This window comes from Sceloporus undulatus, chromosome 2 (genome assembly GCF_019175285.1).
Source record: "Sceloporus undulatus isolate JIND9_A2432 ecotype Alabama chromosome 2, SceUnd_v1.1, whole genome shotgun sequence".
In the NCBI taxonomy this organism is placed as follows: Eukaryota; Metazoa; Chordata; class Lepidosauria; order Squamata; family Phrynosomatidae; genus Sceloporus; species Sceloporus undulatus.
The window spans coordinates 184,782,281-184,926,459 of NC_056523.1; the positions used below are offsets into that span (position 1 = coordinate 184,782,281).

The following is a 144,179-nucleotide window of genomic DNA, read 5'->3' on the forward strand; positions in this document are numbered from 1 at the left end:
CCACTCAACTTAATAATAGTAGGGCCAGTCCTGCTTTCAAATAAGGATCCAAGAAGATTGTAGCAACTGAGTTGAGAACTAAAAGTTTCATAGATCCAGTTAAAAGCTACAAATCACAGCATCCTCTCCCTGACCATTAGACCTTCCTAATACAGTACTAAAACAGTAACCAACTTTTCTCCTCAAATGTAAAGATGTGGGCCACAAGGCCAAATTAGACAATATTTGTATTACCCTTATGGGCAAGGAGCTCAGGAAAAAAGGAGGACTTACATCCTGCTTCTTTTTTCAAGAAGTTCAGCATAGCGCATGTAGGCTGCATCCGCATTGCAGAAATGATCTTTGACATCACTTTAACTGCCATGGCTCAGTGCTATGGAATTCTGAGAATTGCAGTTTTCTGAGACATTTAGCCTTCAGTTTTAGAGAGCTCTGGTGCCTCAACAAACTATAAATCCCAGACTTCCATAATATTGAGCTACAGCAGTTAAAGTGGTGTCAGACTGGATTATTTCTGCAGTGCGGATGCAGCTATTGTTCTCCCCCCTATTTCCACCCTCACAATGTTCTTGTGAGGAAGATTGTGCTGGTCTAAGGTTACCCAGTGAGTTCCATGACTAAGTAGGGATTTGACCACATCTGTTCCCCCTGAGTTCTCCTCCAGTGCTCTAACCAATATTGTTCACCTATCTGCTGTGTTTGTGTCTCTGATGTGAACAAATGTGTGTATGTGTGCATGCTTGCTTTTTACAAGAAAACAGGGAGTGCAGGTGAGGTGAAATGAACCCTCCCTGATCTCATTTTATCTCCATGTTCCAGTTTCCCAGACATTTTCATCACAGGTGAGGGAAGTGAGCAGCCTGACAGAAAAAAAAATACCTGAAATAAAGTGTCCTTTCGTGCTATGTAATTATAGCACTAGGGATGCATCAGCACTGCAGAAATCATCCAGTTTGACATTACTTTAACTGCCAGGGCTCAATGCTAGGGAATTCTGGGAACTATAGTTTGTGGTGTTGCTCAGCTAGAGGTCTGGTGCCACAACAAATGACAATTCCCAGAAATCCATAGTGTTGAGGGCTGGCAGTTACACTGGTGTCAAACTGGATTGTTTCCGCAGTGCTGACAGGCTCTGTGATTCTACTTTAAATGCTATGCTTCCATCCGGTGGAATTCTGGGGCTTGTAGTTGATCAGAGGCACTAGTGGAGTGCTTTGGGTAAAAAATCTAAAGAGCCTTTGCTAAATTGCAAATCACGGGATGCCATAGGATGGAGCCATGGCAAAGTGTCTATGTGTGCACAAGCTCCCCTCATCCACAGCACTCTTTCCACATATGAACAAACAAGCAAGAAACTAGTTTCATCCAATGGTAGGGAGACAGAGGGACAGGTGCAAATACATTTTTCAGTACAGGTTTGTTAGGAAGGATCGAATTAGGGGAATTTTAATTAGCTCAAATATTATGAGAGGCGTGTCCTAACAACGCATGCACAGGATCGTGTCCCTATGTGTATACCAGAGGTCGCCTAGTCCACTCCCAAGAGAAAGAGACTCAAATGCCAATGTGGTGCAATTAAACTAAGAACATTTATTAAAGCCACGAAACCAAAAGGGATCACACACGCACACACACATTCAGTACTATAGCAGGGAAGGGGAGAGTTCGGGGAGTGAAGGAAGGAGGAGAATGGCACCATTGGGAATATTACCTTAGACGTCTTCTCCAGGAAGTCAGCTAAGATGTAGGATGGATGGTGGATCACGGCCGCGAGAACGGAAAGGAGAGAGCAGCCGCGGTGGCTTAGGAGCTGAGTTCCGGTGGGCAAAGCTAACTAGAGGCCCAGTGACAGTGAGCTTGGCTTCACTCAAGTGATTTCAGCAGAGCAAGATGCTCTCGGAATCTCAGGCTCAGAAACTTAATGCTCAACAAGCCCAGTGAGGAGTTGAAAACTCAGACCTTATATAGGGCTAAACAGGCCCTCAGGTGATGGCTGCCTGCAAGACAAAGGTGTTGATTGCTTGGGCACTGATAAGCCAAAAGCTACACAATAGTTGCACAGTGCAAGAGGTCTGGCACTTTTCAGGAGAGCAGATACCTTGATGGCTGAGCCGTTAAGTTAATCACTGGCTCATTAAGACGGAAGCCACATCTATTGTCTTCCCTTCTGCTGGTCCCTGCAAATCTGGTTTTGCAACTCCCAAAACTTCCTCTGAAAGGTTCAAATCTACCTTTTTCCTGAGACCATGTCTTGGCAAGGCAGCTGTCTACATGGTCTCCTCGCTCTTAGGTTAATGGCGGATGGCTATGGGGTCAGTCAGGGGTCATGGCTTCAGACCGCATGGCACCCCAAACTTTATATAAATCCATACTCGGTAACAGGTTGAGCATTCCTTATATGGGATTCTGAAATCAAAAATGGTCCACATGAGTAACTGAATTAGTGACACTTTGCTTTCTGATGGTTCAATGTACACAAACTTTGTTTCACAGACAAAATTCTTTAAAATGTGATCGATTACATTGCCTTCAGTTTATCTGTATAAAGTGTATATGAAACATGAATAAAATTCATGTTTAGATTTGGGTTCCATCTCTAAGACATTTTACCACGTATATGCAAATATTCCAAAATCCAAAAAGATCTAAAATTCCAAACAGTTCTGGTCCCAAGCATTTCAGATAAGGGAGAGTCAACCTGTAATGGATTATCTTCCCTGCAAAACACGGTGATTTACACATTGTGTAACCTTCTGGGAAGTTTTCCTGTGCAACGCAAACTGAAATGAACGGGAACCTCTACCAAAGCACCAAGGTCAGCTGAGCTGCAGCTATCTCAGGCAGTAGATTTGGGATGTCACAAAAGAGAAATACGGTGTTGTTTCATTTGTTGTTGGCTTTTTGCTGCTAGGGACAGAAAAGGAGCTTTGGGGATTTTTCTGTCTCATCTCTCCTGAGCACTTTGGGTATCTTGACTTGGGCAGGGAAGCATCGTTTGTTACTCCAACTCAGGCAGCAAAATAACATGAGTCAGCCTGGAAGAGTAACGCTGTGCTCTGACACTACTCCTATTTTCACCAGAATGGGGCTTCCTTAGAACTTTCCACTGTATTGTGTTGCAGGACTGGCAAGATTTCCATGTTCTCATCACCTGAAATGGGACTTTGAAGTTTGGTGGTTGAAGCCACTGCTGCTTTTCTGGCTCCAGCAAAAGAACCCTGTGTCTGTGATGTTTATCACACTATGCTCTTAAAGAGGTACTATTCCAGTGTGACTCCTCTAGCAGCCTCCTGTTGCATGCTGGGATTGGCAGTTTTAAGGAGCTGAACTTCTCTGCCTGAGAATTCTAAATACCCCTCCTTAAAACTGCCAATCCCAGCATGCAACAGGAGGCAGCTAGAGGAGTCACACTGGAATAGTACCTCTTTAAAGCATAGTGTGATAAACATCTGTGTTAGAAGCACCTCTCTTCAATGGACAGGGATGCCATTCAGACCACATTCAGCTTGTAGAGAGTGGGTGCTTTGACATTCTCCCCGTGATCATACAAAAGCTGGGGGGAATAGGAGCTGGCGGCAAAGGAATTCATACAAATGGGCCCAGTGGGCCACATGGTCAGCCATAACTAGGTTAACCATGTTTACCGTTTTAAATGGGACAGCATCGTGTCCCCCCCCCCATATTTCCAGAGCGTCCCATCTTTTTAATATAAATGTCAATTTTGTCCCGTTTTCAAGAAAAATGCCCTGTTGCTTGAAAGTGTGGTTGTCAAAAACAAAACAAAACCCCAACCCACAAAATTGTGTCATGCAGTGTAAGGCGTCTTATGATAAGGGTGTCAGAAGGGCGGCCTTCCTCTCCGGCCTCCGTCACCTCAGATGGTTGTGTCATTCAGCCTAATAGTAGGGTTTAGTGGATGGTACGGAGGTGGAGGACAGAGTGGCACAGTGGTTTGAGTGTTGGACTGTAACTCTGGAGACCAGGGTTCGATTCCCAGTTTGGCCATGTAAACTCACTGAGTGACCTTGGGCAAGTCACACTCTCTCATCCACAGGGGACGGCAAGGGCAAACCTCCTCTGAACAAATCTTGACAAGAAAGCCCCATGAAAGATTCCCCTTAGGGTCGCCATGAGTTGGAAACAATTTGAAGGCACACCACCACAACCCTGCGATAATCCACACTGCATAAAGCAGTTTGACACTGGCTTAACTGCCATGACTGTCCTGGGAATTTGTAGTTGTGGTGAGGTACCAGAGCTCTCTGACAGTCCAAGCTCACCAAAACTAGAAATCCCAGGATTGGACAGAATGGCGGTAGGGCTGCATCCACACTGCAGAAACAATCCAGTTTGGCACTGCTTTAACTGCCCTGGCTCAGTGCGAGGGAGTTCTGGGAGCTGTAGTGTTTGTGAGACGTTTAGCCTTCTCTACCAGAGAGCTCTGGTGCCACAACAAACTATAATGCTCAGAATCCTGTAACACTGAGCCACAACGGTCAAAGTGAAGTCAACGGTCCAAAACATGCTGCAGAAATAACCTGGTTTGAGACTGCTAGGAGCTAGGGAATCCTGGGAACGGTAGTTTTGTGAGACATTTAGCCTTCTCTGTCAGAGAGAGCTCTGGTGCCACAATTTGTAGGCATTGAGCCGGGGCAGTTAAAGCGGTCTCAACCTGGGTTATTTCTGCACTGTGTTTGGGACCAAACCTGGATGACTTCTGCAGTATTAGCCTTATTAGCCTAAAGTGGTGTCCAACTGCTTCCTTTCCGCAGTGAGGCTTAGCTCCTGGAGTTAAAGCGGTGTCACCCTGGATTATTTCTGTAGTGTAGCCACACACACACAAAAAGTGTTTACCCATCCTAAACTCCAATTCCCTCCTCCCTTCTTCTCAACATTTCCAGAAGGCAAACCCATAGAAAGAGCCCCTCATTTTCCAGATCAAAAAAGAAAACTTTTGGAGAAGTGGAGGAAAGAGAAAGAAAGGCTCTAATGCTGAGCTCCAAACACCACCAGATTCCCCCTCCAAAAAGGCAGTGAAAAAGACTCAGGTTACAGAGACAATTCCTGGGTGGCTCAGGTCTCCTGCTCAGCAAGGAAGGCGGGCCCAGGCGAGGCCACAAAGAGGGATGGGCTGAGAGAGGAAGAAAGAAAGAAAGAGAGAAAGAAAGAAGGAGAGCAAGCCATTGCCCCAGTGCCTTCCTTGCAGGAGTCAGCCTTTCCAAAGAGGGGCCTCTGGGACCAGAGTTTGAGGCTGGATACATGTGCCTCTTTCTTTCCTTTCAGTTTTCTTGAACAGAGCCAAGCAATGAGAAGAAGGACCTCTTTCTCCAGAAGCCCCTCCAGGTCTCCTTGGTGGGCAACCCAGCCCTAAAGGGGGCCTTTGTCTCTCTCTCTCTTTCTTGGAGGAGGGCAGTCCTGCTGCCTTCAGGTAAGGAATTTCTGCCTTCAGGCTCCAAAGGAGGGAGGGCTGGGAAACTTTGGCGCGCTTTTGGAAACAATTGGCTGCGTCCGCACTGGGGAAATAATCCGCTTTGATTCCGCCTTAACCGCCCTGGCTCCATGCTAGGGAATTCTGGGGATGGGAGTGTGTGGGGGCACCGGGGGGACGCCAAGTGTATAGAAAGGTGAACGTATTAAAGGCATGTACCAAATAACATGTATATCAACATAAATGAATTAAATAAACACTTCTGGGGCTCCCCAGACCAAGAGTCCATCCACACTGTAGAGATAATATTGGCCTGTTACAGACTGCCAAAATAAAGCTGCTTCGGGTCTCTTTGGAGGTATGCTATTTAAATGATGCATGGGTCCTAAGAGTCCGGAGTTCGCACCAAAGCCACACTCCATTCCTAAGCACCGGAGTGCAGCTTTTGGTGCAGCTTTCGGATTCTTAGGATGCATGCATCATTTAAATAGCATACCTCCAAAGAGACCCGAAGCAGCTTTGTTTTGGCAGTCTGTAACAGGCCATAGTTTGACACCGCTTTAACTGCCATATGTATACATGTATCAACTACTTGTGTTTAATACATGTCTATCAGTATACAGTAAATGAGTTAAATAAACACTTCTGGGGCTACCCAGACTTAGAGTGCTTCTGCACTGTAGAAATAATGCAGTTTGACACCACTTTAACTGCCATGTTTAAATGTACAGTATATCAGTATAAATGTATTAAACAAACAATTCTGGGTCTACTCAGGTCTAGGGTGCATCTCCACTGTAGAAATAATGCAGTTTGACACCACTTTAACTGCCAGGTTTATAAATATAAATGTATTAAATACATGTATATCAGTGTAAATGAATTAGATAAACAATTCTGGGTCTACCCAGACCTAGAGTGCATCTACGCCATAGAAATAATGCAGTTTGACATTACTTTAACTGCCATACATGTAGATGTATTAAAATTAAATAAACAATGCTGGGTCTACCTAGCCCTAAGGTGAATCTACATTGTAGAAATAATGCAGTTGGACACCACTTTAAGACTGTTGCTCCGTCCGATGGACACCTGGGATTTGTGGTTTTGCAAGGTCTTGAAGCTTTTTCTGCTTAAGCAGACTGGTGCCTCGCCAAACTACAAATCCCAGGATTCTGTAGAATGGAGCCCTGGCAATTAAAGTGGTGTCAAACTGCATCATTTCTACAGTGTAGATACACCCGGGTGGGTGGGTGCGTGAGGATGGATGGATGGGTGCTGCCTCCAGGTGTTTCTCCTTCTCCTCCTAGAATTGCCCACTCTTTCACAGTGGAGAGAAGGTAGGAGCATGGAGGGAGCTCAGTTTAATTCAAATCTTTGCTGTTTGGAGAATGAGTCCCAACTTGTTGAAAGAAGGAAGATAAGAGTTTAAGGAAACGGGTTCAGTTTGGCCCTAAAGGAGGAAGGCAGTCTGATCTGATCTGGCCTGTAAGGAGAGAGAGGGCTGCTTCCCACTTGGCTAGAATTTTAAGAATCTGGGCATTTGTTTATCAAAACAATAAGGGTTTTCTAGCCCTCATGGTTGTGAGAAGGAGCAGGTCACAGGATATTGAGTATGCGGTGATGGGAAGGCCCAGGGAGTTGAATTTAATGGTAAGAATAAGCTGCTGGGGCCCAAAACCAAATCCTTTGGGAGCCGGGAGTCCTGATTTCAGTCAGCCAGAGCTTCATTTCAACACCTTCAGTCAGTGAACTCTGAACCAGTAATCCTTGTTCTTAACTCTTTCATTGGCTGCATCTGCACTTGCAGAAATAATCTTGATTTCTGCAGTGCAGATGCAGCCCTTGTCTTCATGAGAGAAGCAAGAGCAACAACTTTCTTTTTACAATCAGACTGTGTTGCACATTACAGAAATATGAAATGGGATGTTATGGGAATGGTGCGGGGAGAAGACTGGAAGATGATAATGGTGTTGTGGCTGGACTGATAGGTGTCTGCTGTGTAGAATATGCACCTTGGTGTTGTTTGGCTTTTTAATGATTGTGAAAGGTTATAATGCGGCAAAGGGCACAGGAGCGGCTGTGTCATAAAACGGAGTCACTAGTCTGCTTTCAGCTCTGGGCCAGCCCAAAAGACTTTGGTTCATCTTCACTGTGGAAATAATGCACTTGGACACCACTTTTAAGTCCTGTAGCTCCATCCGATGGGATCCTCAGATCTGAAGTGTTGCAAGGTCTTATTATCCTTCTCTGCCAAAAGTGCTGGTGCCTCACAAAAGTACACATTGCAGGATTTTGTAGGATGGAGCCACAGCAGTTAAAGTGGTGTCGAACTGTATTACTGTTTTCTACAGTGTAGATGCACCCTTTGCTGTCTGAGCCATTTTTGTTGTTGTGATGCCTTCAAATCATTTCAGACTTATGGTGACCCTAAGGTGACCCACCATATCATGGGGTTTTCTTGGCAAGATTTGTTCAGAAGTTTACCATTGCCTTCCCCTGAGGATGAGAGTATGCGACTTGCCCAATGTCACTTGGTGGCGTTCATGGCTCAGCTGGAAATCAAACCTTGGTGTCCAGAGTTGTCATCAAACACCCAACCACTACACCGTGCTGACTCTCAGGGTGCATCCACACTTCAGAAATAATCCAGGTTGACACCACTTTAATGCCATGATTCAGATCTATAGAATTATGGGAATTGTAGTTTTGTGAGATATTTAGCCTTCTCTGTCAGATGGCTCTGGTCCCACAACAGACTACATTGCCCAGAATTGCACAGCATTGATCCATGGCAGTTAAAGTGGATTATTTTGGCAGTGGAGATGCAACCTCAGGTAGAGGAACAAACCCTTCCTTTACCAGTCCCAAGACAGGTTGCATAATACCAAAGACAGGCAGAAATTTCTCCCAGAAATTTTCTCCCAGTCCTATCTCAGTCCAAACCAGAAGGATTTGTGTGCCTTTCTACTCTGGGAATGTATAGTATGAACCCATCCTTCCTTGCATTTTTACACAGCTGTATTGACTCAGCATGGGGAAGTCCTTGGGTTGATAAATACCGGTAGTGCCAGAAGCCTGGGCAACCAATACCTGCTGAACAAAGTACAAGGATATAATTCCTTGTCCTTGTAGAAGAACTCTCCTCCCTTTCCCATGGGGTGGACTTTGGATGGCCATGCCAAAGGTTATTCAACCTGCCCTGAAGCAAGGTGAGCAGGGGATGGTATGGGCTGGAAAATCCTCCTGGCCTATTACATTAGCATCAGAGATGGTGGCAGGAAGAAAAAGGCCCCGGGCACAAGGGCCATGAAGGGAGTCAGGAACTGCAGAAATAGGCTGCTTGGAGCTGGTGGATTTGTTTTCGGTCCGTACCCCAGAGAAACAGCAACCAGCATAGTGGAGCACTAGAACAATTCCAGACTCTGGGTGTATTGACACTGCAAAAATAATATGGTTTAATACCACTTTAATTGTCTTGGCTCCATCCCACAGAATCCTGGGATTTGTAGTTTTGTGAAATACCAGCACTCTTTGGCAGAGAAGGCTAAAGACCTTGTAAAATTACAGATATCGGGATTTTATAGGATGGAGCTGCAGCACTTAAAGTGGTGTCAAACTGCATTATTTCTATAGTGTAGATACACCCTCTGTCTCTTAGGAAGACTGAAAATTGGGAGGAAATAGATATGAACTGTGGGCAGAGTCCTGCAGAAACGTGAGTAGCACACACCTGTTGAAGTGCATGTGAGCAGTGCAAGGGCCTTGGTTATGCATAGTGGCACTCGTTCCACCAAAGTAAATGCAGCATATAGTTCACTGCAGCCGCACTGTAGAAATAATCCACTTTGGCACCACTTTAACTGCTAGGGTCAATGCTGTGGAATCCTGGGAATTGTAGTTTGTTGTTGTCCCAGAGCTCTAAGAGAGAAGGCTTAATGTCCCACAAAATTACAGCCCCCAGAATACCATTGTATGGAGCCATGACAGCTGAAGCGGTATCAACCTGGATTATTTCTGCAGTGTGGATGTAGCCCTAGAGATCTTCCTGAATGCATTGTATCCCATCATAGTTAGTGAGGGGGACCAGTTTTGGATTTTCCAACCCAAGCAGCAAAATATCCTGAGCTGGCCCTGTCTGTGATGCATTTCTACAGGTGATTTCATTGGGGACATGCCAGATGCCTGCAACATGCTGATCTCCATATGGTTTGGACTACAGCTCTTATCATCCATTACTGGGTTACGGGAAGCTGCTATATGTCTTACCATGAGCCAAAATATCATCAGAATGAACAGCAGGCTGTATTTCAAAGCCCAGTGAATGTAATTCCTGGATTTCACTAAAGAAATATTTAATCCACACACCTTTATTAATAGTGGTAATAGAATCATGACAAATACTCCAAAGGGCAGTGATTCTCTGTTGTTGCAGCTGCCACGACTGTGTCTGTTGGGCCAGTCTTGCTAGAGATAAGAGGCCCAAGGAGAACAAACTCTCTCAAGATTGAAAGATAATGGTTATCATTTGAGAGTACAAAATGTGTAAGGGATTTTTTCATAGGCCCCACTGAAAAACCTTGCTGGGCTTTTCATAATCTCCCATTTCTCCATCCCTACCCCATATTGCAAACTGTCTATCCGGTTCATGGCATTCCTCAAATCACTTTTGTTAGTTAGGATCTAGGAAGATTTATACGAGGAACCAGGGGATGGATATGTGTTACTCCTCCTAGGATTTACCTAAACCTTGTATGTAAGGAGAGTCTAAGGGTGCACCAACACTGTAGAAATAATGCACCACATTTAAGTGCTGCAGCTCCTATGAAATCCTGGGATTTGTAGTTTTACATGGTCTTTAGCCTTCTCTGCCAAAGTGTGCTGGTGCTTCACAAAGCTACAAATCCCAGTCAGAGTATTCTGTAGGATGGAGTTAAAGTTAAAGTGGAGTCGAACTGCATTATTTCTACAGTGTGGATGCACATTCTGTGTGTTTTATTTGCCCTTACATTGGCCCCATACAGACAGGCCAAAATAAAGCTGCTTCAGGTCACTTTGGAGATATGTTGTTTTAATGATGCATGCATCCTAAGGGGCTGGAAGCCATGCCAAAGCCACACTCCAGTCCTAAGGAGCGCAGCATAGCTTTGGCGCAGCTTCCGGCCTCTTAGGATGCATGCATAATTAATACAGCATACCTCCAAAGTGACCCGAAGCAGCTTTATTTTGGCCTGTCTGTATGGGACCAAACAAATCTAACTTCAAAACTTCTTTGTTCCTTTCTAAGACTGAGATGGGGGAGAACATAATAAGTTTTGAAGGGACCTTCTACAGTCAGTTTTGTCTTTTCTCATAACATGGATTTTGTAGCAGAGATGTAGCAGAGTTTTTGTGTAAGAAAAGGTGAAACAAATATTCACTAAATATTTCAAATTAAAAGTCAGGTGGTCATGAATGTGACCCCCCCCCCCCCCAGAATGAGATCTGAATGGTTTACTCTTTGGTTGCACTGAAAAGCTTACAATTTATGAGATTTCATATCTGACTCTTGTCAGAATCTAGTAATGTCAAATATCACAGCACGTCAAGTACAGGGAAATAATAAATGCCATTCCATATCAGCAATCAAATGTTGTCCAATATGAATTCTTAAATGCTAAAATTGAATAATTGCAAATAACATCAAATTATATTGAGTGTCAAATACCACATTTTTGTACAGTATTTTATGTCAACAAAAATTTGGTAGGACATTTTGAGGATCAAATTGCTCTCAACTAGTCAGTATTCTGCAGGGATAAAGGTCATAGAATCATAGAGTTGGAAGAGACTGCCAGCACCCTCACACTAAATTAGTTGTGTCTCTATTGCAGAATACAGTACATCTGGGCTGAAGTTATATAACCAGAGTCCTAGGCCCCTTTTGAAAGGGTCATTCATGATTTGAATGAGAGCTTGGGTGCATCTGTGCTGTAGAAATAATGCCGTTTGACACTACTTTGACTGGCATGGCTCCATCTGACATAATCCTGGGATTTGTAGTTTTGTGAGGCACTAGCATTCTTGGGCTGAGAAGGCTAAAGGCCTTGTAAAGCTACAAATCCCAGGATTCCAGAGGGTAGAGCTACAGCACTTAGTGGTGTTGAACTGCATTATTTCTACAGTGTAGACGCACCTCTGCTCAAAGGGACTGAGCACACTGACAGGATAAAGTGGCTCTATCCTGGGTCTTCAGAAAGCAGGGGGAAGCTCTGCTGTCATCATGGCCAACCCCAAAGGCAGGCTGAACACCCATGGGCAGTCCATACCGTGTGGTGTAAGCCGCACCACTCAGTAATTATTTTTCCTCTTCCCTGCCATGCATGCACACAAACATACCGCCCATGACTGCCAGTTACCTCCTCACTGGTTTAAACTGTTGGTTTTGTTGTAACCTTCTTCTTCTTTTTTGCATTAATGTGTAGGACTACACTAATATAATAAAAAAATTAAAAGATATAGCCATGTTAGTCTTTAGAATCAGCTTGTAGCACCTTTGAGAGTAACTGAAAGAAAGAAGTTGGCAGCTTGAGCTTCCGTAGACTTCGGTCTACTTCCTCAGATGCTTTTTGGTCCAAAAGCATCTGAGGAAGTAGACTGAAGTCTACGAAAGCTCATGCTGCCAACTTCTTTCTTTCAGTTACTCTCAAAGGTACTACATCTCGATCCACATGGAGAGGTGGGATAGAAATAAAATTATTATTATTATTATTATTATTATTATTAAAAGATAAAAAAATTAGGTAGCAAAATGCAGTTCAGAAGTTATGGTCTCTAGCTTAAATGATAATTATTCTTTTTTAAACATGCATTTTTAAAGTAAGTCATTTTGGTTGAACTTATGTTAATTGAAGGATTTGCTTCTGAATGGCATTTCTTGCACTTTGACATTAAAAAAATGAAAATGAAGGGATTAAAAAGAAGCAACATCTGATGTGGATGTACAAAAATTTGCAGCAGTTCACATAACGCACTTACATGTAGACTAGACTAGCTACTAGTTGTCTAAATGATGGCAAGCATTTTTGACTTTTTGTTACATCTCCCTTACCCCATTAGTATTCACAAAGGTATGTTCACTTCACCCCTCATCCATCAGGCCAAACAAGAACAGAACGTCCTTGCTTCCAAATGCCAGGACTCGGCACCTTTGTTCCTCATATCGGACCATTTGGGGCCCTTCTGTTTTGAAATGGAGTCTTGTTTGTGGTCACCTCCACCCTTAGAGCTATGCTCCAAGGTCAGTGGTTTTGTCTGATCGCAAAAGCAAAGCCAGACTTTTACCTGTCAGCACCCAGGCCCCACCCAAGGAGCTCTATGGTCTCTGCTTCCTTGCCTTCCAAAAGGAGCTTGCACCATCCCACCCACTGCTTCAGCTTCTCTCAGCTGAATTCCCCCCCCTTTTTTTTTTTAGGCTTCCTTTGAGATCCTGTCACTGGAGGAGACAAGCTCATTTTTTAGTTCTTGAGAATGAAACTGAAATACTACAGTCCTTTGATATGGAATCAATTGCATCCTGCCCAGCTGTCACCTCTGGTTAAACATGTTTTGCAGGTTTATGTGAAACAATATAAATCCTCCAACCCCCACTCCCATCCAAAACCTGTTTCCCAAAGAGGCAAAGATGGGACATGTAAATGCCTTGAGCACCAAAACCTCTTTGAAACCACCATCATCTCTCTGAAAAAACAAATACAGGACAAAGATACCCATACTAATCTCCTGCCAGAGTCTTCCTGCCAAGCAGTAAAGAAGATTGTACCACACAGAGGTGCAAAAAGATGCCCAACCAATATCAGCTCATATAATAGATCTTGGGGTCTATAGAATACAAACTTATATGCTTCTCAGCATGCCAATTCTAACTCTACTTGGGCAACTTCTGGCACATCAGATGACAGTATTTATTGCTTGGGCCCAGTCTTCAAATATTTTGTTGTCTGAAGCAGATGATGATGATAATAATAAAATTTATTTATATCCCACCCCATCTGCACTCAGGCAATCGGGGCAGCTTACAGCATTAAAAATTTACATATCAAATCCCCCAACCCTCCCTCTCTTAAAATAGAATTAAACACTTTACAATTAAAACATGTTTTAAAAGATCAATAATAATTTAATAAATAGAAACAAACAAACAGTAGACAGACAAACAGCAACAGGATTGGTCCATTACTCTCTCTCTTTCAAATGATAAGATGATCCTCCTCTCTCAGTTCTACATATAAAAAGAAAGTGGAGTAGCACTGACATAGTATCATCCACTTAAGGCAACCAGATGTCCTAACCATAAATGAAGACAAAGTGCAGAAAAATGTAGGACATCAATAATAAAAGCTAAGGGTGCTGATATAAATATACATTAATTTCATATGGTTTATGTATAATTACTATATATATATATATATATATATACACACACACACACACACACATACACACACACACACACATACATACATACACACATATACATACACTGTATTTTATTATGTATGCAACTATATTTTTCTTCATTAACATGCCTAGTTGGCTTGCAATATACTTACAGAATTTGAATCTACATTTAAATTATTCCTTTCATTTATCCGTTGTGGTGAAATGAAGGAAAAACACCTTTCAGTATTTGCATTGTGTCCTCAAGCAGACCATTGCCTAACACGTGTCCTTTGCCCCTGTGAGAAACAAACACTCCCCAGCCCTGGGGGCAAGTCTTGTCTGCCGGCGCTCCTAGAAATAAGAACTTTAGAAGGTTTTATCCTATCTCACTATTTGCAGGGAGGACAGGCTGCCAAGTAGACACATTTTTCAAAAGGGAACGGCAAACGTGTTGTTATCCAATGGCTTCTTAGGCTCAAACTGGAGAACATTTTAGAATTCCTCCTGGACAGAAGGTAGAAATGTAGGGCATGTCCTGGAAAAGGAGGATGACTGGTACACTATTCCAGAGGTCAGCAGGCTAGGTTAGGGGATGCAGGACAGGCCTTGTAGCCAGGGGCATCACTAGAGGGGTGCAGGCCACATTGGATGACACTTCAGAGGGGGGTGTCATTTGGTGAGATGGTGGAAAGGGGTTTCCTTTCAGGTCTAGCAACCAAACAGGATAGCGAGTCTCTATTCCAGGAGTCAGCAAGCTAGGTTAGGGGGTGCAGTACAGGCCTTGTGCCCAGGAATGCCACTAGAGGGGTGCAGACCATACTGGGTGACACTTCAGAGGGTGGTGCCACTTGGTGAGATGGTGGGAAGGGGCTTCCTTCCTGGTCTAGTGGCTCTGGACAGGAAAACGAGTCTTCTCCCTCTGCCACTCACCCAGCTGCTCCACCAGATCCAAAAAAGGCTGTGGGATGGCAGGAACAGCCGCCAAGAGCCATTGGTGGGACTGGACTGCTCTCTGGATCTTGTGGCTCTGCTGGCCGGGTGCTAAAAAGAATCGCCTCCCTCTCCCACCTGGCCAGCAGCTCCGCCAGACCAAGAAAAGGGTGCTGAAGAGAGGAAGTGGATGTTAAAAAATGATCCATGCTGGCTGTCAAATATACTAGGCATGCCACTGGTTGTTCCCTACCAGAGGAAAAAAACAGCTGGGGGCTCAGGAAGAAAGGCTGTAGGGTTGTCATTGCTGCACCTCAGCATCTGCCACTGGAGGTGAGGTTGCTTCACTCTGCTCATTGGAAAGACTGGTCTTGATGGTGATATGATCAGTTTATCTGAAATATCCAGACTCCTCCCTCGAGACTGATTATTCAGTTTTAACTTGCATGAATGGGTGACACATGTAGGCAGGGTCTGCTCCTCTCCACCTGTCTCATGTCCACCAACTCTCCCAGTTTGGAAGGGGCAGTCTCAGTTAATCCTCTGTTGCTCCACTTTTTCAGCTGTTTCTAAAACATCCTGGTTTCTCTCTCTTCCTCCTTTCCTCCTTTGTCTTCAGCTTACTTCAGTTGCTGCAAAATGAGACCAGAGTGCAAAAGCAGTTTGTACTCAGTTAACTCAGTGAAGGAAAAGAAGAAGAGGGAGCAGAAACTTGTCCTTCCCAGTAGGTTTGGGTAAAAGCAAACTGATGCAACCTTTCCTAGCTTCCCTATTCTTCCTCATTAATTACTTTTGCCATCTTGACCATACCCTGATGTTGCTTGAGCACACGTGTTCTTAATTTCAACTGTGAAATGTTGGAGGATATGCTGTTGCCATGTGACTCCACTGGCTTTGATAGCCACACATTCATTCCTCTGGATATCTGATGCAAGGATGCCTATGCCCCCCTGCCTCTACCATGTGGATGGTGGGGCCGGAAGAGTTTAGGTCAGCAAGAGCACTTCCTACATCTTTGCTCTAGGCCAGGGGTGAAAAACCTCTGGATGCTTTGGACCACAGACCATTATTGTAGCTATGCTGGTTTGGATTCATGGCAGTTGTAGGAGAAGCCATCTAGCAGGCCAAAGGTTGCCATCTTTGCTTTCAGCTTCCTTAAACAATGGTCAAAACATACTGCAGAAATAACCCAGTTTGAGACCGCTTTAACTGCCCTGGCTCAATGCTAGGGAATTCTGGGAAATGGAGTTTTGTGAGGCATTTAGCCTTCTCTGTCAGAAAGAGCTCTGGTGCCACAATAAACTATAGTTCCCAGGATTCCCTAGCACTGAGCCAGGGCAGTTAAAACGGTCTCAAACTGAATTATATCTGCAGTGTGTTTTGAACCAATGTTATTAACACGGAAGGTAAATAGCTGACAACCAATTAAAGTGTGTTAGTTAGATACTTACCTCTGTTTTACTCAATTTACTATTTAAGTTTTAAAAAAATACATAGTATTTTAGGATATGATTTATTTATTTATTTATTCTTCTGTTAGAAAAGCTGTCTTTTTTGTTTTTTCTTTTATTCCCCTCCTCACCCAGAAACAATCATAACCGCAGAAGAAAATGAGTGTGGTCTTAATTCACAGCCCCTGGAATTAAGACAGGCTCTCTGTGATTAATCAACTAAGCTTTGCCTGATTATGCCACTAATTAAACCGATTAAAGCCCCAAAGGTAAACTTTGCAAGATCTCAACTCCCTTGGAAGTTTAAAAACCAAAAGAAGCTTTGCACAATGTCTGAACCGTGTCAGGTTAGATTAAAATTGTACCAAACAGAGGAGGAAATGGGCAAACATCAGACTTTATTTATTTATTTAACACATTAAAAGATGGTGATTATTTAAGACATCCCTCATCTATCATCAACAGCACTGCTGGAATGTGGTTTTTCTCTTCCCCTACTGCCTTACCAAGCATCATTGTCTTCTCTAGTAAGTCATGTCTACTCATGATCTGTCCAAAGCACGTCACTCTCAGTTTAATTATCTTGATTTCTAAGAAAATTTAGATTTGATTTGCTTTAGGACCCATTTAGTTGTCTTTTTAGCAGTCCACAGTATCCATATAACTCTTCTCCAGCAAATATTTCAGATTTTCTTTACTGTCCAGCTTTGACAACCATACACAGAAATAGGAAACACAATAGCATGGACAATCCTAACTTTAGTGTTCAATTGTATATTGTTACACTCCTGGTTTAGCCATGTAAACCCACTGGGTGACCTTGTGCAAGTCACACTCTTTCAGCTTCAGAGGATGGCAATAGCAAACTTCCACAGAAGAAATTTGCCAAGAAAAGCCTATGATAGGGTTGCCATATGTTGGAAACAACTTGAAGGCACACAACAACAATAAAAACAATAGTTATACTTGAGGATTTTGTCTAATTTCTTCATAACTGCCCCAAGACAGTAATCTTGTTGTTACTGCAATCCCTGGTGTTCCCTTTGTTGGAGACTGGAATGTATATAGAGCATTTCCAATCTGTGGGCCATTCTTCTGTTTTCTACATATGTTGACAGATTTTCTCAAACCAGAGTAGAGTCTGCCTCTGTACCGTCAAGCAGCTCCATTGGTATGCCATCTGTTCCTGGTGATTTATTCATTCTAACTGTTCTGAGGACAGCTTCCACTTCACTTTCTAAAACTGGAAATGAATCTGTCAGCCTTTCACCTCTTTTATACAGTTCTTCTACGTCTTGTTATTTCTACTTGTTCATTTTCATGTGATGTGTTCCCTTGCTGGCCGTAAAACATCTCCACTCTTAGTTTAAATTTCCCTTTGACTTCTTGGATCTTGTGGAAGAGGTCGCTCGTTCTTCTTTTTTTTTAATTGTCAACTTTTATTTCACTACATTGATTATTACAGTTGTTCTCCTTGTCCTTGCACACAAGTCATTGAACAGTTGCATTTGGGGTTCTGACTCTATTTCTCTCACCTTTTACTTTTGCTTCTTGTCTATCCTTAACTGCTTGAAGAGTTTCATCTGTTATCTATTGAGGTTTCTGTTTCTTTTTGGCTGCAGATAGTATCCTTTTGCATTCCTCCCTAACAATGTCCTTGGCTTCAGTACAGAGTTCTTCTGGTCCTGGTCAATTCGTTATAATAGGGCGAATCTATTTTTCATGTTGTCTTTACATTCTACAGGGATGTTCTTCAGGTTGTATTTCAGCATGATAATTGGTTTAGTATTCTTTAGCTTTATTCTCATTTTTTAATATTAGTAGTTCATGGTCTGCACCACAATCTGTCCACAAACCTGACTTGTTTTTGCAGAGAGAATGGAGCCTCTCCATCTTCTGCTTCCATTTATTTAGTCTGTTCTATTTCTAAATTGGCTAGCAGGTGATGTTTATAGTTGCTTCTTGGGTTGCTTGAAGAATGTGTTTATGATAAAGAGTATGTTGGCCTTACAAAATTCAGTCTGTCAGCCTTCTGTTTAATTTCTTGATCCTAGGCCAAATTTTCCAGCAATCTTTGATTTTGCTCTGTTTCCTACTTTTGCATTCCAGTTGCCTCTGGTTAACAAGAAGACTTGTTTTGGTGTGTAATTAATTTCCTCCTGGTCTCCACCATAGAATCTTTCAGTTTCTTCTTCTTCTGCCTCATAATTGGAACATAAATTGGATTACGGTTATATTGATTGGTTTTTCCTGAAATCTTATTAGCATAATTCAGTCAGACTTTGTATTATATCCTTTGACTGCTTTTGGTATAACTCGCTATAAATGCCACCCCATTTCTTATTAGATTTTCAAAACACTGTGTAATTATCTGACTCAGAATGTCCCATTCCTGTCTGTTTTAGCTCATTTACCCCAAATATTGTAATACTTGTGTGTTCCATTTCTTATTTTATTATAGCTAGTTTCCCCTGATTCATGCATCTCACGTTCTGAGGTCCTATAATATGTGTTGTGCGGCTTTGGAGTTTCCTTTCACTTAAGCATGTCAGCAGGGTCAGGCCTGGTTAGATTTGGGAAAGGAAGCTGCCAAGGACTACCAGATTCTGTAGGCTATATGCAAAAGAAAGCAACAGCAAACTAACCTTGCCAAAGAAAACTATGAAATTCATGGGGTTACTGTAAGTCAGCAGGTGATTTGAAGGTGCACATGTATACACATAACATCATGGCTGGTCTCCATTAGACCTGAAAGAAGAATGGAAGAGTGCTAATTCACTTTTTGAATAGTTTACAGTCCCCCCTTTACCATTTAAAAAAGTCTTCACAAGCAGATGTACATTTACAGACACACCAGTATTTTGTTTTTAGCATTTTTGGTAGTCTTTGCAGCTCACACATACCCTCCAAATGATAGGGATAATGCCAATGAATCCTCCCTTGTCCCACTTTTTTCAGTCCTAGGCCCTTATCAGATGAGTGTGGAACTGGGGGTCTTCTGCACTGGGCAATTCGAATTCGCGTCATAACGCAATGTACTGTCATACCTGGGAGTCCTTCCGCATTGGCAGGATTCAAATTGGCCAATCCGCATTCGCGCGAAGTGCATTCAGTGCAGAAATGTTTGTCACACCGGGCCAACATGAGGATTGGCCGATTCGTATCGGCCGCCTCGCACATGCTCAGTGGTGCCCTGCATGGGTTGCGACTTAAACGCTTCCGGGGTGAAAGGGGAGGTCCCGTCATGACAGCCCGTAAACAGCTGGAGGCCAGCTCATGCACATTAACAATCGCGATACAACGTGGCCCATTACTGTTTCCTCTCTACATTCCTGCTTGGTTTTAACGTAACCATGACCTTCCCTTGCAACAAATTAGCAATGCCCGTTCTGCGTGTGTGTGTGTGTGGTTTGGGTGATGTATCTGGGGGGGGGGGAGGAGCAGTTCCAGCGGCTGTCAAAGAGGCTGGATGGCCATCTAAGTCAATGGGGATGCTTTGATTAAGAGTTCCTCCTCCTCCCCCGGCTTGGGATCCAGCCTGGGCTGCATTCCAGGCAGGGACAGGAGGCGCGGGGCCGCTAGAATCGCGGCGATCGCCGCCTTCCAATGGCCTCCTCCTCCCCTCCCGGCTTGAGAGGCAGCCTAGCTGGCTCCCAAGCCGGGAGGAGGAGGGAGGAGGCTGCTGGAACCGCGATTCCAGCGGCCCCCACGCCTCTTCCCTGCCTGGGATGCAGCCAGGGATGCCTCTCAAGCCGGGAGGAGGAGCGAGGGCCGTGGAACGGCGGCGATCGCCGCATTCTAGCGGCCCCGCCCTGTTCCCTGCCTGGATGCACCAGGGATGCCTCTCAACCGGGAGCGGGAGGAGGAGGAGGCCGCTGGAACCGCCCCCCCCCCGCTTCCCTGGAACCGGCAAGAGGAAAGACCCACCGGAATAAAAATTGGAATCTGGGGTTCTTGCGACGGAGTTCAGGACTGGGGATTCATACCAGACCCATCGCACTGAGATCGAACAGAGCAAAAATCCGGATATCGCCAATCCCCTATTCAGGCACTGGCCAACACGCTCCAAAAAGAGGAGCCAATAGCGTTCAGTTCGGAAGCTCGCGCATCACTGAGTGCGGATTGGGCCATTCGAATGCTGGTATGATGGTACTTTGCGAAATAACGCGAATTCGAACCACCCAGTGCGCAAAACCACCCCCAGTTCAACACTCATCTGATAAGGGCCCTAGTTTCTTTCTCTTTCACTCACTTTGCCCCTTTTGCCTCAGCTTATTTCCATTGCTGCAAACTGAGTGTGAAGGTCCAGAATCTTGCCCTTCCCTGTAGACTCAGACAAAAGCAATCTGCTGCAACCTCTCCCGTCATGTATATTCTTCCCTATTAATAGCTTTTGCCATCTTGACCATACTCTGAAGTTGCTAGGCTACATGTGTTCCAGTTTTTGTCTGTGAAGTATTGGAGGCTATGGTCCCAAAGGCACACAACTAGCCCCTGGACCTGTCTCAGGTTTCCACTCCTGCTGTAATATAAAATACATAGCCTAATTTAGCACAGTTCTGTATGACCCAACCAATGGTTCCCAAATATTTACTTTCCCTTTAGCAGAAAACAGTCTGATGCTACTGTTTACTTGATAGTCAAGGCATGGCCATTGTGCTTTTCGAACTCCCAGAAAATTAGGACTAGGAAAAAAAAGATGATGATGTTCTGGCAATCTGGAGAATGGGTGTAATAAGTTCTATGCAGGAATTTTGTCCCCTCTCAGTCTGCTCCAAGTTAAGCATACCCAGCTCCCTATAATAATATCTCTATAATAATCACTCCTATAATAATGCATGTTGCATACACTCAGGAGAGTAACTACATGGGGGAAATAAGGGGATTGCCCTCCCAAATAAGAATTCTGTCTCTCTCCCCAGGAAAGTTTGCTTCAGTAGCCAAAATACCAGGTGCTGTAGGCTATCTTTCAGAGGAAGGAACCAGTAAAACCACTGATGAGTCTTCCTTGCCTAAGAAAACCCTAGGAAATCATGTGGTCACCATAAGTTGACCAACGACTTGAAAGCATGCATACACACACACACATTTCTAATTTTGCATGGAGTGAGACTTTGAAAATTGTTCACATCTAGAACGCTTACTTTGCTTTGTTTGCATTCTCTTTGTCACTTGGTTTGCCTTCCCCCCCACCTTTGGAAGTTTCTAAATGCCCGACTGAAGTGCATCATTACTGCAATTCTAGAAATCTGGGGCCTCAAGGAAAATGTCACCACAGAGGGCAGACATCTTATTTGGGAAGTCAATGTGCTCATTTTGACACACTCAGCAGCAACACCCCTGCATACACACTTAGCCTCAATTATTGTGAAAGCAAAGTTAGCATTTGACTTAGCATTTATATCAGGCTAGGGCTGATGAAATGTGCAGTGCAAGAAACATCTGGAGGGACACATGGAGGTGACGGGAGAAGGATCCAGAGTTGGAACTCAGGTGGCTCATAGAACTGGGGGATGAGAGCTGAATTGGGGAGCGGGATAGGAAAAAGGGGTGGCCATTGGGAACTTGCAGGGTGTATAATGACCAGCCCCCTCTCTTGTTCTGAGGAGAGGGGTTGGGGATGATTGAGTCCAGAGTGAGGTGGACTGGACATGAATGGTGGGGATGGAAGGACATTTTGTGAATGGGGTTCTGGGGGGGGGTATTATGGGAGAGCAAAGGATTGTTCATATATCTTTTTCCCCTCCTGGTAGTGGGGTTGTTGTGTGTTTTTCCCTCTCCCTTCAGCTGGGTGGAGGAGGGGACACCTCCACATTTCTGTATTTTCCACGCCTTGAGATCAAACAGTGGGAATGGAGTTTTATTTATTTTTATTGTGTCTTGTTGCATGACAGAATGGGTTTAGATTGGATGGTCCATGGGGTCTTTTCCAAAACTAGGATTTTGATGATGATGATTTGTATTCCCCATCTCTAATGAGTTAATGGTTCAGGTGAGATTTGCACTCAGCATGTCAGGCTTTAAACTTAAAATTTGCCCACTACACTGCACAAATGTCCAAATGTTGTATGGGATAAACAGTTGTCTTTCCTAAAGCGCTTAGGCGCTTGATTGACAGCTGCTTTTTAAAAAAAGAGGTTCTGGAAGGGCAATGGGAACAGGGAGCAAAATAACCTGCTTCAAATTACCACAGGGAAAATACCAATGGGAACGAAAACGGGTAAAAAGAACCCGGGTCTGTTTGCACCCATTTTTAATGGGAACGATGGGTCAGATTCAATTACGACTCGGAAAAAAAATCCGAGTCAGAATCGCAGCAATATACGTCGCGTTATATGCTCAGTGGAAATGGGGCCCTGGTTTCTCTCTTCTGCTTCCACTTTCCCCCATTATCCTCATCTTACTTCCATTGCAGCCAACTGAATTTGAAGTGCAAAAGTAGTTTGCACTCAATTAAGGAGAGGAGAGGATAGGAGTGAATATTGCTGTTCCCAGTAGGCTTGGGCAAAAGCAAGCAGCTGTAGATTCTCCTACTTTGCCTGTTCTTCCTCCTAATAATTTTTGCCATCTTGACCACATTCTGATGTTACTTGGTGACATGTGCCCCAGTTTTCATCTTTGAAATGTTGACGGGTGTGTTTTCCAATATAAGTGGAAGTTAATTAGAGGGGAATAATTATATGGTTGAATTGCTGACTATGGTCAGAAAAGTGCTGGAAGTCATTGGGGTAAATAAGGGAGGGGAAGGGGTGTTGTGCTAGATATTTTTAGTTGCTTGTGCTTCTTCCTTAATTTGTTTCTTTTTCTTTCCTTTGTTTTTGTTTCCTTTTTTGTTTTTTGGTTCTTTTGCATATGTTACAATTAGTTGTACAATATGTTGGTATTTTCTTTTTCCTTTTTGTATCAATGGATTGTCAATCACAATAATTTAATATGAAATGTTGGAGGGTATGAGTCAGAGCACATGCTTTAGACTACTGAGAAATGGCCATCACTTACTCCCCTTGGCTTCTGCTACTAGAGGTGGCAAAACAAGCCAGGGACCTTCTGTGTATTGTTGAGCACAATGCCTGAACCAGAAATTCTGGCTTGTTCCATAAGGACAGCTGTGGCTCAGTGGTACAGCACATATTTTGCCTATGGAAAGTCCTGGGCTCAATACCTGGCAAGTGGGGCAGGCTAACCTCTGGCCAGAAATCCTGGAGAGCTGCCACCCATTAGCACTGACACTACAAGGCTGGATAAATCAATGGTCTGGGTTAGTCTAAGTAAGCTTCTTAGGTTTTTCTCCTGACAAGCCAGGATTGTAAGTCAAGAGGAAACTGTTAACTTACAATTCTGGCTTGTTAGGAGAGATCACAGTTGGTACCAGTGTACTAGTGTAACCAGCTGTCCCCATTTTCCAGACATGTCCTACATTTCAGCCATCAGTCCAGGAGGAATTCCAAAATATCCTCCCATTTTGAGCATGACTAAGAAGCAGTGATCTACAGTGTATATTTATGAGTGTTTTTAGCTTTTATTTTGAAATGTCCTACATTATTCTTGAATGTCTTACATTTTACAGTGCCATGTCTTCCTTTGCTGTTAGGACACCAGTCCTAGATACACTATGGATGGAGAGTCCCTGACTTGTTTAGCTGTTTCCATTAGAAACAGGAGCTGTGATATCTGAACATGGCACACTGTTGTCAGCTTGCCTCTTTGTCTTCAATCTCTCTCTCTCTCTCTCACGTAGAGATACTGTTTATCATCACAGTGGTGTGTGGGGTTGCTTTCTGACTAAACAAAAAGCAGCCAGGCTTGTTTCCCTGTCTTAAATTGAAACCTAAATAAGCAAGGGGTTGCCTTTTAAGACATGGAGATAAGCTAATGTCAACAGATCAAGCTCCTGATGAAAAGTACAGGAGTGGGATTAAAAAAAACAGTTGACAAGCCTATAGCTTTATATGTTTTAGACCAAAGAACCCCAGATCCTGCATGAAATGGCACCTAAAGGCTTTGAGCCCTGCAAACGTGTGTATGTAATTCACCATCCAGAGCAAGGGAGGAACTAGGATTGCAGTCTTTTCCACCAGCCTCTCCTTTTTAAAGTGTCTTGAGAGGGACTGGAATTATCAGGTGACAGCGTAAAGATAACCATTCGTCACCTGAAAGTTGTTGCAAGTCAAGCAATGTTTTGAAATGGAGACAGAGGCACCCAAATTGGGTCTTCTCCTTATTAACATGGTTTCTGTACCCTTCTTTGCTCAATATCAGTAGGCATTTAAAGAGTTCTACTCCTTTTCAGTAAGTCTTAGAACCAACTGGTTTCTTTCTTTTCCTGCATTGCAAGTTCTGTGGTGTTTGTTTGCAGAAGGAGTAGGGTGTGTGTAGGTTGATTTGGTGGAGGGTGTAACTAGAAGAACATCTTATGCTGTTGTTAAGGCTGGGATTTGTGTGGAATAGGAGGCACTATAAAAGCCAGTCTCTTTAGCTTTGCGGTTGGTGGCTGGTTGTTTATAAATCTGCACTGTAGTCAGTTGTTGTTACTGTGTTCCTTCAAATTGTTTCTGACTACATGGGGTTTTCATGGCAAGTTTCTTCAGAGGGGTTTGCCATCCCTTCAGGCTTGCCCAAGGTTACCCAATGGGTTTACATGGCTGAGTTGGAATTCGAACCCTGTTCTCCAGAGTCATGGTCCAACACGCAACCACTACACCGCACTGGCTCACAGTATAGTCAGTAACCAGTCTGAATTATGCTCTTCTTTGTCCTTTGCATGTTTGCCATCTAAGCAAACCTGTTATACATTTATTAGACAATAAATTAATTACAAGGTGTTTTGCTGGCAAATCAGCATGTATCATGGTGAGAACTGGAACTATAAGCCACAGTCTTTGATGTGGAATGTCAACAGAGCCTCTTTGTTCAAAGCCCGGGAATACTTGTTGTCTGAAGAGATGTTGCATGGGCATTAAAGCTCCCAACCCTGAAAATGTTTGGGAAGCCCTAATTTCAACAGCCCTGGAGCTCCTGATTGTTGTAGAGACAGAGCATCCATGGCTATGCTGGTTGGGAATGGTGGGGTTTGTAGTCTAGAGGGTAGTAGGTTGGGGAAGGTTGCATTAAGGGTTACTTTTTGCTTGAGGACCTGTCAACCTGATGAACTTCTTCCTTTTAGAAGGAATTCCCTATCATCTCTATTACAGGTTGAGTCTTCCTTATCCCACTTCAAGGACCAGAAGTGATTTGCATTTCAGATTTTTTTTTTTTAGATTTCAAAACATCAGTATTTGCATATATATACATAATGAGATAGCTTGGAGATGGGACCCAAGTCTAAACACAAAGTTCATTTATGTTTCATATGCACCTTATACACATAGCTTGAAAGTAATACCATATTTTTAATAATTTTGTGCATGGAACAAAGTTTGTGTACACTGAACCATCAGAAAGCAAAGGTGTCACTATCTCAGTCACCTATGGTTTTTTTTTTTTGGTTTGGTTTTTGGAGTATTTCAGTTTTTGAAATTCCAGATAATGGAGACCTGTAATACATAATACAACCTGTAGTACATTCTGCCTCTCCACCCAGAGATCCTTTGCAATCTCTTTGCTTGCCAATTCTTTTATTGCTTCTTATCCTATCCGTTTTCATTTTTGTGGCATGTTTGTGTTTGTGGCACTGCAAGGGGCCAAGCAAAGTCAGTGCCCCCAAATCCAGTAGTCTCACATGTGCCCCCTTCTTGAGGTCCTGTGGCCCTGTTTGTCCTCATCTTCACTAAACATTTGTTCAGCATCAACTTTACACTGTGACCAATGCAATTCATCTTTGTGACACCTCTTGATGGTGTGGTTTCTTACATCTCTCCCAGCTGGCTGGTGAAATTAGAAAAATTTGAGCACATTTTAGGAAAATGCAGAGGTTTCCGGGCAGTAGGAAATTAACTCCGCTAACTGTAGAGTGGGTCCTTCTCAGACACAGGGAGAACACCAGGATCAATAGCCCCCTTGGTGTAAGATCTGTAGGGCTTAGGAGGACATGAACAACATTCCCTGTCCTTGAAGCAAACAGCTGCCTGATTAAATCTGTTTTGACTTGACCCCACAGTCTAATTCTCAGGACAAATCAGGGACCCATTGACACTACAGAATCACAGTGCTGTTAACTACCATGGTTCCATCCTGTGGAATTCTGGGACTGGCAGTTTAGGGACAGGTATTTAGAATTCCCAACCAGAATGTCCCAGTGCCTCAGGGAACTACAGATCCCAGGATTACCTAAGTGGAGCATTGGCAGCTAAAGTGATGCATACCGTTCAACATTCTGCAGATGAAAACTAGGACACATGTGAGCAGGCAACATCAGAATGTGGTTAAGATGTAAAAAAAAATGAATAAGAAAGAATACGTAAGCTAGGAAATGCTGTGGCAATTTATTTTTGCATGAACCTGCTGAGAAGGGCAAGATGCTGACTCCTCTTCTCTTCTCCTGCACTGCTGGGTTAATTTTAATGCAAACTATTTGTGCACTTTGAGCTCTGATTACAGCAACTGAAGTAAGCTTAAGACAAAAGGGGGAAGAGGGAGGATGAGAGAAAATGGGACATTTTAAAAGCAACTGGATAAATGGGATAACAGGAGATTAATCGGGACTATCCATGCCAAATGAGGACAATTGGAAGGTATGCTATGCTATAATTGTGTAGTGTGAATGGGTCCCTGTCTTGCCCTGAGGACCTGGCTATGCACTGAATAACCTCATGGGCTACATCTGGACTGCAGACTTCATGCACTGTGACACCACTGTAGCTGCCATGGCTCAGTGCTATGGAAGCCTGGGATTTGTAGTTTTGTGAGCCATTTAACCTTCTTTGTCAGAGAGCTCTGGCACCTTGACAAACTACAAATCCCAGGATTCCATAGCAGTTAAGTAATTCCATGACAATTAAAGCATTGTCAAACTGTACGATTTCTGCAGTGCAGATGCAGCCCTGAACATCCATAGGCCCACAACATGTCTTTCAATAAGATGTGATTCCCTACAATGAAAACTTTCAGGTCAGATTTCCTTTTATGGGACAGGAATCCTACTGTCTGATAGGATGGGAAGAATCTAGCAAGGTGGAGAGTTGAGAGAATACAGTGATAGCAAGTAGGGCAGAAAAAATGGAGAAACTAGAATAGGGATCATCCCCTCGTGTCCTGTGGGCCAAAAGCAACGCTATGAAATGTGGAGGGGAGGAGAGTATTACACTGCAGTTGCTGACCCACAAAGTTTACATGTATATGAGGAAGAACTAGAGGTTGTGGATAAGGTGGGTTTACTATATTTAGAAAAGAAAAAAAGAGGACACATTATCCGATTGACTACTTCAGATTACTAATCTCTATGACAGTTCTTGCTTAAAATACTGTATAAGCTCTTAGCTGTTTTAAGAGAAGCCACTACTCCTTAGCTGAATCAGTCTGATAGACAAGTAGACCTTCCTTGTGGCCAAGGAATGATTTCCAAAGGGCTCTGCAAAAGAACAGGTTTTTAGTCAGCATTTAATGGCTAACAAGTCTTCTATTAGTCTACAGTTTTCAGAATCTGGACAGGGATGTAGCTGGGGGGGGGGGATGGGGGGGGCCGGGCCCCCCCCCCCCCTTTAAAAAATGAATGGTGTGTGCGGCGGCCCCCCCCCACTCAAGCCCCATTATAATGGTGGCACTTAGTCTGGCCCCCCCCTTCCTAAAATCCTAGCTACGTCCCTGATCTGGAGTTTCTAGTCCAAAAATATAACTTCTCCAAACTGGTATAGTATATATTCATATAGACACCTGTATAGCTGTGCATGAATTCATATTCTTGGGTATACTCAGGGGATGGGGCCACAGGAGGTAAACCACATGCTGAAAATGTGGTTTAAATACAATTTGAGTCTCTCTTATCCAAAATCCTCAGAGCCAGAAATGTTCTAAATTTTGGGTTATTTATTTATTTATTGGATTTTGGAATATTTGCGTAAATATAATGATATATCTTGGAGATGGAACCCAAGTCTAAATAAATTCATTTATGTTTCATAAACCCCTGATACACATAGCCTGGTGGTAATTCTATATATGATAATTTTTAAAATAATCTTTTGCGTGAAATAAAGTTTGCGTACATTGAATCATCAGAAAGCAAAGGTGTCACTATCTCAGCCAACCATGAAAAAAGTTTTGGATTTTGCAGTATTTCAAATTTTGGAATTCTGGATAAAGGAGACTCACCCTGTACTTTTATAATGTACTTGATTGATAATCTTGAATTAATAATGACAGTTGTCATCATCTTTGGCTGAAATACTATGACTAAGCATCCTACTTCCTCATTAAACAACAAACAAATCTCAGATCTTCCGAAGAAAGTTTCCCATATTGAATATAATAAGGAACTACGTTTAAGGCTTCAGGGTTCACTTCCCTGTGTCTGATGATGACCTAGAGAGTTGAATGGATCTATTTCACTGGAACTGTGAAATATGCCTCATCTCATTTTCTTAGTGACTGAAGTGCTTCCTGGTTTTACGGGTTTGGCTATCATGTCAAAAACCCCGCAGCACTCAGTGACATGATGTCACCATGACATCAAAATCTGACAGCAAAGCAAATACTTAAAAGTTAACTTAAGCCTCTTCCTTAATCACTGCTGGTCCAGACTGGCCTCATATCAGGAAAGATCTCTCTTTAAATTGTGGGCATATTGTCAGTTCCTGATTCGTCTGTGGACCATTTATTTAGGCTTTATGTGACAAACATACAGTCAGCCCTACATATCCACATTTTTTTATCAACGGATTCAATTATCCACAACTTGATTTTTTTTAAAAAAAATCTCATATCTTTTGTATAATATGAAAGGGCCCCAGGACAGGGCCAGACATAAGTGTTTAAAGATAACTGTGTTGTCCATATTTTATCCATTTGCTATGGGAACTGCTGGTAGATCTTCCCACATTGTCCCATGCTAATAGAGTCAGCCCTCCATATTCATGGATTCTGCATCTATGGATCCAGTCACCCATAGTTCAAAAATATTCATACACACACACAAAATCTCAAAAGTAAACTTTGATTTTGCCATTTTATACAAGGGATGCCATTTTCAAATACATTGTACATAATGGGACTTGAGCATCCATGGATTTTGGTATCCAGGGAGGGAGGTTCTGGAACCAAACCTTAGCAAATACCAAGGGCCCTGTATTTTTTAGATCTAAATACGCTAAAGATATCTGATTCTGTATGATCTTGGAAACTAAGCAGGGTCTGAAGTGCTTGGGACCAAATGTGTTTTTATTTTTATTATTATTATTTTGGAATACCTGTATTTGCATATATGTACATAATGAGATAGAGATGGGATCTAAATCTAAACGCAATGTTTATTTATGTTTCATATACACCTGATACACATAGACCGAAGGTAATTTTATACAATATTTTTAACGATTTTGTTCATGAAAGAAAGTTTGTGTGCACTGAACCATCAGAAAGCAAAGATGTCTCTATCTTAGCATCCTATGAAAAATGCTTTGGCTTTTAGAATATTTCTGATTACAGAATTCCAGATAAGGGCGACTCAAACCTGTACTTGGGTGGGAGACCAATGAATACCAGATGCTGTAGGCTATATTTCAGAGAAAATAACTGGCAAAGCCACCTCTGAGCCTTCATCTACATTTAGACTGCAGAATTAATGCAGTTTGACAACTTGAAGGCGCGCGCACACACACACACACACGCTTGCTTGCTGTAGGCTATATTTCAGAGGAAGGAACTGGCAAAACTACCTCTAAGTATTCCTTGCTTAAGAAAACCCTGTGAAATACATCAGGTTGGCGTAAATCATCAGGTGACTTGAAGGCATGCACGCATGTGCACACGCACATACATGTTTTATTTCAACAAGGGAGCCAGCTTGGTGTAGTGGGTTATGTGTTGGAGAAGAATTCTGGAAGACCTTGCTCAGCCATGGAAACCCACTGGGTGACTTTGGGCAAGTCACACTCTCTCAGTCTAAGAAGAAGGTAACAGCAAACCTTCCTCTGAAAAAAATATTGCCAAAACCCCCCTAGGTTAGGATTGCCATAAATTGGAGTTGATTTGAAAGGCAAACAACAAACCAGAGTATTTGGTTATATGCACAAATTCCTATGAAGGGGGCCAGCTCTCAAAGAGAACAGAGTGTTGCATCTTTATGCTGTGCAGAACACTGCTTCTTAAGCTGCCTTGATATAGAGGAACAACTGGGTTTTCTTACAATGTGTAAGGGACCAGCACCGTATTTGTCTTAATTGACTGTAACTATTTTTTCTTTCCTGGAAACTTGCCATCTACCAACAGCCAATAGCTTGTGAACCAGCACTGATCCAGGTTTGAGTAGCACTGGTGTAGATGATCTGGCTTTCCCCTTTCTGTTGTTGCTGTAGTGTGTCTTCAAGTTGTTTCTGACTTATGACAACCCTAAGGTCAACCTTGCCAGATGTAAATGTTTAAAGATACACATCTATGTTGTCCATATTTTATGCATTTGCTATAGGAACTACTGGTGAGCAATCAATAAATGTTGTTGTGTGCCTCCAAGTTGTTTCCAAAGTATGGCAACTCTAAGGAAAACCCTATCATGGCTTTTTTTTTTTTTTGCAAGATTTGTTCAGAGGAAGTTTGCCCTTGCCTTCCCCTGAGACTGAGAGAGTGTGACTTCCCAAGGTCACCCTGTGGGTTTCCATGGCTGAGCCGGGAATCAAACCCTAGTCTCCAAAGTCACAGTCCAACACTCAAACCACTATGACTCACTGGCTCTTTCTACATTCCCCTTTCCACATAACTATTAAAGATGCTGGAACCCTTTTGCATATGACTGGCCGAAAGCTGACACAAGATTACATCTTTTTGCTCTGCACAGGCATGTTTCCTTCATCCCCAAAGGCTTTTGTACATTAACTAAGTAAGGTTGAGAATGCCATCTCAGCAGTATGAAAACAAGAAGAAGAAAGTTTGACTGCAGGCTTTCTCATTGAGCCATAAAAGATACTTCATGCAGATGTGTGTAATTTTCTACCATTTTTTTTTAAAAGCAGAGATCTTTTTGCTTGGCATGGAATTAGGATGTCAGGGAGAGCTGCACTTGAATCCTTGTCTCCAGAATTGTTGTCCAACACTCAAGCCACCTTGGCTCACTTCTTCATTCTTGCTGTTATGGAAATGTACTAGGGAGGAGAAGAAATTTCCTAAGAGAAATCTGACTCACTCCACAGTCCTTCCTTCCAGTCGGAGTTAGTAGTACAGGCACCCTTGAAAGATCATTTGGATTAAGAAGCCGGTCATAAGGTGCGTGGCTTATCCTCAGTTCATGGGTAGACAGAAAGCTAAATTGAAAACAAACTTTGTCATGTAACCCTATCTGCCTCCAAGTGATATTTCCACACACCTCCCTACAGATCTCTGGACTTGGAGTGTAGTGGAGTCTCCTTCCTTAGAGGTCTTTAAACAGAGGCTGGATGGCCATCTGTCGGGTATGCTTTGATTGAGATTTCCTGCATGGCAGGGAGTTGGACTGGATGGCCCTTGTGGTCTCTTCCAACTCTATTATTCTATAAATATGATTCTATGATTCAGTTCCACTGCCTTAACTAATATGGCTGCTGTGACATCAGTGGGAAGGGAAGGGAACTGAACCATCACAACCTCTTTTCTCTGTTGTTAAAGAAAGCATCTGTTATTGTCTTGCACCCCATTAGCAGTCCTATGAGAGGGTAATGGCTGTTTCTCATTAACCTGCTGAACCTTTGCTGCAAACAGACCAGGGCCATGGGTCAGAAACCTATAGCCCTGCAGATAGCTCCAGCTCCCAGAAGCCCTGGTCAGAACAGACCATCTGTCTGCTTCTCTTTCCCCCCTCACCTCTCTCTTCTCTCAACACGAGACCCCAGGCTGCTTACAGTACAAAAGCTTCCTTTTTAAAAGGTGTAGGTTAAACAATGTATAGCGCAAAAGTTCATTTAATATGCCGACTCTGGAGACCAGGGTCCGATTTCCAGCTCGGCCATATGAACCCATTGGGTGGGTTACACTTTCTCAGCTCAGAAGATAGCAATGGCAAATCCCCTCTGAAGAAACTTGCCAAAAAAACCCCTATGATAGGGTCTCATTAGGGTTGCTGTGAGTTGGAAATGACTTGAAGGCACACAAGAACAACAAACAAACAAATGTAAAATATAACACCGGTATCACTTGAGTACCCCTTATATGGAATTCTGAAATACTCCAGAATCTAAAAATTGTACACATGGGTGGCTGAGATAGTGACACCTTTGCTTTCTGATGGTTTAGTGTATAGAAACTTTGTTTCATGCACAGAATTAAAAATACATGATGTATAAAATAACCTTCAGGCTATGTGTATACAATGTATATGAAACATAAATGAATTTTGCATTTAGACTTGGGTCCCATCTCCAAGATATCTCATTATGTATATACAAATATTTAAAAATCCAGGAAAAAAATCCAAAACACTTCTGGTCGCAAGCATTTTGGAGAAAGGAGACTCAACCTGTAGTGAAAATGAGAGCTTAGCACATCCCATTAAAAGTCCCTATGGTGACAAATGGTAAGGGATTTTGGCATTTCCAAAGGATCTGGAGGGGCAAAGACACTCTCTCTTCTTTGTTTGCAGGCCTTTGGCAGCACAGTATCCCTGCGCCCAGGGAGACAGAGACTGCAGCTCCTCTGTGGACAACAGTCCCTGTTTGCTGGGATTCTGGCAACAGTAGCTGTAACTAGAGTCCCATTTTTCTACATCCACCTGCTAATAAATGATGTTCCTCCTCCTCTAATGACAAGTCATTACTTACCCTTCCAAGCTGATTTTAGATTTTAGCTGATTTGGAGCTAAAGAAAGTGTCAGCATATGACACCCAGTCGTAAGAAAATGTTTGACCATGTCATCCTGCGATATCGGTGCTGCCGACTGCAATCCTTCTTACTAGGTGTGTTTAAGCAACCGCTCAACCTTCCCCATCCACTCCAACTGTCCTGTTGGATAGTGACAGTCCTGATTAAGCCTCTGTCATGCCACTTTTTCAGTCCCTTTTACAATGTCCCAGCTTTTCTCCTTCTCCCACTTTACCCCTTTGTCCTTGTCAAGTTGCTGCAAAAGAAAAAGGCAAAGGTTTCCCCTTTGACCAGATTGTCAAGTCATGTTGCAAACTGAGTTCAAAATGCCAAAGTTGTCTGCATTCAATTAATTCAGCAGAGGGGGGGCAGGGTGAAATCTTGCCCTTCTCAGTAGACTCAGGAAAAAAGCAAAGCATTACTTATTTCAAATTCAGCAAGCTGTTTGATATCCTGTGGCAGCACAGCAGAATCTAGCTCAGGAGACATTGTCTGGCTGCACAGACAAAGGTGAAACCAAAGTAATAATAATGAAACCAGAATAACTTTTTTAAAATGTCTTACCCAGTTGTCTCCCAGGGCTTAAGGGTACAACATAGATTATACAATAAAACCTTTTAAACACACAGGTTGAAACACACAAACATAGGATTAAGACTCTCCCTGTGAAAGGTGCCTTATGGAGAAATGTTGGCAAAATGCCTACAATGCAGACATGAATGCTGATCAAGGTAAAAATGTATTCACCTGTGTGCAGAAAAAACTAACAAACAGTATTATGGAGAAATAAGTTTGATGGTCATCATCAGAAACGTTTTTATTTCTCATTGACCCAGACTTGAACCTTGTGACACAGGATATCTTATATTTCTATTTTCAGACTGGTGTTCCTCAGTTGGCAAATGGGAACTTTATTCAAGACTGGCCTGCAACACCATGCATGGCTGCAGTTAAGTTTGAACCAGTGTTCCCAAACTGTAGCCCCCACAATAATTTAAATGCTTCTGGGTAGTCCTGGAAAGTTTTCTTTTCAAACTAGGTAGCAGTGGTTTGTTTTCCTGGAGTAAAAATGGTCTCGGCATAGTTTACGTGTGCTCTGTCCTAGGGAGGAGGAAGCAGAAAAAGAGAGCTGCTGAGCTTGGTGCATCATTTCTGATTCCCCTCCCTTTTGTTTACTGTGCTGTGTTATTTCATCGTTACATAATGTACTTTACCTGTCTAATGAGTTCATCAGGAACCCATCAGGAAACTGGGCAGAGGCAGCCAGGTGTCAAGGGAGAGAGTTTGCAACCAAACAAACAACAGCTTTGGGACGGTAAAACCCTCCGAGGTCCTGTTAGCTATTGCTCATCATCAGTGTTTTCTCTCCCTAGACAAAGCAAGGAAAGGGAAGATGCAATTACATTGGGATTTAAGCAAAACATGTTATTTGTTGCTTACATTTTTAAAAACCCTGTTGTTACTTCAAGGAACTTAGACATTCCCTCTTATCATCACAGTAACCCTGTGCGGTAGGTTAGGCTGAGAGACAGAGACTAGCCCAAGGTTACTCAGGCTGTAAATCTTCTGCACACTTACTTGGGAATAAGCCCTGATGAAGTGATTGAGACTTCTGAGCCGCCATGCCTGGAAATTCACTGTCAGTTCAGTGTTGTGGCTTAGCTCTGGTATCTCAAGTTCTTGGCTTCTATTCTACTCTGAGCCAAGGAATGTGTCACCTTCAGATTATGTTAGACTATAACTCCCATCAACCTCGCATCATTTGCTGTGCAGGCAGGATATGAATTGCAGTACAAAAGAATGTAGTGGGCAAGCCTACTGCTCTTAACCCAGAAATGTAGGGGTCATTTTTGAACTCCATGTGCTCATAGGATTTCAGTGTCCCTTATTATGAGGGATGTTTCTTATCTGAGGGTTTGAAAACATATAAGACTGACAGGTGTCTCTTTTTACAAGGAGATCCCCTTATTTGTGGTTGGAAAGCTTTTTCTTTTATATATCCTGAACAGGATGCCCTCACCCACCCACAAAAATCCTGTATTTTAAGGTGTGGGCCCTTCATAGCTACAGAAGTGTGTGCACCAAGTAATTTATGAATGTGGACAATATGTTAATTTTATAGAGAAATACATAGCTTGGTCAACTGAAATCAATACTTTCATTTGGTATTTAGTTAGAACACAAACTTGTTAATAGCTACTTCCAGACTGTCAGCCCTGCATATCATAAATTTTGGTTGTCCCTTATTTCTGTTTTGAAAGCCTGGTGACACTAGGAACATATGCTGGACCCCATAACTTCATATCTTTCCCAGGAGAGTCCATAAATGCAGGCAACTGTGTTGACACAGATCAACACAACCTCTCACAGCTTGAAGTGCAGCTATAGTAGCTGCTTGGAAAGCTTGCAATCAATGCTGAAGGGAGTTTGGTGACTGGGTGCAGTGGAGAGGAGAAGGTGCCTGTCTCTTTAATGGATTTCAGCAAGTAGCTCTGTGCATTCCTGAGGCGTGGTGTCATTTTTCTGAAAAGGGGATTTCATTTAGCATCCTGCCACAGACTGGGGATGAAAGGGCTGCCATTTTGCTATTTTGTTGAAGATGGCTTTTGATTATAAATGGATAGAAGCATTTAACTCTTTTTCTTTTCCTTAAAGAAAAATGCTAAAACAGTCTCTCTTACATTGTTCTTACTTGCATTTGGGATATATGGTGAAGAGGTCACTTCAGTTTGTGGAAGGTGTCCTTCAGTGACCAAGGTTGAATTATTCATCCCATTACTGTTGTTTGGCCTGAGATGTCATTAGCCATCTAATTGGCTATCTAATTGGCCCTAGTTAATTATACCAATAAGATCTGTAGAACACATTGAATTGAGTATTTCATTTTTGTGTGTCAGACTCAGAACTGTTGTAAGTTAACTTGCTAGTATTTCATCTGTTTTTATTAGGGATCAACCCTATATTCTGGACTACTTATTCTGTAACTCTTTTATACCATTTTAAAACCATCTTTAGCTTGTGCTATACATATGTTTGTGTATGCTTATTGAGAGAGTTGGCCATCTGAATTTTATAACTTCATCTTCCTGTATTCTTACTGTATGTTCCTCTGAAGCTTCACCTGAGGTCCTTCTTTGAGTATCAGGTCTCTACCATGGAAAGTGGTAAAGATAATTCTAAGTATCTGCAGAATGCAGTTTGTTACCACTGGGAACAGATTCCAGTCTAGCCACAAGATGTGTCTCCATGGAGGCTCCAACCGTACTTCCATCCTCTTCAGAAAGAACAGCAGTTTTATTTCATTCAAGTTTATGAAACAGTATAAAGTTTGTATAGCCTAAACTTCTTTATAATCTCATGGGGTACTCTGCAGCCTCTCAATGTTGAAACTAAGGGTAAAATTCTTCCTTTGCTTTTGCATGCAGTGCAACTGTTTAAATGCATTGTGCAGTAGCAAAATGTCCAATCTGAGTGTGTGGAGAGTGAGTTTATGTGTTGTGCCACACCCTGTGTGGCTGTAGTGTGTACTTGTGTTCCCTGTGCACACAGGCCTCCATTTCAGGGATGGAGAGCTGTGTTTTCCCTTCACCACAAGAACCCCCAAAAGATGCAGCACTCACGGACAGTACTGAGTTTGAAGCTAAACTTGCTCAGTGACTCTGGTCACCCTAGGCCAGCAATGTCCAAACTCTGGTACTTCAGTTGTTTTGGACTTCAGCTCCTAGAAGACTCAGCCACCTTGGCCAATGGTTTGGGATTCTGGGAGCTGAAGTCCAAAACACCTGGAGGGCAGAGTTTGGACATCACTGCCTTAAGCATGGAGATACAAGTTTTCTCCTTCAGTTGCCAAAACCTCATCCTGGCTTTCTCAGTCACAGAAGTTTTGAGAGAGCATTGGAAGAGTGCAAAGATCTTGAGACCAGACTAAAGGAGGTTTTTTTGTTTTTGTTTTTGCTGGCCTGCAGGTGAATTAAGGGCTTTTCTACATGGGTGATTTACCCCAAATTCCCTCCCTCTCAAGGCTTGCTGTGTAATGGGCCAAATCCCCAAATCAGATCCAGAGACTCTTCACAACACCACGCACCCAGTTTGAAGCTTTCTCCCTTTAATCCACATTTAAATAACTCTCCTTTTGCTTTGGGTTTTCAGCTCTCTTCACAGTGATGATGGCAACTGCCTTCACTCAGTGTGGGCACAAGTCACTCTGAGGTCAGAACAAGGTACCCAGCATCAATAGCCTGGCTGGGCATCTTGTTCTAACCCCAGCAACGGTGCTGCATGACAAACAATAGTGACATGGAAAGGCATCTGCCCATCATTTGCTGCACAAGAAAAAAAAACCAAAGCAAAGAGAGCAGGTAAGGGGGGAATTCAGGGCCAGAATATTCCAGAGACAGTGCCGAGTATTCTAGTAAGTGTAGACCCACCCTAAAAACATGACCTCATTCTGCTCTTGTATGCCAAGTATTGTCATCTTTTTATTTAGTTCCAGTCATAGCCTTTGGCCTGTTACAGACAGCCAAAATAAAGCTGCTTCGAGTCACAATGGAGGTATGGTGTTTCAATGATGTATGCATCTTAAGAGTCCAGAAGCCACACCAAAGCCACGCTCCAGTCTGGAGTGTGGCTTTGGTGCGACTTCTGGACTCTTAGGACGCATGCATCATTGAAACACCATACCTCCACTGTGACTCGAAGCAGCTTTATTTTGGCTGTCTGTAACAGGCCTTTGTTTCCTATAATGAGTTCAAGGCGGTATGCATCACTTTCCTCCTCCACACTTTATTCTCAGAACAACTCAGCAACATAGAATCAAGGTTTGCTTTTGGGATTTTTAAAAAATATTTTCAAGCCATGAATAGTTGAATCTGTGGATGCAGAATCCATGGATATGGAGGTCTGACTGTAATATCTTGTTGGTAGTGACTAGGGGTATTGACCAGGTTGAAAGGTAGGGGGAGAGAAAGAAATCTACAATCACTGTGAAGTTCCATGCCTCAATGAGGACTTGAATCACGATCGCCCAGGTCCAAGTCCAATACTGTAAACATTTCTTCTTGGGTACTGTGACTGATGACTTAGAATTGCCAGTTTACTTGTCAGGTTTTTTGCTTCAGAAATGGTTGAATTTGAATATGGAGACAGAAACTTGAAGATGGGTTGAGGAAGAGATGGTGGTTCACCAGCTATAGGTGGACAACAGCTCCCATCATGCCTCACCATTGGTTCCACTTGGCTGGGATTGATGACCATTGAACAGCTTGAGCTGGCATCCCCACAGTTCAGAGATTAGTTAGTTTTCCTTTCCATTTCAGCTGACTCTGAATGGAATTATGATTAGAGAGTAATGGCATACCTTAAAAAATACCTCTAGTCATTGCCAACAAGATATTATAGTCGGCCCTCCATATCCATGGATTCTGCATCCAGCCATTGCTTGAAAATATATTTTTTTAAAATCCCAAAAGCAAACCTTGATTCTACCATTTTATACAAGGGACACCATTTTACAACACCATTGTGTATAAATGGGACTTGAGCATCCACTGATTTTGATATCCACATGGAACTGAACTGCAGCAGATAGCAAGACCCCACTGTAGAATGAGGTGGCTTTTTTGTTGCTAATTGGTAGGGCTTGCAGTTTCAGCATTAAGCATGTGAAATTTGGGAGATTCCCATTAAGACCTTGGATCCCAGTTGATTCGGTTCTTCTCTTTTACCCTTGAATTTAAACCTTTATAGCCCCTTGGTGAATGCCCGGATGCAGAGAAAATGTTCGTAAAACTCAAAACTTTGGAAGAGTCCTTAAAGTGTTTGTTTATGGTTAAGTCTGTTTTTATCTGTGTGTGACGCACAATGATAAAACTCAAAACACTTGGGGGATTAATGACTGCAGGCCATAAATGGGTTTACTTGGATTTTAGCCAGATGATTTCTGCAGGACTGAATCAGCTTCTTTCCAAATTTTCAAGTTAGCTTGTTGGCACATCAGGCTCAATGACAGGGAGTATTTCTCATAAAAGGAGCAGTGATCCAGTTTTAAATGAAGAGGTTGCAAAAGATTATGGCGGGAGGGGGAAAACCGTCCGACTAGTCTAAGAGACAATGTAGTAAAAGTTATGAGACTCTGCTTGATTTTCATTGCCAGTTGTTGCTAGAAATGTCAGGGGAATATTCACATCTGAGCATTTAATCCATGGAGTTAAACTCGCCCCTTTTCTGTGTCTATGAATTCATTTTTCAAGCTTTCATTGGGTCATTAGTGGCTCTTTTATTAACTCCACAACATCAGGAAAAACCAAACACACCATCCAATCCTTGAAAGATCCTGTTGTACATTCCCATTTATCACTCTCAGTTTCAGCCTTCACTAGAATTGTGGTTGCTGTCATAGCAGGGAGGTGGTGTTGTTGGCAAAGTGAAACAAAGTGGGCTGAAATTCAGAGAGAATGAATTAAAAATGGGCAGTGTGCACCCTCCCAAAAGATTTGAGTCTTCCAAATCTTCTCTCAGTGAGCACTGGATCAGGTGTGGCTTTGTGCTGTTTTCTAAATGGCACTGTATTGAGAGTGTGGGTTTCTGATTTTGAGTGGTTAAGTACTTAATGTGGGGTACACCCTCCCAATTTCTGATTGATGTATGTCTGTGAGCTGCCTTGGGTCCCTCCAGCTAGAAAGGTGGCATGCAATATATTTGCACACAAATACACATATTCATACTCCCGCTATGCTTTTCTCCGTTACCTATAATATCTTTGATAAGACAGAGTTCTATGACTGAGCAGGATTTCAAATGTCCACTTTTATTTTATTTTATACTATTTCTTCTGAATAAGACTCTGGGAGTCCAGAATTCAAATCCCTGTTCAGCCATGGAAACCCTCTGAGTATCCTTGGGCAAGTCACACTCTCTCAGCCTCAGAGAAAGGCAAAGGAAAGTCCCCCCACCCCACCCGAACAAATCTTGCCAGGAAAATCCCATGACAGGTTTGCCTGAGGCTTGCCAGAAGCTGGAAATGACTTAAAGGCACATGACAACAACAGCATCAGGACATACTTGTACAGTGCCAAAGTGGAAAAAGGGATGAAAAATTATATTCATTTTTTCATATTGTATTTGTAACGCAGGCAAGTGTAACAATATCCAGAGACACCCAATGAGTTCTAGCAGTGTCCAGATTTCAAAGGAACTATCCAAAGTGCTGAACACTTTTTAAAAAGGGCTCAGCATGTAGATGGGTCCCTCAAAGTTTTGTCTAAAATCTGGAGTGTATTCATCCCCCCCGCTGACATGGGAGCTACCAGCTTCCCTTGAAGATTGCTAGGAACTCTAGAACTCTGTCTAAAAGCTGGAACAGATTTAACATTCATTGCCATGGGATCCACTAGCTGCAACTGGGAGTGTTTGTGTATTACAGTTACTGTGTTATTATTTTTTGCATTACATTTTTACTAAATTTTCAAATATACAAAACATGACATGCCATAACAATACATACAAACATATAACAAACAAACAATGACATATAATCAAAACAGTAAACAACTGCAATTTTTCATTAGGTTTTCTTATTAGCAATCCTTTAATATAGCTGAGTGGCTTCTCTGTCCTTTAAAGCTGACATGTTTCGTCTTTTAGTGGATATTTTATCAGAATGTCTCGCTTTCCTCTGTTATTCATTTGTTTCATTTGTCCCTTTTTCCTTTTAAGCCCATGTATCCATATAAGGATTTTTTTCTTTCCAATGTCTTTGTTTTACTTTCTGCGCTCTACTTTTGTAACTTCTTTAATCTTATTTATCATTGTTATGGTTTCTAGTCAAATTGTATTCCATCTTGAATAAATTTGTCATTAAGTGACCCCATTTATTTACTAGGTATATTGACACTTTATTCCAATCTTGTAAATATTTATCTGATTTCTCATCTCTTAACTTTCTAGTCATTTTATAAATCCAATACTTTATAAAGTTTTATAAGCCATTCTTCTATACTTGGAGTCTTTCTCCCCACCACATTCTGATAGATGTTATCATATAATATACAACCATTTTTTTCCTGTATGTTTATCTAACATATTTAACAAAAATATTTCAGTTTAATCTGTACTATTTTATTTATTTATTTTTAATTTCCCCCCAAAACTGTTTTGCCTCTTTACCAGGCATGGTAAAATGTTCCTTTTTTCTTTACCCATTTCCAACACTTATCATCAGTGTTGCCATATATTCTACATATCTTTTTTGGTGTCATGTATCATCTATAGAGTAAGTAAAATGTAAAGGTATTACCCATTGACAAAGTTGTCAAGTCATGTCCGAACATAGGGGGCAGTGCTCATCTCCATTACTAAGTCAAAGAGCCAGCGTTGTCAGAAACTACTCTGTGATCATGTGGCCAGCATGATAGCAGAGTTTACCTTCCCACTGGAGTGGTACCTATTTATCTACTTGCATTTGCATGCTTTCGAAGTGCTAGGTTGGCAGAAGCTGGGACTAATGATGGGACATCATCCCATCATGTGGCACTTGGGCCTTGAACTGCCAACCTGCCAATCTTGCAATCAACAGAGTCAGTATCTTTACATTTACCTTAATCCAGGATATCTCCCATTGTTCTAGTTCTAGCACATGACCTATGTCTTGCGCCCATATCACCATGTTCTCTTTAACAATCTCATCTTCAGTATATTGTTTTAATAGACATTTATAAAGTCTCGATATTGTCATGGTTTTTTTTACCAAAAGATTTCCTAAAATTCAGTCTTATTTCTACCTATTCCACTTGTTTTACAATTATGTGAGTGAGTGAGTTAGGGAGAGACACGGAGGCAGAGACGGAGAATTATCATGTAGGTTTGCATTACATTGACACTATAGTTTAATCTCAGCTCTTATGTCAGCTCTATCTAAAGGTAAATAAATATCTGGATATGCTCAGGATTGAACCTTTGGAACTTTAGCATCCAAAGCATGCGCTCCGACATTGAACTACATCCATATTCCCACTTGCTCAAGAAAGCATTCTTTCTTGAAGAGAGATCAGATTTTTAAGAAGTATTGTTACACCATTCTTCGTACAAAAATATTTGGTAATTAAAATACCATTAAACAACAGATTCTGCATCCACAGATTCAACCAACCACAGCTTGAAAATATTCCCCACAAAATTCCAAAAAGCAAATGTTTGAGTTGTTCTCCATTTTGTATAAGGGACACTATTTTACTATGCCATCATATATAATGAGACTTGAGCATCCACGGATTTTGGTACCCACAGGGGTCCTGGAACCAAACCCCAGCAGATACCAAGGGTCCACTGTAATAGGAAAATGAAAGCCTTTTCTCGGAAAAAGTTAAAGCTAATAAATCCTTTTGCAGCTCTTTTTCCCCAATGCAAATTAAACTGCTTTAAAAAAAATTAATAGAAAGTACAGAAAAGATTTTCTAATGTATCCTACATCTGTGTGGGGATTTTGGAGGAAGAACCCTGTGGCCAAAATCCTCTCTGTAGTCTTTGCAATCACTGTTCCCTATTTATATTCTCTGCAGCCTTTGGGACTCCTTGAAGAGGCGCCTGTCCTGGAGTCAGGCTCTTCTAATGAGCTCCGGAGCAAAGCCAGCAGCTGCAGCTGCATAGAGATGGAAGTGCCGTTGGATGGCTGTTTGGCCCATGAGTGATAAACAAACCCCACACCAGGACCGTTTGATAATTTCTGAGGCAAAGCAGCTGTGGTAACAGAGAACCTCCGGGGACTGCCTCCTCCCCAGGCCCACGACTTGAGGCGGAAATATTCCTGAGGAAGGGTTTCTTTTATCAGATCTGGGCAACTTTTCCAGGCTTGGCCTCTGTCTTGTCCCGGGAGTTCTGCTTCTTCAGCAAAAACTAAGTGGGTGAAGTGAAGGCCTCGGCTCTACTCCCTGTCATTCCTCATCCCCTATCAGCTTCTGATTTCTGCAAGCCACATCCGCTTGTTCATCCTCCCTTCCTCCCTCCATTTCCCCCCACTCAATAGAGATTTCAACGAAAAGCAGGAAACCAGTTTATTCTGCTTAACACACATTAAATGTGTAGGTAAAAGCTTGAGATTGGCTGCTTTGTAGGAATTGCTCCTCCTCCTGCACTTCTTTAAAACAAAGGCAGAACACTTTTTATTTAAAATTATACTGAGTATAACAGCCAGTGTGGCACAGTGGTTTGAGCACTAGACTAGGACTCCAGACCAGGATTTGAATCCCAGCTCAGCTGTGTAAACCTACTGGATGACCCTGGGCAAGTCACAGTCTCTCAGACTTGCAGTATGGCAATGGCAAACCCACTCTGAAGAAATGTGCCAATAACCCCCCTGTGATAGGTTTGCCTTAGGATTGCCATAAGTCAGAAACTACTTGAAGGCATACACGGCTGGATCGTGGCTTTGACGTGGCTTCCGGGCTCTTAGGACACATGCATTATTGAAACAGTACACCTCCAAAGTGACTCGAAGGAGCTTTATTTTGGCCTGTCTGTATGGGGCCTATATGGCTTTTCTTCTCCCCACTCTGTATTCATAGCAACCTTGTGAGGTAGATGAGGCTGAATGAATGTGATTTAATGCTAACTTTTAAAATGTTTTCATTATGTTTAATATTTTTAACAACCTTGAGTCCTATTTTTTTTGGGGGGGGGGAGGTAGGATAAAGATGGAGTAACCACCAAAAACAATGATGCTATCTGTCAATAGTCAGATTTAACTGCAAGGATCATGGTAAGGGTCATGATTGTTTTAAATTGCTTCTAATATTATTGACAGCTTAATTATATTTTAATGCTAACTTTTAAAATATTTTATTATTATTATTAACCATTATTTATGAAGCGCTGTAAATTTACACAGTGCTGTACATGCAATCATTTTAGTTAGACGGATCCCTGCCCTCGGGCTTACAATCTAAAAAGACATGACACAGAAGGAGAAGGGAGTGGTGGCGGGAAAGGGTAAGAGGTCCAGCAGTTCCTCTCAACCTCCGAGGCCTGGACCAAGACAGATGGACTGGAGGGAGGGCTTGGCTTCAAAATGGAAGGTTAATCTTCATCCAGGGAAAATACATACTCTCAAGTAGGATAATGCATATACAGTACATAGCAATACAGGAAATGGTTTGATAAACAGGCACCAAAAGAACATCAAGTAGTAAGCAACAATTATGCAATGCCTGGGAAGGCGTCTCTGAACAGGATGGTTTTCAACTCCGTTTTGAAGCTGGTTAAAGAAGTGATGGCTGTTGCTTGTGGGGGAAGAAGGTTCCAGGAGTGAGGGGCAGCAAGTGAAAAGGGGCGAATCTGGGATGGGGCAGAGGAAATCCTGGGCTGAGACAGGAACCCTTGACTACCAGAACGGAGGGCCCTGGTGGGAAAGTGAGGAGAAAGAAGGTCTGATAAGTAAGGAGGGGCCAGTCCATGGAGAGCTTTTAATGTCGACAGCAGGAGCTTATACTGAATGCGGAAAGGGAGAGGGAACCAGTGAAGGGATGCCAACACAGGAGAGATGTGGTCAGAGCGGTGGGTGGAAGTGATAATGCGTGCAGCTGAATGCTGGACAGAGATTAAAGAACAGAGATTAAATATGTTTTAAAGATGGAGTAACCACAAATAACAACAATGATGCTACCTGTCAATTGTCAGATTTATCTGCAGGGATTATGGCGTGAAGCCCTTAACATAGAGCGGTTGGGCCTGTTTGAGATTCTGTTATCAAATTTGCCAAAGAAATAAAATATCAGTATCAGTATCAGTAGGTGCTTAGAAATTGTGTTTGGTAACTAATGCCAGTTGGGCTGCTTCTGCACTGCAGAAATAATGCAGTTTGACAGTGCTTTAACTGCTGTGGCTCAGTTCTGGAGTTTGTAGTTTGTTGTGGCACCAGATCTCTCAGACAAAAAGAGGCTAAATATCTCACAAAACTACAAATCCCAGAATTCCATAGCATTGAGCCATGGCAATTAAAGTAGTGTCAAACTGCATTACTTCTGTAATGTAGATGCAGCCTTAGTTTCCTTGCAAGGTTCAGAGTTCTGGTTGTTACCCTTAAAGCTCTACATCATTTGGGTCCAAGTTTCCTGTTGGATCTCTCTCTCCAGTATAATTCACTCAGGTCCCTAAGTTGCGGGACATTTACTTCATTCAGCCAGGACTAGGCTGCAGACTGTGACCCAGAAGACTTTTCTTCAGCCATCCCTTGGCTAAAATGACCTGCCAGAAGAGATTTAAAAGCTGGATTCTCTGTCTGAATTGAAAATAGCATTAAAGACCAGTCTCTTCCAGCAAGTCTATCCAGATGATTGTTAAATGACGTATTTTAAAATATGGATTGATTGTTTCAATATATATATAGGTTTTATATATTATTTTAAGTGATGGCATGTGTTTTTAACTGATGTCATGCATTATATTTTAATCTGCTGCTGCTCCCCGCCTTGATCCATAGGGAGAAGCAGATAAGAATTAAATATGACAGTGAGGATGATGTGCAGAATGTTGCCAAGTTAGCTCAGAAGTCAAGAGACATATTGGCTAAGGCTTGAAGTATGCCTACCTCTTGTCCTCGATGCACAAAAACCAATGATGTCTCCTGCCCTTCTGGCATTTTGCCTTCCCTATGCAGCTCTGTTGCCCAAATACCTGAAATTCCTCAAAACATATCCACATTCTAAATACAAGTTGGGCAAATTTGCACAAATTAGTCTGAATACAGTTGTAGAGTTTTTTTGGCAAAAGCCCGAGTATTCTGTCTCTCATACTCTAATACCATTCCAGTGTGTAACTGCTTGAGCTCATACTAAATGGAATGTAATAGACATGCATGCGTGACCCCTGGGGATCAGATGTTCCATTAGGAGTTTGTCCATAAAAGTCAATTAATCCTATTTAATGTGAGAGACTAATTTTCAATTATGAAATATGTCACATAACAGCCTTGCTAAGAGCACAGGTACAGAACCTAATGTTAAACACATCACTACAAGTATACAACCAAGCCAGCTATTAAATGGAGTAGGATTGATACCCAATCTATGCATTGGGTAGCAGCCATAGAAATAACTAGTCACAGCTAGTCGTAATGTTCCCTCTATTTTCCCCAAATGTTTCCTTAATAAGATTACTTCCTCTCAGATGAATACTTTAAAGCTTTTGCATAGTTTTTTAAAAATGAAATGAGTACCTATTGTTTACTCCATTGGTTCTTGCGAAGGTAAATCTTTGTAAAAGTTACAAATAAGTGAGGACAGGTGTAAGATAAGCAGGATATCAATCCTCATCCAGTTCTGTGCAGCAAATTTTAAACAGAAGATAGAATACAAATTATGACTGCTCCGTGTGTGTCTGTGTGAGACATGTCAGTAAATTGCCAAATCTCAAACTGTGGATCATGTGAGCTAAAAGGTATAAGTATCTAGACTGCTTGATCTTTTTTAAAAAATTAATTGTTTCGTCTTGTGGTCTCTATTCAGAATATGGAAGAGGTGCGGAACAAGAATAGCGGGAAGGGCTTGTTCATTTTATGCTTTGCAAGACTGGGTTTTACAGTTGTTCTTATGGCTGAAAAAGAAGCGGAAGCTGCTATCTCTGATGGTTATCTCCTTTCCTGTGTGTGGTATATGCTTGAAGGACTAAACAGGTGTCCTCAGAAACCAAGATATAGCAAGTCTTTGTGGTTTCTGTCTAAGCTGCACCAGTCAGTTAACTACGCTTCAGATTGGGCAGAGCTTGGAAAAATTATTTCTTCGTATTACAACTGTCTAGCCACTGGCCATCTAGCTAGAGGATTCCAAGAACGGAAAGTCATTTTTCTGAACTGTGGTTTTACACTTTGCCTTTAGATGTGTCACTACCAGGGGACAGTTGCTATTTTTAAATACACACACACACACACACACACACACACACAGTAACTGTCCCCTTGTAGTGACACATCTAAAGGCAGAGTGCAAAAACATAATTCAGAAAAATGGCTTTCAGTCAACTTGGTTTTCTGATAGAGAGAGAGAGAGAGAGAGAGAGCTGAAAACCAAGTTGACAGTATCTGGCCTAGATGATCAGCTGATGATCAATTAGCAGTAACATTACTCTGATGGGGGTAAATTATTTTCTTGTCTCATTTTTATCCTCTTGTTATTGCCTTTTCCCTCTAACCCATAAGGAAAAGGCTCATCAGATATTTCTCATTGTGGTAGAGAAGAACACTGAGTTAGGTAAAATAGAGCAGCTTGTCACCTTTGGGACTGGTGAATGTATAGCTGTCCAGATGTTGGTGGACTCAAGTTCCCTTCATTCCACACTATGCTGACTAGGGCTGATGGGAGTTACTGTCCAAAGACAACTGGGGAGGTATATGTTCCCCCAACTTGATCTGGGTGGTGTTTACATATCAACAATGGTTCATGAATTAAACACTGAATTTCTGAACATTACAATTTTGACAAAATGTATTCATAACAATGGGCACGTCTCCTGACTGGCAGTCCTATAACATACTTCTTTCGTCTTTAACAAGACATGCCACATGATGACAACTGTATCAGAAGAATACTTCTTGCTGGAATCAGCAGCCTGAAGACCTCCAAATGCTGTTGTACTGCAAATTTCACCTTCATTAATGGTGAAAGATGCTAGGAAGTAGGAACTACAGTCCTTTGGAAGGCTGCACATTCCCCAGCCATGGATCACTAAATGAGACTAGATTGGATCTTGAGGACACGATTGAACCTGTGGTAGCTGGTGGTCCCTAACTCAGTGTGGCAGTAAATTTTGCTCCAGGTTTTACAACAAATATGAAAGGTACTGTCCAAGGTGCTGAATCCATTTGGGGGATCGTATTGTTGATAGGATTCAGATTCCAGTTTGAGCTAAAACTAGAAGTGGATTCACTGCCCAATGGACATGGAAGCCAGCACTGAATCAAAGAGCAGTGTGCTGAATGTTGACAGGAAATGTTGTGCCATTTGGTGGCATCTTCCTCTCCCTCCTCTAAAGGCTAGACATTTATTTCTTCTTGTTTCTCTCTTCCTCTGCCATAGGAATCAACCATTGGAAAACATGACCACGTGCTACTACAATGAGTCGGTCGAGTTCTTCTACAACAACAGTGGCAAAGAGCTGTTCCACATATGGAGACCTAAGGACATTTTGGTGGTAGCACTTGGTTTGACAGTCAGCATCATTGTACTCCTCACTAATTTGCTGGTCATTACGGCCATTGTCATCAACAAGCGCTTCCACTATCCCATTTACTACCTGTTGGGGAACCTGGCAGCAGCCGACCTCTTTGCTGGCATTGCTTACATGTTCTTGATGTTCCACACAGGGCCCAGAACAGCTCAGCTCTCTCTCAAGACCTGGTTTATCAGGCAGAGCCTTTTGGACACCAGCTTGACGGCCTCTGTGGTCAATCTCCTGGCCATTGCAGTGGAGCGACACCAGACAGTTTTCACCATGCAGCTCCACAGCAAGATGTCCAACCAGCGAGTGATGATCCTCATCTGCTGTATCTGGATTACAGCCCTGCTGCTGGGTCTCATTCCCTCGTATGGCTGGCACTGTCTGTGCAAGCTGAGCGATTGCTCCAGGATGGCACCCCTCTACAGTCGCAGATATTTGACCTTCTGGGCCCTCTCCAATCTTTTCATCTTTCTTATCATGGTGGTTGTCTACACTCACATCTTCATCTACGTGAAGAGGAAGATGGCCCGGATGTCCAAGCACACCACCTTTCATCCCCGCTATAAGGATACCATGATCAACCTCATCAAGACAGTCATTATCATCCTCAGTAAGTTGGTCTGTCATCCAGTTCCTCTGCAGTGATGTAGTTTCCCTGCCAACTGTGAAGCTTTTAGTTCCCCTGCAATCAGTTCCTTTTGCAATTGATGTACATAACATTCTTTCCTTCTATAAAACACCACTGTACTTGCCAGTTTTTGACAGATAGGTGCGCCCCTTGTTGTCTAATCAAAATATTAAGTTCACAGTGATTCTCATACTTTTTACTCCTGTGATCCTCTTTACATCTTCATTAAGATGTTGCTCCCCCAGTCAGTGTATTGCAGTTGGCCCTAAACATTTGTTGGGGCTAGGGGCTCAGGACCCCCCATCTCTGCATGCCTCAAGCTAGGAGGAGGTTGCTGGGTTCATTTTCAGTGTTGGGCTCCCTCACTCCCTCCTAGCAGTATGGCCTCCCTAGAAAACCATGCAGAGTGATCGCTCAAGATCAGGCCACTGGGGGGTGGGGTGAGAGAGTGGATCATCAAAAAGCAACCCATCAAATTCCTCCTGCTTGAGGTGTTCAAAGGTGGCTGTTGTGCTTTTTCAGCAGTCCCTTCTTTCTTCTTTTCTGAGCCAGGTAGGCTGGCCTCTGCATGCCTCATGGTTGCTCAGGTGCCTACTGTGCCAATGATGGAACATTTGGAAAAGCTGAATGGGAAGTGTATAAGAAATGTTGCTTGGCATGGGTCCTTTGCTGGAACCAGTCAGTCCTCAACAGTGCGCACATGGACACACACACAAACACATAAGCTTGCCTTTCTTTTTCACATTTGCTGTACTTGTAGGCTGACTTTTCTTGTGTCCCCTTTCAGCAACTTTCATGCACCCCGGGGGTCCTGCCCTTTTGAGTTTGAGAGCCACTGGATTAGGCAATTCATCATGGCTCTCAGTTAAGCACCAGCTTTGACAGACTCAGAGGCAAGGTGCCTTCTTGTGTGACTCCATCATAACCCATCCTCCCCTCTCTCACTTGCCAGGCAAGCTCACTACAGAATAAACATGGGAAGGCAGTGATGGGAAGCAAACTAGATTGGCAGCAACAAGGAACATAGCTGCTGTTCTATAAAGAGAAGTGCTGGGTGAGACAGCAGTTAAGTCAGTGGCAGGGCCTGAAGACTTAGATGTAAAGAAACCTGTGCTGGTCATGACTGTAGCTGTCTTGCCCAGTGCTTTTCTTTACAGAATTGGGTGATTAGAGTTAGTGGAGGAGGAACCCAATGCCAGACCTTATGGACCTGGACTTGGCATTTGCCCAATCATGCTAGGTACTGACATACGGCTGACTTAACTGTTTATTTCTCTTAAAATAGACCATAACGTTTTGGCCTGTATGAAGAAAAAACCTTCTTCGGGGGACTTCAGCAAAAATAACTGGTGTTTTAAACACTCTCCAAAACACAGGAACATTAAAACTGTGTTTTGCAGCGTATTTATACGTCCACCAATTTCTGCTGAAGGCTCCTGAAAAAGGCCTTTTCTCATACAGGCTGAAGGCTGAAACATGTTAGGCTATTTTAAAAGGAATAAACAGTTGAACATCTTTGAGACATGGAGCATGTCTCCTTACAGTTTTCTGCTTTTCAGTATTCTTTTCACATTATTATTATTGTTGTTGATGTTGTTGTTGTTGTTGTTGTTGTTGCACTGTAGATGTACACAGCGCTGTACATGCAAACAATAAAATTAAACTGACTAAGGCTGCATCTGCACTGCAGAAATAATCCAGGTTGACATCACCTCTGAGAATTGTTTGTTGTGGCACCAGAGTTCTCTGACAGAGAAGACTAAATGGTCTCACAAAACTACGATTTCCAGAATTCCATAGCTTTGAGCTATGGCAGTTAGTGGTGTCAACCTGGATTATTTCTGCAGTGTGGATCCAGCCTAGATCATTGTTTCCTCTTAGGCATGAACTTGGGAAACTGTAGTTTGTTTTAACTTTGGTTAATGAAAACAATCCATAATCACATTTTGGTTTATCAACAAGCTAGCTTGGTTTGTTAACCAATTGTAGAGTTAATCATAGAGTGGGGCAGGGAGTGTGGAACATGCAGTCCTCCAGATATTGTGGGGACTTCACGTCCTAGCAGCTCTTGCCAGCCTAGCCAATGGTGAAAGAGGCTAGGAACTGCATTCCAACAGCATCTGGAGAGCCACAGCTGGCTATTTCTGACATAGAGTCTTGCGTGTATACCCCAGGGAGTACCTAAATTCATGTGTTCCCTAAGTGCAAAACTCTTTTTCCAGGGGTTACTAGCTTTATTAAATAGCCAGGTAACTTGCAAAAACATTTTGGTTGCCTGGTAGATGCAGTTCTGGCCTCCAGACAGCTGTCTTGGAGTATACAGTGACCTTGAGAATATTGCCCTTGGCCCCCTTCTCATCTGCATTTATCCATCCATTTATCTCCATGTACTCTCTTTGAAATCTATAGTCTAAGCCCATAATTGATTTTAATTGTGGTTATTGTGGGATTTTCATTACTGCTGCACATAGAACTATAAACTGTACTAGTCTACTCTTTTCCTCTAGCCAGCCTGTTAGGCCCTTGACTGTGTTAAAAGAAATTGCGGTAGGGCTGGGGAGAAATATAGGGGCTTGACAGACAAGCAGCGTCGTGCCGCCCATCTTTGCCCTGCATTGTTGCCGCAGCAACCAGAGGGCGCGGCAACGATGTGTTTCCTCTTGGGAGCAAAAAGAAACTGCCACAAGCAGCTTCCTGCAAGGGGCACAATTGGCATGCTCACACGCCCCAATCACATCACTTCCAGCCAGCACAGTTTGGGTGCTGTGGCATGCTCACACCATCATGGCATCGCCCATGTAGATGGGGGTGAGCCATGATGGTGGCATGCTGGCAGACTAGGGCTGCTGGGCATGTAAATGCCCAGCCTCAGTTAGCCCTAGTTCGCCAAGAGTAGGCAGAAAGAAGCCAGTGTGGTACAGTGGTTTGGGTGTCAGACAAGGATCATATATATAGAGGTTCAAATCCCCACTTGGACATGGAAACCCACTGGATGACCTTGGGAAAGTCACAGATTCAGAGGAAGGCAAGAGCAAACCCCCGCTGAACAAATCAGGCCAAGAAAACTTAGGGTCGCCATAAGTAGGAAATGACAACAAAGAGTAGGCATAATGTAGTTATCCAGACATTTGACTATCACTCTCTTCAGTGTTAGCAAACATATAAGCCAACGCACGCTGGCCTTCTGGGGGCCACACATTGCCCATTCATATGTGTAGCTCTGAGGTGGTTAATCTAGATCGCTGGTTTTCAACCTCTCTTCCCCCAGATATTTTGGACTTCAGCACCCAAAAACCCATAGGCAGCATGGCCAGTGGGCAAAAATTCTAGGAGCTGAAGTCCAAAATATCTGACAGGCCAAATATTGAGAGTCACTGGTGTAGAAAGATAATTTGCCCATCAAAGTAGTGTTCTCCTGATGTGTTGGCCATGCTGACTAGAACTGTAGCTCCAATGCATCTGGAGGACACCAGGTTGGGGAAGACCAAGCTAAGTTTTCCCCTCCTCGTTTTATCTTTTAACTGTGTTTTGATTGTTTATATTTCTCTTTTGTTCTCATGGGAACATCAATGGCCTTACATAGATTGTATCCACCTAAAGTCCAGTTAGTTTGTTCTCTTCTCCCTCCAGGGTTGCAAATGTTTTCAATATGGCACTCCTCTAGTTAATTTCAGCAGGAAAGTTGTTTTGTTTCTGTGCTGTTCTCTCCTTATTAGTATATCCCTGGGCTAATAAGAAATGCAGTTCCCATGCATTGTTTAGCAGTATAAAGGCTCCATTTGTGTGTATGTGCCCTCAGGTCACCTGTGGATTTAAGGCAACCCCAAGCATTTCATAGGGTTTTATTATGTAAGGAATACTCAGGGGTGGTTTTGCCAGTTACTTTCTCTGAATACAGCCTACAGCAAGTGTGTGTGTGTATATGCTTTCAAGTTGGCTGTTGACTTACGGCAACTGCATGAATTTTTCATAGAATTTTCTTAAGTAAGGAATACTCAGAGGTGGTTTTGCCAGTACTTTCTTCTGAAATATAGCTTACAGCACCTAGTATTCATTGGTGGTTTCCCATCCAAGATCAGATTAATAAACAGAAATAAGGAAGCCATCTTCATTTGTCTTCATTTAAAAGAAATAAGGAAACAGTACTCAAATTTCAAGGACAGTAACCCTAGTTCCCCCTCTCCCAAATTGTGCATGCTTTTATTTCAGAGTTGGTGAAAGAGCCTTAACTTTGCAGGATGTATGGATATATGGATGATTCAGTGTAGTGTTGTGGTTTGAGTGTTGGACTAGGACTAAGTAGGGAGAGTTACTTAGCCATAGAGACCCCTCTTAAGCAAGACATACTCTCTTAGCCTCTGCAGAAATCTTGCCAAGAAAACCTCATGGCAGGTTCACCTTAGGCTCACCATAAGTCAGAAATGACTTCAAGGCATACAACAAAAACACAACAACAATGGATGTGTAGATACAAGCATACTCGAGACAAGGTGCCTCTATATAGCAGTTGCTGGGGAATGCCAGATGGAGGGTGCTGTCTCACTCATGTCGTCCCTGTAGGCTTCCCATTGAACCATCTGTTTTTTCTCTTTGGTCCCAGAATGTTGGACGGCAGAGACCTTTGGTGTGATTCATCAGACTCTTCTTGTATTTTCAGATAATTGTCCAATACTGATTGGTGCTGCAACCTTTCTACAGTACTTTGCTAGCTAGCCTCCCAGGTCTATAGCGGAGATACTTTGGTGGTTACCTGACCTTTTAACTGGAAAAACTGACGACTGAAGCTCAGTCTGCCTGTGTGTGAAGCGTGTGCTCTTACATTGAGCTCATGCTCCCCTTAGAGAAAGTGAGGTTGCTTTGAAGCATGCCTTGTGTTAGAACCTTTTCAGTCACTTGTGTCTTAAGACCCAAAGCTGAGTTGGAAGGAAATGAAAGACCACAGTGCTATGATTCACCCAAAACTGGTTAAGCATAGGATTTTGTTTTTTTCAGGGCATGCTTTGCCTCCTCGCCCAAGGCAAGCAACAGCAGAGTGTGCTGTGTCTGAACTGTGAGACGATGTGGAATCAAGCCATGTATTAACAGGGTTGCTCCAGAGAGCCTGCCAATGTTTTGTTCCCTGGAGCTTAGAAGGAGCCAGGAGAATGCAGTCAGGCTTCCTTCCTGTGGCAGTGAAATCTCTTTTGGCCATAGGCAGGCACCTTCTTGAAGTCTTGGTACGGCCAGATGGTGATGTAAGGAGTGTGTGACTGGACCCAGAGGAGAAATGAACTTAATTCCTCAAAACCAAATACAACATAATCCTTCCTCAACTGATGAGCACATGAGTTTTACTTCAACAATGTTCATGTGAGTTAGTAAGCCGATAGGAAAATTCGGCACGTGCAGGGCCAGCCCTATCTTTAGGTAAAGTGTAGGCAGTAAGCTCAGGCAACAGATTTTGATCATCATGAAAAAAGCAGCAAATTGTTAGTTGATTTTGTTATATTTTCAGGTGTCTGGAATGGGGAAAGGAGTGTATGTAATTTTCCTACCTCTTGTGTGTAGCTTTGAATAATATACAATGATGTGGGCAGACAAGGTGAGGGAGACACCATTTGTTGCTCTGCATGAGGGAGAAAAATGTTTTGGGGTAGCCCTGTTTAAGAGCAGTCAGTTTACAGACTGTAGATCAGGGTGGAAATTGAGTGGTTCTCCAGTTGTTGTTGAACTACTATTCCTATCATACTTTACCATTGCTTCACTATGGTTGCTAGGGCTGCTGGGAATTACAGTGCAACAACAAGCGGAGGGCTGAAGAGTTCCCACGTCGGCAATAGACTGGTCTTGATTTAGCTACATCTCCTTCAACATTTGAATGTTTAAGAAGATTCTAGGTCAAGGGATGGCCATGGGCTACCTTCTGAAGGCCTCCTCCCCTTGCCAAAACCCACACAATTTGCTAGTTGATGTTCAGGCTTTGGTGCCAAGCCAGGTTTTCAGCCCATGTGTGTGTCAGGCCTGGCACTTCCCCCTCAGTGTTGCCAGCCCCACTCTGGACACATGAATGCCAGGATGATGAATGCAGCAGCATGTATATATGTACGCTGTGGAGACTCCAGGAGTGAATGGCTTCTAGTCCAGGTGAGGGAAGGTTTGAGAACCTCCTGGAACTAATTGGTTCAATATGATTGTGTAATACCAGGTGGGCTACTGTGAAAAATAAAATGAGTGCTTTTGATCTGCTCACTTCCTGGTTAGTGTATGGCAGTAGCTGCCTCAAATATGAATAATGGAAAACAAGGGAGGAGAAGGCAGATTGTTATGCTGGCCAAAACAGAATGCAAATGCTATCGTGGGTGCCGGAGTTTGCTTGCCATCTTATATGCTGGTCAATTGTGGATGTAAGTAAAGCATATTCAAATGTTAGGAGAGGCCAATTTTGATTTTTGGGTGGTGTCTCCGCACAGGATTAGGAACATGTAGGCTCTGTAGGTACAGCTTGTATCCTCCATTTTTTCAGGCTACATCTAACAGCTTTGGAGCGCAAGCTCATTAGGGTGTGCATATTTAGGCACTGTGTAAGAGGAGTCTTGAACATGGGGAGTGTGGGTGTATGACCAGCAGATGTGATGCTTATTTCCCCTCTCCATCCCTCTATATCAGTGGTTCCCAACCTGTGGGCTGGGACCCCTTTGGGGGTCAAACAACCCTTTCACAGGGGTCGCCTAAGAGTAAGGCCATTGGAAAACACACATTTGCATGTAGCAATGAAAATAATTTTATGGTTGGGGGTCACCACAACATGAGGAACTGTATTAAAGGGTCACAGCATTAGGAAGGTTGAGAACCACTGCTTTATATGTATCTGCACACATTTTGGTTTTCTGCACTGGATGCCTATTAACCCCATTTCCGCCTTCCCAGTCCTTCCTGTTGTATCTCTTCAAGAGCTGCTCTTTATGCCTGGATCAGTTACTGCTGCATCTCCTCTCACCCTGCTTCTGTACTCTCTACTGATGATTTAGTTCTTTCTTTGTCCAGGAGCACAAACCGGCATTTAAAGCTCACAACAATCCCAACTGAGGGTTAGACTGGCTCAAGGTCATTTTAGGAAATCTATAGCTGAGTGGGATTTTGAATAGGATTAGATGTAGTGCAGAGCTCACTTCTTCATTTGTTTTCAGTTAATTGATATGGATGCTTCAATTTATTTTAATGCACAGACACAATGGAGAGTCTTCTGGTGCCTGCAACTTTGGTATTTTCCATCCAGATGGCACAAAAGTTTTAGATATTCTGCCATGTCCCCAAGAGGAAGCAGATTCAGCAAATATTACAATATTCCTCCTTTTGTAGACATTTTTAAAAATGCACAGACACTAGCCAGAACTTTCCCAGGGTATTATGCCAGCATCATTTGTGGTTCTATTGAAGGTTGTAGTCTTTACACATTTTGTAAGAAATTCTCGAACATTTCCATCCTTCTATCATGCAACAGACTCATAGCCAGCAGGTTGGCTTAAAAGTTATTCAGTAAATTGTTTACTTGAATATGTTCATGGAACTTTATGCCCTGTCTATGCTGAATAGGGCCTTGCCCATAGTATGTCTCTCTGTCTAACTGTCTGTCTCTCCCTCTTCCCACTACTGTTACCTTTCTGTGACTATGTGTCCAAATAAAACTGTGCCTTGAATGCAAAACAGTTTAAAATGAATGGAAGTACAGGCAAAAATGATGCCTCTGGTAAGACAGCATTATTGATCTGTTTACAAACAGTATTTATATACTGTTCAATAACTGACATCTGTATATTTGCTTTCAAGTCACCTGTCAACTTCTGGCAACCCCATGAATTTCATAGGGTTTTCTGTGGAATATGCAGAGGTGGCTTTGGCACTAACCAAGGTTAACCCTGCTTGGCTTTCAAAATCAGATGGGATCTGGTGCCTTTAGTATATGTTGTGTGCCTTCAAGTCATATCCGATTTATGGCAATCCTAAAGTGAACATATAATAGGGTTTTCTTGGCATACTTCTTCAGAAGAGTTTGCCATTGCCTCTGGGGTTGAGAGAGTGTGACTTGCCCAAGGTCACCCAGTGGGTTTCCATGGCTGAACCGACATTTGAACATGATCTCCAAAGTCCTAGTCTTAACATTCAAACCACTATGCTTTATCAGTGACTTGGATGACAGATTTGGGGGCATACTTATCAAATTTGCAGATGACACCAAATTAGGAGGAGTAGCTAATACTCCAGAAGATAGGATCAAAATTCAAAATGACCTTAATAAACTAGAAAGCTGGACCAAAGCTAACAAAATGAATTTCAACATGGAGAAATGTAAGGGACTGCACTTAGGGCAGAAAAATGAAATGCACAGATACAGGATGGGTGACACCTAGCTGAACAAGATTAAATGTGAAAGGGATCTGGGAGTCCAAGTAGACCACAAATTGAACATGAGTGTGCAGCTAACAAGGCCAATGCAATTTTAGGTTGCATCAATAAAAGTATAGTGTCTAGATCAAGGGAAGTAATAGTGCCATTCTAGCCATTCTATTCTGCTCTGGTCAGGCCCCACCTGGAATACTGTGTTCAGTTCTGGGCCCCACAATTCAAAAAGAACCTTGAGAAACTGGTGTGTGTCCAAAGGAGGGCGACTAAAATGGTGAAGGGTCTGGAAACCATGTCCTATGAGGAATAACTAAGGGAGCTTGGGATGTTTAGCCTGCCGAAGAGAAGGTTAAGAAGTGACATGATAGCCCTGTTTAAATACTTGAAGGGATGTCATATTGAGGAAGGAGCTTGTTTTCTGCTGCTCCAGAGACTAGAACCCAGAGCAATAGATGCAAGCTCCAGGAAAAGAGATTCCAACTCAACATTAGGAGGAACTTCCTGAGAGTAAGGGCTGTTCGACAGTGGAACACATTGCTCCCTCGGAGTGAGGTGGAGTCTCCTTTCTTGGGGGTCTTTAAGCAGAGGCTGGATGGCCATCTGTCGAGGATGCTTTGATTGAGAGTTCCTGCATGGCAAGAGGTTGGATTGGATGGCCCCTGTGGTCTTTTCCAACTCTATGATTCTATGCCATGCAGGCTCTGAGCCCACTTGGCTTTCAAAATGATATGGAATCTGGTACCTTTAGGTGGTTAAGAGTAACATTTTGAAAACAAAAAATTTAAACAAGCCAAAAAAATTCACAACAGAATAAAACAACCATAATATAAGTTGACATAAATACATCCACTAACGCTTCCCCACTCCTCAGAAGTAACTAATAATAAATAACATAATAAACTAAAAATACTGAATTCTAGAAACAAAGTATCAGGTTGTTGGGCATTACCTCTTTAATAGAAAGTTTGGTACCAGATGCAGAAATAGCATAGAAAGGATAAGAACACACCAGAAAGACAGAAGCGCAAATCAACATGTTTTAGAGACTGTTTATTCCAAAACAAAACAAAAACATTTTGAATCTCCCAGAGATCACTTGGCAGCATCTTCCAATATGAATCCAGAGATGATGTCTTCTTTCACTAGCCTCCACTTTTCTTATACTGTATATACTCATGTATAAGTCTAAAAATTTTAGTCAAAAAAATTGACTCCAAAAACCTGAGTCGACTTATCAATGTAAGTACTGTACTTTAACTCTTATTTAAAAATGGCACCATCCCCTGGTGAAAGGCAAGAATATAATCCGTCCTGGAAGCTCTGACCCTGTTCTCCTCTCTCATCCATCCAGACTTTAGCATGAATACAACCAGTTATGCCTGCCGGAATTTTGTAAGTTCTTTGGCATCACTTCCCTTTGCTTCATCCTTCAGATCCTTTGTTATATGCCCCTAAATTTTACCCTTGACTTATCCATGACTCATATCAAAATCCTTGATTTTGGCCCCCAAACCTGCCCTCGATTTATACATGGGGTCAACTTATAGTCAAGTCTATGCAGTAATTTCCGTTTTGGTGTTCAAACCTATAGATGTATACTTTAAAAAACATGCTAGGAATAGCTTGCGGGGCAGATTTGCCTGCTCTCCCCTCTTCCCTTTGTTTTGCTGTTCATATATGTTTAGCAAGAGACTCTGAGGCAGCTGCTGTTTACTTTTTCTGTTGCAGGCAGGCCACACAGCTACAGTAAGATTGACTGGATGTAGAATCCCAAACTTTCTCACCTCAAGCTTTACTGTGTTGTTTACTGCAGGATGCTGCTGCAACCCAGCACCAAGAGTCTGTTTCTCCAGGCTTCCTTCACCATCCTCCCAATACTGATATAAATACTCAATACTGAGGAAAGTGAGGCTGGGTGGGTATAAAAATACTTTGTAAAAAGGAGCTTCTATGTCAGAAGCTTTGTTAATGGAGGTATGCCTTGTAGCAGGACTGGCTGTTTAAAACCAGGTGGGGTTAAACCATGATTTAAACCAATGACTTTTAAAAAAAACATACTTTTTTTTAATTGATCGTTCGTTTGTTTGTTTGTTTTTTAAAAAGTCTGGCTATTATTACTATTTTTCCAACTCTCTTGTAGTGAAAAATGCAGGCTGGAATCCTTTTGGTTATGGTATGCTATGCTATGCTAGTATAGCAGCCCATTATACTAGCAAGTGTACTTCTACTTGAGTTACGTAGTAGGTCCTCAAGGAAGTATCTCAAAGCCATTATCCTTGCCCTTGGGAGAAGAAGGCAGCTATTTCTGACCTGCCTAGTTCTTCGATGCCTGGCTTGTGGAGCAATTCTGAAGCAACTTCTCCTAGTTAGTCTTCCCAAGCATCTTGTATCCAAGATCCTGCTCTAGAAGCCAAGCATTGGAGAAATAGGATAGCCATGGCCTTATTCTTCCTGCCACTACTCCTGTCTTCTGACACTGGCATAGTTACACCAGCAAAGTGGCCAGCAGGATTTTGGCAAAACTTGTCTTCTCATCCACATCAATACATCACCACCCACAGTGGAGTAACTGAACCACGTGACATTCCTGATCCACCATTTTGTGAAGCCACATATCGCAAATGAGAAATGAAGCAGAAAGTTCCTGTTACACCACAAAAGAAGATAAGCTATCCCTCATTAATTTACAGTTATCAGAAAATTCAAGGGTGGCATACACAGCGCTCTCCAATAGGCTCCTTACAAGGCATTGACTACACCACCTTGTATCATCAGGAAAGTTGTGCAATATGTAACCTCAGATCATGGGGTCAAGAAGTTCAGTTTGAAAAATACCAACTTTTTTTTTTTTAAATGCTGCAAAACTTCTTTGAGGGAAAGGGGGAAGCAGCAGTGAGTCAACAAGTCTGCTGAAAAGTTGATAGAACTAGTTTTTTCCTTGTACTCAGCCCTGGAAAATACTGTATACACAAGTATGTTCCATATTAAATTTGCCTTTTCCTTCCTCTCTCTGCATAGTTCATTTTCTCCCTTTAATAGGTCTTGGGCACAGAACTTGGCGGTTCAGTCACCCTTTTAAAAAAAAACTGAGATGGAAGTTACATTTTCTAGCATGATAGGATTCTGCTGCAGGATGGTGTCCCATTCAAATTTGTGAATTGCTGTTAGATATGGACTTGGGTTCAAACAGGAGTTTGTGAATGTGCAATGCCATTGTGGTATCAGACTTGTTAGACATTTTAGATGCATTTGTTATGTTTATATAACACCTTTACTCCGGTTCTGGACTACAGTTCCCATAATTCCTTGCCTCTGGCCATAATGGATTCAGCTCCTTGGAGAGAGTTTTCTAATACCTGGAGGGCCAAAGGTTCCCCACACCTGCTGTATAGAATTCAAAGCACTGTCCTTGGCCTTCCTTCCCATTTTTACCCATATAACAACTCTGAGGATCAGAGCATGATTGCCCAATGTCACTTGGTGAGTTTCATGGCCAAATGAGAATTTGAACCTGGGTCTCCACAGTTCTAGTCTCTATATTCACTGCACCGGTAGTTCTCAAACTTCGGTCCTCTAGATGTTGTTGGATTTCAGCTCCCAGATTCCAAGTCTTCTACTGCTTATGCCAGTGAATTCCATATGTTACCACTTAACATAACACTTCCCTTCCTCCCTCCACCACACACAGAGTGAGGATTATAATAACACAGTGGGCCCTTGGTATCCCCTGGGGTTTGGTTCCAAGTCCACCTGTGGATACCAAAATCTGTGGAGGCTCTAAGTCCCGGTATATACAATGGCATAGTAAAATTGTTCCCTTATATACAATGAGAACCAGCATGGTATAGTGGTTTGAGGGTAGAACTGGGACTCTGGAGATTGGGGGCTCAAGTCTCTGCTATCACTGTGTGACCTTGGGCAAGTCACACCATCTCAGCCTCAGGGGAAGGCAGTGGCAAATCTCTGAAAAAAAATTGCCAAGAAAACCTTACAATAAGTTCATCTTAGGGTCACCATAAGTCAGAAACTACTCAAAAGAAGAACAACAACAACATATAAAATGGCAATATCAAGATTTGCTTTTTAGATTTAAAAAAAAAATACTTTCAAGTTGTGAATAGCTGAATCTATGGATGCAGAATCCATGGATATGGAGGGCCAATTGTACACAAACACTCCTAATGACACCTGGTGGTTCCCAAGTCAGTGGGGTAGTGAATCTACTCAGGGATTTAGTTTGAAATTTAAAAGAGCCATCCAAGGGGCTAAACCCTATCTCCTAGATTAGTTCAGTAACTAGGATATAATTGCTTTAAAGTTTTGTCTGAAACCTAGAGTGGACTCACTGCCTCAGTTACACTGGAACCACTAGCTGGCATGGACACAGGGTAGGCAAATCCCATCAGCCCTAGGCAGCATAGCAAAATCTGAATGACATCTGGAAAACCTTCCATTCCTTATCCATGATCTGTTCCTTAACCAGGGAAGTATCATTGTAATATTTATCTCTTGCTACATGCAGAGCCTGTAGGCAGCATTTGATATCCTTCTAGCTTCTTGTTGTTGTGCCTTCAGGTTGTTTCCAGCTAATGAAAGTCCCAAGGAGAACCTATCATGGGTTTTCTTAGCAAGTTTCTTCAGAGGGGAGTTTGCCATTGCTATCCTTTGAGGCTGAGAGAGTGTGACTTATCCAAGATCACACAGTGGGTTTACACTGCTGGGCTGGGATTCAAACCATGGTCTCTAGAGTCATAGACCAACTAGCATGTAAGTATTATTTCAAATCTTAGCTTGCTGTAGATTTCAAGAGGTTGTGCCCATTGCTTGTTACCAATCATATCTGATCAGACATCTTCTAACGGATTCCTCCTCTTCTCCTCTTAGGTGCCTTTGTCATCTGCTGGACCCCTGGACAAGTGGTACTCCTGTTGGATGGCCTTGATTGCAAAAGCTGCAATGTGCTGGCAGTGGAGAAGTACTTCCTGCTGCTGGCAGAAATAAATTCGCTTATTAATGCCATAGTCTACTCCTACCGGGACAATGAGATGCGCAGCACCTTTCGGAAGATCCTTTGTTTTGCCTGCTATAGAATGCCAAAGTACTCACCTGCTTCTACCAAGTCCAGCACCACAGAGCATAGGATATTGCCTCAGAACGGGCATCCAATGATGGACTCCACTCTCTAACTCCGCAGGTCCAGGCCTCCTCTAGACTGGTCATCAGAAGCCATTCTTGATGATCTGTTGGTTTCAAGCTACATACAGTGGGCTATAAGTGGCTGCAGCCTTGACTGGGAATATTGTTGCAACTGGTGGTGTGCACCCATATTTGTAAGGGATAACTATTGTACCTGTGGATTTGGTCAGTGACTGAAAGCAGCAGCCTTCATCTGTAGCACCATGTTGTAACACTGTGCAGCCTCCCAACTGAGGCCTTTGTACTGGAACTGACTATATATCACTGTTTTTCTGGGATACAGTGACTCTTCACAAGCTACACAGCTAAGGAATGAACATACCTGCTCTATGTTACAACTTGAGAGGCACCTTAAACACTCTGATGTGTGCTAAGAACCAGTTCAAAATTGGTTTGCACCGCAGGTTCTTAAAGGCATGTCTTTTTCGTCTTCCCCCCCCCCCCCCCCCCCATGGGCTGGTACACCAGCATGGTTTTTTCTTCTCTCGGCCCACAGATGGTCACTTAGACAAATTCCTTTTGCCTTGTTCTTAAAAGACACATATTGGACAAACCTTTGAAATATGGTGGAACAAAAACATTGGGGTACATGTATCACCCCCATTCTTGTGGATTGCTGTTTTTAATGCATGTGTTGATTTAGTTGGAGGAGTGGCATCATCTGCCAAACAAAAATAATGCATCTAAATATTTCTGTTCAGGGTGAAAAATGGTCATCCTAGCCCTTTTCAGTATTATTGCCTAATTTGGCAGAGCCATTTTAGGGCTAAGATACCAAATCCACATTCCGTCATCTGCATTCACTCCCTGAGAATCTGTTACAACCTGAGTTGGGCTCTCTGCTTAAATTGTATCACCCCCTGTAGGTTTAGGTCAAGGAGATTGCAGTTTAAGATTCCAGATTGGTAGTTAAACTCACACCATGACAGATACTGGTTTCAGTCAATTGTCCATACTGGTTGGACACCACAGACACCTCAGGAGACAAAGACAAGAATTAAACACATAAAGAAAGAGTAGCTACCCCCACCCCCCAGGCCTGATTTTGTTTGGTGCTCAATAGTGAAAATATAGTTTAATCCAACACCATTCAAGGTTTACCTTTCTAGGTGTTTTCTTCCATCCAAGCTCCCAGCTCCTTTACTGTAAAAAATTATTTTACCCTTATATTCTTGAAGGAGAAGCACAGTGCCCATGTAGATCAGGGTTGAGGGATATATGGCTCTCTGGATGTTACTAGGTTAAAATTGCATCATCCCTCAGCATAAACTGGAACTAAGGGAATTATAGATCAGCATTAAGCTACAGTGCAAAATGCCTGGCGAGCCATACATTCTCCATCCCTAAAGTAGATAAATGATTCTATTGCACAGCATCATTTGCACAATTCTCTTGTTTTTCAAGGATTACGCTAAGGTGGCATGTTGCTTGGGAATCTCCTGGTTATGTAGGAGTGTATTGCACATTTGAATGGCGGGTGGAAGAATACAGCAGCTGAACCTTCTGAATATGCAGGGAGATGCTGTGTCAAAGATGGTTCCGTTGTATGACTTTTCTTCCTAATGCATGCTGTTCAGAGATTGACAAACCTAGTAAAGACCTGATCTTCTAAATCAAAAATAAATCTGCAGGGATCTTGACCAAAATGAATTGGGAAGAACCTGTGCTTTACTGCAGGGGCCTAAAATTCATGGTATTGAACAAAAATGCCTGGCCTGTGACTCTCAGGATGTTGTTGGACTGTAAGTCATGCTGTGCCTCACCACTGGTTATTCCACCAGCATTGACTGGAGTACTAGTGCATCAACAGCTGGAGGAACAGCCTTTGCTCACTCCGATCTAGAAGCTCCCTCTCACTTACCAAGCATTTGCTCTGCAAACATTTCCATTGTGTAAAGTACAAAGGATGCAATCATGTTTCAGTATACAGGCAAAGTAATTGGGGTAGCATGCTTAGCATGAAGCGTTTCTGAAGTGTAAGTCTTCTCTCTATTCAGGAAGCAGAGAACTTCATTGCTCATCCTGGTAGCATTTGTTCAGCTATAAAATAGGAGAAGATAATATTTTGGCTTCCAAATTCCTTGTCAATGGCTATGTGTGCTGCAGCTGATGAGGTCCAGCAACATCTAGAAAGCTACGATTTGCCCACCCCTCCCCAATTTCTATATACCAGGGTGAATAAAGTGGAGCCTGTGGCAGCATGTAAGCCCTTGGGAACCTTAAGTACAGTCCCTAAAGCTCCTCAGATACCCCATTTTGTTGTTTAAATTGAGCCAATTTTTGGGTTATCTTCCCCTCTCCCGCTGCCAAAAATTCTTGAAAATGCAGCAATTTGCTTCCTTTAACCTCCAATCCTGCAAACAAATAAACCCCATAATAATAATAAATCAGCCTAAATGGCAGCTGTGTCATTTTGGGTGTTCCAAAACCAGTGCCAGTGAAGTCCACCAGGCAAGCGCAGAGAGGAAAAATGGTCCTTGCTCTGTTCATTTCACTCCTGAAGCCACTATGAGAGATGCTGTTGCTTTTGCTCTTTCATTCTTGGTGTGGCCTTTAATTCTTGGTAGAAACAGGACAGGGATAAGACATTTATGCTGCCTAAGGCAAAAGAGCAAGTAGTCTCCCAATGCCACTCCCAAAGCCAGGGTACCTTGTAACCAAAGCTGGTGACGTTATTTTGGATTTTGAGGGGTGCGTGTGTGTATAGAGTACATTCCAGCTGTCCTAATTACGCAGGAACAGTCCAGTTGTCCCACTTTCTCAGCTGCTTTTAAAATATCCTAGTTTGTCTCTTCTTCCACTTTCACCCTTTGTCTTCAGCTTACTTTGGTTGCTGCAATCTTGAGTTCAAAGTGCCAGAGTCGTTTGCACTCAAGTCAGCAGGAAGGAGAGGAGAGAAGGGAGGCAGAGTCTTGCCCTTCCCAGGAGGCTCAGGCAAAAAAACCAAGGTGCTGCACCCTCTCCTATTATCTTGGCTGTTCTTTCACATTAATAACTTTTAATATCTTGACTATACTCTGATGTTGCTTGGTTACACAAGTCCCTGTTTTCATTTTGAGATGTTGGAGAATATAACAGATACACCCACACACACGCCTCCTTTAAATGACTTTCCTTTGCCCTGGCAGTCAAGCCACAATAATCTTCCATTGACTAACTAATAATTTCACCCAGCTGCCTCACTCGACCTGACGTTAAGGCTAGCCCTGGATATTAATGCCTTAATAATGCGTGTCTGTGAAATGAGTGATGCTAGTCCCACCGTGCAGTAGGAGACCTTTCGTCACAAACCATTCAGAGCTTTGTGAAGCAGAGGAAAATTGAACAGGTTTACCAAGTAATCAGGGGTAAAAAAAATATGGCCTACACATGGATGGAAGCAGAGCAATTTTCAGACATCACCTGGTATTACTTTTCATGGCTTACCAAGGATTATTCTCTCCTGCTAATGTCTGCAGAGTTGTTAAATGCAGAGCAAAAAGAAGCACTGGGATGTTTAAAAAGTGGCAACATTTCATTCCCGCAGGAGCATCTCCTATATACACCATGAAGTTAACAATCGTATTAAAGCAAGAAGGGACTAAATATCTTAAAGGCACCAGATCCTGTCTGATCTTGGAAGCTAAGCAGGGTCAGCTCTGGTTAGTACTTGTATGGGAGACTGCCTTGAACACTAGGTGTTGTAGGCTCTCCACTGAGCAACACTGCCAAGCTTGATGTGCTGCAGCACAGAGCCGGTCCTCCAATGGGAAAACTCGCTTTGTTTTTGGAATTGCTCCAAGATCCCAACCACCTTAAACTAACATTGCTGGACACTCTACTCAGTGGTTCCCAAACTGTGGTCCTCCAGGTGTTTTGGACTTCAGCTCGCAAAAGCTTCAGCCAGGTTGGTCAACTGTCAGGAATTCTGGGAGCTGAAGTCCAAAACATCTGGAGGACCAAAGTTGAGGAATTACTGTGGAAGTTGGACAATAATCCCTTCCACTCAGTTTCCTGAGGTCCATATATGTATCTATCTGCATGATAGATAATTCATTAACAAGTAAAAGCACTAAGTTGGAGATATGGGTGGGCCCTGAGCACTATCTGGCTTTTAACTCCTCCCCTGACTAGTCCTACTTAGTACACCTTCTTCAGGGATATAAAATGAAGGCATTTCTCCCCCACCCCCATAATCTTCATGAAATTTCCCTGCAGTCCCCAGATTTTCTAGCATTGCAAAGAGCGAGACATTGAAAATTGTTCACACCTACAACTGTGACATTTGTCTTGTTTGCAGTCCCTTGGTAACTTTGTCCGGCCTGTTCCTTTGATTTCCTAAGCTATTTTTCTAAACTGCTACTGCAGTTTTATGTTACTACAATGCTAGAAATTTGGAGACTCAAGGAAAATTTCACTTAGAGGGCAGTTTTTATCTGAGGGGCAAGTCACATGTTCTCAGCCTCAGGAGAAAGTAATGGCAAATCTCTGAACAAATCTTGCCAAGAAAACCCTCTCATACATTCCCCTTACGATCGCCATAAGTTGTAAATGACTTGAAGACACACAACAACAACAACAAGCTCTTAATTTTGCACACATATAGCTGTAGCTACACTCTACACCACTCCTAGTGCCTGCTGTTCAGCAATAGAAACTTTCTTCTCCTTGCCAGTTGGGGAACGTGTGTGCGCGCATGTATGTTTTTATCCTCTTCAAATGCTGTGATCCCCATCCACCTAGCCTCCCTCACACTTTTCCTTTAAAAATCAGATAAAGGAGATGTGATTTAATGCCCTCTCCAGATGCAGATGGACTGCAGCTCCCATCATTAGCACCATCCAGCACAGTCATTGGCATGAAATGCTAAGAGTCATTGATCGACAACATCTGGATGGCTGCAGGGCTCCCAGATGTAAGGGGGAAACACAGTGCTTGCTTTACCCCTTAAAGTATCTTGAAAGTATATCATGGCCATTAAAAAAATGAATGGCAAGGCAACCTTAAACTTTATCTGGGAGACACAGAGATCAGAGAAACCTGCATCCAGATGCTAGGGCAGATGGGTGAACATAATCTTTCATGTGAAGAAGGAAAAACTGAAGCCAGTTGTAAAAGTCTGAACTAGACATCTGGAAGATGCCAGATGTGGAAACTTGGGTGTACAGCAGCAGCTAAACAAGAGGGAGAGGTCAGTATTGCAGAAAAGTCATGAAAAGGTTTCCTTCCATCCCTTCCCACTGTTTTCTCCTTGGACTCTCCCCCTTTTGTAGCTTAAATTTCTCCCACCATGTTGCATACTTTGTATGGTGGAAGAAGGACAGTACTTTTCTGGAGCAGCAAAGCAGCACATGATGTACCAGGCCAAGGAGGAGGTAACGGGTGTGTGTGAGCATCCTCATGCCATGGCAGTTTATAGCTCAGATCCATGTAAGCTTCCAGATATGCCCATTCACTTCTCCGATTCCCATTTCTATTTTTTCTTTTGTAAAAAAGTGAGAACATTTTTTCCCATATTCTGCAATTGAAGATGATAGGTGTGCTTCCAGGTGGACAGCTTTACCCAACAAACTCTACTGTGCAGCTATTCTGTCTTTTCCAACTTAGCTGCTTAGGTGGTGGCTGCAGTGAGAGAAAACCCAGAGAGTTACAAAAGAGATATTATCCTCGGTCCAAAACACACTGCAGAAATTATCCAGTTTGAGACTACTTTAACTACCCTGGCTTAATGCGAGGGAATTTTCAGAACTGGAGTTTTGTGAGACATTTAGCCTTCTCTGTCACAATAAACTACAATTCCCAGGATTCCTTAGCACTGAGCCAGGGTAGTTAAAGCGGTCTCAAACTGGATTACTTCTTAATTGTGTTTTGGACCCTGGACACACTCGCAAACCCAAATTCTATGACTAAGGCAGAATAATTCAAGCATGGTCTGGAAGCACTCTGGGAGATGTGTGGGGATGTCATGGATTGGGAGGTGGGAAATCTTTGGTCCTCCAAATTATTTGGTGCTTCAGCTCCAAGATGCCCCAGCCAGCACAGCCAATCCTAAAGGGATTCTGGGAGTTGATGCACAAAATGTCCAGAGGGCCAAAGGGTCACCACCATCATGGTACAGTCAGCCCTCCATGGAATTTTTATCCATGAATTCAAACATCCACAGCTTGAAAATATGTTTAAAATACATAAATTCCAAAAGGTAAACCTTGATTTTGCCATTTTATATAAAGGACACCATTTTACTACGCTATTGTATATATTGGGACTTGAGCATCCACCGATTTTGGTATCTACAGGGAGTCCAGGAACCAAACCTCAGCGAATACCAAGAGCCCACTGTAGAAGGTAACCTGGCAGAGGAGCTTGGTAGAACACAGGGATCACCTCCTTCTGACCCAAGCCGGAACAGCAGGCCAGGCTTTCTTCCATCTGCCATGATGCGTAGGGCACTTTCCTGAATTAACCACACTCAACTTCCTTTTGCGTTTGCTCAGCGTTCAGTCCCCAGTGACACGTCTTACTAACTTCATTACCTTCATGGCCTCTTCATGAAAATGAGTCATACTTTCTCTAAGCAATCCCCATTTTGCTTGCAAAGAGCCCTTTATGGGTTGGGTCCCTGCAAGTCTCTGAAGTCTTGGTCTTGTTTCGTCAAATGCTCATAGAGGAAGATGCCTCATTTGAGGTCGGACTGTTCAAAGTAGTGTCATGGTCTGTTTTGAAATAACATGACATTCCCTTTTGGTTAAAATCAGGTCCTCACCCATCTCCAAACTCTAATGTTTCCACTTAGGTCTAGGGAAGAAGATCTCTATCTGAAAGCCTAGAGGGTTGCTGCCAGTCAAGGTTGACAATACAGAGCTGGGAGGCCCAATGATCTGACTTGGTATAAAGCAGCTTCCTATATTCCTGTATTGCTCCTTAAGACAGGCAATGAGGAGCATTGAAATTAAAGGACAAATTCAAGTTTGCCCCAACACAGTTTCAGCTGGAGGTTTTACTGCCTTATTTTTCCCCCAAATGCTTGAATGCTTAAAGATCTCAGCCAGAATTCTTTGTCACAGCATATGTTATGTAATTGTGCATATAGATCTACTTAGCTACACAAGGAGAGGGGCTAGGAAATCCTGTTAGTAAATTACAAAGATGTACACAATGAGCATCAGGACCAATGTGCATCATTCCTGTGGTGCATTAGTCCTGATGTGCATCAGTCATTTTGCTGGCTCCCCTACGTAGTAATGTCATACCAGTCCCCTGCTGAATGGATTTTTCAAAACTGCTCAAGTCTATTCCCCATAGATGTAAGTCCACCTACAAAAATGTAAGTCCACAGAGGATTCTAGCCCTCATTTGCCTCTTAAATTCTGTTTGTTTCCAGATCAAACAGCAATTTCTCATTTGGTGGCTTGCTTGTTTCTGAATGCTGTTGTTTTCATGTAATCGTAGAGTTGGAAATTACAAGGTCCATCCAGTCCAACCCCATTCTGCCATGCAAGAACTCCCAATCAAAGCATCCCCAACAGATGGCCATCCAGACTCTGTTTAAAGATGTCTAAGGGCGGAAACTCCACTAATAATAATAATTTAATAATTTGTTTTATTTATATACCGCTATTCCAAAGATCATAGCGGTGAACAGCAAGTAAGCTAATTAGCAAGTACACTCCGATGAAGGAGTTTGTTCCAGCCCTTACTGTCAGGAAGTTCCTCCTAGTGTTGAGGTGGAATCTCTTTTCCTGCAGTTTGCATCCATTGCTCCGGGTCCTGTTCTCTGGGAGCAGAAAAAAACCTTGCCCCATCCTCAGTGACACCCCTTCAAATACTTAAACAGGGCTGTTATAGCACCTCTTAACCATCTCTTCTCCAGCCTAAACATGCCCAACTCCCTAAGCCACTCCTCATAGGGCATGGTTTCCATACCTTTCACCATTTGGGTTGCTCTCCTCTGGACATGCTCCAGCTTCTCAATGTGCTTTTTGAATTATGGTGCCTCGGAGTGAACCCTCCCCTTGCCCCGTTTTCTTGTGTGGAGGAAAGAAATGGCTTCCTTTATCTACTGAGCATACGTACAACACATATGGGCCTCAGGGTGTTTCCATACCAAAATTCCAGTGTATTAACCGCTCTGCCTCATTCACAGAATTGTATCAGGCAGGTTCAGAATAGGGCTGAGTGAGCATTGTATTTTAATATTGTTTTTGAAAATAATTTTTAAAAGTTCACAAATTTCTTCATGTTTGGATGGAACGATTTTCAGATTTATTTATTTTTTTAAAGAAAAACTAATGTGGAAGACACCAAAAATGAGGGTTCTTTCTGCCAGCATCCAGGCCCAGGGCTTTGAGTGCCTTCCTCTTAAAAGCTCTGTCTGGATTCTTGAATTCTTCTTTTTTTCTGACAGGCTCACCTGTAACAGCTGTAGGACTGGCAAATATAGCATGGTCTGCTCCTTGCATGGAATAGCTGTGCTTCCAGAATTTGACTGGTGCAAACAGCAGAGAATTTTGTCTCCATTTTGGAAGAACTTATCATTTTTATTTGTATGTCTTTCTTCAAGATGGAAAGACTAACAGGGGCTTTTTGAAAAACTGAAGGCAAAAGAAATTGAAATTAGGAGAGATTTCTAGTTCCAGTTCAAAAGATGCCATCTTCCAGTTGTAAGCTGTTTACATTTTCCCACTGCTGCTTCTGTCTTTGTTCTTGTTACAGAAAAAATTACTAAGGAAGTAAGAAAGGACAGCTGCAAAATGAGTTGTGCCTGGTAGCTCTAGGACAAGCCATCCATCTCGAAGCACCCTCAGATCCTTTGGTGGGGTGGGGAATTCTATTTTGTTCACCAGATGGGTGGCTATGCTATGCATAACTATACCCAACTATCCAGATGTTGGACTGCAACTTCCAAGATCCCCTACCATTGGCTGTGCTGAATGGAGCTGATGGATGTTGCAGCTCAACTACCTTTAGACTGACTCCAGATTCCTATCCACAGTTTATCCTGTCTCAAAAGACAAGCTATTTTCTACCATGTCTTTTAGATTGTAAGCCTGAGGGCAAGGAACTGTCAAATTAACAATCTGTAAACTGCTCTGTGGCTAAAGAGCAGGGTATAAATGCTTTACATAAACAAATAAATACCATGTCTCAAAAGGCAAACAATGTGAAGCCACCCTGAACATGTTAATGTATTATTTACTGCACATATTATTTGCTGCAGCCCTTGGATGCAAAACCCCAGAACCAGCCCTATCACGCAGCAGTAAATTTGAGGCACCATTAAGATCTGATGGATTTGACCCATGAGGTGAAAAATTAAATGGGAAATTTTCCATTGTGAGCTTTATTAAAGGGGTGGGTGGGTGAAGGAATTAGCTATCTTGTTCAGCACACATTTATTTCAGTTTAAGTGTACATAGGGCATCCTCCCAGCATGTTGCAAAATGGAGTGTCATTTGGTCCTCTCCCCATCGATAAAATGGATTGGCCCCATATAAAACCACTTGCTGTCAATGGGGTAAGCTCTATCCGAAACTCTGGCCTTGGAGGTAGTACAAGCTGGAAAGGACCTCTGGACCTGATGTCTCTTCCCCATCAGCTACAGCAGGTGCTGGGAATTTTTGCCCTTCCAGATGTTCCTAGACTTCAATTCCCATCAGCTCTAATTAGCATGGCCAATGGTGAGGAATGTCAAGAGCTGCAATCCAACAATATCTGGAGGGCTGCATGATTCCCACTCCTAAACTAGAGACTGATAATATGTTTTTACTTCCATATCAAGGTGGCAATCAGGGTCAGGTTAAAATACATTGACTACAATTTCCTTCTCCAGTATTAAGAGTCTATCATGGGTTTTGATAGTGGTGTGCTGTGGTGAGTCTATATGGCTGATGGATCATTCCTCACCCCGCATTCAAGGAGCATCGGATGAATGAAGTCCTGATCTTAGAAAATGCCTGATGTCTTCTGGATTACCCCATTTATTCACAGGACAAGGGGAGGGGGTTAATGTAAATATTTCTAGTGCAGTGGTTCCTAAACCTTGGTCCTCCAGGAGTTTTGGACTTCAGCTCCCAGAAACTCCAGCCAGCTTGGTCAATGGTCAACAATTCTGGGAGTTGTAATCCAAAACATCTGGAGGACTAGAGTTTGGGAACTACTGTTCTAGAGCTTGGAAAGTTGCTTTTAAGAGAAATGATGACATGCTGCAGCTATCTGTAATTTTGTAGTGGAACATCATCTTAACCCTTGCTCAGTTATGGCCACAGCATATTCATGATAGTTGTTCTTAAAAGTAACAAAGGCATACCACCAAACCCTGACAATTTGGGGAGATCCAAATTAGTAAGTGCATAGTGGCTGCTAGTCATGATGGTGACGACACCCTGCCTCCAGGATCAAAGGTGTGGTGTCTCTATCATTTTGCTGGGGAATATGAGCAGGAAGCTTTTGTAATCACATTTGTATGTAGCTTGAGACTGAGCATTTTGAGAAATAAGATGTTGGCACCAGAGAGATCCAGCAGGGCTCTTCTTGGCCTCATTCCCACTTACAGATAAATCAGTGTGCAATCCGAATCGATGGATCGATTCAACAGCAGACGTGGTTCCAACTACATTTGCCCCAATCACTTTTTCCCTCTAAAATAATCCACTTGAGGTTCACATTCATGCATGAATGGATTCAAAATTATTCAGTTCCAGTTGGCCAAAGGGCAAAGTTAATTTGATTGCAATCTGCATCTGTTTCACACTTGTACGGAAAAGATCTATCAAAAAAAACATCAGCATCAAAAAGATATGGGTTAAATGAGTCTAGCGCATGCTAGACTCTCTGAATCACTTCAGTGATTCGGTTTAAGTGGGAACTAGGGTTGTTTGAACCGGTTCAAACCAATTTGCGATCTGGATTAAAAAGTAGTGGGAATCAGGCCCTTGTGAGTGCATTAGTGAATGCACAACCCAGGTATTTGCACTGCTTGAGCCTCAGCAGTTCCATCAAACCACCAAGAAAGCATATCCTCCAGTGTCTGGATGCCTTGATGGCAACCTGTTCCAACTTGGTATCCTTGAGATGTTTTGGAAGATTACTCATCAGCGCCCTCTGCCAGCAAAGCCATTGGTAAGGGATCATATTAGAAACCCAGAGCTTCAGGAGGCCATTAGGCTGGTGACTGCTGTTTTGTGGAATGCATCCTTTTGCTAGACATCGTACCTTCCTATGAATGGTTTGGGTATCAGAGCCAATTACCTAAGGCACCCCATAAACCATGGATGACATTCTGCATGGTGCAAAGGCTTGATCAGAGGCACCCCACTAATACGCAGTTTTGAAATGAGGAACAATGAGGCTAAAAAAAAAGAGTAGTTAAGAAGAAAGGTATTTTATTTTATTTTAAATTGAACATTTACTTGCTAAATACCCTAAAGGCAGCAGATATGTGACGGCACACACCATTCATTGTATCTAACAGAAGGGGGGGTCCAGACTCCACGGACTCCCCTCCCTTGACTACATCCTTGCACCCACGCCCACAAATTGGGAACTGGAAATGCTCATCTACTACAAACCTACCATCTCAAACTCAGCCTTTGTGTACTAAAAAAGGAGACCCCCATTAAAGCTTCAAGTAGCTTGTTCCATTGCCAAACTGCTTGTATTATTAGTATATTTCCTCTAATATTTAATCTAAAATGAGCTCATCACTGCTAAGAGGACAGAGTTAACAACAACATACCCAATGGGTTTTTGTTTACATCAACACTGCTGCTGACTCATTTTCAGTTTGATATCTCTGGGATCCTTCAGGAGCGATTGTTTGCTAGGCAGCTGTGTTGCAGTTTCTTGGAAACATTTCTGCAAAACATGTTATCATGCACATGTTTACCTCGTTCTTCAGTCTATGTGTAAACACACAACATTGTTCTGGCTAAATCTGGTTACTACAGGTTGAGTCTCCCTTATCCAGAATTCTGAAATCCAAAATATTCCAAAATCGTCCACATGGGTGGCGGAGATAGTGACACCTTTGCTTTTTTACGGTTCAATGTACACATTTTTTGTATTGAAAATATTGTGTATGTAATTTCCTTCAGGCTATGTATGTAAGGAGAGCCAGTGTGGTGTAGCGATTTGAGCGTTGGACTATTACTCTGGATACCAGGGTTTGAATCCCAGCTTGGCCATGAGACCCACTGAGGTAACCTTGGGTAAGTCACACCCTCTCAGCCTGAGAGGATGGTAATGGCAAAACCCCTCTGAATAAATCTTGCCAATAAAATCCCATGATAGGTTTGCCTTAAGGATGCCATACATCGGAAACTACTTGTAGGCACGCAACCACAACAAAAACATGTGTAAGGTGTATATGAAATATAATTGAATTTCGGACTTTTCAGATGTTTAGACTTGCATTCCACTTCCAAGATATCTCATTATGTATATGCAAATATTCCAAAATGTGGAAAACTCCAACATCCAAACATTTTATTTAAGAATTTTGGATAAAGGTGACCCAATCTGTACTATTTGTCCAACTCAGCTTTCAAACTATTCTCTAAAATGTTGGCCATCCTTTTTTCACCCTCAGATGTGTTTAGCATCTTCTTGCTCATCTGAGTGATTCATTAAGATATTGAATCCCACCAGAATCTGTAATATTGCCTGTCTCCTGGATATATATATATAGAGAGAGAGAGCGGGAGGGAGGGAGGGAGAGATTTAAATCTGATGTCGATGCACTTACTATCTCTCTTAAAATTTCTGTTCACTATATACTTGCACTGTAGTGGTTAGATCTAACCAGGCTTGCTGTCATTTCCTTTGGCTCTGCTCCAGTGACACATTAGGAGGTCAACCTCTATTCATACTTCATCCCCATGTCAAGAACAGTGATGTAGTTGAGCCAACAGTGATGTACTCAAGGCATAACACATTTTATTATCTGAGGGTGCTCAGCAAATACTAACTTCCCAATTTATGCAAGTCAATGTGTGTACTATAGTAGCCAAAACAACTAGTCAAGTTATTTTGGCATATGAGGCAGGACATTCCACCAATACCTTTCCCCATCCCTGGCAATAAAACACAACAGCAAATAAAATAATTAAAGAAATTGCTGTCTCTAAATCAATAGTTCTGAAACTTTGGTACAGTACGGAGTCTCAGGGAGTCCAAAACATTGGGAGGACCAGATTTAAGAACCAGTGTTCTAGATCAGTGGTTCCCAAACTCTAGTTCTCCAGATGTCTTGGACTTCATCTTCCAGAATTCCAGACTGCTGGCCAAATGGGCTTGGTCTTCTGGGAATTTAAATCCAAAACACCTGGAGGACCAAAGTTTGAGAACCACTATTCTAGGTCATACCCCACATCTGCTGCCTGAGGCAATTGCTTCAGTCTAATGGTAGAACCAGTCCAGGGAGCCAATGCTTATAAGAACTGAAGTACTGAGACCTTTTTGATTAGGAGAGGCACTGAAATAATTCGTCCTATGTTACGCCAAGGTCTAGTCTCCTGCACCCCTCCTCTTTTTCAATATCAAGTTGATATCAAAAGGGATGTTTTAGGCATGTAGCCAAGAAGGCTCTCCCAACTAGCTATGCCAAATGAGGAGATCTAAATGGCTCTGCATGGGGGAAGCTCAAGAGCACATGGCCAGGACAGATCAATCAAGATCAGAATCTGCATCATCCCTTCATTGATTTGATTGATGATGAGTGATAGACCTTGGCTTTACAAATGAACAGAAACTAAGTATACTTCCCTCTGGAGGAGATATTCCATTGTCCAAAGACTTTTGCACTGATTGTCCAGTTGTTTACAAGTTCTCTTCTTATTCTGCTGTCCTGGAAACAGAATTTTAGTCCCAAAATCTACCCTAGGGTATGTTTTGCCTTATAAATATGCCTGTCAACGCCCTCATAATTTGGCCTCACCTGAGATCCAGACACACACACTGACAGTATCTCATTTGACTCCTTAGCATTGATGGCAGCTGCTGAGCCATTTCACTTCACAGAATCCCCAGCTGGAACCTTTGCTTCTAGAACTCTGGTACAGTGGTGTATTATCTTTGCTATGATACCAATGCCATTGTCTCTGAGAGTTCCTCTGCCAGTATCACCTTCCTATACTGCTGCTTCCCATTGGCTATTTGGTTCTATTTGACATGGAAGACCCTACCAGCAACAATACTACCATCAACATATCCTCTTGAGAAAAGTAGTGTCAAGATGCTGAAGCTATTCTGAGAGAGGGTTCAGCCAACGGTCCTTTCAATTCAGATTAAAATGCAGGAGATTCACCACTCCACTGACGTGGAATCCATTAGCCACTCCTGGCAAGGGCTGAATATCTCATATTTTGACAACAGGACTGAAGGCATGCATGTGGTCATGAACTTAAATCCAGTTGCCCTGCAGGGTAAATCTCAATGACCTCTGTGGTATGTTCTTTGGAGATCTGCATACCACTCAGTGTGGATTACAGTGGATTGTGCTGTCAAACAGTCATAAGTAAGCTGTGGTGTCAACTCTCATGTAAAAGTAGTAAAAGGCAAGTAGCCCATTGTGTACTTAGAGCAATCTTCTAGTTTTTCTGTCCTTTACAACTCATTTATTTATAGATATCTTCAAGGCACATTCCTATAATAAACATTAGTTTTAGAATGTTGCTTATTAGGTTTGTTTGGGCTTTGCCTAATGGATGTTACTTGCCTCTTCCACTAAAGTTTTAATATTTAAGATATAATTATGGTCAGCTTTAGTGGGAGAGGCAAGTAACATTCAGGTTACTTTAATACTTTAAAGGTTTGCTTTAATACACAAAACCTTTTTAAAGAAAATCAAAAGCAGCCAGCTCTGTGATGTGTTTTTACTGCAGCCAAAGAAAGTGTTTCTATCTGCACAAACATGGAATTAAGAAAAAACAGACAGAGAGAAAACAAGCTGCAGAGGGAAATCTCAGATTGACAGCTGCCACTCATTCTTAATCGCTTGAATCTTTAATGAGATTTTCTTCCTATGTGGAACATACAAATATTGCTAGATTGGAGCAGGAGGCCCAAAGCAGTTTTTTCTCTCTCTGAACAGGTGATTTTATTACGAAAAGATCCTTGCCAAATTTCCACTGCCTGTGTATTTAGTACTTTCTTGTTCTGTGTGCCTTCAAGTTATTTCCAACTTATGGTGACCCTAATAATGGGATCTTCTTGGTAAGATTTGTTCAGAGGGGGTTTGCCATTGCCTTCCTCTAAGGCTGAAAGAGTGTGACTTGCCCAAGGTCACCCAGTGGGTTTCCACATCTGAGAGGGATTTGAACCCTGATCTCCTGTAATCTTTACCCAGCACTCAAGTTACTATACCACACTGACTTATTTAGTTCCTATCATTATTTCTTTTATGGCCATCCTGCCTCTTAAGAAAAGAAAAAAAAAGGGGGGGGGGAAGAAGGGCAAAATCATATTCCTTTCTTTGTACTCTCATTCCACTTCCCTTTCACACAGTCTTGACTGGTCCACACTCAGTGAAGCCATTCCACATCTGTCACTCTAGACCTAAAGCAGATGTACATCTGAACGCATTGGGGTGCAAACAGTGCATACCAGAACTAAGCTGAAGGCACACATGGATGAACATCCTGATGTGAAGAATTTATACCAAAAAAAGTGTCCCTCTGTATCAGGCCAACCAGCAGCCCTTTCATACTACATAATTATAGCACTATGATTCCACGTTAACCGCCATGGTGACATTCTTCGGAATCCTGGAGTTTGCAATTTGGACAGAGGCACTAGAAATCTCTGGATGAGACCCCAAACTGCCAATGCCAGGATTACATAGGATGTTGCCATGGCAATTTAAAGTAGAATCATAGCACTATCATTATGTAGTATGAAATCGTCCCAAGTCCCTTTGAGACTGCCACAAGCAGCAGGACGTAATAATAGTAAGTAATAACACCCTCCTGCCTGTGGTTCTTGTTGTTGTTGCTGTTATTAGCTGCCTTTGAATCAATCTCAGCTCACGGGAACCCTGTGGATGAGACAGATCCAAGACTTTCTGTCCTCCCCTCTTTGCCTAGATCCTTCAGGCACAGGCCTGTGATCTCTTTGATTGAGTCTAACCATCTGGCGTGTGGTCTTCCTCTCTTTCTACTACAGTCGCCCCTCCTAACTCATGGATCTCGGATCCACAACCTTGGAAATCTGTGGAGGGGTGACTTTCACTATTTTTAATGGGGTGCGCCGCGGGCCCCCTACAAACACACAGGCACACAGGCACGTGCATGGGCATACACCCCATTCAAGCCTATGGGGCTTGAATATGTGTGAGCCTCCCTTTTCACCATGGGGGGGGGGTTCCAGAATGAATCCTCCATGAAAATGGAGGGCCAACTGTACTTTCCACCTTTCTTAGAATCATTGTGGGTTTCCCCCCCTTCTAATTATTTATTTTTTCCTCATAATGTGGCCGAAGTATGACAGCCTCCATTAAGTCATCTTGGCTTCCAAAGTGAGTTCAGGCTTGATCTGTTCTACAACCCACTTGTTTGTCTTCTTGGCTGTCCACAGTATTCTCAGTACTCTTCCCCAGAATCACATCTGTTTGCCTATTGGCTCCCACACACACATACACATTCCAGCTCTCATTATCCATACATGGTGGTGGGAAATAAGATGGCCTGGACTATCCTCACTTTAGTGATCAGAGTTATGTCTTTACATTTTATGATCTTGTTCAGTGCTTTCATAGCTGCCCTACCCAATCCTAGTCTTTCTACAGTTTTCTTAGTTGCAGTCTCTGTTCTGATCAGTATTTGAACCAAGGTATGGGAACTGTGGCCCTTAGAAAGTGGGGTTCATTTCACATTGCCTGCAAACTATTTGCAGGTAGGACAGAGCCATTTTGACTGGATGCCAGCAATAACAATATTTCCCTGTGTCTCTCACCCACAAGGCACTGCATTGCCTTCAGTTGTTGCCATTCTTGGTAGAGGAAAGGGAAGAGACTGGAATGAGAGGAAAAATGAGCTCTATACAACTCTCACCCTTTATAGGCCCCAGGAAGAAAAAAACATTTCATAGCTGAAGCAAGATTTGAAGCTTTGCTTGATTTTTAAAAAATATATCACATTCTTATTCACTATGCTAAACAGTCCTCTGTAATAATTCCACCAAGCTCCCAGTAGAATAGGGACAGCACACACAATTAGAATCAAAATTATGTTTTTTCCAGTTCTGGTTCGACAATAATTGGCATCTAATAAAGATGTGTGATAGGGGAATGAACTATAAGCTGCATCTGTACTGCAGATACAATGCAGTTTGACACCGCTTTAACGCCCATGTCTCAATTCTATGGAATTCTGGGATTTGTAATTTTGTAATATATTTAGCCTTCTCTGTCAGAGAGCTCTGGTGCCACAACAAACTACAAATCTCCAGATTCCATAGCACTGAGATGACGTGGCAATTAAAGCAGTGTCAAACTGCATTAATTCTGCAATGTAGATGCAGCCATTGTGTTGTTAGTTAGAGCAGTGACATGTAGGACTGGCAATTATTTCTTTGCAGTGTGCCAGCACCATATTTTTTTGGCCATTGGCTACAACTGACCAGTTTCCTAGAAACAGACCAGGGCCATTCATTCTCTCTCAGCCTGACCTTCCTCGGGGTGTGTGTGTAGGGAGGGTACAGTGAGAAGGAAGGGAGTATTGAGCTCACAGGAAGAATGACAAGAAACAAAACCATCTAACAAATAAAAAAATTTCCCATTTTTAATACAGAACTGCATTTCTGTAAAAGACTCTGCTAGTACAGTAAACATTTAGTCTAACACAGAACAAAAATGAGAGATAGGTCAAAGAGACCCTGCATATATGTAAATCCTTTTGACAAGTACACCGCAAGTGAGGAACGCATTGAAGTGTGAGACAATGAGTGCCACTCTATGGTATGCTACTGTAAACTAGCTGCTTTCTATGTGAAGAGGCTGAAGCTGATCTACCAAGCTTGGGAACTGGCACTGGCATTAGTCTCCTGAGAATGACGGGCAAGTGGAGAGGGTGAAGGGTTAGGCCTCACCCTCCAGGATGAGAAGAAAAGGCAGACTGCAAGAGATCCCAAGCTTATAGACATCTGGACAGTGAAAACCCAATACATTGCAAAACATATTTGCAGTTGTGTCATTAAAAAGTTAACAACTAGTTCCCATCTCCAGCTAAGGAGGATCCAGTAATTCCTTCCCTCCCTCTTACTCTTTGGCCTCTCTGTGCTGTCCTTTCCAGTTTCTTCCTCTTCTTCTCCACTTGGGATATTGTCACACAAGGCTTTTAAACTGAAATTAAAGATGGAGAATAGCATCCCTGGCTATACTTATCACATGACATCATCTCTCCCTCTCATTGTTCCTTTGCCTTTAAAGCATCAGTAGAGCATCCTTTTTCATTGATGGGAAAACCTCTCAATAAGTTCTTAATATCTCTGCTTCCCCATTAATCCTCAGGTATGATATGTTCCTTCTGTTGCAGTTCCGATATTGTACAGTCATGTGTTGCAGTGAGTGCGATTCTCATCCTCTCCCCCTCTCCCTAGCTATTTCCAAACAAGCTGTTTTCCTTTCTCTTCCCCCTCTATTTCTTTTATTTTCTTTTTAATCTTTTAAAATTAAATTGCATTAGCATAACTATGTATCAGTGTAAAAATTAAAATTAAAAAAACCTGAAAGGCACATTGGGTAGGCCATGGGTAAGGAAAGCGGGATGAAGGAGAATGTGCAGAAGCACTAGGTCTGACATGTGCACTAGGTCTGACATCACCCAGTATGGAACTCATGGTGTCACCCCCTTCCCACTGAGCACCTCCTACACCACACCATACAGAATCCTTAGTAATGTTTTTTGGTAGTAATTCCCATATGTCACTGAATGCAATAGCAATAGTTGTGACATAAACACTTAGCAAAATTAAAATTATACCTTTAAATTACAATATCATATGCACAGCCTAAATGTATTTACGCATACATTGTTTCATGTGGTTAAAGTGAAACTGCGGTAAAATGTGAGGTTTTTAAGGAAATCTTTAAAATTTTTAAAATTAATTTTTTAAAAAGTTAACATTTACTTTTTTGTTAAGCCTTTCTTTTCCCACTGAGCCTCACCCCAGTCACATCATCTCTTCGGCATTTTAAAGTCAGGTGAATATGAAAGATCATTTTTGCAAAAAAGCAGATGTTTGGGAAGTAGTAATGTTACCCACATCCTTAGGGTGTCACCTGGTGTGACCCACCCTCTCCTAGTGATGTCCCTATGCCAAGGAGACCATGCAGGACCATCTATTGCAAAAGTTGTACTTTTGCACTATTTCAGAGAAGTGTGATAATGAACGTACCCAAACTGATTTGTTTCTGTTTCTTTAAATAGCACAATTGCAGTGAGACAGGAGAATCATGTGATAATGCCCTTGGCTCCTCTTTCAAATGCCCCAGTTCTACGTGCAAAACAGTTGATTGACACCCCTGAAAATTTCATATCTCAAAAGCGAGAGAGAGAGAGAGAGAGAGAGAGAGAGGCAGGCAGGCAGCATGGTGTAGTGGCTTGAGTAGTGGAAACCAAGTTTCAAATTCCCTTTCAGCCACAGAACCCCACTGTGTGACCTTGGGCAAGTCTCTCACTCTCAGCTTTTGAGAAAGGCAATGGCAAACCTTCACTTAAGAAATCTTGCCAAGAAGATCTCAGCACAGGGTCACCATGAGTTGGAGTTGCCTTGAAGGCACATAGTAACAATCTCAACAGATCAGAGAGTGGTTGTCATGACTGTGGCTAAATCCCAGCACAGCAGGTCTTTCTAGAAGCACCAACATTTCTTAATACGATTCAGACATGGCAAAGCGCAACATATATAAAAGCAGGACCAGTGGGGTATTAATAATAGACACCAGTTCACATTTGCTCAATGGGCGTTTCCTAGGGGTGCCTTTAAGAAACAGTAAGCCACAACAGCATGTAAAGAGAAAACTAATACCTGAAAGTGTGTGTCACCTCTTCGTAGACTGAAATGTGTTGGAAGAAGTCTACAGATGTTTTGGGATTGCTCTGAGGTGAAATTAGAAGAGGTAAAAGCATATATATACATATATATTGTAAAGGGGAAAAGGGTAAGACAAAATACTTGCTCTGAGGTTTGTTTCAAAATGATTGTGTACAATGGGAAAGATTTCAGGTGAGATCTGGTAACATGTTTTCATTGTTGTTTTGTGCCTTCAAGTAATTTCTGACACATGGCAACCCTAAGGTGACCCTACCATAGAGTTTTCTTGGCAAGATTTGTTCAGAGGGGGTTGCCATGCTGCTGGAGCATAATTCTCTTCCAGGGTATTTATGGTTTCAGTTGAGGGAGGCAAAGACTGTTCCCTTTCCCTCACTGCCTACTTTGGGCATAACCTCCAAATATCCCAATTTGGCAGGAACAGCCCTGATTAATCCTCTGCAGACCATGTTATCACAAACTTTTAAAATGTTCCAGTTTCTTTCTCCCCCCTCAGCCACTTTCTTCCTTGGTCCTCAGCTTATTTCACTTTATTGAAAACAGAGTTCAAAGTGAAAAGTAGTTTGTATTCAGTTAACCCAGCCAGGAGGGAGAGGAGAGGAACAAGTGGAGCTCTTCCCTACACGCTCAGGCAAAAGCAAACTGCTGCAGCCACTCCTAGCTTCTGAGTTCTTCCTCAACATTAACTTTTGCCATTTTAAACATACTCTGATGTTGTTCAGTCACGTGTATCCTGCTTTTCCTCTGTGAAATATTGGAAGATTAATGTGGTACTTCTTCCACAGCCACCAATTGAGAACAGATTTGTTTCTGAGTATATTTCAGCTGCCCCAAAGTACCTGGGAATGAAGTAGTAGCTTATTACCTTAGCCTAAGGGCCCGAACAGACAGGCCAAAATAAAGCTGCTTCGGGTCACCTTGGAGATATGCTGTTTAAATAACACACACACCTTAAGAAGCCAGAAGCTGTGCCAAAGCTGTGCTCCAGTCCTTAGGACTGGAGTGTGGCTTTGGCATGGCTTCCAGCATCTTAGGATGCATGCATCATTTAAACAGTATACTTCCAAAGTGACCTGAAGCAGCTTTATTTTGGCCTGTCTGTTTGGACCCTTAGGCTGCTGTTTCATCCCTGGATGTTCCCACAACTAACTGGTAGCCAAGGTGACAGAAATTAACCTACAAGCATGAAGCCAAAAGCTTTCATGCCCAGTAGCCATAGTTTTTGTGGGTTTTTCGGGCTTTGTGGCCATGTTCTAAAAGAGCTTTTTCCTGACATTTCACCAGCATCTGTGACTGGCATCTTCAGAAGATGCTCACATGGAAGTGAGTGGGGTATATATTCTGTGTGACCTTTGGTTGAGTGATATAAGTGATAGAAATCATCCTGGGCATAAAATGCTATTTGAAAGCACTGAAATTCTGGACCATGCCAACAACTATCAGGTCAGAATGCACAGGGAAGCCATTGAAATCCACAAACACCTAGACAGCTTCAACAAGAAAGAAGACACCCTTAAGGAAAACACCAAAATCAAGATTCAGCAAGTGCAAATGAAAACCACCCAGGGTTAGGGCAGGGTTTTCCCAGCAGACAATGGATCACGAATTAAATAGACACAAATGTCCTTGCATATCCTCCCACCCTGAGGCCTTGCCATTCAACAACAGACCAACACTGATTAACTTGTAAATCACTTCCTCTGAAGCAAGGATCACACAGTATATATATTTTACTCACTTCCATGCCAGCATTCGCTGAAGATGCCAGCCACAGAAGCTGGTGAAACGTCAGGAATAAACTCTTCCAGAACATGGCCACATAGCCTGAAAAACCCACAAAAAAACTATAACCTACAAGCCTTGGCTGTTGTTTCATACCCTGTGGGAAACCTCTTTTAGGAGTGAACCCCAGAGTCCATGGGCCAGCAATGCCTGGGGTTATACTGGTGGATGCCTCCATTAGTGTGCCAGCCACTGAGAGGCTGTTAACTGATGCTCAAGCTTTACTGTTATAAGAAAAAGCTAATGAGGAATCTGCTAAAATAGGAGATCAGGAATACACTAGCACTACTCAGGGCAAGGACAAATTGGTCTCATGTCTTATGAAATGCTTTAATGTGAATTATTGGCTGCATGATACATTTGCCTTAAGGTCACTATAAACTGGAAATATAACACAAAGGCACACAACAACCATAATGCTTAGTGTGCTAGAAAAAATTTAGAATCATTTATTTTATATATATTTTAAACCAAATATGAAACAATTGTTCCTGAAATATCAAGTTGTACAATATTAGTATGCAGTAACTGCAGAACGTTTAGGACCACTGTGAATTTTCTGGATGTCTCCTGTAGGTCCTGCACTGAATGAAAAATAAAAGAAATTATTTACACTATTGGAAACAACATTAAAAATTAGCCTGAACTTACACCGTCTATACATTCCACATAAAGTTGAACCCCCCCCTTTTTTTTTTTTTTTTCAATACGAAAAGTTTGTATTTTCCAAGGATTTTCCCCCCCTAAATGCATAAATACTTAGGGCTTGTCTACACTGGCCAATTAAACAGGTTTTCGCCATCCTCACTGTGACTTGTCTACACAACACAGGGCCAAATCCCTGATTCAAATGCGGACTGCCTTCACAATGTGAGCGCAGTTCCACATTGAATATGCCCTATCCATCCCTTAAACTGGTGTAAAAAAAAAACACCTTACTTGTTGCTCTGGACTTTGCAAGAAGCCCAGGAGCAATCTGCAATGAAACCGGAAGGGCTGTCTACACACACCTCCCATTGTGTTGCCTGGCTCTGTTACTCTGTTACTCTGTTACTGCTCCCTCTGAGGTCACAATGATGTGCCCAGCCATTAGATCAGCACCTTGTTTCTGACTTATAAGGGAGTGACTGAAGAAGAGACGGTTAAGAAGTGATATGATAGCCCTGTTTAAATATCTGAAGGGATGTCAGCTTGTTTTTTGCAGCTCCAGAGAATAGGACCTGGAGCAATGGATTCAAATGATAAGAAAAGAGATTCCACCTCAACATTAGGAAGAACTTACTGATAGTGAGAGCTGTTCAACAATGGAATATGCTGCATTGGAGTGTGGTGGAGTCATCTTCTCTGGAGGTTTTTAAACAGAGGTTGGATAGCAATCTGTCGGAGTTGCTTTGATTGTGTCTTCCTGCATGGCATAATGGGATTGGACTGGATGACCCTTGGGGTTTTTTCCAACTCTATGATTCCATGTTACTATGATCTATGCCAGTGACGGCAGTGCCGAGCAACACAGTGGGATGTGTATGTAGACAGCCAATTGGCATCACCATGGAGTACAGGGGGAACAGGGGGAAATCTAAGGCAGCTCCAGGGCCAGAATACTCCAGGAGCAGTACAGAATATTCTGGTCAGTGTAGAAACTCTACAAATGGTTCAGGTCAACATCCAACCGATCAGTTCTTGAGGTTCCACTAAAATCATTTACAATGATTTTGTAATCAAAGTCATTTTGTCTGGCAGGGGACGGACAGTAAGGAGCCTAGCTTCCTGTGGAAGCAAGTTCCACAGCTTGGAAGCAGCCATTGAAAGCCCTGGTGGCGTAGTGGTTAAATAGCAATAGTAGCTTAATTTATATGCTGCTTCATACTACCTAAGTGGTCTCTAAGCGGTTATGACTGTAAGCTAATTGCCCCCAACAATCTGGGTGCTCATTTTAGCGACCTCGGAAGGATGCAAGCCTGAGACGACCTGGAGCCTCTGGCTGGTATTGAACTCACCACCTTAATGGTTTGTGGATGAGTGGCTGCAGTACAGGCATTTAACCACTGTGCCAACAGGCCTCTGAATGCCAGTACTGCAGTCACTATGTTGTAAGTTCCATCCCAGGGCTCCAAAGTTGACTCAGCCTTCTATCCTTTTGTAGATTGATAAAATGAATACCCAATTTGTTGGGGGCTATTGGCTTACAGGTTGTAAACCACCTAGAGTGCTGAGTTCGCTGATAAGTGGTATAGAAATGTAAATGCTATTGCTATTGAGGATGCTTTCTCTTGTATTGTCTCTAATGTGTCTTTGAGCATGGGGGAAGCAAGAGAAGGGCTCCTACATGGATCCCAAAGCTGGGACAGACTTATACGAAAGAAAGGGGGGAAAATGCTTTGTTTGCATAATTGAAAAACTTAATAATAGAAAAATTTCAAAAACACTGTTAAATGTGTTGCAGACATACAGACTGATGATCAGTCATAAACAGTATGTTTTCATATAAATGTATTAAAACTACTAATTAAATAGTTTACTCATGTAGTTGTACTAAAAATGCTATATTTTTTAAAAATTGCCCTTGAATTTGTGAACAGTGTTATTTTTTATTACCATAATAATAACTTCCCTGTCCTGATGAATGTTTTTCATTTATCTTTAGTACCTCTTCCTCTGCTTTAAACCTAAGTCATTTAAAAGCTTTCTTAAAAAAGTAGTCAGTCATACAGTACAGTATTTGGTTTGTAGGAAGATTTCTGGTGCCCGATCGTACATCTTGTTCCACTGGGCTCAGTGCCAGCTCTTGGTGGTCTTGCTTGTTTGATGAAATAGGCAGATTCATGGACCTTTGGGTTACTGCTGCAACATGCCATGGCTTCTCTTCTCTTGTCCCATTCCATTTTTGATGCCTGTGCTTCAAGCCAGGGGTTCGTCCCTGATTTACATGCCATACAATTATTGCTGTTGTTGTATGCCTTCAAGTCATACCCTAAGATGAACCTACCATGAGATTTTCTAAGGTTTCTAAGGTTTCTAAGGTGACTTGCCTAAGGTCACCCAGTAGGATCCCATGGCCAACCTGGGAGTCAAACCCTGATTTCCAGAGTCACAGTCCATTCATGAAACTACTACGCCACACTGCCTCTGATACAATTATAGCCAGAGGGAGAGTCCTTTTGCAAACTGCTGCCCAAATATTCAGATTGGACTGATGATATATGTATACAGCCTGATGCGAACCACTTACGCTATTGCTGTAATGCTGCAACAGCCATGTCAAGGGACACCCATTATCTTTCGCATTGGAGCAGTTCACCGTATTCAAATGCCAACTCCAGAAGACTTCTCAACCCTGTAGAATGGGTTTTGAGGCTGTGTAAGGCTGTGGCTACAATGGGAAGGGACACTGCCAATATTTCACAGATGAAAACTAGGACATGTGAGGAGAAGCAACACTAGAACATGGTCAAGATGGGGGGAAAGTCATTAATGGGGAAGAGCACAAAAGCTAGGAGAGGCTCCTCCCTCCCCCGCCTTACACTGAGTTAGTTGAGTGCAAACCCCATTTGTATTTTGAATTCAGTTTTGAGCTTCCTCAGCTTGGTGGATAGCTTCTAGCTGACAGCTAGGAAGAGGCAGAGTCTGATGGATCTGCCTTCTCAGGAGTCCTGGTGCTGGCCTGGCCTTTTTCCTTTCCTATAAACTGGTGAGAGGTCTACAGGATGACACCAGTGGTGCTAATGCAACCCACTTGAATTGCATCTATCCTGTAGAAATAATGCAGTTTGGCACCATTTTAACTGCTATGGCTCCATTCTACAGAAGCTTGGGATTTGTAGTTTGGTGAGGTACCAGCACTCTTTGACAGAGGAGGCTAAAGACTTTCTAAAACTACAAAAAATGTCTGAAGTGGTGCCACACTGCATTATTTGTAGTGTAGATGCATGCTAGGTCCGGTATACATTGTGCTCTATGCAAATCAGAAATCTTGTCCTATACCAGTATTATTTACTAGGGGAAAAAATGCCTGAATCATGACAGAGAGGATGTTCACCTGGAAGAAGGATCTTGATAACATTGCTCAGACCCATAGAAAACGTAACTGGAAAGGGTTTCTCTGTGGGAGGGTCAATACTGTGGTGTGGATTTTTTGGTCTGTTGATAGCAAATATATTTCCTTGTTGACACTGTTCTGTCAAGCAATTGAGTCCTGGGGTGTTGTGATCATAAAATCCCATTATCATCATATAGGAAGATTAATATTGGCCATATTAAAATTCTGCAGCTAGTAAGAATGGTCATATGTCTGACTTAGCAAAAGAAATTAAAGGAAATTGGAGAGAAATGACTCCAAGGAGGCAAACGCAGATGATTAAAGTTGTTTGTATGTATAAAAGTTACATGAATCCTGATTTTGCTCAGGTTTATTCCAAAGTAAGTCTCATTTATTTCAGTTTATTTTATTCCTAAGCACTAATGTTCATTCATTCTTCCCCCCAGTGTGACTACACACATCCTTGCATATAAGGAAATGTCAGAAGAACTAAGCATTTTAGCAGAGGGTAAAAAAGATTAAGAGACCCATGATGGCTGTCCAAGGCTGCCATAAAGCAAATAGACAAGAATTGTTCCCACTTGTCAATGAGTGTAGGACACGAGGTACTGAGGCTGAAGTTGCAGGAAGGCTGATTTGGGTTATATATTAGGGTATACTTCCACTGAGAGAGTGAGCAAGCATTGAATTATTGTTTCATGTTCTCCAATTTTCTGAGTTCCAGGGGCAGCTTTACAGTCCTTGTGAGAATAGAGAACTTGTGGATTTTTACTGCCTTTTATAATAAAGTGCTTTTAAATAAACGTGCAGGTTGAACAGGTGAGAAGCAAGTATGCCTACAGTCACTCCTCCTTGGCCCAGAAGAATGTGAATTTATCTGCTCCAGGGCCGACCCAAGACATTTTGCAACCTGAGGTGAAAGTAGCGTGGTCCACCCCACACACCCTAATTTCATACACCTGAAGCCAACAAGGTGGAGAGTTGAGTCTGGGGAAGAGCTGCATCCTCTATCATAGTTGGGTGCAACATGTACAGTCATCCCTCCGTATCCATGGATTTTTTTTATCCATGATTCAAGCATCCACAGTTTGAAAATACATTTTTTAAAATGTATAAATTCCAAAAGCAAAGCTTCGTTTTGCCATTTTATATAAGGGACACCATTTTGCTATGCCATTGTATTTCATAGGAAAGGAGCAGTCACGGATTTTGTTATCCATGGGGGACCTGGAAAGAAAAACCTGTGGATAACAAGAGCTCACTGTAATCTTAGGAGACAGAAGATACATGGCTAGCAATAGATGAGGATTTGCAGTTCTGTTCATGAAGAACTGAAACCCAAAATCTCTGATAATAAGAGTTTACCAACGTTCACCCTTTTCTTTACATCTATAATGGAAAGAACCTGAAATTTCTTTTTTAAAAATGTAAATATGGTAACAACAATTGAAAAATTAATCCATTCAGGAGTGGACTTGGAGCACTTAGCATTTAAAACCTGAGGATCCTTTTATATTACACATGTATAACACTATGGATTCTACCTTAATTGTCATGGCTCCATTCTATAAAATCCTGGGATTTGCAGGAGGGGTCTTTAGGATCCTCAGCCAAGGAGCTCCTCTGGTTCTTCTACCAAACTACTGTGCCAGTTCCAGGATTTCATAGGATGCAGCCATGGCAGTTAAAGCAGAATCATAGTGCTATAATTGTGTAGCATGAAAGAGCCCTCCATTTAAATCTCTGTGTATTTAATTGTGGCTCGAATCCAAGTGCTAATCCCAACTAGAGTGGACATATTCAGTTAGTCTGTTCTAGCTGAGATTACCAATTGGATTTCAGACCACAGTAGTAATGAAATTAACTTGCTAACTCTTTTTTCTAAGAGGCTCTTCTTCTTTTTCTTGACAGGTTCCTTGGCTACATGGCAGGTGGGTATAATGTGGCCCATCCACACTGGAAATAGCTGTATCTGTTGAATATGAGAGGTGTAAGTGGGGAAAAACTTTGTTTGAATTAGTTTTTGTGAGAGAGAAAAAAATACTGAAATTCACAAGTGTTCTTGCAGAATGAAAAAAGTAGCTTAAAAATCTGAGAAAGTGAAATGGATACATTTTAAGTTGGCTTCCTGTGGCACACCGTTCCTTTGCTACCACTCCTCACCTCCCTGCCCCAGCATCTGCTGCTTGAGGCAGCTGTCTCACTCTGGAGATTATCACAGCAGACTGGTGTCTCGTCACAACCCCACTAATTTAACAATGAAAGCATACTGGTTTGGCATCATTTCTTATCACACTTTCCCCCATGATTGCATTTTGATGACCCATGGTTGCCTGATCTGTTTTATGCACTGCCAAACCAGGGACAGGGGAGCACTTTTGGGGTGCCAGGTATTCAATGTTTAGCCAGGCTGGACATTCACATGAAGCAGCTGGTTTTGGGAAGGAGGTGTTGACAGCCAGCATTGCTTGTCTGCTGTTTCTTCCCAGAGCACAGGGCTGATTTGTGAATGTGCTTCAGGAGGGGGGCAGGAGCCCTGGCCAGCTTCAAGAGGGCAGTTAAAGCTGTCTCAAAATGATTTATTTCTGCAGTGTGATTTGGACTGCTGAAGTGGAATCTCTTTTCCTTTAATTTGAATCCATTGTTCCAGGTCAAGTTCTCTGGAGCAGCAGAAAACAAGCTTGCTCCCTCCTCAATATGACATCCCTTCAAATACTTAAACAGGACTATTATATCATTTCTTAACTGTCTCTTCTCCAGGCTAAACATGCTCCTTCTAAGGCATGGTTTCCATACCCTTCACCATTTGGGTCGCTCTGCTCCACATCATCCCCTAAGCACATTCCCAAGCAAGCAGCTTGTGAAAGGTGTTGATAGCTGGGATCACTGCAAGGGGGAGGAGGCAGAGGAGCAGAATCACTACCCATTCACACCTCGTGACTGTCTGGGAAGTGAAACTGCCCCAGAAAGGAGCTACTGCACTAAAATAGTCATGGAGTAGCAGTGACATTGAGAGCTTATTGACAGGTTTTGCCTGTGAATGAAAAAGTGCACAACAGTAACTAACTGAATGCAAGGCAGCAGCAGGATGGATGGATAAGGACCAGTCAAAAATGCTTTTATTTTGTGGAAATTGCACTTTTTTAGCCTCATGAGATAATCTCCTTTATCTAATAATAGTCCTAGTCCTGAGCACCACAGTAACTGGAATCTGTTTTTTCCAGCCAGAAACGTCTTTTCCAAATATTTAAAAATATTGTTCCTGTTTATTCTGTTGCCTCCTTGTTCGCATAGCAGTTCCTCTTAAAACATTAAGTCTGTCCACCCAGAGGGATGTGTTGGGCTCTTGAAACAACCCAGTTTAATGATCTACATAATTTCCAGCATCCATTTTATGAACAATGACAAATGAAATAAAATGTACAACTTTGCCCTGGAATTGTTCCAGTGGTCGATGTTTCTTGGCTTTGACCTTTCTCTGAGATTTTTGTCAGGCCACATAAATGCCAAGGGCAGTTTTGATGCTCTGTGTTAAAAGAAAAGACTGGAAAAGTTCATTTTTTTTACAACAATTCCCAGACCCCTCCCCCAGACCCGAACTAACAGGTCCAGTTACTGGAGATTCTTGGGTTTGTAGTAAATTTCCCAGTTTGCTCTTGGCAGATTGATATGGGTAAAAATGCTCCTTTAAAAATCCCAGTCCCAAGACATAAAAGTCTACCATAAAAGAGGAGTAACATGCAACAGAAAACCAGCTCTGCTCAGGACTATATATATCACTTAATATCCATTTGTTAGAGCAAAATGGCCAAATTTAGACTTGCGTAGGGCCTAACTAGCCATTACAGGCAATGCGTGGCTTCCGCTGTGCCTCTTCTATGAAGCCTGCTGGTATTGCCTAAGGAAAGATACGTGGGATGTGGCATCAATACATTTAATGTCTCTGTTCCCTGAACCAGCAGTTAGCAAAGAATTAGGGTCAAGAAACATTAGATACAATGCCATAAGAACAGTTATTTTGGATCAGACCAAAAGCCTATCTGTTCCAGCATCCTGTGCCTAGAGCCTAGCTGGATGCCTCTGAGAATCCAGCACAGAGGACAGGAATTGCATCATACAGATCCCCTCCAGTTGTCCTGATTTGGCAGGGACATTCCCAATTAAAATGTTTTGTCCCGCCACTTTTAAATTCGCTTTGCCAATATCCTAGTTACCTTTTCCTCCTCCCACTTTTGCTTTCTCCTCAGATTACTTCAGTTGCTGCAAACTGACTTCAAAGTGTAAAAGTAGTTTCCACTCAAATTCAGACGATGAGGGGGCAGAGTCCTGTCCTTCCCAGAAGGCTCAGTCAAAAGCAAACTGCTGTGGTCTTTCCTAGGTAATCTTCTGTATTAGTATCTTTTGTCATGTTGACCATACTTTGATGTTGCTTGTCACAGTTGTCCTAGTTTTCATCTGTGAATGTTGGATGGCATGTATACATTTCTGTTCCTAGACTTGCCAGGGTGATACATGGAGGAGAGCTCAGTCAGTGACAGCCATGTGTCTATGTAGCGTGAAAGAGCCCTCAGTTTGAATCGCTCTGTATTCAATTAGTCCAATGCTAATCACAACTAGAGTAGACAGAGTGACATCTAATTAGCTGCAAACTGTGCAGTGTGAGCCAAGAAGTCCTTGGTCCCAATCTTTGTTGCTGTTGTGTGCCTTCAAGTCGTTTCTGACTTCTGACTGCCTTAAGACAACCCCATTGTGGGGTTTTCTTGGCAAAATTTGTTCAGAGGAGGTTTGTCAGTGCCATTGCCTTCCTGTGAGGCTAAGTATGTGTGACTTCCCAAGGCTATCCAGTGTGTTTCATGGCTGAGCAGGGAATTGAACCCTGGTCTCTAGCGTCATAGTCCAACACTAAAACCGCACTGGCTCTGATTCAAATCTTACTTCTGCCATAAATTTGTTCATTATGTCACTTCAGGCAAGCCCACTTATCTGCCGATCTAGGTAATAAGGGGGTGATTACATGGGCATGCCTTGCATTCTTTGCATTTTGGTAAGGTATTACACATAACTGAGTGCTGGTTTACATGCCCAAAAGCTATTGCATTGCAATCTACTTTTAAGTAGACATGCATTGAAAAAGGATGTACTGTTAATCTTGGTAGGATAATGTCCATTTTAGTCAGAATTTAGGGTGCCAGGTCAAATAGAGGACAAGGTTCTGGTACATTTAAGAGCTGTGTGGAAGAAAGGATTTCAGAAAGAGATCAGGATGTACTGGAGCCCTGTCCTGTAATTTACTGGTGACTCTATCATATTTACACCTGGCCTTCCCCATTTTTTTCTGGGCGAACCCCCATGACCCTAATCCAGGGCTTGGCAACTGTACAGGGCAGTTTTTGACCCCCTCACCATCCCTTCCCCAACAAGCAGCACTGATGCACCTGAAAACCCTGGTAGTGATGTTGTTCCACTTCTGAATTTTGCAAGACAGGGAGAAATTGGTGCATCTTCCAGTGGTTTTGAGCCATTCTGTGCTGAGGGCAAACATTTGCCCAATGTAAATAAAAGAAACTGGAATGAGGGGCTGCAGGGGGCTTCATAGGAGCTTAAAGAGCTGGACTTTGAAGCCTCTGAGAGCCACATGCGTTTATGGACTGCACTTTGCTCACCTCCACCCTAGGCCTGTTCACTACTGGAATACTGTATTCCCATTCCTGACATCCAGTGGCATTACTTCTGTTTGTGCATCCAGTTTGGGTGTCCAAAAATGACTGGGGGAGGATGGTTGGCAGCAGCAGAGTGCCCTGCCCCCCTCCCACTGCTTTGCTTGCTTCCTCCTGGCTGGCAGGCCAGCACCCAGCCAGAGCATCCTCCCCCAGTAGTGGCCATTGCTAGTCAGCTGTGCTGGGTCTTTTGGACTGGCTATTTAGGATCTGGTGTGGGTACTACAGAAAAGGAAGCAACGCCCTTTCTCACTCACTCAGCAGCTGCACCAGTCCTGGTGTACTGCTACACCAGGTTTACACCTCCTGATGTGTCACCCAATGTGGTCTGCACTCCCTGCACCTCTCTAGTGACACCCCTACTGACTTCATTCCTCAACTGAACCCATCCTGAAACCAAAGAAGTCCCCCTCCCTGTTGTAAGGATTTCTAAGATAATGCATGCTAAGTTGTTCAGAAAAGATTAACAGTGCAAATCTCATTCAAAGGGTGGGTTCGAAAGAAGCACAAGTATCTTCTGTCAGTAGAAATTGCCTTCTGTCAGTTGATCTCAGGATTCTAGCAAATCTTCAGGCAGAACTTCAGGCTAAAAATTAAAAAATGGGGCAGAGAAGAAATTGGATGAGGTGATGTAAGACTGAGCTGTGATAGCTCCAAACCTCCCCAGTCCAGAGATGCAGCTTCAGTGCTGGCATAAAGTTAAACTAGGGGGCAAATGCTCCTAAAACTGGGGTTGGCAACCGTGGGAGGCTAGGAGGCTGCATTAGCCCCTACTCTCTGGGGACCTTGGAGGATTGCACTACCCTACTGCATCCCCTGCAAAAATAAATAAACGCACGAATAAAAATTGCCCCTCCATATTTCAAAAGTGCCTCTAGGGTGCATGGGGAGCATTTTCACCTTGTTTGCATGCACTGGACTATTTTAGGTCAAGGGGAGGCCTTTTTGAACAACACGGAGTAGAAGTCACTCCTTGTTTCAAAAAAAGGCCTCTTCTGGACCCCAAATTGCCTGGGGAGCCAAAAAGCATGGAGAAAATGCCCCCAAGGACAATTTACAGCATTTTGAGACAAGCAGATAAAAACGTTCTTGGCTTTTTTATTTATCCCCAGGCTGCCCTGGGGGTCACAGGCTGCTCTTTGGCTGAACTTATCCTAAATAATTTCTAACATCTATAGCTGGAAGGAGTTTAGAGTTTCAGCTTGGATAGTATCACTTGGGCTGTTTCTTAGGGCTATGCTCTGTAAAGGGCTAAAATATGTGCAACATAGTATTATTCTGTTTTATTGGGGGCCTGTTCTCTTCTTATAACTATGGTTTTGGGGACCCAGAACTGCTCCATTTCTATAACAAAGTTAGTGCTGCTTTATCCATTTAAAACTAAAATAGTATTTAATGAGTACTTGAATTTGGCCCCAGTTACTTAGACGTAAAGCCCAAAGAGAGACTGAATGAAACAAAACATTTTCTTCTAGCAACGTTTAGAAATAGATGTTTCTTAACAAGTCTAATTGTAGAGAATTGTTTTTTGTCTTGATTTAAAATGTGGAAAAGCTACTAAAGGCTGAACAAAACTCCTCCACGGACTAGATCCAGCTCACTGGCAGGCAGTTGGTCATTCTTGTGCTAGGAGTGCATCTAAGCATGCATAGTAAACAACTACAATAACACCAGTTGAGGGAACAATTACTTTTGGCAGATGTTATCATTCTATACTTTATGGGGCCCATAACGATACCCTGTTGGTAGATAAGATAGTCAAGTACTGTTGAACTATAAACCAGAGGCAGCTGCCTCTATTCTCTCAGGGTGGGCAGGATAGATTAGAAACAATGTTTAGGATTTGTTTGCCGTGTCTTTCTGTCCTAAGCCCCTATTGTTCTAGCAGCTGTGCCAAAATGAAGTCATGCATCAGGTACACTCAATTGTTTTCAAATTTAATAACATAAATGTTAAATAAAGGTCTTTCAGAGACGTTCAATGTTCATTTTATTTTACTTTTATTGAAACAAAAGTTGTCTTTCACAAATGCATGCATGACTGGATTTTTTGAAGCTTGGTGGGGTGAACATGTTAATCTAAATTCCATGCCACAGAGCAATGGCAGATTAAAGACACTGGCTAGCTCAACACATGAATGGTAAACTAGGCTGTTGTTTTCTGAATCTGGCATGCTGTTCCTGTAAATAAACCATGGTTTGCTACATAGCTGCAAACCACAGTTATAAGCCATGGCTTGTGGTTGCCATTAACTCAGGTTTGGTTAATCCATGATTTGTGATTATGTTAGCTGTGGTTTTCCCCAGACTTGTTCCCTGTCACCTGAAACAAAAGTTGACAAAAGGGAGAAGAAAAATCAGAAATTAGAAAACGGAAGTATGGTTTGTTTGGTGGTCGGTAGGAAAATTCTTGGTTAAAGCAATAAATCCTAGTTAAAATAAGATGTGGCTTAGCATGAATTATAAATGCAACCAGTGATTTTCGTGGTTCTGCATGATGCCACAAACTTTGAGATTACTCCTCTTTGTTTCCTAGAGCATCATTTTGTGTCCTTAACTGATTTTTTTTGTGGAAATAATAATAAAAAAAGCATGAGAAGCAATGAGAAAACTAGGGGATGGTTGGAAGATGCCTGCCTCTCCCCAGTTTGGTAAACAAGGCAGGGCAACTGATCCATGAAAGTTTCGTCTAGTGGCACTTTAGAAGATGGGCAGAGTTGTGATGGTTCATAGGTGGGGAAACTTCACATATGTCCTAATCTGACAGGGACAATCCTTATTAACCGTCTCTCATCCTACTTTTTCAGCTGTTTTTAAAATATCCCAGGTCTTCTGTCCTTCTGGCTTTGTCCTTAGCTTACTGCTATTGCTGCAAACTGAGTTCAAAGTGCAAAAGCAGTTTGTATTCAATTAACTCAGCAGGGAGGGGAGGAAAGAAGGAGGCAGAATCTTGCCCTTCTCTGTAGGTTCCAGCAAAAACCAAATGATGCAGCCTCTTCTAGTCTGTGTGTTTTTCCTCAGTTATCACATGGAGGCAAATAGTGGGCAAACTGATTAAATCCCATGCAGCAACAGGATTTTAAAATCCACTTTTACAGGTTGTTTTTCAGACGCATTTGCATCAATGAGAAATAACGCAACATTAATCCAAACATAAAGTCAACAAAAACCACTCCTTTTTACTTTCAGGAAGTTCCCAAAAGTAAAACAGAATGGATTTTGTTGACTTTGCATTCAGATTAATGTCACATTATTTCTCATTGAAGCAAATGTCGTCGGAAAAACTACCCGCTTTCGCGGGTTATTTCTGATTTTTGTTTAGGTTAACCCCAAATGTTGTGTCAATTTCCCCCCCCCCCCCCCCACTTTAACTCAAGTTTCTGAGTGGGATCTATCCTGTGTGATAAACTCCTCTGATATTTCTTGACCACATGTGTTCCAGCTTTCATCTATGAAATGTTGGACACTGTAACTACAGTCACCCAGATGTTTTGGGGTTCAGCTCCCCCGAAACAACCCAGCCAATGCTAAAGGACTGTGATAGTTGTAGCCAAAACAATTGGAAGAAAAGATAGCAGAGGAGATTGATGAACTGCAAGGTGAGACTGTACAAAGAGTATCTCAACAGAGTCAGTTCCTGCGGAAAAGCCCACTGTTATGTTAAAAGCCACATAATTATCTCATTTTTGATCTGGGTAGCCTGGACTGGTTTGGATTTGATATTTCTAGTGCAATGAAAAGTTTTTCTCTCTCTCTCTCTCTTATTCTCTCTCTGCATTGAAGATAAACTGCACTCCTGTCTTCCCAATAAAGAAAGAAAATAAATTGTGATCACACTGACAGCTAGCTATCAGAGAAGTAGTTGTGTTGTCTCTTGCAGCATAAAAAGGAAGAAGGGGCGGGGAGGAGGAATATGTCTGCACCTTTAAGATTATCTGATATTTATTTTCCTCTAATGTTATTTTAATTTGTTGTCTGCCTTATTTTATTGAATGTTAACATGTACTAATATGTACTGTATTTTCTGGCGTATAAGACTACTTTTTAACCCAGGAAAATCTTCTCAAAAGTTGGGGGTCGTCTTATACGCCGGGTGTCATCTTATAGGGCAGGTGCAGAAACTTCTGAGCCGGACTGGAGAATCTGCAGTCACCGCATATGTAACTGAAGGGCAGAACAAGCTGCAGGTGTCCAGTAAACCCGGGGTATGTTTGCAATACCGCTCTGATAGTCTTGGAGACAGGGAGGGCTGGGCAGGCAGGGAGAGCTGACCAATCCAAGCAGGCTTTGTATACAATAAGTTTTCCTGTTAAATATCTGCATGTCATAAGCCTTTGAATTAAAATTACCATATTGAAATCAAATCTGATGTTTTTTACATTTTTATTTGGTGTGTGTTGGAAGAGGGGTAATCTTATACGGCGAGTATATCCCAAACTCTATATTTTAACTGGAAAAGTTGGGGATCATCTTATACACCCAGTCGTCTTATACGCTGGAAAATACAGTATTATATTTAATTATTTTTGTAGAATGTATGCCATAGGCAGGTTTATTTTATCTATTTTAATTTATTGTATATACACCACTGTGTAAATTTACAGCACTATATAAATAAAGCTTAATAATAATAATAATAATAATAATAATAATAATTATTATTATTATTATTATTATTATTTAGTATGAGATTTTGTGGGTATAAACCCAGATGACTAGCATGCATTTTATTTCTCAAATAAATGTATTTTATTTATTTATTTATTTACTTATATCCCGCTCTTTTCCCAGGACTGGGATTCAGAGCGGCTTCACAGCTTTAAAAAACAGTACAATTAAAAACATTTTTAAAAATGTACATTAAATAGAAATTTTAAACTGGTCCAACATCCCAGCCTGTCCTTATAGCAATTCCTTAAACGCCTGTGTGAATACGTAGGTCTTCACCTGCCAGTGGAAGGCCATCAAGGAGGGAGCCGTTCTGACCTATTCCCTGGGAGATCAGAGAGTTCCAGAGTCTAGGGGCAGCCACTAAGAAGGCCCTCCCTCATGTCCCCACCAACCGTGTTTGTGATGGTGTTGGGATGGAAAGAAGGGCTTTACCAGAGGATCTCAGAGTCCGGGCCTGTTCATACCAGGAGAAACGGTCTGCCAAATAGTGTGGACCTGAGCCATGTAGGGCTTTATAGGTAATAACCAGCACCTTGAATTATGCCCGGAAACAAACTGGCAGCCAATGAAGCTGTTTCAGGGGCATTGTATGGTCTCTGTAATCTGCCCCTGTTAACAGCCTGGCAGCAGCTCTTTGAACCAGCTGAATTTTCCAAACTCTTTTCAATTGTAGCCCCATGTAGAGTAGCCCAAATGGGATGTAACCAAGGCATGTACCACCATGGCCAAATCTGGCTTCTCAAGGAACGGGCGCAGCTGGCGCACAAGTTCTAAATGTGCAAAAGCACTCCTGGTCCCCACGGAGACCTGGGCCTCCAGGTTCAAAGCTGAGTCCAAGAGTACCCCCAAACTGTGAACCTGTGTCTTCAGGGGGAGTGTGACCCCATCTAACACAGGCTGGATCCCTATTCCCTGACCTGCCTTCTGACTGACCAGGAGCACCTCTGTCTTGTCTGGATTAAGTTTCAACTTGTTTGCCTTCATCCAGTCCATTACTGAAGACAGACACTGGTTTAGGACCAGGACAGCCTCCTTGGCTTGGGGTGGGAAGGAGTAGTAGAGTTGGGTGTCATCTGCATATTGATGACACCGCACCCCAAAACTCTGGACAACCTCTCCCAATGGTTTTAAATTAAATAAATTAAATAAAATAAAAATGGCAGCACAATCTTTTGATGGCGTATTCACATATCGAGGGAAGGACACATAGAACAAGTTTTTTTCTGCTTGGAATGAGCCAGCATGGCATAGTGGTTTGAGTGTTGGACTCTGGAGGCCAAGGTTTGATCCCAAGCTCGGCCATGAAAGCCACTGGTTGAACTTGCATAACTCATAGCCTCAGTGGATGGCAATGGCAACCCCCCTCTGAAGGAACATGCCAAGAAAACCCCAGGATGGGATTGTCACAGATCAGAAATGACTTGAAGGCACCCAATAGCAACAACAAAAAATGCTGGATGCTCAATAATTAGGTAGAGAGTTTGCGGGTGCTTTAGCTAAATCTCTCTACCTAGAGAATAAATTCACTGAAAATATTTTGTTTTCAGATCTGGGCACCAAATCAAGGAGTACTTTTGAGTCTTATACCAATGGTAGCTTTCTCAAAGGAAAGTTTTCCTTTTGCATTATGATAGTACTAACCACAATTCTGCAATATGAATACAGAAAACTGTACAGAGCTTGGGCAGGAAGGAGAGGCTGGATTCCAAAGCTATGGGTGAAAAGTGGTAGGCTGCATTGCTGCAATGATGCTTTGATTGAGAGTTCCTGCATGACAGAAAGAGGTTGGACTGGATGGCCCTTGCAATCTCTTCCAACTCTAGGATTCTATGATTCTGTGATTCTAAGTCACACTCTCTCAGCCTCAGAGGATGTCACTGGCAAACTCCCTCTGAAGAAACTTGCCAAGAAAACCACATTATAGGTTCACCTTAGGGTCACCATAAGCCAGAAACAACTTGGAGGCACACAACAACAAACAAACAACAAGAAAACCCTATAAAATAATGGGGTCATGATAACTGGAATTCACACATACACATTCTGGGAGCAAGGATTACTTTCTCTGCTGGTAGATCCTTCCTTTGCCCCCCACCTCTAAGAATGACTTGTAGGTTGCCGCCACCAGACTGAAACTTCTGGCACATCCTAGTTTGTTCAGCTGGGAAGTTCTAAGCCCTTTTACTAACATTCCCTTCCTTCAGCCTAGCAGGGGGTGTGAGTGGGGGATAAAAAGAAAGGCACTTTGGATTTCCTTTCCCACAATACAGCCCTTAACAAAAACCTTGTGAAAGTCCTAACAGCACAAAGGATAGTCTTACAATTTCACACATGGAAAGTTTAGTGAGAAATCCCTTACCCGCTCCCGTCATGAAACAACATACCCAGATATCAAATATAAAAAAGGAGTTTATTTGGGGGATGAGGAAAGGGGCAAAAAGGGGGAAGATAGCAATCACAGCCACAGAATTCCAAATTAACATAAACGTTCTAGGGACGGGAGGAGGACTCTCGTGTGCGCGCGCGACCTCCCAAAAACGGATTTTATCGCACACGCAAAAGTCCTCCAAGAGGCCCTGTTCCGTCCCCCGTCGTGCACCCGTTCACGTCCAGTCCTGACGGGCATGATTTTTGCCTGACGGATTACCTTCCGTCAGCAAAAAATGGCGCTTGTCAGGACTGGACACGAACGGGTGCGCGACGGGGGACGGAACGGGGCCTCTTGGAGGACTTTTGCGTGTGCGATAAAATCCGTTTTTGGGAGGTCGCGCGCGCACACGAGAGTCCTCCTCCCGTCCCTAGAACGTTTACGTTTCTGTGTGCGATAAGGTCCTGAGTGTCCAGATCACATGCAGAGTTAATTGCAGAGAAGAAAGATGTTCTGGGAGAGATAATTTGGCTGTCTGATTAAATGCTATTATAACCACCTTTCAGAAGCGATCAGACTATTCCATTTACAGGAATCTGTGTCTCCGCAGAAATAGATTATTCTCTTGTCTAGTCATGCAGTAATCTTCAATTCTGGTGTTGGTTGTCTGGCCAGCAAATCAGAAAATTATCTAGTGGCTGAACCCACCTTCCTTAAGATCCTAAACTTTAGTCTCTAAATTCTATTTCACTTAAACAGTAGATCTGTTCATTAAAAAAAAAGTTTAAGATTTGAATGTGTATTCAAAGATACTACGATAATAAGTGACAGGCAGCGTGGTGTAGTTGTAATGTCAACCCACTGGGTGACCTTGAGCAAGTCACACTTCTTAACCTCAGAAGATGACTGATTCGAATCCCTGTACAGTGGTACCTCGGGATACGAAATACCCAGGTTACGAAATTTTCGGGATACGAAAAAATCCCATAGGGAATTATTGTTTCGGGTTACGAATGTTTTTTCGGGTTACGAAAAAACTTTTGGTGCTTTTTTCGGCTTTTTCGCACGGAATCGCGGCTTTTCCCCATTAGCGCCTATGGCAATTCGGCTTACGAAGGCTTTTCGGGTTACGAAAGCGGCCGCGTTACGAATTAATTTCGTAACCCGAGGCACCACTGTATTTGGTTGTCATGAATCCCTCCCTGGTCAGCCATGGAAACCCACTGGGTGACTTTGGGAAAATCACTCTCTCTCAGGCTTAGAGGAAAGTAAAGTCAAACCCCTTCACAACAAATCTTGCCAAGAAAAACCCATTATAGGTTCACCTTAAGGTCAGCATAAGCCAGAAATGACTTGAAGGTACATAGAAGTCAAAGATAAAGCACATGATTATGCTTATTCTTATTCAGGGTGGTCAGCAGGCTACTGAATGTGTCAGATGCTCTAGAGGGCACTGTTGAATTATAACAGAGTATAGGCATTTGTCATGTGGCAGAGCGGTCTGCATATAGAGGACCTCTCTCTTCCCTATCTAACGTTGGCGCGTTACACACCGCTATAAGGGACATCCTTAGGACGTCCCATTTTGGAAAAGGGGCATCTCTTCCAGGCGCCCCTACTCCTATTACGGACAGAGTCCATAACAAATGGCAGTGGCCGTTCCACACGGCCGCCGCCATATTGACGTAGCGGACGCTCTGCGTCTGCACGTCGCGCCCCGGAAGTGACGCCGCGAGTGCGCGACTAGCGCCTCAAGGCGTCTCTTCCAGGGATCAAGAAGGAGTGTGATTTTTGCGCTCCTTCTTTGCTGCGTCCGGGAACTGCGCCGTTTGGCTGCTGCGGTTCCCGGATGCAGCAACCAGCGGCGGCAGCAGACCGCCGCGTTTCGGCGGTCTGTAACCCACCTTTGTTGGCTTTGATCTGGCACTAGTAGTACTTTGTTGCATGTAACCAGTGGTCCTGAATGGAAAACTGCAACCCTTCCTTAATATAAGACTGTTTCGTGTATGTTGAACTGTAAAGTTGCACTTAAAGGGAAGATGTGCAATTTATTGATTGAAAGGGACCTGGTAACATATAAACAAACAAACAAGCTTCATTTATATATCGCTTCATACCACTGTCCTAAGCAGTGTCTAAGCGGTTTACAACTGTAAGCTAATTTGCCCCCAACAATCTGGGAACTCATTTTAGCGACCTTGGAAGGATGCAAGCCTGAGTCGAGCTTGAGCCCTTTTGCTGGTCTTGAACTTGCAACCTTATAGTTTTGAGTGAGTGGCTGTAGTACAGGCATTTCACCAATGCACCACCAGGGCTCATATAAAGTAAAGAAAACTTAACATATGTTTCTTGGATAGTTAGGCTAGCATGGCCAGGATGAGTAAGCTTTAAAGCTCTTAATCCTTCATTCAGGGATGCAGTAAGTATTAGCATATGCAAATATACCAAGTACATTTGGGTATCTTCTTTTGCTAGGTTTGGGAGAAATTTGTCCAAAAGACATTCCTAAACTGTACAAACATAGGGCCAACCAGGGAGAGATAATGTGCCCAAATCTTACATGGTGCAGTCCGATCTTCACACTCTGCCTACGCAGTTCAGTGTTGCTCCAAGTCTCCAAGTTGGAAGAGACCACAAGGGCCATCCAGTCCAAATACACAAACATATTTAAACATTCAAGACATAGATATTATTCCTTCATCCAAATAATTGATAAAGATGTTGAATAGCACTGGGCCCAGGACAGAACCCTGTGGGACCCCACTGGTCACTTCTCTAACAACAACAACAACAACAATTTATTGAATATATAAACAATATGCAAACATATTTAAACATTAAAGACATAGACAAACATACATACCTATTTCTATACATACTTAATAAATCTAAAATATACTTTGATTTGTTATATTGCTATATAAAATCAATAAAATTGATTAGTTAATTTGACTTTCTTTTTTCTTTCCTTTCTAACCTTCTTCTTTTCTTCTAGCTTCCCCTTCTATTTCTTTAAACTCTTTCTCCCCTGCTTACTCCTTCTTATTCTCTCTCTTTCTTACCTCCCTTTCCACTTCCTACACTCTTTTACTTGCCCTTATCCTTTCTCACTTGCTAATTTCCCACTTTATTCTTCCCTTTTCCAATATCTAGATCTGAGGATTTCCCTGATCTTCGCTATATAAACCTATGATAAACTATATTATCTATCAACTGGTCAACTAATTACAAATCCATCTAACAGTCACATTGTCTAATCCACAATTTACCAGTTTGTCTGCAAGAATATCATGGGGGGACCTTGTCAAAGGCCTTACTGAAATCAAGTTATACTATATCCACAGCATTCCCTTTGTCTACCAAGCTGGTAATTTTTTTTTAAAGAAACAAAAGATCAGATTAGTCAAGCATGACTTGTTTGTCAGAAACTCATATTGAGTTTTGTGATTATGACATTCCCTTCTAAATGTTCACAGACTCCCTGTTTAACGATCTGTTCTAGAATCTTTCGTGGTATTGATGTCAAACTAATTGAATGATAATTGTTGGGATCCTACTCCTCCACCCAAATTTTTTGAAGATGGGGACAATATTTGCCCTCCTCCAGTCTGCTAGGACTTCTCCTGTTCTCCAGGGGTTCTCAAAGATTAAAGCAACTTCCTAGTGCTGGAGTCCACTGCCAAGGCCATTTAGCAATGGGGACCAAGGGAGTGGTGTCCAGGTGGTGTCTCACTGAAGATCCAAAAGGACAACCTCATCTCTATTCTTGACTTCATAACTACAGCCAGATGCTCCCATAATGAGTTCTGACCCCTACCCCCCCCACTGCCATGGGAAAGAGCAACAACAGCTTGCTCTGGTGCTTGGAAGTGGAGTGGGCAATAGCTATTGTACAAGGAGGTACACTTGGTCCTCAGTAACCATGGACTCTTTATCTAAGGTTTCAAGCATCCACAACTTGAAAATATTTTTAAAATATATCAATTTAAAATAACAAACCTTGATTTTGCCATTTTATATAAGGGACACCATTTTACTATCCATTGTATTTAACGGGACTTGAGCAAACACAGATTTTGGTATCCATGGGGAGTCCTGGAACCAAACCCTGGCAGATACCAAGGGCCCACTGTACTGAATGCCTTTTTTGCAACATCCAAATAAAGGACACACAGATGTTACTCCACATTATGTACATATATGTTACCAATAGGATTCCAGTCCCTGTGTCCTATCCTCTCTGATGATGTAAAAGTTCGCACTATCCGATGAAGCGACACTAACAAAGACTGAATGGAACAATAACTTACAAAAAGAACTAACTAGAGCAGTTGCTAGATTTAGCAGTAGATACTCCTGTACTTTTAAAATATGTATACACAGTCGGCCTTTCTTACACATGGATTTTTTATACAACGGAGTCAAGCAATCCAATCCACGGTTTGAAAATGTTCTAAAAAAGTATAAATTTCAAATATCAAACCTTGATTTTCCATTTTTTTTTTTATAAAGGACACCATTTTGCTATGTCATTATATTTAATGGGACTTGAGCATACATGGATTTTGTTATCCACAGGGGATCTTGGAACCAAACCCCAGCGTATAGCCTGAGTGCTATCATCTTCTGCTTCAGAAATCCCATTTGACTATTCAGTAATTTGAATCCAAATAAGAGGGGTACTTGCAAAAAAGGTGTAGTTCACAAGGAAAGGCTGTGCACTTGCATTGAAGATGTCCAGGTCTGTGTACTTTGGTCAGCTGCCTGGTTTTGGCTTCAGCTTGAGAGCGAACTTTCTTCTGTTGTGCTGACATGCAAGAATTCACTTGTTAATTATACCCCTGTCCATTTCCTATAAGCACAGGTGATTCATCACAGGCCTACAAGATGGTTCTCTCTGCTCCCTCAGCAGTATCAGTGTGAACTATTGCCCTACAATTTAATTCCTTTTCATTTCATTATCCAGCAGAGACATGATTATCTGTGAGCAGGGAAAAGATGGTTTATGTATATCATTTTTTTCCAGCCTATGAAAAGGGTATCCAGTGTTGTTTTTTTAAAAAAACCTATTCTGCTAATTTATGAAAGGCAATGTGTGGTGAAGCGGTTTGAACACTGAACTATGACTCTGGAGATCAAGGTTCGATTCCCCGGTCAGCTATAGAAACCCACTGGGTGACCTTGGGTGAGTAACACACTCTCAGCCCCAGAAAACCCCATGATAGGTTTGCCTTAGAGTCGCCATAACTTGGAAATGACTTGAAGACGCACAACAACAAAAACAACAATGTTATGTACAAACCAGTAATACATGACCAGGAACTGAACTGGGTACTTGGGCATCTTGAAGGTTTGTTTATCTCTCTTTTCCAAGTCTGCACTTGGAGGAAGTTTACCATTGCCTTCTTCTCAGGCTGAGAGAATGTGACTTGGCCAAGGTCATGCAGTGGGCTTCCATGGCTGACTGGGAATTCAAATCATGGGCAACAGAGTTACAGTCTAATGCTCAAACCACTATACCATGCTGGCTCAGTAATGATATTAGAATTACTAAATGCACTATGTTTTAAAACCCTTTATTTTCTACAGCACCCCTTTTATGAAAATGTGACTGCAGCCTCATACATTAAAATTCACAGCCTTTCTATCTTTTATCTACCATCTACAGCTCCAAAGAACTCAGTATAAAAGGAATGAGATCCACACAATTTTGTCCCCCTGCCATATTTTTTGTTCTAATTATTTCCTACAGAAACATTAATTGCCTTTCTTTGTTATGTCTAGTTAGGTGTTTTTTCCCCTAATTCATGTTCATTTAGATATGTTGTAATTTTGTTACTGTTCCCAGAGAAGCCAGAGCAGTTTGATGTAAATCAAAGTGAAAGGTAGATCCAACCATATAATTCTACCAAGCCTGAAAAGGAAGGTTTGCTCTATATGTGTTCTACTGAACTATTTCCACTTCAATTTGAAAAATGGGGGGGGGGGATCCCAGTTTTTGAATGATGTGTTAATGACTCTATTTACTTTGTTGTTAACTGCCTTCAAGTCAATTTTGACCTATGGGGACCTTATGAATGAGAGATCTCAGGCACCTTGTACATGTCTTGCAAATTCATGGCAATCGCTTCAGTGACTGAACCTATGCATCTGGTATGCAGTCTTCTTCTCTTCCTATTGCCTTCAACTTTACCAAGCATTATTGCCTTTTCTAGTGAGTCACATCTTATGATGTGGTTGAAGTACAACCAGTTTCGTCATCTTTGCTTCTAAGGAGAGTTTGGGCCTGATTTGCTTTAGGACCCATTTATTGGTCTTTTTAACAGTCCACAGTATTCACAAAATTCTTCTCCAGCATCACATCTCAAATGAGTTGATTTTCTTCCTACAGGTTGAGTATCCCTTATCTGGAATTCTGGAATCTAAAATATTCCAATATTGCCCACGTGGGTGGCTGATATAGTAATACCTTTGCTTTCTGATAGTTGAATGTACAAACTTGGTTTTATGTCAAGAAATCAAAATCAAAATCAAAAATTGTGTATAAAATTACCTTCAGGCTATGCGTATTAGGTGTGTGCAAATCATAAATGAATGTCACGTTTAGATTTGGGTCCCATCCCTAAGATACCTCATTATGTATATGCAAATATTCTAAAATCTGAAAAACTCTGAAATCCAAAACACTTCTTGTCCCAAGCATTTTGGATAAGGGAGACTGGAACTGTATCAGCTTTTTTCAATGTCCAGCTTTCACAACCATACATAGAAATGAGAAATAATAGACTGATAGTAGAAATCTCAATTATCTATCTATTGTCATCATTCAGTATCTATCTTCCTACCAGCAGCCAGATGAATAGCAGCTTATCTGGTTTGTTTCATTTTGCTAAAAATGTCTTATGGATCTGTGAGAGTGACTCTGTGGAAGTAGAAACAAAATGGTGGTATACAAGTGAGAAAAGTTCTAGATCAAACTGATTTTCCTCCCCTGTGTTAGACCTCTGAGTGTGGGGAGGATGTATGTGGACAGGAACAATAAATAAATAAGTAAAATGTCCCCATCAGCTTAAGTTTGACATAGACCATTTTACTACTTCATTCTCCAAAATGTTTGTCAAGTGCTAGCCATCTTATAGCAAAATCAACAAAATCTTGTACCTTGAAGACTAACAAGTAATAAATTTATAAGGCCACAGAGCACCTTGCTGTATAATATTGCTAATTATTTGATTAATTTTATTGGACTGATAATTACAGGATTTACTTTGGGTTTTGTTTGTATTTAGGTATTTTGGAGTAGAGAGATGACTTTTGTTAAATATTGTCCAGCATGTGTAGTGGCTTGAGCATTGGACTATGACTCTGGAGACCAGGGTTTGAATCATGGCTCGTCTATGTAAACCCACTGGGTGACCTTGGGCAAGTCACAATCTCTCAGCCTTAGAGGATGGTAAGGCAAACCCCCTCTGAATAAATCTTGCCAAGATACCCCTATGATAGGTTTGCCTTAGGATCAACATAAGTTTGAAATGACTTGAAGGGAAACAACAACAACATTGTCATTTCCTTCCCCTGAGCTGAAAGAATGTGACTTGCCCAAGATCATACACTGGATTTCATGGCCAAGTTGGGAATCAGAACCTAATCTTCAGAGTTGTAGTTCAACATTCAAACCACTATGTCACAGTGACTCTAGATATACAAACTGAACAAGAAAAGTGACAGGAAATGCTAGACAAAATGCTAGACAACATTAAACTGAAGCAACTGTTTCTTACCAATGTGCTCAAAAAATGCAAGAATCCCCTACCTACCCTCTCTTTGTGGCCAGATTAAATATGCTTTTCTCCCCTCTCATGCCATACACACATTCTAGGAGAGCATGGGTTACCGTTTATACTCTGCTAGGTGTGGTGTGTCTTCCTGGCTTTATAACATGAACTGGTCATCAGTATGTATTAAACAACCTCAGCAGTCCAGAAGTGTGGAGAGAAGCTCGTATTTTCCCTTGTACACAAAATATTATACTGTCTAGTTCCTGTGACCCACAAATGCTGCCAGTAAAGGCATTGGAGAAAGATAGTCTCATACCATATCTAATTCCTAGCATGTTGTCAAGTATATTTTACTATATGACCCTGAAACATGTACTTTAAGAGTTTTTGTAGCCTTTGGTGGTGTAAAAAAAACTAGCCCCCCAATTGCCCTAATCCTACGGTTAAACACTCTTGTTAAAATTCTAAGAAGTGACAGGTTATCTGCTTAAAATCAAGCACGTTCAACAGCTGGATGTATGAATTTCATTTAAATGAATTTAAATTACATTAGCAAATATGGCTATTTTTATTTATTTATTTATTTATTCATTTATTTATTTTTGGTCTTCTGCCACATGTTAAAAAGAATTTAATCCAAAATGTCTTCTTCTGGTAAAATATTCATACATTTGTGTATAAATATTGTTGAGTCACTGTGTGTACGATCTCATATGAAGAACGTGTGGATTGCGATCCCGCACCAGCATGGGTTTAACTTCCATTGATTTCTGTGAGTTTTGAGCAGCTTTAGCTATGCACAGGACTGCAGCTGTGGCCTTTAGCATCTTGAGCTAAAGGTCTGTGAATATTCATCTGTAGAAAATTTCAAGGAATCAGCAGATGCGGTTGCTGAGTGAGTTCCCAGCACTCCCCAGGCTTCCTTGCAGAGGATAACGTCGGGTTTCCAGGCAGAGTGCTTTGCCTTCCTATTAATATTGGTGCATTTATTGATTGAACTGACTCAGGCTTCAAATCTACAGGGAAAACAATAACCACAAGTAATGTTCTCAATCAATCAAACCTTCATGTATGTAGTAGTTAGGTTTCTCTCTTTTCAGTATAATAACTGGGACCTGAATTAGTATGAATGGATAGAAAACAAATGCGCTCCTTTTCTGTATATTTATAAATTGGGGAGAAAAAAATAAAAATAAAACCACACTGCCATTGAATGGTTCACATCAGTAGAGTATGCAAACCTCTGTGTGTATGAAGAACTTTGTGACCCATTTTTGGAGGACAATGTGCTCCCTTTATCTTTTTACATATCTGAATAAGAAAATTAGGTTGCAATCATATACATGCTTACTTGAGAGTAAATCCTATTCAGTGTCACAGGGCTTGCTTTTGAGTAAATCGGTACATAAGCTTGCCCTGTTGGCGTCTTATTTTCAAACGGCAGTGTTTCAAGAATAGGAATGTTAAAGGCTAAAACTGAAAACAGAAAAAGCACACTGCAGGGTGCTTTTTTTACATCACAGTCTTAAGCATCTACAAACTATTAGTCCTCCTGAGTTCAACAGAGCTTATTTCCAGGAAACTGAGCTTTTTTTAAAAAAAAAATGAAACCAACCAATCATTTTTCTTGCCTTCCTGTTGATGGCATGCTAGCAACAAAATCAGCAATTCTAATTGTCTGAGTAAAGAAATTAATTTTCCATTTTAGTCTTTGACAACTGTTATGTATGCAAGCAATTACAGGCATTGAGTTTTCTGGCATGTGAGCTGGAATTCACATTCTCTCAATATTTTTAAAAAGTGTTCTGTAGTGCAGCAATGCAGGTACTTGTTCAGGTACAAGTATTAACTTGTCAGTATGAAAGTTAACATATTCCAGAGTGGTCTCACAGAGTTTCTAAGTTCCTTGCTAAAGCAAACTGGCTAACTGATACCAAATAAAATCTGAGATGGCAAGGGCTGATGGTGGTTGCTGTCCAACAATATTTGGAGAGCGGTAAGAATAGTTTACATTGTGCCCAATAAAATACCTTGAGCAGCAGTCACTTTAAAGACATCAAAGGTAAACAACAAAACAGCTAGGCAGTGGAGGGTAAGTCTCATGGAATTTATCCAAATTAAGCAAAGGCACAGTGAATAGAAATGCAAATGCAATATTAACATTGCATGTTTCAAATGGCAGACTTCTACTGGAACTCTGGATGCAGTCTTGGGAGGAAAATGTGCAAAAAGAAACAAATATAATAATAAATAAATAAACACAGTTTTCCAAATACATATCCTTTGGGATAGGAAAATACACAACTTTACATTTGCTTTATTCAGAAAATGTAGAAAGTGTTGTACTAATTTGCAGGGAATTAAAGAGCTAGATTGTATACAGATAACTGAGCATCACAGAAATGTTTGTTGGGCATGGATATTCCTGCTTCAGTTTAGGTTGTCTGATATAATATATTGTCACAGGCAGCAAAATCCTACAGTGGAATAGAGGTGCACAATCTGCTAATATATAGGGCAAAAAACCTTTATTAAAAATGCAACGCATATTAAAGTTTTGAGGTTCTAAAACTGTAAGCAAAGTTTGGAGAAACTGGTAGAGACGAGCAATCTTTTGATTAAACTGCTGATGTCAGAAATCAGAACTTAAAACCTACTGCTTCCTATTGTACTATTTTAAAGCCACTAATATATTGATATTGAACTGATTAAATCCATGTATCAAAAGACTAAGTCCTAGAAAAGGCCAGACATTTCAATGAGGCATTGTAATTCATGGGGTATAGGATTATGAACCATGGCCATCAGTCACGGGGAACTCTGGATTTTGCAAAGTTATCTCTGTCTTTACACATATGCATAGGCTGGGGCAGTAGAAGCAAAAGTTAATGACAGGATTTTGCACAAACATGAGGCAAGACAGGATATATTTTAGAAAATGAAAAGAAATGTGAAATGCACCTCATAATGTAAGATGGTTGATAGGTATGTGTCACATTCTGGATGATTTGATGCTCCTTGTCTATTTGTTATTACTCTCCCATCCTCACCCAATGACAAATTGCTCTGCAGTATAATGCCATCGCTATAGTCTCACAATTCCCACAAAATTACATAGCATTTTCTCAACTACGATACTACTGCTGCTGCCATCAGGTTGTGATAGCCATCATCAGATTAACAAAAGTGTAAAGTAAATGAATAAATAAACTAATAAACAGATTAGTTTTATATCAGACAATATTCTGGGGGCCCATATTTTGATTCACCTCACTCTCTCTCCCCCTCTGCCAATATGATCAGGATACATAGACTGTTTCCATCATTCCTGTACAGTTGAACTTACTGTGCTGCCAGCCGTCTTTTGACTTCCATGCTAGTCACTCTGTTAAAATCCTAAACCTCTCTGCAGCTGGGGACATGATTGGTAATCCGCTGCCATGTACCGGAAACAAGAAGTACATTCAGAACTGCTGAGAAATGTAGGGAAGCTTAGTGGAATTATCAAGACAGATTTCTTCTTGTGTAGTCTATTTCCCAGCTAACCATGCCACAAGAGAAATCCCAGTTGAGATCAGCATGCACTGTGCTCTGTGCTTTACTTAGCCTGGTTGCTGAATGAGTCTTTCTGGTGGCTGATCGCTAATTAGTCAAGATAATACATTTCTTATATCACAGATATTAAAAGTGTGAATCAGAAAGGCCCTACTGCAAGTTCCCCCACCAAGCAAGATATGGTGACATACAATCAAGTATTTTCATAGAAACACTGGAGCTCAGAGTTTACTGCTTAAGAAATCCTGCTAGTGACTTCCCATAATGGATTTATCCAGCATGTGAAGAGTATTATCCGGGGAAAACACAGGGTGACTAAATGTCATAACCACAAAGGAGGACAAAGCTCCGCAAAATGTAGAACATTCAAGAAAAATGTAAGGCTTTACAAAATAAGAGCTAAGAACACTAACATAAATTCATCCTTCTTAGGTGTGATCGAAATGGAGGACATTCTGGAATTCCTCTTGGACAGAAGGCTGAACTGTAGGACATGTCTTGGAAAAGGAGGATGTATAGTCATCCTGGGAAAACAGAGACAAAACAGAGTACAGTGGTACCCCGGGATACGAATTACCCAGCTTACGAATTTTTCGGGATACGAAAAAATCCCATAGGGATTTATTGTTTCGGCTTACGAAGGTTTTTTCGGGTTACGAAAAAACCTCGGCGCTATTTTCCGCCACCGGAGGGCAGCAGAGAGCTATTTTTTCCATTAGCGCCTATGGCAATTCAGGTTACGAAGGTTTTTCGGGTTACGAAATTAGCCGCGGAACGAATTAATTTCGTAACCCGAGGTACCACTGTACTGCAACTGAGCAAGCCAAACCTATGAGAGTCTTCAACACTTTAGATGTCCTGACATATGCACATGTTGACATTTAGACTCCACTCGTGGAACCTGCAACAGTGGCTGGCTGAAAAAACTAACATAACCACTCAGCACTGTTGCAAGCCATACTTGTGTTCTTGTAATCGGGTTGTTCACAGATTGCTGTTTGTTGTGTGCCTTCAAGTCATTTCTGACTTATGGTGACCCTAAAGTGAATGTATAATGGGGCTTGCTTGGCAAGATTTGTTCAGAGAAGATTTGCCATTGCCTTCTTCTGAGGCTGAGAGCATGTGACTTGCTCAAGGTCACCCAGTGGATTTCATGGTCAAGCAGGGAATTGAGCCCTGGTCTCCAGAGTCTGAATACGAAACTCAAACCACTATACCGCACTGTCTCTCTCTGTTCACATGTAAGCTGTATGATTTACCAACAAGTCAGTTAAATCATAGAATCATAGAATTATAGAGTTGGAAGAGACCGCAAGGGCCATCCAGTCCAACCCCATTCTGTCATGCAGGAACACAGAATCAAAGCATCCCCATTGACAGATGGCCAGCCAGCCTCTGTTTAAAGATCTCTAAGGAGGGAGACTCCACTATAATCTCCGAGGAAGGAGTGTGTTCCACTGTCAAACAGCCCTTACTGTCAGGAAGTTCCTCCTAATGTTGAGCTGGAATCTCTTTTCCTGGAGCTTGCATCCATTGCTCCGGGTCCTAGTCTCTGGAGCAGCAGAAAACAAGCTTGCTCCCTCCTCAAGATGACATCCCTTCAAAAGGCCAGTGACACACTCAGTGGATTGAGAAGAGGTCTCTCTAGTCTTATACATTGTCTCAAACAATTATAGTGAAATGCCCCAGGAGAATTCACAGGCAAATGTTGATGGTGAGAGGCATCTTTCATCCTCATTTGAGTATCTAACAAATAATATATTGGATATCCCAATTTTAATTATAATGAGTAATATCTATTATGCAATTGTGTTCTGCAGAGGGTATGGAATATATATATGGAATTAAATACCCCATCTTCCTACTTTCCATCTTCCCCCACTCATGTTTTTTATTCCTGTGGCTGTGACTCTTAGACAATGATGCCTTTGAGTAGGTAAGCAGGTATGTCTACCATGTGCATCCTTGGCCTTGAATCACATTTGGTGTTGTGGACAGTGCTGTTTCATAGTCAGTATTCAACTGCCTGTCCAAACAATTCCTGAAAATGGAATAAGGGAGAAGTCACCATTCTGACCTTTGTCTCAGGCAGCAAAATGGCTTGGGTGGACCCTGCTTCAAATGCAGAATTAACTTATTTTCTGGCTTTGGCTCTTTCTTTTCTTTTTTTAAAAAGGAGCTAGCAAAGGGGCATCTCCAGTCTCCTTCTCTAGGGACAAGGACTTTGCCCTTTCTCCTTCAAACTGACAGGGCCAAACAGACTGAGACAGGACCGAGTGAACTGTACAACCTAAAAGGTGAGTGTGTGGGGAAGCATTGAGAAAATAAAATGAGGAAAAATAAACTGGGGTAGCTTATGATGAAACAGTGGGTTTTAACCTGAGTGAAATTATTTGAAACTTGAGACAGGGAGAAAGAAAAAGAGAGATCAACAGAGGCATAAAAACAGAGTTCCAAGTTTAAAGAAGCCAACAAAATTCTGAACAAGCCTTGTCACATTTCTGGATGCTTGGATGGCGATGACCAGGAAAGATGGTCTCAAGTTCTACTCCTCCATTGGCACATGTCGCTTTTTATTTCAGCCAATTGTCAGTATTTTATTTACATTAATTGGCTTGATTTAAGACAAAGTGCTACATTAAGTATCACTAACAGAATTCACAGACGAGAGATCTGCTATTGCCAACAACTAGCTTCCTCAAAATGCATATTTGAGTGCAGAGTTCTGGTTAGCAAGGAATATAGGCTTTTCAAAATTTCTGACTGCTGGTTGTGTCTCCCTTTCCCAAAATGCTTGGGACCAGAAACATTTTGGATTTTGGGATATTTGCATATAATCTTGTGAGCCGCCTCGGGCCCCTTTTTGGGAGAAAGGCAGCATAAAAATGAAATAAATAAATAAAATATCCATAATAGGATATCTTGGAGATGGGACCCAAGTCTACACATGAAATTCATGTATGTTTTATATACATCTTGTACGCATAGCCTGAAGGTAATTTTATTCATAATATTTTTAATAATTTTGTGCATGAAACCATGCTTATGTACATTAAGCCATCAGAAAGCAAAGGTCTCTCTCTCTATCTCTATCTCTCTCTCAGCAACTCAAGTGGGCAATTTTAAATTCTGAGTAGTTCAGATTTCGTAATTCCAGATAAGGGATACTCAACCTGTAATGGGCTTTTTTTTTGGCAAGATTTGTTCAGAGTGGATTTGCCTTTGCCTTCCTCTGAAGCTGAGAGTCTGACTTACCCATGAACACCCAGAGGGTTTCTATGGCTGAGCAGGGATTTGAACCCTGGTCTCCAGAGTCATAGTCCAGTGCTGAAACCGTTATACCTCACTTGCTGTCTCTAAATTTCAATAGCACATTTTATTAAAAAGCTGTATTTTTTTCCCTTCAAGTGTCAAGTGAGATAGTATAACTTGGGAACATGTGACACGTTCCTTTCTAGGAAGAAGTAGCTTCTGGGTGATGATTTAAATGTTGTGTTGCTCAATTTTTCTGTTTACAGATTTCTGTTCTAAAAAGTATTAATTTTTCTCCTAATACAAGTTGAGTATCCCTTATCTGAAAATGCAAAATGCTCCAGAATCCCAAGCTTTTTTCATGAGTGGCTGTGATAGAGACACCTTTGCTTTCTGTTTGTTCAGTGTACACACACTTTGTTTCATACACAGACTTATTAAAATATTGTATAAAATTAACTTCAGGCTATGAGTATAAGGTATATTGTTGCTGCTGCTGCTGAGTTTCTTCAGAGTGAGTTTGCCATTGTATCCTCTGAGGCTGAAAATGTGTTACTTCCCCGGATTTTTATGCTTGTGCGGGGAATCGAACCTAGATCTCCAGAGTCATAGCCTAACATTCAAACCACTACACCATGTATATTAAGCATAATGAATTTTGTCTTTAGACTTGGATCCCATCTCCAAGATGTTTTATTATATATATATATATATATATATATATATATGCAAATATTCTAAAAACTGAAAAAAATCCAAAACACTTCTGTCCTCAAGCATTTCAGAGAAGGGAGACTCAAGTTGTATTTTGTTTTGTTCAAAATTTATTTTTAATATGCTGTTTTGATGATGCCTGTGCAAATTTATTGTGCTATATAAATAAATATTATTATTATTGATAATAATAACAACTTAAATACATGTCAACAGGAGCCAGCATGGTGTAGTGGTTTGAGTGCTGGACTGTGACTCTGGAGACCAGGGTTCAAATCTCTGCGTGACCTTTGGGCAAGTCACACTCTCTCAGCCTAAAGGAAAGGTAACAGAAAACCTTTCTCTGAATAAATCTTGCCAAGAAAACCCTAGGATAGGATTGTCATAAGTTTGAGAATGGCAATGGTAACCCCCTTCTGAAGAAACTTGCCAAGAAAACCCTGTGATAGGTTCGCCTTAGGGCCGCCATAAGTCGAAGAAACTTTCCAAAAACAGCAGGACACTGCTCACTCCTTCTCGCTCCCTTTCCCTCTGCTCACCATCTCTTACTTAAGACAACGCTGATTTGCACCCGCCATGATTTTTGTTAAAGTATGTTTATTGAGATATTATACAACTTACAAAAAGCAGCATACAAAATTCCCAAGTTGAACAGACGAACACATAAAGACATCGGACGTCAACACCAGCTTTCTTTATGTACCTTGCATTTTTATTGATTTTGTTGTGCTTTTGTAAAATTGTTTTAATGCTTTTTTTATTGTAATGTGTTGTTATTATTATGCAACGCTGGGGGGATGTAAGGGGATAGTATTACCTTGTTATTGTTTGTATTTGTTATTTTTACTGTAAATTTGTTTCAATGATTTAACTGTTTACTGTCATTGTTATTATTATTATTGAGTGTTATTATTATTATGCAATGCTGGGGGGATGATTGTAAAGGGACATTTCTGTGTTGTTATTGTTTGTATTATGTGTTTTTGTGTTGAAATATAAATAAATCCTGTTGTTGTTGTTATTATTACCCAATAACATTTACACCTTTAAAACAAGCCACTCAGCGGCACTACTACTCTTCCCCATTGTTTCAATCCGTCATGATTGTAACCCAGTGTTAACTTAATGGGTATTTTAAAGGGACGGTTGAAGCTCCCTCAGAACAAGGCGGCCGCGAGGGGGCCACTTCGTGAGGCGGAATAAAGGCGGGAGAGAAGAAGGGGGAACCGAGGAGGAGGAGGAGGCAGCTGTGTGTGAAGCGATAGTTCTATTGAGAGGAGGCGGAGTCTGACTGACTGAGGCGTTCCTTTTCTAGCTCCGCCTCGCGCGAGGAAGCCGTCTCTCTCTCTCTCTCTCTCTCTGAGGCGGGTGGAAAACAGTTGAATTCCGTTGAAACGAAACTCTGAGGCGACAGCCCTCGCGGCCATTAGCAATTGGACAAGAAATGGCCAGGTGTCCTACAACAGAAATGCTCGAAATGGAGGACATTTTGAGATAATAATAATAATAATTGATAAAACTTTTATTTATATTCCGCCTTTCTGTCGATGACAACCGAGACGGCTTACACTAGTTAAAAACCCCACCCTCCCCCTAAAACACCATTAAACAATAATAATTTAAAAAGCGCACATTAAAATAACATTTTAATGTAGGACGCGTCCTGGGGAAGGAGGACGCCCGGTCTCCCTGGTCTCTGTTTGTGTCTGTGTGTGAGAAGCACAGTTTTGGAGCCGAAGTCAACTTCGGGACCGGGAGCGCTGGGGAACATCTCCCCAACTTTCGGCCTTTCGTGAGGGGGAAAAACATTCTTAGTAGAGAGTCGTCGTGTGTGAAGTAACTAGACTGAGGAGGAGCGAGACTGTAGGGCGGAGATGGAGAAGCGAAGCAAGGGTCTGCAAGCGACGCAACGGCCGCCAGGGGCTGGCGCCCGAAAGCCTTGGAAGCTTTGGGCGAGTGGAGGAGGGGCGCGAGGAGGAGGAGGAGGAGGAAAGGTGGAAAGGAGAGGAAAAGGGGCCGGGGTCCGTTAGTGGCGGTTGGTGCTTCTAAGCCCCGCCCCCTTCCTAGCCCCGCCCCTCTCCCTCTGCTCTCTGCCCGGAAGGCGGCGATTGCGAAGAATCCGCCGAGAGACTGGCTTTGTCCCAGAAGGGGGCGGGCCGCCACTCAGGGAGAAGAAGAAGGGCCTTCGTTGCTGCCGCTGCCGCTGCGCCTGGCGACGGCTACAAAGGGGGCGGAGCTCCGTCCGTCCGTCGGTCGCGCGGCGGGGGCAAGGGGCGGGGCGGAGGCGGCGCGCGGCGGGGCCCTGCTGCTCGCTCGCTCGGGGCCAGTCGTGCGTGTGGCGGCGGCGGAGGAGGAGGAGGAGGGGAACCCTCTTCGTCTTGTGCCGCTCCAGGACTGCCCCCTCCTTCCCTCCCTCCCTCCCTCCGTTCCCTCGGCCATGGAGGAGGCATCCCGGTTGCTGGCAGGGCTCCAGCCTCCCCCCGGGGCCGCCGTGGACCCCGCGCCCCACCGGCTCCAAGTCCCGCAGGGCACGCTCCAGCCCCAGCCCGGCCCGGGGCTCCAGGACACTGGGGACATCTTGCAGCAGATCATGGCCATCACCGACCAGAGCCTCGACGAAGCGCAGGCCAGGTGAGGAAGAGGAAGAGGAAGAAGAGGGAGGGAGGGAGGGAGGGAGAGACTGCTGACGGGGAAGGGGAAGATCTATCTATCTATATACACACATACACATATATGTATATGTATAGATATATACATACATACATGTGTGCACACACACAACTATATATGTACACATACACACACACATATAAATACACGTACACACACATATACACAATCATATATACACATATGCATACATACATGTACACACACACATATATATACATACACACAAATATATTATGTACAGTATACACATATACATACACCTATGTACACACATATATAGATACATACATGTACCCCCCCACACACATATATATATACACACACACATATACATGTATTCACACACATATATGTGTGTGTGTGTATGCCCATATCCATACATAAAGAATTCAAAGACCTAGCTGTGTCAGTCTGGAAAATCAGTCTGCAAAGGGATCTTGTAGCACCTTTGAGACTAACTGAAAGGAAGAAGTTGGCGGCATGAGCTTTCCTAGACTTGAGCTGTCTTCCTCAGGTGAATGTTCCTCAGATGCATGGCCAAACATGTATCTGAGGTAGTAGGCTTCAGTCTACCAAAGCTTATGCTACCAACTTCTTCTTTTCAGTTAGTGTCAAAGGTGTTACAAGAACTCTTTGCTTATATACTTACATCTACACAAACACACACACATATATATACACACATACATACATACAATGGGCCTTGGTGTCTTCTGGGGTTTGGTTCCAGCACACACACACAAACACCTGGGATAGCAAAATCCATTTAAATGCAGTAGCATAGTAAAAGGGTGTCTGTCCCTTTATATAAAATGTCAAACTCAAGATTTTTGGGGCGGAATTTATATTTTTTTAACTATATGTGTGTTTTTGTCTGCGTGGGTGGGGAGGGCTGGCAAAATATATGAAAGGGGGGGGGGGGGATATATTTGGGAAGGGACCTGGCACCTCCCAGTGGGAGAGAGAGGCTGACTTTGGCCTGCCCCAGTTGCACCTGGAAGCTTTTGGCTGGAGGGAAGGGGGTTGCTTTCCATACAGGGGTTTTGGAACTGGAAAGCATCAGAGTTTGGGGCTGGTGAGGTCTGTCTATGGCTGGAGAGAACTGAGAGCAGAGAAGGGGGAGGCTTAGAGGCTTTGGGAGCTAGGCCTAGCTGTGCAGGCACTGTAGAAACTTTGGATTAGTGTGAGGGTGTCTGTTTTTCAGGCCCAGAGGCTTAGGAAGCTGGGTTAAGCCAGTGCTGGTGGGTGCTCTCTGGACAATATTGATGTTGTCATGGGCCTTTCAAGTTGTTTTGGACTTATGGCGACTCTAAGGCGAACCAATCATGGGATTTTATTAGAAGGTTTTGTTCAGAATGGGTTTGCAATTGCCATCCTCTGAGGCTGAGAGTGTGTGATTTCCCCAGTGGGTTTCATGGCCAAGCAGGGATTCGAACTCTGGCCTCCAGAGTCAAACCACTATAGCAGACTGGTTCAGTATTAGAGCCCCTTTATACATTAGACTAGGCAGTCACTCAGTCAGCTGATCTGGACTTCTCAGCAGATGTACCTGTATATTACACATATCGTTTCTAGTGGTTCTCCAAGCTGGGATTTTGTTCCAGAATCTGTTTTGGGAAGAGGTTTCCCCCAATCATTGATGACAGGAGGCAATTGACCTCTGGACTTGATGAAGGATCTGTCACCTATCCTGGTTTTCCCTGTTATGGTGATCACCAGGTGACTTGAAGGCCACTGGGTTGTTAACCAATTGGTCATTATCCAAGTCCACAAATTAGTTCCTTGAGCAGGATGTAAACTAATCAGGATTATGTTAAACAAAAGAAAGAAAAGGAAGATAATTATTTGGGTGCAGTTTGTTTCAGGGAGAAGCCAAAAGCCAACCCAGGAGATTGATTCTCTTTGTTCATTCATGCAGACCAATGCTGGATAAAGTATTATTTGGGGGCAAAGGCCATTATTATGGGAGGATGCCACCATTCTTTAAGCAGTACCATGGTCAGTGCCTTTGGTGGGCAAGAGCTGGGTGTGAGGCATCCCCATGGAGCACTAATGTAAGTGACCAAACTGAGTGCAAGTATACCTGAGAACTGGACTCTAGGTTTGGGGTAAAAACAGTTACATTGAATGACTTGATATCAAGTTAGTTAAACTGTGTCTCTTGTTTGAGGTACTGTATCTACTAACAATATTTCTGGCCTAAGATCTCATATGGTGAACTGGGTTGTGATATTCATTTTGTTTTCTCATGCCTTATCTTTGGGAATACAGTTGTGGGTTATTTATGGTTTATGGTGACAAAAGGTGTAGAATTTATGGCCAGAAATAATGGGGAGAGAGTCACTTGTTAGTCAATCCAAGATAATGAAGGTAGTAGAGGTCTGTGGTGCTGGGAATACCCTAAAGATTGCTAGTTTACTTCTTCATATGGCTGGCAGTACAGTGAAAGTGGGTTTCTTTTCCAAAATTACAGAGCTGTCTACTCTTTATCTTGGCCTAATTTAGCTGTGTTTAATTTGACTTAACATTGTTTAGCCTAAGTCTACTGATAAGAGCTGTATTAGGGCATAATTTGGAGTTCTTTTTCTTGGTCAAAATTGCTAACAGATTGGGCAGAAGAAAAAAGGGAGGAACATTTTGTACCTTCTTGGATTTCTGATTAACCCATATGTACAGCTAATATTAGTTGCTGGTGCAGCACAGCACTGTACATAGAAGCAAAGAAGATTTGCAGCAACCCATAAACTATCTTTCTTCCCAGAAAAGGCCATTTCACATAACTGAGTTCATGCACAGATTGGCTTTGCAAATAAGTCTATAAATGCCAGGAGTCCTCCAATATTTTTACAAACACAAATTCCTGTATGAATCATTTGTGACAAAAGAGGAGGAGGAACTTCCCTACCGTGTTGACTTGTAAGTAACTAGGCAAGTGGCTATTTTCAAGTGCTGTAAGTGGCAAATGTTGACAAGGGTCTCTTTGACAGTACACAATTACACAGTATACCTTTTCTTGCTACTTTAACTGCCATGGCAACATGCTGTGTAATTCTGGGATTGTGTTTGGTGAGGCACTAGACTAGAGTTTTCTTTGGCAGAGAATTCTAAATGCTTTATGAAACTACAAACCCTGGATTCTATAGGATGGGGCCAAAGCAAAGTAGTGTCAAAGTGTTATGGCTGGTAGTGTGAAAGAGACCTAGGCCTTGTTGCTTTGGACAGTGGTTCTTAACCTGTGGGTCGTGACCCTTTTGGGGGTCAAATGGCCCTTTCACTGAGGTCGCCTAAAACCATCAGAAAACATATATTTCCGATGGTTTTAGGAACCCAAGACATCGCTCCTTTATGGTTGGGTCACCACAACATGAGGAACTGTATTAAAGGGTCGCGGATTAGGAAGGTTGAGAACCACTGCACTTTTTTGAGCTGGAAACATGGGTGCAGTGTTACCTAAAATGGGTCGAATGACGGCCTGGTAATGTGTTACGTCAGTGACTTAACTTCCTTCAGTGTGCATAGACTTTGGCAATCTACTCTGCCTGAGATAACCAGTCTTCTTTCCAGTTGTGTAAAACATAAAATGCTCACCTTCTGTTCTCCTGCAGTTTGAAACAGATGTGAAATGTCAATTCAGTCGCTACAGATACTTCCAATGCAGTTTCCTCTGGTACTTTACAGTCTAGGCTAAAGTAAATACATGCCAACTTATATCTACATTTTTCTCTTAAAGTGGTAATTCAGAATTTCATGTGCCATATAGCTGTTGGACATTTGTACCTTTCTGTGTCATCTGAACAAACACATTAATAATCTATCTTGCATTCTTTTTGCTGAGAGATTAGTTAAACTGAATGGAGGCTATCATCTCCTAATTACAGAGCTGTCCAAGCCCTCCCCACTCTTCCAGGGGAAACTGTTTAAACATAGAGTTGGCTTGTAAGTAAATCACTTGCCTGGTAGTCTGTAGTGAGTAAGGTACATCTTCTGGAGTAAGTGATGAGACAGTTTTCATCCCCTTGTAGACTGTTTTTGTGCCACAAATGACTAAGGCACAAACGGCATCTCTGGACAGACTGAGAAAACAGGATTATGAGCTCAGAGACATAGTCATGTTAGGGCTTGTCTACACAAGAGAAAAATGCAGAACTCATCCTGAAGCAGGTGCTGGCATTCCTTATGACATACGGCTGCTTCTGGGGAGATACCGTAGTTTTGACCCTTAACCCAACTTTGCTCCAAACAGAAAAGTTGGGGAAAAGCTTGGTGTGTCCTAGAAACCCCAGAGTGATCTTGAGGTCTTTTGGCTTGTGGACAACTGGATTGGGTCTGATTTGACTGACTATGGGCCCAAACACATTTCAGAAATAATCCAGTTTGAGACTGCTTTAACTGCAATGGCTTAGTGCTAGGGCATCCTAGCAATTGGAGTTTATTGTGGCACCAGAGCGCTCTGAGAGAGAAGGCTAAATGTCTCACAAAACTACAGATATAATCAGCCTAACATAGGGCCTGAACAGACAGACCAAAATAAAGCTGCTTTGGGTCACTTTGGAGGTGTGCTGTTTAAATGATATATGCATCCTAAAAGGCTGGAAGCCACGCCAAAGCCATGCTCCAGTTCTAAGGACTGGACCACAGCTTTGACACAGCTTCTGGCCTCTTAAGATGTATGTGTCATTTAAACAGCATGCCTCCAAAGTGACCCAAAGCAGCTTTATTTTGACCTGTCTGTTCGGGCCCTATTTACAAATTTCATGGTACCGTAAAACAAAGCATGTGCCTTCAAATTGCCTCTCACTTATGGGGACTCTGTCATAGGTTTTTTCCTCCCTTTGTCAGGATTTATTGAGAGGAGGTATAACCTTCTGGGTTTCCATGGCCAAGCAGGGATTCAAACTTTGGTCTCCTGGAGTTCTAGTGCAACACTGTAACCACTGTTCTGTATTGACTCTCAAATTAAGTTGTCATTAGGCATCCCAAAAAAGTGACATGTTTCCTGTTTCAGAATCTTCTTGGGGTCATTAAATCCCAGTCAGGGAATATTTTATTCTAGATACATCTTAGTGTTAGTCCGGAGATTGAAAATGTTAGAGGGAGCAAAAAGATGCCAACATGATTATTTTTTTCCTGAACCTCCTTTATCTGAAGTCTATAAAGTAAGGGTTTGCTCTCCCCATAGAAATCTCAAATATCTTAATCATGATACAGTTTCCCCCCCATTGACAGTATTCTGTGCTTGCATAATTTAGATAGCTGCACACAGAAAGGAAGCAAAAAGCATGACCAGAATACTAGTGCATTTTGTTTCAGGGCCGTCTGACAGAATCCTGTGTAAAAAGCTATTCTGGAGTCTGCCTGCTTAACCCATGCCATTGTTAGAAAGTGCATGGAGACCAAGGTGCTTCTTTTTAATGAGATGCCGGCTTGAGAAATGCATCCTCTTTTAGGAGCATAGCGACCTCTCTTGTGTTTCTCATGGGACTGAAATTAATTATGGAATGTAACTAGCCTGATATAGGGACAGCATAATGATACGAATTTGCATTGTTCCCGCTATTATTTTTGCCTGAAGCTGTATATGATTTGGGAGGAGAATTTTTGCATTCATAATAAAATAAAATAGAATGTATTGATTAATAAAATGCGGATACCAAAATTCTAGTTTGTGTGTCACAGGATACATCAGTGCACACCAGACAAAATATTTCCTCTACGAAATGTGCAACTGCCCTGCCATGAATTAAATTTGGTAATAGTTACAAAGTGGATTTAGCCCACAAGAAGAATCTTATTTTATTCTCTTTACTGAGTTGTCCACAGCCAGAGAAACCCATAAATAAACAATAATACTAAGTATGAATGACAGAACAGATATCATGAATGAAAAACATCTGTAGTCATTCAGATGTTGCACTCCAGTTGCCATGTGAGGGATGCTCACCATTAGATATTCTGGATAGTACTGATGGAATTTGCAGTCAAACAACATCTGGAGGGCTAATGACATACATAAATATATAAGTGTTTGGGTTTGCATTTGGGGGCACAGGTTTGATTAGGGTTTCTGTGTTTGTGTACATATGTGTGCCTATATATATATATATATATATATGTATATCTGAATATGTTACCAATCATTTCAGTACATACCTGTGCAAGGTTGACTCAGAAGCAAGCCCTGCTAGGTTTAATAGGACTTACTCTTTAATAAGTGCTGTTAGCTTTGCAGATTTTTGCTTCCCAAGTACAACAACACTATGACTTAAGATGGTTCACTTTGTAGCCAACCTTTTCTGCTTTTTGCCATGAATAGCAAACCACAGGGAACCAGCACATGAATGAACTGAGAAAAAAGGGGGGGGAAAGAAGCAAGGGAATAATTATTCAAGTTTCTTTGTAAGAATGCCGTGCAAGTTTCTTTGCAAGATTTATTCAGAGGAGTTTTTCCATGGCCTTTTCTAAGCCTGAGAGAGTGTGACTTGCCCAAGGTCACCCAGTGGGCTTTTATGGATGAGCAGGGACTTGAACCCTTGTCTCATGGAGTCCTTGTCCAGTACTCAAACCACTGTTTCACCCTGGCTGTCTAAAACAAAGCAACACTGGATGTGTTTTGGCTCTTTTGTAAAGAAATTTCCAAATTTAAATTCTGCATTATAATACAGTGTTCTTTTTTTATTCTTCTAGTTACTCCCATGTTGCTCCCTCCTTCCCCCCCTCAGTTCATTCATATATTGGTTCCCTGTGGTTTGCTATGCATGGTAAAAGGCAGAAAAGGTTGGTTACAAGGTGAAGTGTCATAAGTCACAATGTTGTACTTGGAAGGCAAAACAAGTGTACAAGTGCAGGAACTTCAGATGCTACATAAATTAGATTTGGGGAGATATCTCTCTAGGGTTACCAAGTTTAAAAGAATTAGTGGAATGCCAAGACACTGATTCTTAGTTATGCAAAGAAAAAAATTGTTTGGCTGGTCAGAATGTAGTCATGCCTAAGCCAGAAATGTGCAGCTCTGGGCACAAGTGTGAAACCTAATCCAAATAGTACGATCATAGTGGTGAGATTTCAGTACTGTACTACAAATTTGTTTTTCTCTAGTCTAGCTGTTATTTCTGTCAGCAATACATTTCCTATTGATGCTGACCAAGAAATTGCTCTTACTGCTCCTTACACCTCTTGGTCACTAGAAACATAAACTATTTATATTGTGCATAGCAGTGGGCCATCTGTACTAGGCCCTTGCCAGCCTTACTGCTTCTTTAACAAGATAGCCCTTGTGTACTGTCAGTGTGGGTCTTTGTGAATGTCTTGTTCAACAGAGGTCTCCATTCCTTTGTGTGTATGCTAAGTGATACTGCTTGTGGAAGTGAGGCTATTGTAAACTTGCACTCTGCCAGAGTAAGTAAAGTTACAGTATACATGTAGTTAGAGCTTTGCTTTTGCCTTTTGCAAACTGAAGCTAGTGTATTTCAAGCTCAGCAGGGTGCCACTTTTAAGGAGTGGAGTGTCCATGGAAGCAGGCAATTTATACCATGTTTTCTTAAGTTTGTTATACTGGACTGTGCTGCATGACTGCTTTGAGCTGTGGAGTGTGGTTCTATGAATTTACCACAATGTAAGTTATTTCTTTTAAACAGACAAAGGACTGCCTTCCAGAGTAGAAGATGCCTAAATTACCAGGTAGTTATAATACAGCTCACAATTATAATCTGTACAAACTTTAGCAGAAAGTAAACCTGAAGCTGAGGTGGCTATTTTATCTCCATCTCGTCCCTTGCTATGTTGTCAGGTGTCTTAACAGTGTTATACACTGTTTATGATGCTTAGTCTCTCATGATTAAGAACCTTTCCTATTTGATCCACTTTGAAAACCTTTACAGGGAGGTTTATAGAAAAAAGCAGGAAAAATGTAACAATAGAGTCAAGCAATAAAAACATAAAGCAGCAGATAAAAAAGGAGCATAAAACCACCCCTTGGAAATAAAATCTCACATCCAAAAAGCCTGGGAAAAGTTTAAAAGTGAATTTTTCTGGTGTCAGAGTGATATCTTTGCAGGTACCAGAGAAGCCTTCCTAGGGATCTTGTTCTATAGACAGGGTACCACTAAAAAGAAAGCCCTTTCCTTGATCACATCTTGTAACTCAGATAGCACTGGAAGATTCACATGGAAAGGCAGATTTGTGTGAAAACTGGTGATTTTTCAAGTACCCAGCCCCAACCTTCAAAGAGTTTTATTAGGGCTGGAGAGCTTGTGGCCTCCAAATGTTTGTTGGACTTCACTTCCTCTCACCCCATCCAAAATGATCAAGGATGATGGGAGTTGCTGTCTTACCACATTTTGAGGGCCATGAAATCCTCACCATTTTATGAAACATAATCTTTCTTTGGTGTGAAGTCAAAGGCTTTCATGGCTGGCATCTATAGTTTTTGTGGGGTTTTCAGGTTATGTGGCCATGTTCTAGAAGAGCTTGTTTCTGACGTTTCACCAGCATTTGTGGCTGGCATCTTCAGAGATGGTGTGTTTGTATGTATATGCATATATAAAGCGTTCAGTTTTCAGATGGAGGGGCTACAACAAAACGTGACTTCACATTAAAAAAATAGAATGCTGATGAAGGCTAGGCTGAATCCATCTTGCTTACCTACTAGCTTTGTATTTGTAGGAAGGAAGAGAATACTAAAAAATGATCACGAGCCTAAATCCTAAGGTAATACAGACCAGGAAAACTGTTTGCTCATGATTCTACAAAATTTATAAATGTAGATAGTAGCATTGCATTTGGTTGGAACACATCAAATTGTATGTGTGTTTGGCAGTAATATTCTAAAATAATCACTTGTGTAAGACAGCTCCTTGTACGCAGCACCTTAATACAGTGGTACCCCGGGATACGAATGCGCCACCTTACGAAATTTCCGGGTTACGAAAAAAATCCATTCAAAAAAACTGTTCCGGCTTACGAACGTTTTTTCGGGTTACAAAAAATTTTTTGGTGCTTTTCGGCGCTATTTCACACGAAATCGCAGCTTTTCCCCATTAGCGCCTATGGGTTTTCGGCTTGCGAAGGCTTTTCGGGTTACGAAAGCGGCGGCGGAACGAATTAATTTCGTAACCCGAGGTACCACTGTATATGAAGAAGTAGGGATTCTTTCTATTTATGCTAATATCTTGTGACTAACATACTAGTTTACTGCTTTAAGAGTGTCTAATACTTGAGAGTGAGCTTTCAAGACTACATGCAGAGGAAAGGAGGAATGAGTTTGTGTAAGATGTGGTTGGTTTGCAGTGGTTTTTTCTTTGGTGTAATGCCACTGATCTTCAGTGGCTTCATCAATTTGTTTCTTTTGAGATGGAGCAGATTACAGTGTGGGGGTGGGGTAGGATGGGAAACTAAGTGTAGTTGCTGTGCAGTAGGTAGCCTCCCATAGTCATTTTTATGGTCTGTGGACCCACCTAGATTCCCTTTTGCCCTCTGCTCTGAATAAAATTTCTACTGTAAAAATGAGCAATAAAACTGGGGTTTCTACTCTAAAGGATTCTGTGACTTATGCTTTTGTCTTTTTCAGGATAAGAGGAATTCCTTCCCATTTGAATGAGCATAAAAATGAAAGTGGGCATCTGACTGTGTTTAATCTGAAAGGTAGAGGTGATCTAGCCTCCAGATCTGAAGGTCTCCATGCATACTATAGTACTGTGTATCTTAAAATGAACCTGATTGTGGAAAAGATAACAGATTACATCTTTTTGTGAAAAGTTTGAACACCATGTCTAAATTCACTAGAGGTGTAATTCTCCATCACATATAAGAATTAGAACATAGAGTGGACCCTTGTTATATGCTGGGGTTTGGTTCCAAGATCCCCCATATATAGGGTTGCCATAACCCCCCTGGGGGCGTGACAAACCCGATTTTTGGCCCCTTGGCACGGTCACGGCACGGTTTGGCTCTTTGGCCCGGGTTAAGCTGGTTGCCGCCGCCGCCGCAACAACCGCGGCTGTTCTGCAGCCACCACCACCATTGCTGCTGCGGCTGCTGCTGCAGCCTTTTTGCCGCCTGCCTGGCTTTGCCCTGGCCCTGCGTGCTCTTGCAGGAGCTCCTGCCCTTCAGGCTGGCTGGCCAATGACTGGACAGCCCTCCCCTGCTGCAGGAGCCTGTGACTGCTAGCAGGAGGCAGGGCTGTTCCAGCTCCACTCTCCCCATTGGCCAGCCAGCCTCAAGAGGAAGAGTGCCTCCTCTTTGGTCCCTCACGCGGGCGAGGGCAGAAAAGAGCCTTGCCGGCAAGCTATCTCTCTTCCTTCCCCTTCCCCTATTTTTTCTTCTCTTCTTCTTCTTTTTCCTCTTCCTCCTCCTCTTTGTTTTCTTCCCCTCCTTCTCTTCTTTCTGTTCCCCTCCTCTTCTTCTTTTTCTTCCCCTTTTTTCTTTACTTCCCCTCTTCCTCCTCCTCATCCTCTTCTTTTTATATTGTTCCCTATTCTTCTTTCTCCTCCTTTTCTTCTTTCTCCTTCCCTTTCCTTTTTCTCCTCCTCCCCCCTTTCTCCTCGGCTGCTGCTTGGGGGACGTTGTCTCCCAGGCCCCAGGGAGGCCTTGGACAAGGTTTTAAAATGTAGGACCTTTTTTTTTTAATTTCCTGGCAAGGAAATGGAAAAAAAAAAGGTCCTACATTTTAAAACCACATCCTACATTTTCCCCGGTTTTGAGGCCCTCAGGGATGGCAACCCTACCCGTGTATAACAAAATCTGTGGATGCTCAAGTCCCATTAAATATAATGACATAGCAAAATGGTGTCCCTTATAAAAAATGGAAAATCAAGGTTTGATATTTGAAATTTATACTTTTTTTGAACATTTTCAAACCGTGGATGCTTGAATCCGTGTATAAAAAATCCATGTATAAGAAGGGCCGACTGTATATTATTCTGCTAACAGGCATCCTATCAGGGCAAAATTATATAATGCATTCATATTTCTGTAACTGTAGCTTATTGATCTTTTCCTTGTTTAAAAATCCAGTTTGGAATAGCACAGTTAATGGCATGGAAAAAGGGGAGAGTTTTCCTGCCTTGAATTTTAAGCTTAGGATGGGCGGATGGGCAGACGATGAGTCACAGTTTGGGGAGAAAGGTATATTAATTAATATATTTATTTATTTAAAATATATGCCACCTTTCTCTTAAATTGGACCCTTTATGCAAAAGATACTTAAAAACAGTACATTTTAAAAATATTATGATGGTAATGATGTTATTCATTGGCATACTTTCAGTTCATTCAGAGCTGTAGCGAACTCCACAAGGCCTGGTTAGTAGCTGCCATGAGCAGCGTGTGTACTAGAAACTCAGATTGCTATGGAAAATGTTTTCTGAAAATAGAAATGGAATAACACTGAAAGTAGTAAGGTACTGTTTGATTCTACCATGCCAGCATAGAACACACATGGACACCTGCCAAGGGAATAAGGATGTTTGTAATTGTTGTCCATGCCTACCATAGGGTGTGAAGTAGGCTGTTTCAAGCTGATGCAGAAGTTGACAGATACCAGGCAGACTGAAGTGCTTTGTGGGTTTGTTTGTTTGTTTTTTTCAGGTAAAAATGGTATTTGAATTTTTACACTGAAAGTAGACTCCTGTTCCTTACCAACAACCTTCATCAGTTACCTTGGTAGCTTCTGTCCTTAGGCTGTTGTTGTAGGGGTAGAGATGTGGAAAGAATAATGACTTGTGACTTTTTTTTATATAGCCTGTTGTGAAGATGTATAATCTGTATTTTTGGTCTTGCTTTGAGTACTGTATTTTTGATGGCTTGCATTTACCCGTAAGATTACTGTTGACTTCTGAGGAAGCAGTGTCTTTCAGGGTGCTGCTGGAGATCACATATTTCACAACCTGTGATTGGTTTTTAGTTTTGGTGACTGACCATTTGATTTGGAAATTACACTGGTGACTGTTGTTTTGAAGTGCCATTCTCTAATTTGTGTGGGTGTTTTTCCTGTCTTGTAAAACTGAGGCAGAAGTGTGTGCCTTGCAGAAAAGATGTTCTTTTCCTTCAGAGTTCCTTTGATTTATGTAGACTCAATCCCAAGAGTACCCACAGGTTTTGAATAGTTAGGGTAAATAGAATATGCCCCTCAAGTCATTTGGCAAATGAAATTTTCATTTAGTAAAAGGTTTGGCAAATGAAATCAGGAAAATAGGGCAGCCCGTGGGTTTGTTAGTTTTTTAAATCTGTTGGGCCGCAAAGCCAGTGTTGGTGTCATAGTTGATTGTGCTGGCATTATTTGCTGTCACACAAATGCTCAAAATCCTCCCATAGGTAGAAGAATGTTCTTATCCACCCATTAGCCTGGCTGCACTGATGGTAAAAGTAATTGGTACACTGCATTTTGATTTCTGACTCTGTCAACAAAAGCTAAAAATATTAACTGCTCTCTTCAAAAAACTGAAACCAAAAAACAAAACTCTTCATCTGACCTAAGTGTTTGTGAAGCAGGGGAAAGTACAGTCTGTGAGCCTCATACAGCTTCTAGACTCCTTTTTTTAAGACCTTGGTGCCCTGAGGGCATGTCTGCAAGCTCAAAAATTGCCCCAAGGGTGCCAAACTCTCCTGAATAGTACCCACTTGTAACTGTTGAATGCAGCTATAACAGTACTGTAAAACCTTTCCCACAAATAATAGGAATTACATACCAACATTTGAGAATGTGTATGGGGAATATTTCATGGGAGACAGTTCATGGACGAAGCTATATTGCTTTATCTGGATCACTGTGCATGTTGCTATGGAAGCATTTTCACTCTAGAAAATTCTTCACAATGTGTTATAGCATGGGACATTATTAGCGAAGAAGAAGAAAAATGCAGTGGTGGAATACTTTCTCCCCTAGAAGAACAGGTTTGCAGCTTCAGCTGATATTGGATCTGGTCCTTTAATTTAACTTGGCCCTTTAATTTGGATGTTTTTAGTTCAGTCTGTTGCATGTAGTGCTTTCACCAGCTTAGACTGGTGTTCCAGCTGTGACCGTTCCTAGACAGAGAGAAAAGGATCCAGATACATGTTTTCTTGCTTAGGGCAACATCCAGGTTAAATACATTATTTATGGGCTACATTAGAAGACTGATCAGAAATTGCAGCCATATTATTAATTGGAATCCTATAGTTTGGATATTGTTAAAAGGTCTGTAATATTCTAGAATTATTCTAGGCATAATTCAAAATTTTCATTATGACCTTTTAAAGCCTGGAATGGCTGGGACTAGGTAAGTAAAGGAATGTGTTTTATTGTATGAATCTCCCAGACCTTTGAGAACTGTTTTATAGTCTGAAACTCCCAGCTTCAGAAATCAGATGACCAGTAACTTAAGAGGGCCATTTCGGTGCTCACCTTCAGAAGAGACTATCTAGAGATATTTGGGAGGTGGCTATATCATAATTTTATTATTTGGAAAAGGTTTTAATTGCACTGCTTCTAGTGTCTTTAATTGGATTCATGTGTATTGACTATGGTTTTACTGATTTTTGTCTGATGCTTGTTCATCGTATTAATGTATGTGGTTTTATTGTTTTACTCTGTAAAATGTTATGATACTGTAAGCTACTTTATAGATCCTCAAAAAGCAATGGTATGTTATTAATATAAATAAATCTAGGGGAGATCTTACTACAATTTTATGAATGTAGCTGACTGTTTTGTGAGCAGCATAAAGAGTGATAGATGTATTTTTAATTTATCTGCAAGAGACAGGGTATCAGACTTAAGATTTAGGGGCTTTATCAGTCCCTTTATGTGTTCTCAATGTTAATATATTCCATGGGGTTTAGGTGCAATGCTTACTCATATGAATGAATGGATTTGTCAGTCATTGTTGCTATATGCCCTACCCCTATTTTTTGTTACTGGTCCCATCTTACCAGATTCTGGCGTTGTGGCATTTGGTTACATCCCTTTTAATACATTCCTTTTTTTCAGGTGAGAATGCTGTTGGAGCAGACAGTTCTGGACCAGATGGTCCAGTGGTTTGTCTCTGTATAAGGCAGATTCATTTGCTCATATACTGTACTCCTAAAATCCCCAGGGCACAACATATGTATGCTTAACACTCTTTTATATTTTCTCATTTAAGTTATAAGATGTATACCATCAGTGTTTAAGAAGAGGTAAGTTGCTGAAGAAACAACTTCTCATTTTAGCAGTTTTACTGTGGAATTGAAGTAAAGTGGATTTGCTGATTTTCAGTTCAATTTGAAGTGACAGTTATTAATGGAAAACTAATGGCAAAACACCTGGGCATCCCTTGAATAAGAAATCTGGCTCTCCAGGCATTGAATTTGCCACTCCTGACTTGGTGAAAGGGTGAAAATATTAGGCAGCTGCATATCAGTTGTAGTTAATGTATGATTTTAAGAGTGGTGGAGCTATCTTGCACTCAGTTTTGAGAGTGAATAATATATTGGAATCCTGACAGTTCTGTGGTGCTGCTGGTACAGTGTTAAGCAGCAGGGTGCTTAAATATTCCTTTTGTGGTTTCTCATGGTGTCCCTCACGTTGAAACAGACTGCCTTGTTAAAGGAAGCGCAAGAATGCTAATGCAGAATGCAGCCTTGAGGCTTCCCATATGCTCTTAAAATACACAAGCATCTGTATAATTATGCAAGTTTAACTTTCGTGGTGCTTAGCCTAGTATAGGCAATAGTGTATTTCAGGCTGTAAATGAAACTTGCAGAGCAATTTTGTGGTGCAATGTGGACTGTCATGTTTGAATGGAATATATTGCCAGCCTCTTTGTAAACCCTCTCTCCCATTAGCTTTTCATTCTCTTCATTTGCAATTCATCCTGTTTTCCCTCCTCCTTTTTAGGAAACATGCCTTGAATTGCCACCGAATGAAACCTGCTCTCTTCAGTGTTCTATGTGATATTAAAGAAAAAACAGGTATGTTGGCATTTTGATCCAAAATTTGTTTCTGAAAACTGACTCCAGGGCAGCTGAGACTGGTCTTTAAGTGCTCCAGTCACTTAGGCTGACATCATGAGACCTGGCTGCACACCAGCAAATAATGACTACTGAAGTCCCCTTGCCTTCATTAGAATGTTGGCAGCTTAATGCATTTGCTGTGTTCACATGTCATGGTAAGCCATGTTTTATGTTAAACATTTGTTTGTTGCTTAAGCCATCATATGCATATTAGACAAGCAAAGAAAGTGTGACTTGTGCCCCTATTTCTGCTTTTTTCCTCTTCTGTTCTATTTGTCAGTTCCTGTTTAAGTATAAGCAGCTGGGGAAACAAGCCAGGGAAAAACAACAATTGCAGGTCTAGAAATGACAAGCCATAGTTTAAACAAGCTAGAGTTTGTAAACCAGCCAGGAAACTGTACTGTATTTTCAGATTGCGCTTTGTGCTTGGTTAACATACCATGCCATGTGATCTGAGGTGGGTTCACACAATGTAACAATATCAACTGACCACACCATGGCTTGTTGTGAAAGGCAAACATTGTGTCTGTGTGGGATTGCCATAGAATCACAGAGTTGGAAGAGTCCTGTAGGCCATCGAATCCAATCCCCTGCTTAGTGCAGCATTTCCAGGATCTCACCTAAGTTGATTAAAAAACTGAGTTCAGTCAGCCTTCTGTATCCACCAATTCTGTATCTGTGGATTCAATCATCCACCATTTAAAAATATTAAATAAATAAATAAATAAATATAAAATAAAAATATATACAAAAACAAATCTTGATTTTTCCATTTTATATAAGGGATGCCATTTTTCACACCATTGTATATGGTAGTACTTAAGCATTATGGATTTTGCTACCCACAGGGTACCGTGGAACCAAATCTCAGTGAGTACCAAAGGCCCACAAAAGTTCCAGGCTCCAATGTAGAGTATTTGCAATCCCCCATCCCCCAATATTGAAGAAACCAAGATAGCTTTTGGGTTGAGTAATCTTTTAAACCATTTGCCACAACATCTCATGCCCTGAGTACTTTTCTGATAAGCCAATAATAACTGTGAGCTGATAGGAACTTGGGGTTACACTTGCTTTGCTCCAAGTTTACATCCTACCTCTAAATCATGATTTTGCTTGAGATTACCCATTACTGTGCAAACACTGTTCAGCCACTTTTTAGTATTTTTCCCCTGCCCTGTTAATACTCTTTTTTGTATTTGTTCTCTTCAGTTGATTGAATTTGGATTCTATGCAAGAAGGTTGTTATATGTGAAACTAATCTAATAGTACACAAACCTCCTTTTTATGGGACAAGCAACTTGTTGACACTGAAGACCACAGTGGAAATATCTTGCTCTAGAGAACCGTGGCTAATTTGTGTGATTTAATTTCTGCATAATGAAATGTAATTTGCATAACATTCATATTAACACAATCAACATGATAATGGCAGGTGTTGTGTTTTATGCTGTGTCTGGCTTGCCCCCCTCCCTTCAGTATATTCAAGTGTCATAACATAAAGATTTGAGAATAGCAGGTATCATTGGTTGTCATTTTGGACTGGAGTGCAGTCTTCTGAAATGCATGTGAATGGCACATCTCTCACACTGTTTTTTGCCTTTCAGTTAATAATGTATGCATCCTAGCATATGGGTACAAAAGATTTTCAAATCTGCCCCTGTATGCCAAAGCATGGCTTTAGTGATAGTCCCGGCAAGGTATTCACTTAGAAGAAATTATAATTTGTCCCAAGCTACTTGTAGGGCTGCGGCAGATGGCTGCACTGTCTTCTCGCCATATGGGTCTAATATCTGAATGGTGTAAATCAATGACTAGGAAGATGAGGCTATTGTGCATGTAACAGGTATGTAGGAGAGGGGGGTGTCTTCAGGTGTAACCTGTCATAGAGGCATGAGTAAACATGTACTTTTGAAATTCTTTCTACTCAACCTTTGAAGGCACAGCTACTGGCCCTACTGGCTGGGGTGACAGGAGTTATAGTCCAACTTTACCATAGGTCCCGGAAGACTGGCTTAGGTCCAAAACACACTGAAGAAATAATCCAGTTTGAGACTGCTTTAACTGCCCTGACTTAATGCTAGGAAATTCTGGATTTGTGAGACCAGAGCTCTCTGACAGAGAAGGCTAAATGTTTCCAGAATTGCCTAGCATTGAGCAAGGACAGTTAAAACAGTCTGAAACTGGATTATTTCTGCAGTCTCTTTTGGACCCCAGAATGGACACATAGGGCCTGAACAGACAGGTCAAAATAAAGCTGCTTTGGGTCACTTTGCAGGTATGCTTTTTAAATGGTGCATGCATCCTAAGAGCCCAGAAGCTACACCAAAGCCAAGCTCAGTCCTAAGGACTGGTGCGCAGCTTTGGTACAGCTTCTGGCCTCTTAAGATGCTCGTGTCATTTAAACAGCATACCTCCAAAGTGACCCAAAGCAGCTTTATTTTGGCCTTTCTGTTCAAGCTCATAGTACTCTTATTTGAATACACATCTACCATGTCTTTCTGATGTTTTAGTGCTTTTCTTGTGGGAAACCCTGCTGCACAAGCTTCACTGATGTGAACAGGAATTGCCTGTGAGCACTCTTGTATTTTTGCCCAGTTCCTGTTATTTCAATGGAATTTGCCCAGGACGGAGGTGAGGTAGATGATGTTTTGTGGGTCAAATATCTCCACTACTCTTAATTCAGTGTCTTGTTATGTTTTATGTTAAGTGTGACTTCAGGTCTGTCATTTTTATTCCTGGCATTATTTCTCCTCTCACTGTAACTATTAATAAGCATCCTTTTTGTTTGACATGCTGTTTTCCACATAAAGCACATAAGGTCTTTTCAAAAGAATGTGGGGATGCTAAGGGTTTTTTAAGAAGTGTTGCAGAACATGTAGTTTTTTTTTATTTAGTTTTTAAATTGGGAGGAGGGTTGTATGGGAAGTAGGAATTGTCAGGCAAAACTAAGGTTTGGCAGGTATAGTTGAATCCCCTAATTTACTATCTTTTTTCTCCACACACTTTTTTGTCTAATTGGTGTGAGGAAGTGCGCCCCCGAGTAGTTTTAGCCTAGTAACATCAGATGGCAACCATTTATGTTGGACCCTTAGTGAAAAAATACAGTAACTATTAGAAGCAGTTAAAAATTATCACTAGCATTTCAAAGTGCATTATATACATTACTTCATTAATGTTTTCTTACAACAGTGTTAGCTAGTATTATTCTTAGCTTGCTGTGGCAAAGAGTAAGAGAGAATAGTTTGCCCTGAGGTGGTTAACTCATAGCCGAGGTGAGATTTGAGCAAACAAGTTGTCAGTTGACAGTTCATTTTCTTCAGCTGTGGCAAGCGAGTCTTTGTCAGAGAATTGAGAACAGTGGCTTTATTCCAGTGATATGCACATTCATTCCTTCTATTATTTCCATTTGTAGGTTTTAGTTTTTAAAAACCTGTTTGGCCAACAAAGAAAAATAACCCATACATTGTAATACAAAAAACAAACCTGTGTCTACCATGTCCCTTTCTCTTCTGTAAAAATCTACTGTTTGTTTCTCACCATGGGCACAATACTACATTAGCTCTCTGTGAACTATTCATACCAGGACTGTATCACTGATGCTCAAGAATCACTGGTTGCTGTAAGATTTTACTGTACAGATCTTCTACCTCTTTTGATACAAAATTCAGGCAGGTAGTTATTATGCTTGTCTTACATAACTGAATAATAAAAAATTTTAATAATAAAATTTATTTATATCCCACTCCTCTGCGCAGTGCAACTGGGGCGGCTTACAACATTAAAATATACAATCCAACATTAAAATATACAATCCCATGACTCCTGAATCCACTCCCCCCTTAAAATACAAATTACAATTAAAACATACTTAAAATAATTATGTCAAATAAACAGTAAACAAACAAATGAGCAATACACAATAGCTGTAGCTAAATCAGGGTCAACAAATTCAGTTTTCTTTTTTAGTGGCCAGGTATCTATTCAGGAAAGGCCTGCTAGAAGAGATCTGTCTTAACAACTTTTTAAAAGCTGTTTAAAGTGGTAATATGATGGATCTCATCCGACAGGCCAATCCATAATCTGGGAGTGGTAGCTGAAAAGGTCCTCTGGGCATTTGCAGGCAGCCTGGTTTTTAAAGGTTGCAACAGATTCCTTCCAGAGGACCTGAGTCCACGGGGAGGATTGTATGGATGGAAGTGGTCCTGAAGATAAGTTGGACCAAAGCCATTTAGGGCTTTATAGGTGAGAACCAACACCTTGTACTGTGCCCGGAAGCTAATAGGCAGTCAGTGAAGTGATCTTAAGATCGGTGTTATGTGGTCTCTTCTGGATGTACCTGAGACCAATCTGGCTGCCATATTCTGTACTAGTTGAAGTTTTCAGATCAAGCACAAGGGTAGCCCCATGTAGAGTGCATTAGAGAAATCAAGATGGGAGGTTACCAGTACATGTACCATGGTTTCAAGGTCCCGAACTTCCAGGAAAGGGTGCAGCTGGCGTATCAGCCGAAACTGATAACAGGCGCTCCTAACCATTGCATTCACCCGATTCATCATCTGAAACAATGGGCCCAGGAGCACCCCCAGACTGCGAACACAGTCCTTAATGTGACCCCCATCCAGGACTGGAAGTTGTATCCCCATGCCTGGGTTCGGGGCCACTACCATGAGCACCTCCGTTTGGTCAGTTTCAGTCTATTTTCCCTCATCCAGTCCATTACTGCTTTAAGACAATCGTTGAGAGGAGAGATGCCATCTGAAGTCAAAGCTAAAGACCGAGACATGGAAAAATATATCTGGGTGTCATCAGTGTACTGATAACACCCACCCCATGTCTCCGAATAATCTCTCCCAGCGGCTTAATATATATATTGAATAGCATCGGGGACAGGATAGCGCCTTGTGGGACACCACAATTAAGCTCTTTCCTTGCAGAGCAACTGTCCCCAAGCACCATCCTCTGGAATCTGCCCAAGAGGAAGGAACAGAACCACTGCAATGCTGTGCCTCTAATTCCTAATCTTCTCAGGTGATCCAAGAGAATCTCATGGTCTGTTGTATTGAAAGCCGCTAAGAGGTCCAGTAGCACCAACAGGGTCACACTACCCGTGTCGATGCACAGACAAAGGTCATCAGCGAAAGCGACCATAGCAGTCTCAACTCCAAATCCCGAATAGAGATGGGACCTAGGGGGGAAAGCCTGGTGGTTTTCCTTTTTTTGAAGTCTCTCCATGTTGGGAACAACATCAGAAGTTGTTGGGAGCAGGGCGGGGGGATATTTGGCTTCCAGAATCCTCAGTAGACTCAGGAAAATCTACAGAGCTTGTATTAGACCCAAAACTCTGGGAGGAAAAAAGCTCAAATCAGAACTGGAGGTTTGGCCACTTTTTTTTTTTTTTTAATCAACGGGGAAAGGGGAAGCTGGGGGCTTCTGGAAGCATCCAGGCCTTGGGAAGGCTGTGTGCAGCTTTCAGGTTGCATTTTGCCCATTCCTGAGAAGGTATATGGAATCATACACTCTTCTGAGTTGAAGGACCAGCACTGGATACATTGATTTTCCTAAGCTTTCCCAAGCAATCTGAGCAACTTGAGCATGCTTTCATTTAATGAGAGCGTTATGGGCAGCATAGTCTATTTTCTTATGGCAGCAGTTGCTCTTGATGGCAGAATTGTAATGCAGAACTAGGAGAATGCTGTCTGCTTATCTTTTATTGGGTTCTTTTTTTCTGTAGCTGAAAGGGCATAGCTTCAACAGCTGTACTTAATGAAATGTGTTTCTGGATAGGATTTGTCTCTCAGGGTGTATAGTTTGCTGTTTTAAAAATGCACAAGTTGAAATTCATTTTAACTTGAACATATTTGCACCAAGGGATTGCAGCCCCATAGTTACACAGGATTTGTTTAGGTCTCATAGGTTTTTGAATGTCTGATGGCCTGTCTGTTTCTTATTTAAATTATGGGGAGCAGATGTTACCGCTTCAAGCAAACAAAGACCTGGTCATACTGTAGTACTAGGGTGGAGGCTCTGTTTTAACGATTTAGGGTACAAGCTTGTTCTCAACTCTGAATCATTTAAAAGTATTTAACCTTCTGTTTGTGCTCTTCTCTGTATGCCACCCCCAACCCATTCTTTTGTTGAGGTGCTAGCATGCTTGCATTAGCCCTTGATAAACAATGGGAAAACAGCTAGAATGTGTATTTTCTTGCTGTTCAGTGCATTTGATCAAATTTGTGTATATGTTCAAAGCTATTTCTTTGGTTTTTCTTTCCTGTGTTCAGACTTTGGTGTGAAGACGGTTCAGGGACAAAACATTATCAGATAGTGTTATAAGAGTATTTCTTAATTGCAACAGTCCTAGAATTCAAAGATAAAGCTATGTTAGACTGTGGAATCAGTATTTATAGAGATCTTGCAGCACCTTTGGGGCTAATTTAAAGAAAGAAGTTGGTAGCATAAGCATTCCTAGACTTCAGTCTATTTCCTCAGATGCATTAGTCATACTTTTTGCAAGCAATATTGAGAAAAGAGTGTGCAGGAAGCAGAAGATGGTGCTAGACAGAAATAGCAACTGATGCTAGGAGTCAATTGTAAGGAGATATGGGTTATTAGCAAAATATATCCCTGGGCCCTGGAACACTACCTGAGAACCCAGAGGCCTTGGTAGTATGGATGATGACCATCCTTGATATAAATCTACTGTGTGCAAAACACAGATGTGGTTGAATGTGTACATGTAGTAGAGCAGGGGTAGGTTATCTGATGTCTTCTGCACCTCTCAGTATACATGATCATGGGCCATGCACACTGGGGTTGATCAGTGGCATAGTCTGAAACATCTGAAATGCCCCTTGTTCATACAGACCTGTACTAGAGAAAGAGGTAAAAAAGAGATGGGGCAAAGCAGTGGTGCAATGCTACCTTTGGAATTGTGTTTACTACTGTAAGTAGATGTCTACATTTTGTCACAATATGTAATTTTAAAATCATAGTTGTAAATGAAATGCCCCCATAATTCAGTCATCTTACTAAAAACATATGTTTTTGAGACAAGGTGGGTCTGGGGTTTGGATTAATTATTGCACTTTCCTAGTCATTGGATTTCTGAGGTTAAGGTTGTTTTACTCCACTACATATTCTATGCTTTTCTTTTGCCCAAAATGTGCACTTGCACAAAACAGTGCAAAGCAGTGCAACGTTGCTTGTAGCTATAGAAAGTCAGGGCTGAATGTATCCTAGCATTAGAATAATGAGTTTTTAAACAGTCATCTGCAAAACGTAGGATAGCTGTGTTGGATGAACCTCTCTTCCTGACTTCTCTTTGAGGCTGTTGAGGCCAGGGTCATGGTTGCTAGCTGAGGGCCAGGCCAGACATGAAGCAGCTATTGGTGTGGCTATTGGCTGTTAAAATGAGAAGTTTGGAAATGGGAGGCTTGAGTTTTCTTAACCATAAAGAAATGAATGAGAGATAGGTACTGATTCTTCTCTTCTGTGCTTTACTTTCAGTCTGTTGATAGCAGAAATAAGCTGGGAACAGGGAAGAGTGGCTGGAGCAGTAGATTAAATGGAAATAGAATGAATGATAGGAGCATGGTCCAGTGGCTCACTCACAAACTCCATTTGCTCCTTAAGAGATGACTCCCCTCCATTATAAATGAACAGGATGTATGTGTGAGAAGATAACATGTGTCTGCCCCATCCTGCCAGTTCCTGGCATGTAGAGAGAGGACTTGACAGGGGAAGTGATCTTCTTCCTGATGAATCCTTTGTATTAGAGACCCAGGAAGCATTGTTTCATGCATGTAAGATGACCATAAGGTGGCTCTAGTAACATGTAATCTTTGTTTAGATGCCCTCCTGTACTGAGGAGGGCATCCAGATGAGAACTTTAAAAAGGAGAGAAGAATCTCAATCCTGGGATTCAAATATGGGATTTCTGTTCTTGGTTATATACATCCATATCTGTATTCTTAAGTACGGTAGTAACAATTAAGTTTCTCATGACTGTTACGTATCAGGCCTGATTCTGTGCTTGTCTTCTCAAACGTTAATCTCGCTAAATTCGGTGGGGCTTACTCCCAAGCAAGTGTGCATAGAAGTGCTGCTGAAGCCTTGTTAAACTGGAGTATTTCACATCCCTAGTTGCCAGCTCCTTTTAAACTGGAGCCTTATTTTTAATGAACAAGGACAACATTGACTCAGTGGGTAGAGCTGGAATATATGACTTTTTGAAATACTTCCTCACTAAAATCCCTCCTAGGCTAGCTAAAGTGAATAACAACAGCCAAGGTGTATAATAAAGCAAAGATTCTACGAAAGCCTCTGCTGTCACTTTGTAGCATTGAGAAAGTTATTCTGTCCTTCCTCTCAGCTTGATAAGGGTAGTTTCTTTGGAGCCAGATGATATTCTGGGGAATGCTTGGGAACTCCATGAGAGCGGGAGGGAGCTCTCAGAACCTCAGTTTGCTTTTACCTGTTCTACATGAACAAATTAGTATATATAGTTAACTTCTTAGTGCTTTTTTGGGAGACATGGCAAACACATTCTTCACTGTAAGAATTCTTTATATCTCCCCTCAAATATTTCACTCTGTTGTTCACATGTGCTCCTATTTTTGTTGCATTTCTTTCTGTCCTCCAACACTTTGGGTCCTTCCTTGTCCCTACTTCTCTTCCTAAAAAAAAATTAGCATTTCAAGCTGAAGTTGTATTGCCTGAAACTGTACAACACTGTGTCTGTCTCTTGCATATTTAGTTAATACATAGATATGCTTTCCCTCTCTGTTAAGGAATATGAGCCCCAATGCTCTTTTGCCACATGGAAGAGAAAATCTGCATTAGAAAACAAGCTTAAACAAATTGCATATCATTCTTGTTTTGGCACCAGTGCTCTTGTACAGTTCATTACAGCACTGCAGCATGTTAATTAATGATATGTAAATATATTGCAATGATTGTATTTGCATATTGAGTGAGGCCTCAGTACCTTAGGTTGTGATGTGTTTTAATTAAGGGCTAATTAGAAATGATGGGAATTTCACTTGGCTCAGTCTAATTATTTTCCATTTTGATGAATATGTAGAGAGTGTTATGATTAGGGATCAGAATGAACCATGGCATGTGAGTATATGTGACTGCACAGGTTCTCAGGGGTTTATGGTGCTGAGAATTGTCCATTAAAAACATCCATAAAAATTAGGGCTGCCAACCAATTGAAAGGATTCTTTTAGTCACTTTATTGTCGTACTATTACTCATTTAATTGATTAATTAACTGATTCGTATAAATATTAAGGTAATTTGGCTCAATTGATATTTTGAGGCCATTTAATGAAGATAACAGTTTCTCTCAGCTAATTAGCAGAGACAAATCCACTCTTTGTTTGGAAAATGATTTTAAATATGTTGCCTTAATGAAGAACTGCTCTTTTACATGGGAACTTTGGTTAATGTGCAATTAAAAACCCACACTATAAACTGTAACTAATTATTCAGTGCTAATCAGTTAATGCTTTTGGTCTTAATAAGAATTATTTGTGACTAATGAGAGGTTCTGGAATATTAATAGAAGGGTCATCGGGAGGGCTGATGAAGCAAACAGTCAAGAGGAGCATTCAGGGTTCACATATGTGGAATTTCACTTCTGTGCTGCAACTGTTGGGGTTACAGTGGTGGCTGTACCCATAAGCCGCCATAGCCATTGGTTTTGTGATAGTAACTTCGGGTGGAAACAACAGTTTTGGCATGCTTCCTCCAATACCTTGCCTCTGGTTATAGTTACTTGGAGTTGAGAGTGAAGGAACTGAGAATGAAGGGAGCTCTGCAAGTTAAATAACATTGAAAGTACAGTGTGACAGAGAGAGATGAGTAGGGTGTTGGGGAACAAAATAAGGTGCCAGCAAGGTCCTTCAGACAGCAGCACATATTGGAAGAAGAGCAACCAGTGTAATGTAGATAAAGTAGATTGAGATCATCCCTACTCAATAGTGAAGTTCACTAGGTCACATTGGGCCAGTTAGCACTGTGTGATGGTAGACTGGGATAAGGAGAGGTGTATAGAAGGCATTTGGAGTTCCTTGGTTGGAGGGGGAGGAGAGA

At 41.9% G+C, this 144,179-nt stretch overlaps 2 protein-coding genes across 4 annotated transcripts in view; both read left to right on the forward strand.

The window, feature by feature from the left end:
• The first annotated feature begins 5,136 nt into the window (after window positions 1-5,136).
• Window positions 5,137-64,473, forward strand: LPAR2 (lysophosphatidic acid receptor 2). Of its 2 annotated transcripts, none has more exons than XM_042452373.1 (3): window positions 5,137-5,428; window positions 48,204-48,955; window positions 62,237-64,473. In XM_042452373.1, the coding sequence occupies exons 2-3, from the start codon at window positions 48,223-48,225 to the stop codon at window positions 62,536-62,538; spliced, it is 1,035 nt and encodes a 344-aa protein (XP_042308307.1). In that variant the 5' UTR covers window positions 5,137-5,428; window positions 48,204-48,222; the 3' UTR covers window positions 62,539-64,473. The 2 variants fall into 2 exon arrangements, with proteins under 2 accessions (XP_042308307.1, XP_042308308.1); XM_042452374.1 differs by lacking the exon at window positions 5,137-5,428 and adding an exon at window positions 33,781-33,875.
• Window positions 64,474-118,482: 54,009 nt separating this feature from the next.
• PBX4 (PBX homeobox 4) overlaps window positions 118,483-144,179 on the forward strand; it is a 36,794-nt gene continuing 11,097 nt past the window's right edge. Inside the window, exons 1-2 of one of the 2 annotated variants that reach the window (XM_042449300.1) lie at window positions 118,483-119,076; window positions 133,970-134,043. In XM_042449300.1, the coding sequence (XP_042305234.1) occupies window positions 118,883-119,076; window positions 133,970-134,043 (268 nt within the window). In that variant the 5' untranslated portion in view covers window positions 118,483-118,882. The remainder of the gene's footprint in view (window positions 119,077-133,969; window positions 134,044-144,179) is intronic. The other variant, XM_042449299.1, reaches the window with a different exon arrangement.

Coding starts and splice junctions, on each gene's coding strand:
- LPAR2 (XM_042452373.1), top strand. CDS start 48,223: ATGACCACGTGCTACTACAATGAGTCGGTCGAGTTCTTCTACAACAAC. Junction 48,956..62,236: donor GACAGTCATTATCATCCTCA/GTAAGTTGGTCT, acceptor TTCTCCTCTTAG/GTGCCTTTGTCATCTGCTGG.